Below are 140,940 nucleotides of genomic sequence, written 5' to 3' on the forward strand. Positions count from 1 at the left end.
GAGAATATATGGAGAGTGAAAAAAATGAATAACATGGAGACTGAGAAAAATGAATGGGAAAAAGAGATAGAATTAGAGAGAATATTTGACAGAAAAAACTAAATTATCTCTTGATATTTAAAAGTGAAAAAATGTCCAAAAATATTTCAAATGTAAATAATTCCAAAACAATACAAATGACTTCTGATGATATTTTTCACTAGATATCGAAAATGTGCATATTCTTCTGATGTGTCCAAAAACCTAATTCACTCAAATAGTAATTTACTTAGTATATTGAAATTATATTTTTATATGTAACTATTCCTAATTGTATTCTGTTATTTGTTACAACACAATAATGAATGTATCATTTTTAGATACTTGTATTTTTTTAATGATTTTTGACTTGTTTCATTAGGTTTCTATACAAATTTCATATTTTAGTATGTCCTTCTACTTGTATTTCCTCTAACTTGTATTTCACGTGTTCGTTATATCTTTTTGTTATTTAACTGATATATTCACATTAATAATCCATTAACTATTTCGGGTCAGTCCAAGTCCCGATGATTTATACTGATATCGATAGTAATAGTTGACTGTATCCATAAATACTCCATAATACTTGACGTACTATTATTTAAATATATTAATAACTTCTGCAAAAAAATGAAAACGGGCAAAATAAACGCAAAAAGTATAATGATCTGAACATATGTTGCTGCGTATTTTTTTTATCATACTATGCTGAGATTAATACTATTCCATGACTCGAATGGCTTGAATAAGTAGTACTCCCTCCTCCCAAGATATTAGACTCGTGTATCATTTTGGAGCATCCAACATATTTAAGTCATTTCTATTTATGGTAAAAATCTACTTTATATTCAACCCCAGTTATATCACTAAATAACACCTCCTAAATTCTTGTGCCAAAAGAAATGAGTCTAATATCTTGGGACGGAGGGAGTAACTCTCTTCGTCCCTAAAGAATATGCACTTTGGTTCGGTACGGATTTTAATATTAAATTGATAAAGTAAAAAAGATAAAGAGAGAAAAAGTAATAAAAGTATTATTAGTAGAGAATGAGTTTCATAAAAAAAACTTTCCAAATTAAATTAGAATTAGTGCATATTCTCGTGGGATACACTGAAATGAAAAAAAGTGTATATTTCCGGGAGGGAGAACTTACAATTAATATTAGAAATCAAATGAAAATAACCAGCTGTAAAGTTGACTGTCTCTGTATCCTTTTTTGGTGTTTGTGATGCAATTTCCTTTCGTGGCAGGTGTACTACTAATGTTGTTTTTTTAACTATGTTCTTGTTTTGCAGCTTTTTTATTAATCGGAAAAAAGTTTCTCTTGATAAGAATAGAACTTGTGGCTCTGATTTAGTCTTCTAAATTTGATGGCTTAAATTAACAATTTTGTTTTTTGTCTTGGTTGATTTACGTCAACTTTTAGGGCATTAGCAATGGGGCGCCCTAAGGCGCGCCCTAAGGCGCGCCCTATGGCGCGCCACGTCAGCAGTTTTATCCTCCTACCTCCTCACCTGCAGTGGGGCGCCCTAAGACGCGCCCTAAGGCGCGCCCTATGGCGCGCCACATCATCATTTTTTTAATATTTATTACAAAACTCATACGAATTTAACAAAATTAATACATTAAAATACGAATTTCAAAAACTTCATTTCATTGAATAAAAATTAATACATTACAATGCGAATTAAAAAAACGCGAACTCAACAACGGCGGTTGCGAGCCCACACTTCTTCGATCATGTCGTTCATGAGCTGCGCATGATCCTGTTGGTTGCGCATTGAGGCCTGTCTAGATAGAACCTCGTTGAAGCCTAACGGTAACCCTCTATCGGGTGGCTCGGTCGACGCGCCGGCCAAACTAGATGCACGATCATCTTCATTCCAATCGGTGATGCTTCCGCCTTCATTCTCGACTATCATGTTGTGCATGATTATGCACGCATATATGACATCGGCGATGACATCCTTGAACCAGAAACGAGCCGGCCCTTTCACAATTGCCCACCGTGATTGGAGCACGCCGAATGTCCGCTCGACATCCTTCCTCGCCGACTCCTGCTTTTGCGCAAATAAAACCCTCTTCTCACCAATTGGGCAGCTAACCGTCTTCACAAAAACAGGCCACCGTGGATAGATGCCATCGGCCAAGTAGTACCCCATATGGTATTGGCGTCTGTTGGCAGTGAACTCGATGGCCGGGCCGTTGCCATTACATTGATCGGTGAAGAGGGTGGACGAGTTGAGGACGTTAATGTCGTTGTTCGACCCGGCTACGCCGAAGTAAGCATGCCAGATCCATAGCCGATGGTCAGCGACGGCTTCGAGGACCATCGTCGGGTGGCTGCCCTTGTATCCACTTGTGAACTGGCCTCTCCACGCCGTCGGACAATTCTTCCACTGCCAGTGCATACAGTCGATGCTCCCGAGCATCCCAGGAAACCCGTGCGCCGTCTCGTGCATCTGCATCAGACCCTGGCAATCAGTGGCAGTCGGCTTGCGCAAATATGTGTCGCCATAAGCCTCTACTATCCCCCGGCAAAAGCGCTTCAGACAATCGCGGCCTGTAGAATCCCCGCAGTGGAGGTACTCGTCGAAAAGGTCCGCCGTGGTGCCATAGGCCAACTGACGGAGTGCAACCGTGCACTTTTGCAATGGTGTAAGGCCGGGTTTGCCGATGCCGTCCTCCCGAAACGTGAAGAATTCATCACGTGAAGACAATGTCCGAACAATGCTGAGAAACAGGTACCGCGACATTCTAAATCGGCGCCGAAAAACAGCCGGGCCCCATCGCGGTTGATCGGCAAAGTAGTCTTCAACCAGACGTGTGTGAGCTTCCGCGTGGTCGCGTCGGATATACGACCTATGTCGAATAGGTCTATGGACTTGCTCAGAGGCCGCTGCCGCTGCCGCCTGGCGCTGCATCAACGCATAGCAATGCGTCATCGCCGTTTCAACGACTGCATTTAATGCTATATCTATGCTATTACTGGACTCATCAGAGGAACTAGAACTATTGGTGTCGTCGCCGGGATTCATATTGGTTGGATTTGTGAGAGAGAATATGTAGAGGTATGCACAAATGAATGACAAACGCTCTTTAAATAGAAAACCAAACCGCGTGCCATCGTCCGCGACCTATCGTCCGTGTACGCCACAATGGGGAGGACGATGGCGCGGACGATGCCTATCGTCCGCGGCCATCGTCCGTGTACGCCACAATGGGGAGGACGATGGCGCGGACGATAGGCATCGGGCGCGCCATCCTCCGCGCCCTTAGTATCGGCCGCGACGATCGTCCGCGACCTATCGTCCGTATCCGCAATGGGCGCGGACGATCGATGGCGCGGACGATGCGCGCCATCGGGCGTGCCATCGTCCGGCCATTGCGGATGGCCTTAAGGTTCACAACTTTATACTATTCCTAGTATTAGGGATGTCAATGTAACTCGAAATTCATGGGTCGACCCAAATAACCCAATAAAAATAAAAGGTTAGGGTTGTAATTTCGCAGCCCGAATTTAAAATCGGGCCATTCGGGCTGATCCGTTTGGGTTGTCGGGTTAGGCGGGCTGACCTGATCGGGTCACGGGTCGGCCCGTCGGGTTGAATGCTTCTGCACAGCGAGCAGTTTTTGTAACGGTCATAACTTTATCTACAAAACTCCGATTGAGGCGTACAATATATCCACGCGAAACTCTTTCGAAGACGAAGAAAATGATATGCATTAGGGGTTTATCAGACTTCAAAATACCGAGAAACATTGACTCAAACAAGGCTGTTGCACATCCACATATTTTGTGTACATTTTCTAGTCCATTTTCTATCATTTCTCAACAAATATGTAAACATACCAAAATATAGAAATATAATCAAAATCATCCAAGACAACCCTCTAAAACCATGCAAAATCCAAATACGTCAACCGACTATATAAGATCACGAAAAAAATCACTATTTGGTTCATGGATTCATAAATACTCGTATATAAAAGCTTTCTTTTAGTATATTTCCAATAATATAGTGCAAAGTGTTTTGACGCCGCTTCATCATTGAATTATGCGTACTTTGATGATTCTTAAAACAATGATAAATTATTATTTAACTTATTTACAGCTGAAATAAATTAAATTTGACCAATCATAATTCAAGAAAACTTAGAGTTACTCCAATTAGCTAGCATCTTGATAATTCACTCTTTAACAATTCAAAATATTTTTGTTACATCTACGATGCACCTCTCATGTTATGAAAATTTCATTCAATTTTCTACGAATTGATTTATGTTTGAATTTTGAAACAAAGTGTTTTGATTTATGTTTTAAATACATAAATATAAATATACTATTGATAGATATTTTGTAAATAATTATGTAATGAATAAGTTATTTAAATTTAAATAACTTAACCTTTTAAAAAAAATATTAAAGAAAATTAAAAATACGTATTTCATTGTTGAATGATTAATTAAAAATATGTATATAATTAAAGAAATTTTAAAATACGTATTATTTTTTGAAAATATTAAAAGAATTAAAAATACGCATTGGCCAGAATAACCCGGTGGGTTAGCGCGAAACCCGAAGGGTTAGGGTTAGGGTCGAACTTTTATAACCCGAAAAAATCATAACCCGAATAGCCCGTACCTGAATGGCCCGACAGCCCGAACGGGTTGGCTCGAGCTCGAACGGGTTGGCCCGATTGACATGCCTACCTAGTATATATATTTTGGTCGTCCACTTCTAGTACTATATCTCGGTAGTAGGAGTATTAATTATCTCATTCTCATCATACATATCTTCTCCATCGTCATTCCTCTAAATGTTTTTTGCAAAAGATCGTTGTTCGACCTCGAATAGGGAGGCATGCAGTATCCGGTTCGATTTTCACTATGAATATATGAGTATATCATGAGAAAATTAAAGTTAAATATTGTGATGTATTTATAAAATTTTGAAAAGTTAAAAAAGAAAATTGATTAATTTTCGTTCCCCCCAACCTTCCCACGCCCCGCAACGACCACCGCACGTCCATGTTAATGCTACCCTTAGTACTCTCTTCCTCCGTCTCTTTGACTCGATGTGAATATTATAAAGAAAAGTTGGTGAAAATGATTAATGGAATATGAATCTTATTTTTAGTGGAATGGATTAGTGAAATGCACTGTAAAATTTATTTATTAAAAATAAAAATACAAGTGAAATTAGATATTTAATAATGGAGTTTCCAAAACGAAAAAAAATGAATTTATAATCGAGGATGAATGAATAACATTTTAGAATTAATACACTATATTGAAAAAGTGAATTGCGTGTGGCCATCTGCAGATTCGACTTGTTTCGTTCTCTTTATTTTTTCCTTTTGTATTTGGTTACTAAGTGGAATTTGCATCATAACATTAAAATAGGAAAGGTTGTACCCCTCAAGGAAAAAAGAAGAAATAGAACTGATATAAGTATGTAAAAACAATATTAATTGCTTGCATGTGAGAGACGGTATGGTCGATGGGAATTACAAATAACGACAAAGGAAGATTAAGTGGCAAAGTTGTGAGACAAAATCACAATCTAGAATCTGATATACTAAAGAATAGCACATATATTCAAGATTTTCGATTCATATATAGAGTATTAAAGTTTTTGAGTAAATATCTTTAAATAAAACAACCCCACGTAAATTTTGCACCACATTTGCGATGGAATAACAAATACCGATAACCGAAAATTGAGTGGCAAAATTGTGAGACAAAATCTAGGGTAATATTGCATAACTATTTTTTACAATTCCGAATACTTTCAATTTTTGTTTAAAAAGCAATAATGATCCCAACAACTATTAATAGACTCATGCGCAAATATTAAATTAATTTGGAAATTATTGTCGATCTAGCTCATTAATTTAAACATTGTTGATTTTGGAATGAGATGCTATTTTATTTCATGTTTGGTGCAAAATTAAATAAATGTAGAATATGTTAATAATAGATATAAGGTCATCCACTACGATATCTCTATACCGTCCCTTAAACTACTATTTGAGGGCCACACTGTACTTTTTTACTCAATCCCTTAACTAAGGGACGGAACCTGTAACGCTCCGCCCCTTAAATTACTATTCATTCAATTTCATTTTTTTATTTTTTTCTCCAATAAATTTAATTAATAAAATCACACTTCATTAAAAATAAAATAACATTACAACTTAAAATTCAAAAAAATAGAAAAAAGACATAATTAAAATCCTAAAAAAATAAAAATGACATAATTTAAAATACAATTTTATAGAGACAACCAAGAATGGGTTTGTCTCACATCGAGAGTGGAACATAAAACATTCAAGGATGTCTCTATAAAAGAGAGACAACCAAGAATGAGTATGTCCCACATCGAAAGTAGAACATAAAACATTCAAGGATGTCTCTATAAAAGAGAGACAACCAAGAATGAGTTTGTCCCACATCGAAAGTGGAACATAAAACATTCAAGGATGTCTCTATAAAAGAGAGACAACCAAGAATGAGTATGGCCCACATCGAAAGTGGAACATAAAACATTCAATGATGTCTCTATAAAACAGAGACAACCAAGAATGAGTTTGTCCCACATCGAAAGTGGAACATAAAACATTCAAGGATGTCTCTATAAAACAGAGACAACCAAGAATGAGTTTGTCCCACATCGAAAGTGGAAAATAAAACATTCAAGGATGTCTCTATAAAAGAGAGACAACCAAGAATGAGTTTCATAAATTCGCAAGCCCATCAAATTTATATGGGTTAATACGAATTTATTGTATTTATTTATTTGTAAAAATTGTTTTTAAATATAAAAAAAAATTTATAAATAAAAAATATTTTTTAAAAAATAAATTATTGCGTCAGCGTGACGACGCCCACTCTGGGCCGGCGAGTGGGCGTCACGCATGCCCTGGGAGCTCGCCACCTCGCGCGTGGCCAGACGTCGCGTCCCGCGTCGCGTGGTCGCGGGCTAGGGGACGGCATAGAGACGGGCTGGGGACGGAACGCCTCGCTGCAACGCGTCCCGCGGCAGTTCCGTCCCTCCGGAACGAAACGCGGGACGGTCGCGGGACGCGTAGTGGATGCTCTAATGAGACATTGAAAATTGAGGCAACTAAGATCGCATCAAATGACAATCTAAACGATCCTTTCACAAAGGGTGTAGATGCATCAACAACCTGCTTATAGACTATAGTATAAGTAGAAATGAATAATTTTTGTGGATTGTTTGAATGCATGCTAAAAACATGTTTTATATATGCTGCTTGTATTTCTTAATTAAGATTTTCTTATCCATTGGAGTGATGGAATGCAAGCCCTTGTCAACAAACACAAAATCTGCATTAAGAACGTTCTGTAATCGATATAATTTCATGAAATTAACTTTTAAACATTTTCAAGTCATCTTATGAGATCCTCGAAAATCAAAGTATTCAATATATCCCTAGCAATCTTTTGTGGATCGGTGGGAAATTCCCAGTCGAGATTGAGGATCAGAAATTACTAAGCATAATGTTGTGAAACAAAATAATAAAATGGTCATACTTAAATTAAAAAATGAATATTAGTCTTTTAATAAAAAAACCAAAATATGCATAATAAATATATAAATATATGAAAAAACTATAGAAAAAACAAGTGAAATTGTCATATAGTTTATTTTATCATATTAATGTTACTTTCTATGTGTGCAAGTAGTAGTCTCAATTGAGTTTGACTCAGGCTTTAAGAAATACTACTATAGGCTTTAAGAAATACTACTATAATAGAAAGTGAGTGAAAATGTGGTGATATGTGGATCTCCGTTTTATAGGAGTAGTATATTAGTTCTATACTAATAAAATAGAAGTAAAATGTATTTTTTATATAAAAGAAATGCTCAAGCCGAAAGGTGTAACAAGAGTAGAAGAGTCGTTAACATACAAATGATCATACATCAATCAAAAAATCACACAAAGAAAATCAAATATGCTAATATTCCACCTACCCACCACTAAAGTGCTTAACCAATAAAACATCAAGTTAAGCAAAATAACAATATTACAATGTCAAGTAGCTAGAAGTGAAATGTGTTAGTGGAGCAATAAATAATTCTTATTGGCGGATTAAATGAAATGGAAAATGTGACTTTTAATAGCGAAAGAATGATTACATATCTTAACAATGGTAATCGAGAGAGGCGGAATTCCTCTTGCTAGGCATTTGGGATGTAAAGGATTAGGAGTAGAGACGGTTGATTGTATATTTCATTGATTTTGTTTATGAAGAATTACAGTCCTCATTATATAGGGAGGATTTGTCACTATCTATGGAAACTATACCAAGTTATTCTAGGAAAATATATGATTTACATAATTCCATAATTCTTGCCTATCAATTATTCTTGTAATCTTTTCCTTCCGTGGATGTCTCCTTTGATGTAGCTTGACACTCCCCCTCAAGTTGAGCGACGGTATCTCCGATACTCAACTTGTCCAGAATTTCCTTGAAGACTTTCGGATGAACTGTTTTAGTTAGAATGTCTGCAAGTTGTTCTTCTGACCGAACGAACGGGAATTCTATGATTCCGCCTTTGAGCTTCTCCTTGATGAAGTGGCGATCAACTTCAACATGTTTGGTTCGGTCGTGCTGTACTGAATTTTCTGCGATACTGATTGCTGCTTTATTGTCACAGAACAATTTGCTCTTCCGTGTAGGTGGAAAGCCAATATCTGTCAATAACCTTCTTAGCCACATGATTTCCATCAGCCCACTTTTAATTCCTCGAAACTCTGCCTCTGCACTCAAGAGAGCGACCACCTTCTGCTTCTTACTTCTCCAGGTGATTAAGTTTCATCCTATAAAGGTGAAGTATCCCCGTGTGGATTTTCTGTCGACTGGGATGCTTGCCCAGTCAGCATCAGTATATCCATCGATTTCCAGATAATTTTTCTTCGCTAGGAACACTCCATAGCCAATGGTTCCTTTTAGGTATCTCACAATCCTCAAGGCAGCATCCATGTGGTTGACTTGTGGTCGGTGCATGAATTGGCTGATAATACAGACTGCATATGTGATATCGGGTCTAGTATGTGAGAGGTATATGAGTCTCCCGACTAACCGTTGATATCTTTCTCTGTCTGCAAGATCAGCTCCCTTTTCTATCTTCAATCCATGGCTGGGAATCATTGGAGTTTCTGCAGGCTTGCAATCCAGCAACCCAGTTTCGGCGAGTAGATCCAAAACATACTTTTTTTGCCTTATGAATATTCCGTGTCTAGATCTCAACACTTCAATTCCAAGAAAGTACTTTAGTGCTCCTAGATCTTTCATCTCAAACTCTTTGAAAAGATTTTCCCTCAAATTTTGGATTTCATCAGTGTCGTCTCCGGTAATGATCATGTCATCTACATAGATGATCAGACATGTCATCTTGCCGTCCCTTCTCTTTGTGAAGAGTGTGTGATCCGAATAGCTTTGCTTAAACCCGTGTTTGAACATTGCTTGACAGAACCTCCCAAACCAGATTCTTGGAGATTGCTTCAGTCCATACAGTGTCTTCCTTAGGCGACAGACTTGTCCGGCTCCAAATTCCGCTGAACATCCAGGGGGTACTTCTATGTATACTTTTTTTATCCTTTTCCAATTCACCGTGTAGGAATGCATTTGTCACATCAAATTGGTGTAGAGGCCAATCCTTGCATGCTGCCACGGAAAGTAAGGCTCGAACAGTGTCCAATTTTGCAACTGGTGAGAGGGTCTCTTCATAATCTACTCCATACACATGTATGTATCCCTTGGCCACGAGTCTCGCCTCATATCTCTCGATTGAACCATCTGCACGGCGTTTTATAGTGAATATCCATCGGCATCTGACCGGCTTCTTTCCTGTCGGCAGTGTACACTTCTCTCATGTCTCATTTTTAATTAGAGCATCTATTTCTTTCTTCATGGCCTCTCTCCAATGTTTGTGTTTTGAGGCTTCCTCGAATGACTGTGGTATCTCCTCTTCTTCATATAGGGCAGCTTCAAATGCACGGGCCATTTCAGACAGTTGTCCTTGAGCAATGTTCGCCACTGCATATCTGGCTTTTCTCCCTTTCCAGTCCGGGGAGTATCTCCGTGGAGGTACCCCTCGTGTACTCATGGGTGGAAATTCATATGATTGCCTTGTGTCTCCGTTTCCACTTCTGGTATGGTTGTCATCTCCACCGTCCCTGTCATCATTAGTACTTTATAACCATATGTTATCCGGATCAGACCGTCTACCTCTGGATTCAAAGACGGGGTTGACGGTTGAGCAATGTTACCTAACTCCTCGTCATGTTCGATGGGATTCGACCGCCCGGCGGTACCACTACTTCCCTTTGTTAGACCAACGTCTGTGATAGGACTTGGCCTAGGCTCGTCTTCTCCCCCTGACTGGTTTCTCCCCTGGTTAGGCATAGGTGTAGGGAGCCAATTTAGTAGGTCACTAGTTGGACTATTATCCGTTTGACTCTCCCTCTGACTACTAGATTGGCTATAGAAGTATTCTCCTTCCACAAAGTCACAATTCATAGTTGTGTGCATATGGCTTGTGGCAGGATCATAGCACCTATAACCTTTCTGATTTTTTCCATACCCTAAGAAAACACATTTGAGGGCACAAGGTGAAAACTTAGTACGCTCATGTTTAGGAATATGGACAAAGACTGAGCAGCCGAAAACTCTAAGTTCAAGTGACAGTGAAGAGGGTAATTCAAAATGTTTGGAGAAAGTGTCTAAGTGAGTTTTGAATTGTAGGATTCCAGTAGGTAGGCGGTTCATGAGATAGACAGCGGTGGCAACAGCTTCGGGCCAAAAAATTTTAGGTATTTTGGACTCGATTAAGAGGGCTCTAGTGACTTCAAGTATGTATCTGTTTTTCCGTTCTGCTACCCCGTTTTGTTCTGGAGTATATGCACAAGAAGTTTGGTGGACTAAGCCTTTTTCTTGAAAAAAGTCTTGCATTTTCCCATTCACAAACTCTCCCCCATTATCTGATCTAAGGATTTGGATGTTCTGATTGTATTGGGTTTGGATAAGTGTATAGAAATCTGTGAATTTTTCAAAAACTTCAGACTTATTTTTCAAAAAAATAGACCCAAGTCATACGAGAATAATCATCCACAAATAACATGAAATAACGAAATCCTTGGCCCCCAGTAACGGGTGCAGGGCCCCACGCATCAGAGTGAATCAACACAAATGGTTTTTTCATTCTAGTATTATTCAACTTAAACGAGTGTCTATGGCTTTTGGCCAACAAACAAGTTTCACAATGAAAAGATTGCATAGAAGTAACTAATTTAGGGTAAAGTAGACGAAGATATCCTAGAGATGGGTGTCCTAACCGACGATGCCAAAGCCAAGCCTGCATGTCTGTCAGTCTGTGAGTCAGCATCGTAGTACTCTGTTGGACGATCTCATCCACATAGTACAGTCCGCATCGTTCAGTGCCACGCCCAACTATTATCCCCGTCTTGATATCCTGCAACATACAAAATTCCGGTTGCATCAGTAATTTGCAGTTCAGTTCCTTAGTCACATGACTAATGGATAAGAGTTTATGTGATAATGACGGAACATAAAGGCAGTTAGACAGGCGCAGAGTAGGAGAAATATTAATTATTCCCGCCCCCCGGACTTGCGCTAGGTCTCCACTGGTGGTTTGGACATAGGTTTTTTTTACTTTGAAATGGATAGAAAATCTGAGGCATCAAATGACATTGTGTCGGTAGCCCCGCAATCAAATATCCATTGTGAGGTAGAAGAACATGCTAGGGATTCAAAAGAATTTTTACACGGGATAAATGACTGAATTTCGGGCTGTTTTGGTAGTCGGGGAGCAATCTGCAATGTTTTGGTCGTTTTGGGGTCATTGTGAGTTTTGGGTAAAATTCGTGGGCCATTGTAAGGTTTAGGAAAGGTCTGGGGTGGTTTCTGGTGTATTTGGGAAGAATGGGGTCGGTTTTGGGGTTTTTGATTTCTCGTGAGTGGTTTTTGGGATTGGGGATAGAGTTGGGTAGGATTTGTAATATAGGAGACTTGGATTTGTAAGATTTGGGGTATTTGATCGAAGAACCCTCCTCATCTCAACCCTAGCCGCATCCCCTGCATTCCTCTTTCCGTATATTAGATTTTCGGAAGGCGTCGGTGCATAGGTAGACTGCTGACGGGTGGAACAATCGCCGCCGCCGCCGACATTGTTGTCTGTGACGGGTGGAACAGCGGCATCCGACGCCGACTTCTGCGTGGCCTGATCCAGCGGCGTCTTGACATCCTTAATGTCTCCGAAGGGGATGAAGGCAGCGTGGAGTATTTGCTCGTTCACTTCCTCGACCAGACCGCCGACGTAGAGCGTGTTCTTCTGCACTCCTTCATTCATGGAGATTTCTTCCTTTCTCCGCTGCACAGCCCGACTGGTATTGCTTCTTCCGCCGCCGTCGCTGCTGTCTGGAACAGCCGCCGCTGTCGCCGACTCTGCTTCAGCCGCCGCCGCTGCGTACGTCTTCTTCGGAGTAGGGGTAGCCGAGTTGGAATTTTGGTTTTCATTTGTGTTGGCTTTGTACAAATCAATTAGATTTGAGATTATCTCGATCAATAGCTCGAGAGTATGTATTTGGTTGACCTCTATTTGAGGTTTTTTGTTAATTTCCTGCTCTGATACCATCTTGACGATGGTAATCGAGAGAGGCGGAATTCCTCTTGCTAGGCATTTGGGATGTAAAGGATTAGGAGTAGAGACGGTTGATTGTATATTTCATTGATTTTGTTTATGATGAATTACGGTCCTCATTATATAGGGAGGATTTGTTATTATCTATGGAAACTATACCAAGTTATTCTAAGAAAATATATGATTTACATAATTCCATAATTTTTGCCTATCAATTATTCTTGTAATCTTTTCCTTCCGTGAATGTCTCCTTTGATGTAGCTTGACAACATAATTGTCAAAATGTAAGCTTCCATGCTGCTATGTTAGTTATGCGTGTTGAAAACCATGTCAATATCTGACTAGCAACAAAAAATTTTGTGATTGAAAATTGATTTTGACAGTTTCTATATTTAATTGGTTATGCATAGTTGGAGTATTTTTGTTAACATGTCGATCTTTCAGGTAATCAAATGTTTTTATGTATAAGTTGAGGATTGATTCTATTAAAAATCAATAGTTTGAGTACTAAAATGTAACTTCGCTTGCATAATTTTTTAACTATACAATCTGCCACATAATTTCATATCACTTTTAGTTAGTTCAATTAATCTTAGTATATCCCCAAATGCAATTATTTTTACTTTACAAAAATAACCATCACACAACTTGTATATAGTTCCTTTCTACAATGATCAGCTTATAACCGGTCAATTTATAGATAAAGGCAAACCATGATATCCTGTTTTACATTAAGGTTAAGGTCCAATTATACTCCCAACTTTTCATATTCTAAGAAAAGCAAATCATGATATCTGCTTTACATTAAGGTTAAGGTCCAATTATGCTAACAACTTTACATATTCTAAGAATTAATAAAATATAAAAAGCCTTCACTTGCCCCATGTGCCCACAGGAGAATTCTTTGTTTTTTTCTATGGAGTTGTTTAACAAAAATAGTCAGACTATGTTTAAATATAGCAAATTGAACGGGGTTATAAAATGTTTAAATCAATTAATAAAAAAACCCAAAGAGCGTGGTAAGTAACAACTGCTAAACCATAAAGAAACACAACTTTGTTAGTTGATAAATTGTTTATTGGCGTCACTAGATCACAACCACAACAAAAATATGTCACCTGATTATCAATAATATCACGCTGTCATAAATCTTATAATTAAAGAATTCATTGATATTTAAAATTCCTAAAATAATTAAAGAATTGGGTGGCTGATGTATGTTACTATGTAGCCGGAGCAGCCGGTGGAAGGGAGCCGACCACGTGCATGGTAGTATGGTAGTATGGTAGTATGGTACTATGAATAGAACCATATGTAAGAGCACCCGCAACGCGGTGCCGTCGCCGTTCCTATGCCGTTCCGGAGGAACGGTTTCGCGGCGGCACGCGTTGCAGCGTGCGTTCCGTCGCCATTCCGTGCCGCCACCGTTCCCATGCCGTGCCGCGTTTCGTTCCTCCGGAACGCGGAACGAAACATTCCGCCACGCGCCGAGGCGACGTGGCGGACTCCCATTCGACGCGTGAAGCCCACTCGCTGCCCCGCGAGTGGGCTTCGTCCCGATGACGCAATAATTCATTTTTTTTAAAAAAAATTTCGAATTTAATAAAAAAAAATAAAATTTTTTTTATTAACGGTAATGAGACCGTTAATTTTATAGCCGTTTGTTTTTTTTTTATTATTTATTTATTTACTCTATAAATACTCCTATTTCATACTCATTTCAATCACAAACACACATCTATTTCTCTCTATTTCCACCCCAATTTTCATCTCAAATCAACTCTATTTTCCTTCTCCCAAATTTAATCAAACTAATGGATCCTTATGAACAAATGCGTCAAATGTTTGTTTTTTTAATTGAATTGAGTTGAAATTAAAAAAAATGAAATTGAATGAATAGTAATTTAAGGAACGGTTAAGGAACGGTTAAGGAACGAGGGTTGCAGGTTCCGTTCCTTAGTTAAGGAATGGAGTAAAAAAGTACAGTGGGGCCCTCAAATAGTGGTTTAAGGAACGGTTTAGGAACGGTATAGGAACAGCGTTGTGGATGGCCTAAGAAGATCGAAGCGGCCCCATGTGAGTAATGAATGTTGAGCTGATACTCCTATAGCATGGGAATCATTAAGACAGCAATCACGTGACTCATGTGTCACACTCACTGACTGGGCTGGGGGGCTGCTACAACATTTCTACATTTCTTTTCTATTTAATAATTTCATTTTGATTCTTTTATGGAACAAAGAAGTAATGGAATGTAAACATGTCAAAATGACAAAATGTAACATCATTTCATTAACAGAGTAGAGTGAGTTATTTCTAAAGACTAAAGGTATTTTGTTATTTTATACTCCACATTGCACAAAGAGGAGTCTTACATGCTGCCTGCGACACTTTCAAGTGTCACAATAGGTGCAACACTTCAATCATAGGTTATTTTGGCACTATATATCTTGAATTATCATATACTTGTGCATCAAAAATAATCTCCTTGATGAATGGCTTGAGTTTTAGTGCAAAATTGATAAAGTAGGAACTATAAAATTGAGCAAGAGAAACTTTTCATTTTAGTATGCAACTAATTTTGGTGGACGGGTTGAAATGAAAACATAAAACCAATTTTTGCAGACAGATGTGGTATATTTTTTAAATCATAAACTGTTGATTTCCTACTAAGTTGTATTTCTCCTTTTTTCAGTAATAGTTAGTAATTCAGAGGCAGTCACAAATTTATTTTGATAGGAACTAATTTATATTCTTAATTTCGAGTTTAGTATTATAACAATAATCATCACATATTTCATTGTGATGATAGGGGCTTTTTATACAAGGATTTACATAAAATACCAAAAATTAAACGAGCTGACACAAGCAAAAAAGAATTTATCAAAAGATATGACATATAACTTGGTACTTTTATCCTTATAACTTTTAAAGTCAAGTCTCCTTGTAAAAGGATCCCAACTCCGTGATCTAATTCCAAATATGTAGCAGCATGTTATGTCTAAATTTCTTTGTCGATATACATATTTGCTGAAACAACTGTCGAAATATGCATATGGAGAGTGCATTGCTACATGTAGATGTGTTGGTACATTTACTAATTTCTGCAATACCACAGCCCAATAACATAGCATAAGAGTATTGCACGGATTACTTTTTTCCCATATCTACATGAAATATTTGGAATTCTTCTCACTCCTAAGCGGCCACAAGTCGCCCCAAATAGAGCGTCGGGCTTGATGATGCAGTTTAGGGTTCTTACTTTGTGTGATGACAACCCGATCGAAGGAGCCCTCTGTGCCCTCGCTGTTGGTGGATCGGCATATATCCAACTCGACTCTTTTGCCCCGCCTGAAAGGCATATAAATAATTCTCCCCCAGCCACTTCCAAGATCCGCACTAGCTGCTTCTTCTTCATCCTCGACACTCTCAGCACCACTACCATTCACTGTAGTTGCATCTGATAACTTTTGATCGTTTGAATCCATAATGTCAGCATCTTCTTCATACTTGTCGCTCTCGGCTTCTTCACTATCAAATTGGCTCTCTGACAATAAACAATGTTGGTTCAACAGGGTGCACATAGAGCAGAGTAAGTAAAATAAAACATTTCAGCAATAATGTAATCCTTGTAGCAAATTTGAGGCACTCACCCACATCGATCTCCAAATTTTCTGGTATTTTATTAGCTTGCATCTCATTCAATGTTTCGAACTTCATACCATCAAGAGGCCAAGCTTCTCTGTGAAAAAATAAAAAGAATTCGGGTGTGTTACTATTAAGATGCATGTCCAAAAAAAATTAACAAATACTATGTCCATACAAAAGAGAAGGGAAAATTAAATAAACAGCAGAACATTCCAAGTAATCACGTATACAAGAGCTGGAAACATAGATATTTGACTAAAATAACTGATTTGAAAAGCTTCATCCTGCATTTATTATCAGATAATCTTAACATTGAAAACAACTCAAGAAAGGCTAAACAGCACAACAAACTTAGCGCATCCCTGAACAGAGACATATTTACTCCAAGTCACCAATCACCACCCAACAGAACAAAAGTTGTATTGTATTTATTACATGCAGTAACAGGAATGAGAGTAAACCATTTGAGAGTGCCATGATCACAGGAAGACGTGTTCTTCTATTGTAAACAAAGTAGAGAACCAATGTTCAGTGACCTAAACCCTATTAATGTCTCAGATGTGTTCACATGTCAGTATGTCACTTTAACTTACTGTGTTAACGGTAAACTAATAACTCAATATGCTTTGTATTTTGGATGACAGACAAACAAAATTCTTATGTGATACCTAGTTGCCTATATTAGGTTTCTGGGTATCCATTTCAGGTTGATAACATCCTCATATGGAGCTCAAAATGTTTATCATAAAACCCTGCAGATACGACAATAATGTTGAGTCTTACTGACTAAAGAATTTATGATTGTCAGAAACTCTAATGAATTAACTAACAGATATTCGATATCTTAAATAAGAGGGACAGATAAGAGTAATACAAGTCCCAGCTCATGAATCGTTATGGTAATAAAGGGATAAGTCAATATTAATTCCCTAGTTGAATTAATTAACATTTATAGGCTGATTTATATTCTAGGATTATAGAGACTTGAATACATTTATGTTCTAGGCTGATTTATTTTTCTAGGCTGAACATAGGGAATTAGGACCACTAGAGGCCATCTTTTTCCTTGTATTCGATCTCTAGATTGGCCCACTAAGCTCAGGAGCCATAATATGCATCGCATTTTGAGACCAGGCTCTGGCCTAGCTCACTATATTATTTCATAATTGAAATCTCTCTCCAAATAAACATAACTCAGATCATAATTATCAGAATATTTTCGTGAAAAAAGAGAGATAGTTGGACGGTTTTCTTGTGAGAACCCAGCTTGGTGATTTCGAAGGTTGTCATCCATCCAATAACCAAAACCAGGCATTAGGATATAGTCCCGAAGATCAGAATTGGAGCCATAATAAATAAAAAATCCCTCTGATCTCTGCACTAGTTTCGGTGAAAGCATATGTACAGCCAGCACATATATGGTGAGCTAGATCTGCGAGAAAGATCCTCAGGCAACTCATCCATCCAATAACCAAAACCAGGCATTAGGGTATAGTCCCGAAGATCAGAATTGGAGCCATAACAAATCAAAAATCCCTCTGATCTCTGCACTAGTTTTGGTGAAAGCATATGTACAGCCAGCACATATATGGTGAGCTAGATCTGCGAGAAAGATCCTCAGGCAACTCATCCATCCAAGCCAAAACCAGGCATTAGGATATAGTCCCGAAGATCAGAATTGGAGCCATAATAAATAAAAAATCCCTCTGATCTCTGCACTAGTTTCGGTGAAAGCATATGTACAGCCAGCACATATATGGTGAGCTAGATCTGCGAGAAAGATCCTCAGGCAACTCAAATAGTAAACAATTTTACGGTTCCTTCAAGGTTCCCACCAAGCTTTTACAGCCACTTATGCTAAACAATAACTTGCATACCCTCGTCTAGCTAGGTTGCCTCATCTTCCCCATGCTTGGGCCACCTAACCGTGAACTAGCAAACTCAAATCCCCTGCCGAGCAGTACTGCAATACCTAGTTCAAATCACAATTCCTCCATTGTCAAGCCAGCAAGCAGTGTTGGGATAACTTCAAGGTTCCTATTTACATGCTTAAGTTGTGAGACATGGAGAAACAAGGTAGATGCATGTCTTCGCACGATGAAAAGCAGTGCGAGCTTCATATCATATTCTTCATAGTGCGAGCTATGGTAGGTCAAATTAACAAACACCCTAACCCCAACCACAAAGGACAGGTATTGCCAGTGAGCAATTAGACTTCACCATGCAGCCCAGTTGAAGTGTAAAACTCAATTGGCAAACCAATGCATATAGGTTTCCCAACTCTTCGATACCAGCCTGTGCATCGCCTGCACCACAGTCAGTGGTGGCTGACAATGGATAATTAAAACTAAGATTCTTCATGTGGCTAAATGGTATCCTGTGTTAACCATTAAAGCAAAACTGGCTCATGGTATCCACAAACTCCATGTCTTTTTGTGCTGAGGCGATGAAGCAGAACAACAAATATGGACCTCCCTGCATATAACTAAGTACCTCAGCTTGGCCATCAATCTCAAGATGGTAGTAGGACTAAATCCCACACTGTCGCTCATTTTCCCACATCATGTGTTAGCGCCAGTGTTGTTAGGGTCGCGGGTCGGTCCGGGGCAATGAGGCTGGACCCCGGGTCGCGGGGCAATGGGGAACCGGGGCGCAAAATTATTTATTATTTATATATTAGTAATAATAATGATTAAAGATAATTCACTATAATATAAATACTTATTATAATATTTAATTAATGGATTTTATAATAGAGTCATTTTGGAAGATTGGAAGAAATAATAAATTAATAGCAGTATAGAAAGGAGGAAAAGTAAAAAGTTGAAGTATAGAAAAGAGGAAAAGTAAAAAGTTGGAATGATTTAATGGGCAAAGAGCGGTGGAATGCCTCGATTTTATCAAAAGATTACTCCATATTAAAAGTACTAGTATTAAAAAAGGAAAATAAGTCATATTTCTCCTCCCTCTACACAAAACAGATTCACGGCCATCGTCGCCCCAGCAGTCGCTCCAGTCGCCCCGACCGCTCCGAGCGCGCCCCGACCGCCCAGAGCGTGCCACGACGGCGCCCCACGTATCTCACTCGGCTCACCCATGTTGGGGCGAAGCCGGCCTCGATCATGGCGACCCGAGCCCCAGGCGCGTTTTTGACAACACTGGTTTGCGCTAGGTGGTTTCATAGTTGCCCCACGACGTGGACTCTCACATCGAGACCACCTTTGAAGCAACTCCCATAACACAAAATACCCACACCAGTTGGCTGACGCTATTAAACTTCAACTTAAGCCATCCGGTCGATCTTTGCCAAACCAACTCTGCCAGGATGACCTCATATCCATTCTTTAACCTCTCAATTTTTTCTCCAATTCCATTAGAGCAACTTGTAGTTTTGAATATGATCCATTCCGGAGGTTTAAACCAGTTAAGGGAGCCTCAAAAACAATATCAAATATGAAAAGGGGTTCTGAATGAATCAACCAAAGAGAACACCATATTTCTGTTCTCAAGCACTTAGCGCCGATTCTCAAAGGTTATTGTTACCAGCACCAATTCTCAAAGGGTTAATGTTATGAGCAGATTCAAATTATTATTATCATCTATATTTTTTCAATTTATGTTTATTCTAATTAGTATTTATTTTATTGATGTAGTTGCTTGATAACACCTAAAAACACATCTTACTTATGAAGTTTCAAGAAAACCAAATCTTACTTAGAAAGAAAAACTAACCTTGGTCTTGTTCCTCGTCTAAAAGCAACATAACAAAACTTTTCATCTTCAAAGCCACGTAAAGGACCCTTGGATCGCTGCAGAAGTTTTACAGATTTAAGAAATTATAAGTATTTTCCATACCCAGTCATTATAAGTTTGGTCAGTAATGAAAAATTTCTACTATACTAAGAGGACAATGAAAATGCAAATTTATAAGGACAGTGCTCACGGACTAATTAATTGGTTGCATACTAACAGCCAAGTCAGCGCATGAAGGATTGTAAGAGACTTGTGTACAAGTGCAAGGTGCTATAGCATGAGTTATCACAAAAAAAAAACCTTGTATAATAGCTGAGACGGTGTCCTCTCCAGGCGCTGGACAAAATGACAGTATTTCTCTGTATTCTGCAATGGACAAGGTCCATCATGCGGACACTGCAAGAAAAATCATGAATTCATAATCATTCAGAATCAATCTAGCTGGTTACGTAAGCTGCAGCATATGAAACATCAACTCCATTACTCACGGGAGCAACAATAAATGCACCAGTTTTTAGTGTCATTATATCTTTAGAAGCTCTCTTGGCTGCATTCTGCAATTTCCGGGTTCTCTGGGGAGCAAAAGCACATTCGTATCAGAAATAAACCACAAAAAAAAGGATTCCAGAAAAAACAACCATTATGTACCCTATTATCCATCCACAAGATGTGGGATCGCATTTGGGATATAATTTTTGATCCTTGGGGGGTTCCAGGCTCCACCAAAACCTGATCCACAGTGCAAAAAAACTATGATCTATGAGTTAACAGAAAACTTTCATCAAACAAATAGACAGAAAACTTTTAGAAGAGGCAGAGGAGGTGCAGATACAAGAGAAATTACATCACGAGCGAAAGCAGCCAAATAATAAAGATAGTCGTGGATACAATAAGAATAACAAAACCAAAATGAAAAAAATAAAAAAAATATTAAATCAGTTTATTCAGTTAGTATTAAAAGGGGGGATTTTTTTTCGTAAATTTGGTTCTACTTGCAAGAGTTCCACCTTATGCTTAGTTGTATGCTTATTGTCAAAAGTTGCTTTCATAATTAAATAACCACCCACGCGTCTTTGGCTCTTTAATACTCCCTCCGTCCCACAAGAGTATGCACTTTCTAATTTTGGAAATTCCTATTCCTCTTAAAGAGGTGGGACCCAACCTCCACTAACAATACTTTGATCACTTTTTCTTTCTATCTCTCTCTTACTTTACCAATTGTGCATTAAAATACGTGCCTAACCAAAAGTGCACACTCTTGTGGTACGGAGGGAGTAGTTTATTTAAGTTCAATCTTAAAGAGGCGTGCCTATATATATATTTTTTCCCTTTCAGAAATCTCAAATGTTCTAGTTAAATTACCACCCTCTCAGCCCTAAGAGTTATGCTTTTGAGTCCATGCTTGCACACATTGTCCGGACCAGTGGGTACTGTCAGGGTCAGTTGGTGGATTAAGTTCAAAGACACTAACAACATGTATGTTGCTTTTAAATCTGAATTTAAGAAAAGAGTGGTCAACCTACATCCACAAAAGAAATTAATCTTGAAAAACAATGCTGTATATGAATTCTGATTGAGTTCTAATCTCACGACAATCAGGTAATTTCTACTGTTTATGGTCCCCACTACATTCATGCAATATGGCTAAAATCTGAAAAAATTATAAGGATAGTAGTTTCAGGTCATATCTAACAAAGTGTCCTGTTTTTGACACAAACATGCAACTTTAGAAATGACACACCTCAATGCATGTTAATAAGAATGTAAGTAGATAAAGTTAACTAAATGTAACACGCCAACCATTAAGTTGAGAAAATTACCAAGATGTCTTCTGTGAGATCCCAGAGCTGGCGCACCAGAGTGATTCTGTCCTTTAATGATGGTATCTCTCCAAGCACGTAAGACTTTGTGAGATAGCAAAAGATATTTTATATTAAACCATGAGATTCACATAATAAGCACAAATTGATAATTACAAAAAATCAGCATGTAACTAACATAGTGTAGCAGCTCGATGATATTGAGAAGCATTTAAACGACAAAACAGAGAATGTTTATAAAATAGCAAAAAAGTAAAAAAAAGATACTTACGGCAATGACCAAATCATGTTTTCTTCCAGACTTATTTTTGCTTATATTTTTAGTCAGTGACTGGAGGCTATCGTAGCTTTGGATTTGAGGCAATTCTTTTAAATCTGCATTCATTACCCAACACAAAAAACAACTCAGGAGTATTCCAAAGATTTGTTTCACAATATCTATTGAGCTTAACTGATATTCAAAATGAGGTCAAGTGCAAGTGTCTTCAAAAATGGGAAGAGTGCTGATTAAAATTTTAAGAAAATAAACACAAGGATGCAAGTTCAGAACATCAACAGTTAGACCACAAAAAGTTAGAGACTAACTACATTAATACACAAGCAATGCATATCAAAACCTTGTCCCAACTTCCAAATCCACTCCTTTGTTGACTTGGTGCTCAGATTTTAGAGAGGTCAAGAGAAATAATATAAAACATAAGAGAATGTTGGTAGGAGTACTAACTTGTAAATGGCAGCATATGCCAAGAAAGAAAATGATTATGATCAAATAGATTATAGATGTGTAACTAGAAATTCTCATTCAAACTAGAAACTGTGGACAAACTTCATCTCTATTCTCCATAACTCACAAGCACACAATTGCATATTGACCCAAGATCGTCCTTTTACTCAATTACTTCTACACTTTTCCTGTGGATGATGCCATACATTAGTACATTACTATTACCCATGACCACAAACTGAATATTCAAAAAACAATCAAAGCAAAAAAAGGCAGAGAATCCATAACCAAAAACTGCTGCACAGCTCCAAAGTAGAAGCAAAATTATGAACACCAATCAACGTTTGAGTTTGGTACGGGATTCCCATGGAAGTCAATGAAGAAGAACCAATTAGTTTTTGCTTCTAAGACCAACAGTTCTAGAGATATATTTGATTCTTTCAAATCATCCCTCATTATTGAGAACAAGATAAAAAAGAAAGATTAAGGTCATTTGCCTCAAAGTTCACATACCGGAAAAGATAATTACCACCCCAACATTGGACACACCCCCCCCCCAGCCACACATACACACACACATACCACCCCAAAAAAAGGTCAAAGTAAATAACACATGTTTCAATATGCAGTATACAGACCAAGTGTCCTCACATTATACCTTTAATTAGACCTAATCCTGCTCTTTGCATTGATTGTGATGGTTCCACCAAGTTAACATGCTCCAAAGACCCAGGCCAAACCTCCATCATCGCCCTACAAAATTGAATAAGCACAATAAAAAAACAAAACCAGTTCACCGACGATATAAATATAGGCATATATCATGTGAAACCCAGGAAACATGTTCAACAGGCTCACCACAGTGCTGAACCAGTTCCTGCCCCAAAATCTAGTACTTTAGTTGGAGCAAAATCAGGAACTCTTCTTCTCACCTAACACCATCATCAAATTCTAATTAGGGATAATAGTTCTCATCCGTTAGAGGTTGAATTAGATTTTCAGGGATACAACACTTTATTTTTTCTCTAAGAACCATATCTCACAAAATAACAATACTAATAAATAAAATTATGTTTCTAAAAACTTTTACAAAAAAATTAAGCGAACTATTTAATAAAAATCACCACAAAGACACTTCTAAACAGCTATTTACAGGGACGGGAAGGACATTTTGACACAAATCCTGGAAACGTTTAAACCGAAGATCACATGTTCAGAACATTTCACTAAAATTTAGCAAACTAGTATGAGATTCTGGCAAAAATCCACATAATTCACTAGAAAAGAGAAGGATGCATATTCAAAACAACAAATTACAAATACCGAGTAGACATAGACATGCCCAGGCCCCAGGTCAAAGCTTAAAAAGACACACACCATGGCTATGCTCACTTGCTTCTTTACCTCACTGAGAACTCGGAAGAGAGCCGAGTAGATTGCAGGCATACGGGAAGCAACATATGCTATGGCTTGATCTTCTTGGTATCTAAGACCAGCATCTCCATATGCAGTGGAGAGTTTCCACCGCTGTGAGCGTTCCATAGCCTTCAACGGATCTTCCACTAGCTCCTTTGAGGTTGAGCTAGGGAGGAGCAAGTTCGCTTCCTTGATTCCAGTGAACGAGCGGGACAAGCTTAGCACCTTCTGCCTCATATTGAGAAATTCTTGCTCTGGAACACAAATTTCGCCTTAGCATTTTCATGAACGGACTAAAATGCATTATAAACGATAATTCCACATCATTTTCCTTCCATAAAGCATGCATCAATTCTAACATTGTTGGTAGTGGTCCGATTACGAAATAAGTACTAGAAATTTTTAGACGAAAATCCATTAATGATTTTCCTCCAGAACCGTGCAATAGCAAAGATCTCAAGGAGAAGTGCAACACAGTGAACATTATACCTCGGAGGTAGTTCTCTATGGCAGTGCGGAGACGGTCTGAAACGACGTGGCAGCGCTGAGACTGTTTAGCGGCGAGCTTCAGCGTCTCGGCTGTGAATCTTGGTAGGGTTGCCATTTTGCGATTGGTCGCGAGCCACCGGCGCCGGAGGTTTAAGGCGGCAAAAACGTAGGGTTCAATGCAAAGTCGTCTAATAAGGGTGAACCTTCTATTAAAATGAAGAAACGCGACTTTAAACAGTCTAAGCTCACGATCACGAGTTTCAGATCACTGGCTTTATTGGGTACAGCCTACAAATCTGTTTAAACACGTCCATACTATCACAGGTTAGCCCGAGGTGAATTTGGGCTTCTAAAGCCCTACTTTTTTTATTGGAGATAACATTGTCGATCCAGATTTTATGAACGATGTTTAGTAGGAGTAGGTTATATAGAGAGGAAATAATATAAAATAACTTAGTTTCTTATTAAAAATATGTCAATTTAAGTGGGAAGGTAAAAGTAGCATTTTTCATTGCATTTTTATGTTCATTTTCGGTGATACACAACTCTCATCTCTTATAAGAGCATCTCAGGAGAGGTAAATGGGAAGGCAAAGTATTATAACCGTCAAGTTTACCTCTTTTCTCTAAAGTAAGAGGTAAATGAGAAAGTATTATGCATTTTCCTATTTTGATGTCAGTCAAAGAGAAGGTAAAATAGAAAAATATGTTTTTGAACTTGGCAGGAGATAAAGAAGCAGCAAAATCTCTACAATAAAATTGAACATAGATTGAATTCTCTGAAATTTATTGTTAGTTTTATGAAATTAATTCCACCAACAAGAAACAGAAATTCTAACCTTAATTTTTGAAATAAAAAGACACCAAGAATACTCCCAAAGCCAAGCAACTCTTTTTCAATATCAAGCAAAAGAAAATCAAAGGTACAAATTAAAAAAAGAAGATAGGAGAAAGAGATTTGTGTTTTAGAGATTGGGGTAGTGTTCAGTTCTCGCTTGAAGGATTGCGGCTCTGTAGAAGAGGCGGCACTTTTTTTGTTAAATATATATATTGGGTTCATGGAGAAGCGTCGGCATTTATATTTGATTACGGATTTTTTATGTTTTAAATATTTGTTTAATATTTATATCAAATGGTAAATATATTGTTTAATATTTAATATTTTATATTTAGATTAGTATCTCTTTTAATTTGTGCATATGGATTAAAATAGTACCGTTGCATTCTTGACATTTTAGAAAATAATCATTTATATTGACTTGACATTTTAAAAAATAAACGTTCATGGCCCCACTGTACTTTTTTACTTCATCTCTTAACTAAGGGACAGAATATGCAACCCTTCATCTCTTATCCGTCCCTTAACCGTCTCATAAATTACTATTCATTCAATTTCATTTTTTATTTTTATTTCCAACACATTCAATTAATAAAAACACACTTCATTAAATAAAATAAAATTACAACATAAAATTCGTAAAATCCTAAAAAAATTAAAAATACATAATTTAATAATTTCCTTCGCCAAATTTTGCCCAAATGTGCTCCATTAGATCATCTTGGAGTTGGGAGTGGGTGGTAGAGTCACGTGTCCTTGCCCAAATAAACAACCGTTCTTGTATAGACGGATGCACTCCACTGCGAGGCGGACTACTTGCGGTAGAGCTTCTGGGGGCTTCAGGGTCGAACCAATTTCCCGCCTCAGGTCCTCCGTCTTGGACAATCATGTTGTGCAAGATTATGCACGCATACATGATGTCGACCATACTCTCCATGAACCACGTACGAGCCGGGGCTTTGATTATGTTGAAGCGCTCTTGGAGAACCCCGAACGCCCTCTCCACATCCTTGCGAGCAGCCTCCTGCTTCTGCGCAAAAAGAGTCTGCTTTGCATTCACAGACCTGTTGCACGTCTTCACGAAAGTTGGCCACTGCGGCTAGATGTCGTTGGCAAGATAGTACCCCATTTTATACCGCCGGTTGTTAGCGATGAAGTTGATGGTCGGCGCTTTACCATCCAAAACTTCGGCGAAGAGGTCGGATTGGTGGAGCACGTTTATGTCGTTGTTCGATCCGGGGACCCCAAAGTACGCATGCTAGATCCATAGCCGGTAGTCGGCAACGACCTCGAGTATAGATTGCATGCATCAGGAGTGGAAGAACTGTCCTACCGCCTGGAAGGGTCACTACACAACCTGTTAGGGTTTTGTATACTAGAAATCACCTTTCGAGTGATTGGATACTGTAAAACTCTAATGGTTATTTTCCAATAAATGCAACAGATTATTTTTGTCATAATGTTGTTATGTTTTACATTTAATGGTTGTTTATTACATATTTAAATGTATGAGCAAACGTAACAAAGTCTAAGTCTTTGTTTTAGTAGACCGGTTGTGGGCGTCGTCCAATTTAAGGTAACACGGTCAGTTCTAAACAAAGAAAAATAAGAATTTCACAACCTAGATAGGCCTAGGCTACCTATCGCGAAAGGTTGCAATGTCAGTCCGATTATTTCTAAACCTTATTGAAATAAGATGACGTTAGTGTGGTATAGCACTGAATGGATCTAACAGCAAGACGAGTCTTTATGCTATCTACTGAAAGATGAGGTCTTGAAAATTAATTTCTTAATCAATGTACGTTAGCATTGAGCATACGATATTGAGGATCCACTACTTTGACTTACCAAAGGTGCGGGTTTTTCGTAACTCAACGATCCAGGTATATTGGGTAGTGGTGATCATTATCTAGAGGTGCTAGGATTGCTATTATGTTGAAACGTGCACGAGGAGAGTCTCGTTTGATAACATCCACAAGAGGAGCTCGGAACGAGGTTTTATTATTCGGAACCTAGCTAGTTGGAGTTTGATTACTCTATGAATAATAAATAAAAGTTTCTTGCTAAGTCCACTCTTGGAATTCGAAATATGTTAATTAATTAAGTCTATAGCAGACATTAATTGATTAATGGATGTTTCCTTCTTAAGCGCGGGAAATGAATCAAATGCAATTAAAGGAAACCCGGAATACTTGTAATTTCGGATTTGGAAGGCAGTGCAATATTACTTCTGTAGTGGCTGCTCGTAATATTCCAATATAAGCTTATATTAAATTGTGGGTTCAATTTAATTAGTAAAAAGCTAATTGGGTGAGGCCTGTTCCAAATTCTTCCTTAGATCCCTCACTGGGCCCAATATGTGACTTATATAAATAGGAGAATAAAGGAGACAGAAAACATAACAATTTATTATCAAAATTTTCGTCCCCCTCTAAAGAGAGAGCTCGAAATTTGTGCCTCCTCCGTGAGCTGAGTTTTGTCTTCCATTATTCGAGTCCTAGTACGTTGGTGAGATTTGCCCACACAAATATCAGCGTATAGTCCGGGACACCAGTCAGAAGATCCGAGGTCTTGTATTGAAGATCTTCACGTGGAGACGGAGCAAGCCATCATCGATTCTTGATAGAATCAACAAGGTAAATTGGCTAATTCCGTAGTAAGCATGTTTTAGGGATTTTATGTGCTAAAGCATGTTTTAATTCAAGTTTTGAGCATGATACATGTGATAATTACGCGAATAGATTTTGTCTAAATAATCTGCTAAATAGATCAAATTCATGTGATCCGTTTTGAATGCACGCTTCCGCTGCTAGCCCCTTCACGACCGACTTCAAAGGCAAGAATCCGACGATGATCCTCGAAGCCGTAGCTGACTATCGGCTTTGGATTTGACATGCATGTTTTGGGGTAGCCGGAGGGAACAACGACGACAACGTCCTCCAGTCGTCGCCCCTTTTCAACGAGCAGTGCTAGGGCTTTGGTCCGGCCATCAGTTTTGTCGCCAACGGCAACCAGCATCATATGGGCTACTATTTGGCGAATGAGATATACCCTAGGTTGCCCGTCTTTGTGAAGACGATCAGATGTCTGCCCGAAGATAAGAAGATCTACTTTGCGAGCCGACAGGAGGCAGCGCGCAAGGATATGGAGCGGGCATTTGGTGTGCTCCAGGCTCGATGGGAGGCGGTGAAGGGTCTAACCCGTTTGTGGTATGACGACTGCATTGCTGATATCATGTACGCGTATATTATCATGCATAACATGATTGTCGAACAAGAAGGTCCATAACTAACTGATTTGACCAATGAAGATGCCACCGGGCCAAGCCACGGCGTGGCCACCGCCAATGTACACATGGGGATACCTCATGATGACGCCGGGCGGCTCCAAGCCCATGCTGACATGCGCCAACAAGAAGTCCATATTTTTCTCCAGCAGGATATAATTGAAGAGTTGTGGGCGCGGAAGAATGCACGTTGATATTTATGATGTAATTGTTTTTTTAATTGTACTTTTTTAATGTTTTTAATTTATAATAAAAATATGATTGCATTTTCCTCGTATTCGTGTCGAATTTTTAATTTCGTATTAAATTCTGTATAAAAATGTGAAATTGTGTTGTTGGGATGTCCTAGTACTAGTCCACTATTGTGGAAGTGGGAAGTCCTAGTGATGTGGCAGTGAGGTGGGAAGTCCTTATGACGTGGGAGAAGGTGTTTTTGGGAAGTCTTGGTGCTAGTATGTGGGGAAGTTGTTGCTATAGGGGATGCTCTAAGAGAGGTGGCTATTTGGAAGATAAACCAAACGGTACTGACCGAATATAAATATATATAACAAGCCGGACAAATCACGGAAGCGCATCTAGTGTAGTGGTATCATAGTACCCTCCCACGGTACTGACCGGGGTTCGATTCCCCGGATGCGCAATGTTTTGATATTGAGAGTAGATTTTGTTTTAATCATGATAATTGAAAGCAAATCTGAAAGTTGATAATTTTAACAAGGCGTGGGTGTTATAACTTAATGACATGCTAAAAAAAAAGTGTTCGCGGAGGCAGCAGGGGCTATTTAACTGTGGGAGTTGGGTGAGTATGGGAGAAGAAGTCTGACACGAATTCTTCAATTGACACGAATTCTTCAATTCGCACCCGCACGCACGACACCTAACATTTATTTTCCGCTCTCTTTCCATATATATAAACAAACTCAACCTCCAAAATCCAGACAAGACAATCCGAATCTACGCCATATATTCTCCGCCCACTCCTTTTTCTCTAACTCTCTCTACTCGTTCACATTTTTTCCAGCAAATTGCAGGGAAATGAGGCTTCTCAAGGTAGCCACCTGCAACCTGAATCAATGGGCAATGGATTTCGATTGCAATATGAAGAACATCAAGGAATCCATTTCTAGGGCCAAAGACGCCGGAGCCGTCATCCGCCTCGGCCCCGAGCTTGAAATCACCGGCTATGGCTGCGAAGACCATTTCCTCGAACTCGACACTCTCAATCACGCGTAAGCGCCTCCTCTATTCTATGCTTTTGCTCCCGATTTTTAACTACTCACACAATAACAGGGGACTGATGATCGACGTGACGTATTAAGTGTTCAGTTACTGCCAAAATTCAATTTCAAGTGATGCAAAATCGTCAAATGATTTTTTTTTATGCGCACCAGTACCGATGAGTTTAAATCTGTTTTGCAGTAGATCGTTTGGTTATTTCTGAATTGCTATGCTGCTATGGAAGAGTTCATAGTAGAATATGCTAATGTAAATATGCAATTAGCTAACTTTATCCCTGAAATGCAATCAATTGGCTCTTGTAAAGCTCAGATAGTTTTGGTACATTGTGATTGATTTGGCATCGAGCAAAATACAACTTGCAGAAACCTGTCCCCCTTCATTACTTTTGTTGTGACATGTTGAACAATCATTTTTCAGGTGGGACTGCTTAAAAGAATTATTAGTAGATGACTGGACTGATGGCATATTATGTAGTTTCGGTATGCCTGTTATCAAAGGGTCAGAGCGCTACAATTGTCAAGTGCTATGCTTGAATAGAAAAATAGTGATGATACGTCCAAAGATGTGGCTGGCAAATGATGGAAACTACAGGGAGCTCAGGTGGTTTACGGCATGGAAACAAAAGGGGCCTCTTGAAGACTTTCTGCTTCCAAGTGATATATCTGAGGCTCTATTGCAGACAACAGTGCCTTTCGGCTATGGATATATCCAGTTCCTAGATGTGTAAGTCATCATGTCATCCAGTCTCAATTTTTTTTTCTAACTTTTGATGTTGATCTCTTACCATAATTTTTAGTCCGTTTATACTATAATTTTTAGTCCGTTTATACTAACGTTATACTGGCTCATTTATCTCATTATTTTCTGTGAAATGCGCTCAAGAATATAATTCTAATTTCTAATCTAAACTTTTATAACTAAAGATGGATGAAGCATAAATATAGGTTTATTTTATCAAATGCCTCTGATGATTCATGGTATACATCAATTCTAGTCACACCAACCAGGTTTTGCGAGTATGAGTTTCATTTTTGGAATAACCGGAACTCCTGTTTTGATGCATTATGTAGCTATACAATCTGAATCAGGTTTATAATCATGCATACAAACTATGGTTGAACACTTGAGCTTGATATCTGGAAAACTGTTCACAAATTCTACAGCATTAAAACTTTTTGTCTTTACTTTTTGTCTTTCTCAGAGCCATTGCTGCTGAAGTTTGCGAGGAACTTTTTAGTCCCATGCCCCCTCACGCTGAGCTCGCCTTGAATGGCGTTGAAGTATTTCTGAATGCTAGTGGAAGTCACCATCAATTGCGTAAACTTGATATTCGTCTCCGAGCTTTTATTGGAGCTACAAATACCCGTGGAGGAGTTTACATGTACAGTAATCAACAAGGATGTGACGGCAGCCGCCTTTATTATGGTGGGTGACCCAGCGTGAGTTGTTTTTCCACAGTTCATACTATGGGTTGTTGTTACGGCTTATCTGATCTATATTCTTAAAACAATAGGGAGTAATTAAGACATCTAGTACTGCCAGGGCTTTCACTATAAGCATCACTAAAATGTAAATGCAGCAAATTTTGGCCCTCCAGTTTTCAGTTTCAAGTTTCAACCTGGTTGCTTTAAACTTTGATCTTTGAAATAAAGGGATAGCTTAACACCTAACTTTTCTATAGCCATTTCTCTTATTGTCACAAATTGTGGATATGAAACTTTGTTCCTCCATATGTCATCCTCAACCTGATTGCTCAAAGTTTGAACGTGGAAAATAGGTGGAAATCTTTGTAATAATTGCATTCCTAAGTTTAGTACTCCATGTGTTATGATATTCCGGAGCTGTTAACTTTGGTGTCATGCGGTGTTTTCTGGGAACCTTTTGCTTGATGAAAGAAAGACTCGGGAAGTTTACTAACTTTCTCTCACCATCCTAATATTACTATGACAATATATTACAATGAATCATCTAGACTCACAAGAAGTATCGCAGTTTGTGATGAACCAGTATATTGAACCACTTGGATCTCATTACTAAATTGGAATGCTTAGATTATGGTCCATTCCTTTTCCTTGTGATGCAAATAATTTATATTTTGAGGAGTCTTGTTTGATAACTTCTTACATTCAGATGGATGTTCCTGCATTGTGGTGAACGGTGATGTGGTTGCACAAGGCTCACAATTCTCCTTGAAGGATGTGGAAATGGTGGTTGCTCAAGTAGATCTAGATGCAGTATGTGCTACTGCAATTTCTTGTTAGGACTTGGAGGAAGTTATTTACTTAATTCTGAATTGAAAACTACATAAAATAAAACAAGATTCTTTCAGAATTTGGTTATCATAAATGGTGCTCATCACATCATTTGTATAATTTGATTTACTGAAAATTCTCATTGCAGGTTGCCAGCCTTAGGGGATCTATTAGTAGCTTTCAGGAACAAGCCAGTTGCAAACCAAAAGTTTCCTCCATTGAAGTACCATATAGACTTTGTGAGTCTTTTACGCTCCAAATGCTGCTTTCAAGTCCTCTTAAGGTGAGGAAATAATGGTTTGACAAGAAAACGTTCCAATCCTAATGGTAACACAGTGCTAAATTCATGTATGATAGTTCACGGAGGTAATATAGAGCAAATATCCATGTTTCATGTGATGGATGACTTCAGTATCTGAAAAACTCTTTGATAAAACATTTATTTATGCATCAACCTCACTCATTGGTTACCTCTTGCATTAGAAACCTTACAAATCCAATCTTGTTTTACTCATTTCTTTGAGGCTTCTACTTCTTGCATGCGCTGTTTTCTTCAAAAGAAAGTTAAGAGCACCTAAGACCACTTCCGCCTAGTCATCGCTTATGATCGTCTTGCACATTAAGAAAACATGGGATCATATCATGTATGGGATCTTTTAATCATTTCTTTATTTCTTTGCTATTTGTCTATTAATATAGATGCCTCTGTATGAGAAGCCAAAATAAAACCATTGCAGTGGCGATACACATCTTACATAGTTACATTTATTTCACGTGTTTGCATCAATATAATTAATATACTTGGCAGGGTTATTTATATGCCACCATTATACTTTCATTTATCAATTATTTACTTTCTACTTGATGTTCTGCTTTTAGAATTCAAGGATCTAAGCTTTTTTACCCCCTCTTTTAAAAAATTAGTTAGTAACAGTATGTGCAATTGGAATCTCCAGAACAATAGTAGCTTCATTTGTTAAATTTTGCTGAGTGACTTCTCATTCTTTTCAGATTAAATATCATTGTCCTGAAGAAGAAATAGCTTTTGGGCCAGGCTGTTGGCTGTGGGATTATTTGAGACGAAGTGGTGCATCCGGTTTTTTACTTCCACTCTCAGGTGGAGCAGATAGCTCATCTGTTGCTGCTATAGTTGGTTGCATGTGCCAGCTAGTAGTGAAAGGTAACTTTCTATTATTGAATTTCATCCCCATTAATTTGTTGATCTGTATTCATTGGATTAATGATTCAGTCGTCACCCATCTAATCTGTTGCGAATAGAGAGGAGTATCTGTTAGGATCGTCGACTGCAACATTAGTTTGATATTGTCCGCTTTGGGTCAAGCCCGCACGGATTTGTTTTTGGGTCACTCCCAAAAGGCCTCAAACTAATTGGGGGTTGGACAGGAATTATATACACCTTCCAACTTCTTTCACTCATCCGATGTGGGATGGGTTTGTAACCCAACAAACCTCCCCTCAAACCGAGACCACATCGGGAACGCAGTCGACACAAACATGGGTCGTTCCAACCCTGCCCCTGGGTCATCATGAGGCAGACTCTAACCCGAGTCCTTCAGGGCCAGACCCTAACCGGGGCTCATCCAGGCACAACCCATAGCCACCTGGGCTCTGATACCACTTGTTGGGATCGTCGACTGCAACATTAGTTTGATATTGTCCGCTTTGGGTCAAGCCCGCACGGATTTGTTTTTGGGTCACTCCCAAAAGGCCTCAAACTAATTGGGGGTTGGACATTAATTATATACACCTTCCAACTTCTCTCACTCATCCGATGTGGGATGAGTTTGTAACCCAACAGTATCATTTTAACTTCTAAATATATCTTCAACATGCCCCCTCATGTATAAGCTGGTTACATTTTTTTTTGGTTCATCAGAGCTTTGCATGAAGAAATGGGTAGTGTTAAGATTTGAAAACAAGACCTTTCATTTCCTTGGTTCAGTTGGTTGTGATACCACTGAAGTATCAGTTCAACATATAATATATCTGGAGCATGATTTTCTCCTCCAGCCCTTTGTTTGGGTTCTTATTATGGCGTCTATGTTATTTTTGTGATAATGAGGGTTCTAGCACTCATCCGCCCTCCTAAATTAACTCTCTGAATTTGTTTGCTTTCTGAAGATACGAATATGCTGTACATCTTTAACTCCAAGGGGCTTTTATGAGCCAGCATATATTTGATATTTTATACCCTTTTCCTCTTGAATTCAACGGAATGGTGATCCCTCTTTTTCATTTAATTGTCTGTTTAGCCTAAAACTTATTTAATTGCCTTGGTCTACATAATTTTGAAAAGGTAACATTGCATGTGATTGTATGAGGCCTTTATTCAATCCTCATGTGTAGAAACGGCCTAATATCATTCCTTTTTGTGTACTGGTATTGATTGTGAGGTTTGTTACTTCAGCAATATCAGAGGAGGATGAACAAGTCAAAGCTGATGCCATAAGGATTGGCCATTATACTGATGGGAAATTTCCAACAGACAGCAAAGAATTTGCCAAACGTATATTCTACACTGTTTTCATGGGGTCTGAAAATAGGTGAGATTATATGAGCAGCTTTATGTACTTTTTGAGAGACTTATTAGTCTTTAGCATTTTATGTACCATATCTCCGCAAGGGGAGAGATGATTTTCTATTATTGGTTGTTATCCTGGTTGGTTCATTTGCAGTACTTCATCTATTTTCTTTTGTTGGTGTGGGTGGAATCATTTTTCAATGTTTCATCTTCATTTCTCTGTTTAAGTTTCTAGTTATTTAGCTTATCTTTATTCTTTGGTGGGATAATTCATGCCTTTTTGAACTATTACATGGTGTAATATTCTTGTTGAAGCTTATGTGCGGCCTCTGCAGTTTGCATAGTCTGAGATAGCTATAAAACTAATGATTTGCAAAACACAAATCAACATCCCCAGTCTGACCTTAGTATCAGTTTGACAAGTTTTCTTTGGGTTGTCTTCAGCTTTGAAACATGAAGCATTTCTTGTGAATTTTTTTTTGTTATTATAGCTGAATAGGATGATACTCAATTAATTGTTGATGAGCATTCAACTAAGTAAAGTTGTGTAGAATTTTGACTTTTCAACTCTAGATGTCTATTTTGACATCCTTCTATGGCACTGGCAGAATGTGTCATTTAACTTTTACTTTCTTTTTGTGATATTTTTTTGTACCATTAACTTACTTTCATTTATTGTAGTTCTAATGCCACAAGAACGAGGGCAAAGGTGCTTGCAGAAGAAATTGGGTCATGGCATCTTGATGTCTCAATAGATGGAGTGGTTTCTGCTCTACTCTCTTTGTTTAAGACACTTACGGGAAAACAACCACGATACAAGGTAAAATCTGAACACATGATATTTACAACATTTTTGCTTGTATCATAATTTCATATAGGAGTAAGTATATGACTCAACATCTATGCTGTGGTATATGCAGGATTCCCATAATTGAAGTTGCTTGTTGTATTACTGTTTTATTACAGGTAGATGGGGGTTCTAATATTGAAAATTTGGGACTGCAAAATATTCAAGCTCGAATCAGAATGGTCTTAGCATTTATGCTAGCATCACTCTTGCCATGGGTTCATAACAAACCTGGTTTTTATTTGGTCTTAGGGAGCTCAAATGTTGATGAAGGATTGCGTGGTTACTTGACAAAGGTACGTCATGTCTAATGATACATGGTTCTTGGCAAGGTCATCCTTACTTTATATGCACTCATAGTTGCATGCTTATCAAAATCATTTTGTCAATTTGAACCTTCACAAAAAAACTAAAACTATGTTATAAAAGATTCAGGCAACTTTTTGCCTATAGCTTATGATTGGTTTCACTTCTAATGTCTATCAAGCTTTTGGCCTCCTCAAACTGGCTGACTTCACTCTTGGATCTTGAGCATCACTGAATTCAACTTTTCCATTCATTATAGCGTGAGATTTGGTGGGTGCTCATGATTTTTTTATGCAGTATGATTGTAGTTCTGCTGATATAAATCCTATTGGAAGCATCAGCAAGCAAGATTTGCGAAGATTTTTAAAATGGGCTGCTGTCCATCTGGGTTTCTCTTCATTGGAAGAAATTGAATCTGCTCCACCCACTGCTGAATTGGAGCCAATACGATCCAACTACAGCCAGGTATCTGTTCACATAGATATAAACATGACAAACAAAGCTAATTTTTCCTTCCAATCTTTCACCCCCCCTTCTTTTAACTTTCTCTAATCCTGTATTATCTTTTCTAGTCATTCTGTTTTTTTCGCATGTAGCCATTGTCCTTCAACATAGAGATGTGGAGGACGAATGTTTTTGTGTTTTAAGTTCCTTGTATGCTACTGTTAAATGCTGATATTGTGCATGACTAATATATATTTTGTTTAAACACAGCTGGACGAAGTGGATATGGGAATGACATATGAAGAACTCTCGGTATATGGAAGGCTGCGAAAGATCTTTCGCTGTGGACCCGTATCCATGTTTAAGGTTTATTTTACTCTCTGTTTATGTTATAACCTTTCGACTTTGCTCTTGACAACTGCTCACCCATCTTCATACATGCACTTATCTGTCTTGTGCAATTAACAAGGTTGATAGTATAACGAAGCATAGTTACCGACAACCGAGAAAATTTCATTAGCAATCAACAATTTTCTGCAAACTGCTCAGTTATGAAAGTAATTGCCAGGGAAAATCAAACTTATAATATGTAGAAATGCAACAATTTCGAAATAGATCTGCAAAAGTTTATGCGTAGTTTTGTGGAAGCTAGGACTTATTTGCATGCACAGTGATGCTGTATTATGTGTATTCCTGTTTCGCATGAGGATTCTAATTATACTTAGCAAGTCGACTTTCTTCAAACTATTTTTTCTTCCGGTGATTGTCAAATTAATTTACTTTCGCTGCAATGTATGTTTGAATCATTACTCGTGTTGATTCATTTTCTGGTATCAATGGAAGAATCTCTGCTACAAATGGGGAACAAAGTTAACCCCAGCCGAGGTGGCTGAGAAAGTGAAATATTTCTTCAAGTACTATTCGATCAATAGACACAAGATGACAGTTCTAACTCCATCGTACCACGCCGAGGTACTATATTTTTGAGCAAGTGAAGGTTTTGTATGTTGATTATAACTATTTTTTTGGTCGACTCTAAATTCGTTGTGCAGAGTTACTCACCGGAGGATAATAGGTTTGATCTACGCCAGTTCCTATATAATGCAAGATGGCCATATCAATTCCGGAAGATAGATGAACTTGTGAGACAGTTGGATGGTGATAGAGTGGTTATTGCAAATGAAGCATCGGGGCCCAGATCAGATGGTGGCATGGGTGTCGTAGCTGCAGGTTCCGGCAATCCAAGTGTTGGCTTATAAATTTTGCCATAGTCTTATAGTAAATTTCAGTCGCAATCGATTCTCCCCCGCCATGATGCTTGGTGTAATTTATGTGTTTTTGGTCCTTTTGACTCTTTGTATATTAATGTCAATTTTAACTTGAGGTAGATGTCGTCATTGAAAAAAAATCAAATCTTTCCCCATGTTTTCTTGACTGACTGTCGATCTGATTAGTGATCGAATCAAAAACAGAGAACACTAGGAGTGATAATTCTCGAAGCAATAAACACTTCTTCATCTATGACTATTATTTTCCATCGATTGGATCTTCTCATTCAATTCATAGCCACATCAATCAGCATATCAACCCACAACTTTTGTCTAAGAATTATTAAGATATTTATAGCTCGACCCGCATTAAGCTTTGAAACAAAATTTTAGAAAATGATATGATTGGCAACTCGCAAAAAGCTACCGAATAAATTGACTATTCATTTTATATCACTCCATTATATAGACTACACTACTCATTCTACCATGTTTTTAATTGTATGTTATCATATCATCTTCTTTATCCAATAATATTATACTCCTATTTTCACCATGCGTGCATCATTATTTTAAATGTCTTGTGTACATGTTATTAGCAATAGTATATTTATAAATGTGCATATGGTTCGGCTTTATAAATTTATCATATACCAATAAAAACGACTGTACTATCATTAAAGAACACAATTCCCTCTATAGGTAAAAGATTTTATATTGCTTTTATGCAACTTGATTCTTTTTTGACACATTTTAAAGTGTGTCCACATCTTCATTAAAGTAATCCACATCTTCTCGTATCTCATATTGATTCCACCAAAAAAAGATTCCCACAATGGCGTCCCATTTTCAATTAAAAAACAACCGTGAACATATTACATACATAGTCATGTTTGGTTATAGGAGTATTTATATATGCAGTGTAATTGAGTTTGAGGTTGTTGGAAGACATAACAAAGTTGATCAAGCCGATGCATACCAAGTTGATCAAATTGTTGGTCAAGCCGCTGCATGCCAAGTTGATCAAGCTGGAAGAGATACCAAAGTTGGTCAAGCCGCTGCATGCCAAGTTGATCAAGCTGCATGCCAAGTTGATCAAGCTGTCGATCAAGCCACTGCATGCCAAGTTGATCAAGCTGCTGCTTGCAATGCTGAGATTACACGTGATAAACTAGTCATCAACTCCAGACGAGCCAAGGCGACAGAAAAGATAAAAGAGACGACAAAGGCTGCTGCACCAAAAGAACCAATCCGAGAGCTCACATGAGCTACAACTGTGATTGAGCCAAGCACGCCAGCTAAGGTGGAGGACCACCATTGTACTTGGAGAGACGTGTTGCTCAATGAAATGAAGAAGAGAGAGATTTTGTAGAGTTTGTTAAAGTAGACTAGTATAATGTTCAGAGTTTGTTAAAGTAGATTAGTACAATGTCCTAGAGTGAAAAATATATGTATTGTAACTTGTTACATTCGGTGCAATGAAAAATGCTGATTTGAGAGCTCTCTCCAAACATAACTCTAGCATGTGTATCTTCATAGCTTTCGCAGCTTCTTTTCATGGTATCAGAGCAGGATCTCTCTGATCCTGGCTCTCTTACTCTTGTTTTTTGTTTCCTTTTCTTCCTTACTCAAAATGGCAGAAGCCAATGAAACTATTCCAGTGGCAACACTGCCACCAATCTTCTCTCAACTACCTCCAATCTCAGTGAAGCTAACTGATGGTAACTTCCTCATGTGGCAGCAACAAGTTGATGTTGCTGTGTATGGCTACGGCCTTGAAGGCTTTATCACAGGGGACACCGATCCCCCTCCACAACTGATTCCAGATCAAGATGGAGAGTCCATGGTTTCAAATCCAGCTTACATAAGTTGGCAGAGACAAGATAGGAGAGTAGCTGGATGGCTCTTGTCTTCATTATCAGAGAATGCTCTAACCTTGGTTGTAGGGCTCAGATCTGCTAGAGACATATGGTGTGCATTGGAGACTAACTTCATAAGCCGCTCCACAGCTAAGGTGATGCAATATCGCCAGCAAATGCAAAATTTGAAGAAAGATGGAATGTCTATGACATATTATCTGGGTAAGATGAGAACATATTTTGACTTGCTTGGTTCAGTAGGGTGTAGAATCTCAGAGGCTGAGCAAGTACTCCACATTCTTGGAGGACTAGGGCAGGACTATGATCCAGCAGTATGTGCAGTAACTTCAAGGTTAGATCCTTGGAGTCTTGGAGATGTTAGTGCTTTCTTGCTCAATTTTGAGTCAAGAATGGAATCAACTAGAGCCAATTCTATCAGCTCAGATGGATCTCAACCATCATTGAATCTTGTCTATCAGCAGTCTGGGCTGAAGAGGGAGTCTCAGAATTTCAACAACAACAGGTTTGAAGCATGGAAGAAGTTTTGGAGGAAGATTTCAGAGAGGGGGAAGAGGTGGTAGAGGTTTTGGCCGAGGAAACAACAAGATTGTTCGCCAACTGTGTGAGAAGCCTGACCATTCTGCAGCAAAATGTTGGCATAGATTCGAGCAAAACTTAACACCACCTCAAGTCCAGTTCAGAGGAAGTACTCCACAACAACATAATCAAGGATTCTTTAATCCTTCAGCTCATCTTGTGCAGTCAGTGCCTAGGTCTCCTTCAGCATCCTTCTCTGTTGGAACTCCATCAGAGTTTAGCTATGGATCAAATGCATCTTCAAGCTGGTATCCAGACTCCGGAGCAACACACCATGTGTCCAATGACTTGACCAATCTCAACATAAGCACTGAATGCACTGGAGGTAAGAATCTCTTGCTTGGAAATAGATCTGCTGTTAATATTGCAAATATTGGAGAAAGTGCATTTAAATCTCACTCAGCTAAATTCTCTAGAAAGTTTCATCTTAAAAATCTTTTGCATGTGCTTAACATCACTAAAAATCTTCTGAGTGTCTCCAAATTTGCTCAAGACAACTCTGTCTTCTTTGAATTTCATCCAAATTTCTGTTTTGTCAAGGACCTGAGCACCAGGGAGGTAGTGCTCAAAGGAACTCTTGAAAAAGGCATATATCATTTCCTAGTAGATCTACCCCAATCAAGCGTGGCACTGTCCTCATCTCTCCTTCCAGTCCAGAGAGTCCAGCTGTCCATTCCCTGAGCTTGAGCAACTCACATTCCAGCAGTAGTTCCAACCAAGTTTCTAGTTCTGTTTTGTCTTTGTGGCATAGTAGACTAGGGCATCCTACTCTAGATGTTGTTAAACTTGCTCTCAACAGTTGTAATATTCCCTATAATTCAATGGAAACTGCTTCTCTTTGCTATCCTTGTTGTGTGTCTAAAGCTCATAGATTACCATATTCACATTCTGTCTCTCAACACAGTGCACCACTGGAACTTGTTCACAGTGAACTTTGGGGGCCTTCTCCAGTTAAATCTAGAAATGGATACACTTATTATGTCTCATTTGTTGACTATTTTTTTAGATTTACCTGGATTTACTTACTCAAGAATAAAAGTGATCTCACTGCTGTTTTTAAGCAGTTCAAGGTTATGAGTAAAAATCTGCTAGGATCAAGAATTAAGATTCTTCAATCAGATTGGGGAGGTGAATATCAGGGATTAGTTCCTTTTCTAAAGGAGAGTGGGATAGTGCATAGAGTCTCCTGTCCATACACCTAGGGCTGGCAAATCGTGCGGATTGGGTCGTTATCGGGTCAACCTGATAATGACCCAACCCAATAAGGCCTAACCTGAACCCGACCTGTTAAGGAAACTGTAAATCCGAACACGAACCCGACCTGCTACCTTCAAATCCGAACACGATCCGACCCGAACCCAACCCGAAATTATCGGGTTCTTAATGGGTCAACCCGATAAGGACACGGATCCAATAAGACTTGACCCAACCCAATAATTTCGTGCGGATTCGTGTCAGATTATCGTGTCGTGTCAAAAATTGCCAGCCCTACATACACCCCACAACAAAATGGTTTGGTTGAGAGAAAACACAGAAACATTGTAGAAACTGGCCTAGCTTTGTTAGCTCAATCCTTCTTCCCTCAGAGGTTCTGTGATGATTCCTTTGTCACAACCGTTTATCTTATCAATCTTATGTCATCTAAAATTATCAACAACATTTCTCCACATGAGGCTCTCTTTCCCTCGAAACCTGATTACTCAGCTCTCAGAATCTTTGGTTGTCTGTGCTTTCCTCTTACTAGGCCTTATAATAATCATAAACTCCAATTTAGATCTGCTAGGGGCATTTTTCTGGGATATAGTACCTCTCACAAAGGATACAAAGTTCTTCTGCCTGAAGGGAAAGTCATAGTGACTAGAGATGTCATTTTTGATGAAACTGTTTTTCCATTCCAAAATTCTCCATCTCCTTCTGCTACTGCTGCTCCATCACCACCATCATGTGATCATTCTTCATCATCATGTGTTCACTCTTCCTTGCTTCCTATTCTTGCACCTACTGTCTCACTTCATAGGGAAAATGCTGCACCATATCACTCATCTGGTACAGAGTCAGTAAACAGTCGTTCACCACAGCCACCACCTGATGTTCAATCATCTGATCCATCACCTCATCATATTTCTCCAGTTGTTCCAGCAACCACTCAAGCAACTCATTCAATGACAACCAGGTCAAAATCTGGAATTTTAAGCCTAGAGTCTTCACTCTTTCTGTGTCATCTCATCTGCCTAAATCAGCTCTAGAAGCCTTACTTGTTCCTTGTTGGAAATCTGCTATGTTGAGTGAATTTAATGCACTTCTCAACAATAAAACATGAATACAACACTTCCTCCAGACAAGAATCTTATAGGGTACACTTGGGTTTTCAAGATTAAACTTCACTTGTCTGGTGTCATTGCTAGATATAAAGCTAGATTGGTTGCTCAAGGCTTCTCTCAACAGCGTATTGATTTTAATGAGACTTTCTTTCCTAACAGAATTGCAACTTCTCTGTCCCACATCAGTAAGGAAGCATTGTTTGTATGATCAATAATATTTATAACAAACCTATATCTGCATAAGATAAAACTCAAAAAGTGTCATATTAGAAATTATAGTAATTATAAAAAAAATCATTAAATATGATTGTAGCTCTTAAAATTGTTAAATACAACAGTAGTCAAACCTTTTCGATGAATGACCATATGTCTTCGTACAGAACGAACAATTATATTTCCCTGGAGAGATTTCATCGACCTTTTTATAACAAACCTTGCATGCATCATAAAACCACGTCCCATAATGACATTCTACAGATTCGATCCTACCAAATACCCAATAAGATCCACCCTGTGAATCAAAATAAGAAACAAACTAACGTAAGATTAAACATTACTGTTGTTTCTAGTATTACTAAGGCTAAGTGTTCAAATCATTCTCATAAACAGATAAAATACCTCAAGGCAATGAGCATTCTCCAATGTCTTCAAGTCAAGATTATCAAATTCAGAAGTAGCAATTTGTGGAACTTGGCCTAAGGATTCTAGAATTCTGAAACTTGAACCCCCTGATATCTTGTTGATTAATGAATGAAAAGATCTCAAATTTACCTTAGTTAGTGTAACTAATAAGGCACTCAACAAATATTGTCACTCAAATTGCAGAATCTGAGATTTCGTTCAAATTTAACTTAGTGTGTAACTAATAAGGCACTCAACAAATACTGTCACTCAAATTGCAGAATCTGAGATTTAATACCTGCTCCTAGATTGCTTTACTTCAGAAATGTCAGGATTGATAAGAACATTTGAAGCATTAAAATGTGTAGATATCCTTACTTCACCTGAGAGACAAAACAAAATTAATAATGTAACTAATTAAATTTAATAATTTAATAATACAATATGAATTCTGTACAAACAAAGTGCGGACATATAAATAAGTGTAAAACTCTTACCTGTAAAAAATTTGACTTGCAGAATTGTACAATAATAATTGGTATAGTTCCTTTACATTTCTCCAATTGTTGGAGATATGCATCAACATTACTATCCCAAATAGTACAATAAAGCTTATTATGACTGTCAAGATAAATAAATTGTTAATAAAAATAATAGACAGTACAAAAATGAGAAATAAAAGAGCATGATAAATTTTCTTTTCATCAGCAATTTCGATCTCTATCAGCTTAAATTTGGACTGGTTTACAACTTTTCCAGGTCCAACAATAACCCCTATCACATCTGCACATACCACAATTTAGAAAAGGAAAAATAAAGCAAAAATAAATAATTTAAACAAATTATACAAAATTAGTACCATAGAATGATTCATCTAAAAAATTCTCATGACTTGATATTTCAGGAAAGGTTTTAAAAGAGAACATGCATGGCACAAATCTAGGATCTGTCACTTCACACATCTGTGTCTTAGAACTCATTGTGAGCCTATAGGCATGTAATGTTTGCTAAAATGGTATTATATTAAATTTTAAATCTTCTAAATGTCTGGGAAGCATGACTAATAACTATAAGAAGTAAAATATAACTAAAATAAAAAAAGACTATAAAATAAAACTTCAGAAACTTCAATACAATATTAAATCATCAGCTAAAGCCATCCAACAATGCAAAAGGGAAAACACAGTGCAAAAGGGAATACAATATTAAACCATGAGCTAATGCCATCCAACATAAGCAAAACACAATTGTTTCAACATCCAACTAATCAGAAAACACAATTGTTTCACCACCACCAAAGGAATCATCCAAGGAATCATCACCGTTATCAAAATGGGAAATGCTATGTGGCCACATTATGGCTGGCCATAATAGGATATTTTAGTCAATATACATACCAAATAATTAATAAATTAATAAAATCATAAAGATATTCATATATTCTGATTTAAAAGTAGTTATAGATATTAAACAATTAAATTATAAAATATAAAACAATAAATTAAAGTTTAAAAAAACTGAGTGGATATCTAACATAAGAAACGAAAATGAGCTACATATTCAAAGTTCCAAGATGATTTGACGACTTAGTCTTTTATGTGTATTATTTCGGGACAAAGGGTAAATTAGTCTTAAATAATTGTTACTTTTAAGATGAACTAAATCCAAGTAAATAAGTATTAAATGTAACAATATTTTATTTTTATGGCCAGCCATATTATGACCATTTAACACTACTCATTGATGGGCCATCTGATTTGACCAATAAATATTATATTATTGAATTTGGTCTATTTAAATTTAACATCTATCTCAGGAATACAAATCGATTTTAAAAAACCCTAAAAAAAGTAGCCGCCTCTATCATTGAAGGAGAAGGAGAGAGAAATGCAGAATACACAATCATTCAAAGGGAGGAACATGTGTTCTCACGCATGGAAGCTATGGATGTCTACAGCGGAATCAATCAGTAGAAGAAAAAAAGAAGATATAAAGGTAAGAAATTATTTTAGAATTCCAAATAAAGTTGTATGAAATCTTAAACTCAATAGACGAATTTATCTAAGATTTCATCACTCCAGTTACATATGACAAAAACGAATTTGTGTCAGAACTCAATTATTTATAAATGTCTTTAGGTTTAACATAGTCAGAACTCAATTATTTATAGCCCCATTTGTGTAGGAAACCATTCATAAAAGTGTTTATCTAGAACATAATCAGTTATTACAAAAATTATTTCGTAAATGCTTGGCACGAAAAATCCCTGTATATTTTATATCTCTTATACTGTATCTTGTATCTTGAGAAACTGTATCTTGATAACATTAAGCTTTCAGTTTTGCAAGCTGAGGTTGGTGAGCTGAAAAACTTGAAAGTTCTTGAAGACTATAACATGCTCATTCCGGTTCCTAGTAAGGATTATCTTTTGGTTCTTAATTGATTTTATGTCTTTATAGTTAAGAAAACTAACATATTAAAGTTTTTTTTTCAGGTACTAATTGCATTGGAAATTGAATAATGGATGAGCAGCAATTTTGAAATAATAAAAAATTATATAAATTGTATTAGAAATTGAATAATGGATGAACAACAGTTTTGAAATAATTAAAAAATTATATAAATTGTAATAGAATAGCATTTGTTTTTCTAAAGCTAAGCAGAATTATATTTAGTAGACTGCACACTAAAAAGATAATATATCTCGATTCATACAAAAACAGAGCTCTAAATTGAGCTAACTAAATTTTACAATAAGGTATCAAAATTTAAGCCAAGATGTTGACCACATAACAGTTCCCACCAAAACAGTCATCAATAGCAATCTTATTATTTTTAAGACAACTCTCAGTTCTCACCAAAACAGTCATCAATAGTAATCTTATTATTTTTAAGACAACTCTCACTTTATATTAGTATAGATGAGATTTACATGATTATTTTTTCTACAATTATCATATTAATATAGTAATTTGAGTTGGTATGGAATATGGATGGAGAATTGGTAGGATGAGATGAGAAATGGTGTGACACTTGAAAATTACTGTTGTATCCTCAACTCCCTTCTTTAACCCCAACGCCCAAATCTCAATCTCTCTATCTCTCACCAGCAAGCAATGAAGCTGCACTTGAAAATGGTAGCCTGTATTAATCCCCACCCTTAATCATTAATTAATTAATCCTCTCCCATTTAATTAATTCATTCCCCTCCATTCCATTCTCACAACCCCCATTTTCCACTTTCTGCAACAATGCCGGGTTTAGTCTCCGTCAAGACGCCGCCGGACGCGCTGCCGCTGCGAATCACCGTCCCCGAAGACCAGCACCACACTCCCATCCAGGCGCAACCCATCAGATCCGACCCCAAATCCAGCTCCCCAGCCACGCGCCGCCCTCCCTCCCCTTCCCCCTCCACCTCACGCGCCAAGCCCTCGCCGGATCGGGGCTCCGCCAAGAAGAAATCCCCGCCCGAGAAGAACCTCCTTAACGAATCCTCCCTGGACAACCCGGATCTCGGCCCCTTCCTGCTCAAATTGGCGCGGGACACGATCGCGTCCGGCGAGGGCCCCACCAAGGCCCTGGACTACGCGCTGCGGGCCTCCAAGAGCTTCGAGATATGCGCCGTCGACGGCGAGCCCAGCCTGGATTTGGCCATGAGCCTGCACGTGGTTGCGGCGATCTACTGCAGCCTCGGGAAATTCGAGGAGGCTGTGCCGGTGTTGGAGAGGGCGATCAAGGTGCCGGAGGTGGCGAGGGGTGCGGATCACGCGCTCGCGGCGTTTTCGGGGTATATGCAGTTGGGGGATACGCATTCCATGCTGGGGCAGCTGGATCGGTCGATTGAGTGCTATAAAGATGGCCTCAAAATTCAGATGGAGGCCTTGGGTGAAAATGATCCCAGAGTTGCAGAGACCTGCAGGTAATTTTTACTACTTCTTTTGCCTTTTTGCGAAGTTTATTTGGAGATAATGTTGGGACGATCTGATATTCCAATTGGCAAGAAATAGTTGATAAATTATCTTAATTTCGTTAGTCTAGCTCGATATGATTTATTTTGTTCATTCTATAAAGGGAATTAGGGAATTTCAACGGTAGAATTAACTTTAAGTCTTCACCCCTAAACTCACCACTCATACTGATACACTTTCCTCAGCTTCTTCTCCAATTTCGTTAGTACTCCCTCCGTCCCGGGCTACTCGCTCCTTTCCTTTTCGGCACGAAGATTAAGGAATGAGTGTATAGGAAAGTAAAAAATGACGGCTGTAGGTGAAATTTTTTACTAAAAATGGAAAGAGTGCAAGTGACTTGGGACGCCCAAAAAGGAAATAAGTGCGAGTAGTGCGGGACGGAGGGAGTATGTTAATAGCTCCAGAGTTTCTGATTTCCTTTTCTTTAATTACCGAATAACCTCTCATGAGAGAGCTCTTATAATTAGCTGTTTAGTTAAACTGAGATTTGAGATTTGAAGGTTAGAGAGAAAATGTGGTGCAACTTATAGATGCACTGAATTGGAATATCTCATTATCAGTTTAGGCGCTTGGCTGCATTTTAACTGATGATATGAATTTAGCCTGAAACCCAAATAAACCGAGACGAAAATAAGAGGGTTAGGGCCAATTAACAGAAAAGGGTAGAAAACTGTAGACCGAAATGGATCCGGGCAAGGCCGGATGGTTTGTCAGGTCAGTAGGTGTTTTGGGCTGACTGGTCCGTCGATACATGGTAGCCTTCAGCGTTTGGGTGTTAATTTTCTCTAGAAACCTCTAATTCATGAACCATCAAAGGCATTGGAAGCCAAATCAGTTGACTTCCCAACCAAGCCCCTATTTGACTTCATTTTTTTTAGTTAATGCATTTATCTTTGCCAGCACATCCTCGCTGTCAGGCCATGTCTTGTTGGTGCATGAATAGGTAGGAAGAAAATTTCAAGAAGAAACTAGGAAAACGTGGATAATTGAATAAAGTGAAGAAAACCTTAGCAGAAAAAATGAGAAGATAAAAGAACAGAAAGTGAAAACTAAAATGAGGAAAATATATGAGAAAAGTAAAAAACGAGGACAATGTAAGAAATTAAAAGAAGAAAAGATATGAAGATAATCTAATAGGAGTAGAAAGTTAAAAGAGGAAAGACCTTAACTGGGAGAATCGAAATCAAGGAAATCCTGAAAAAAAGTACAAATGATACATACCTATTCAATAGATAAATCATACCATCTCATAACTAAATTTTGATTGTTTCTGTTATCAATTGCCACTGCTGAATCTTGTAGGTACTTGGCGGAGGCCCATGTTCAAGCCATGCAATTTGATGAAGCTGATAATTTATGCAAAAAAACTCTAGAAATCCATCGAGTGCACAGCCCACCGGCATCCCTTGAGGAAGCAGCAGACCGTCGATTGATGGCCCTCATATGTGAGGCTAAGGGTGATTATGAAGCAGCCTTGGAACACCTTGTACTTGCCAGCATGGCTATGATTGCCAATGGACAAGAAAATGAGGTTGCAGCTATAGATGTTAGCATTGGCAATATCTATTCATCTCTTTCCCGCTTTGATGAATCAGTTTTCTCCTATCAGAAGGCACTCACTGTTTTCAAATCTTCTAAAGGAGATAACCACCCTTCGGTGGCCTCGGTCTTCGTCCGGCTTGCTGACCTGTACTACAAGACAGGAAAATTAAGGGAGTCCCGATCTTATTGTGAAAATGCTCTGAGAATATATGCAAAACCTGTACCTGGAACAACTTCAGAAGAGATTGCTAGTGGGATGACAGAAATTTCAGCTATTTATGAATTGTTCAATGAACCTGAAGAAGCTTTGAAGCTCCTACAGAAGGCCATGAAACTATTGGAGGATAAACCAGGGCAGCACAGTACAGTAGCTGGAATTGAAGCACGAATGGGAGTGATGTATTACATGGTTGGAAGGTACGAAGTATCATGGGGCTCCTTTGAAAGCGCTGTAGCAAAACTTAGAGCCAGTGGTGAGAGGAAATCAGCTTTCTTTGGTGTTGTGCTGAACCAAATGGGTTTGGCTTGCGTACAGTTGTTTAAGATCGATGAGGCTGCAGAATTATTTGAGGAAGCTAGAGAAATATTGGAACAGGAGTGCGGCCCATGTCATCAGGATACTCTTGGTGTATATAGCAATCTTGCAGCAACTTATGATGCTATGGGAAGGTAATAATCTCATTTCTGCTGGATTAGATAAGCTTACTTATCATGTCCACTTGAACCATAAATAAATAATTGAGGTCGAAGTCATCAGTACTTACCGTTCACCTATAGTTCATCCAATATATAACAACAGAAATTGTGCAGGCAATTTACTTCAATTCTCCTGGCCATCGCACATTAATTTTGTTTCGTGGTTCTAAACAAGTTTCTTGAGATTACTTCAGCACTTCCAATATGGACAAAATATGATGTCTGCACAATTGAATTGGCTAATGTTTGCATCCAGAGATGCTTTCAGCACTTAGATGTTAAAGATGTCGGTATTCCTATAGTAACACTTTTGTTGACGATCCTTTAACAAATTTTGGTTACATTTACAGAATCGAAGATGCGATAGAAATTCTGGAGTATGTTCTTAAACTGCGAGAAGAGAAACTTGGAACAGCCAATCCAGATTTTGATGATGAGAAGAAAAGGCTAGCGGAGCTGTTGAAAGAGGCCGGCAGGTCTAGAAACAAGAAGGCAAAATCCCTTGAAAACCTTATTGATCCCAATTCCAAAAGGAGTAATAAGAAAGAGACGTCCAAGAAATGGTCTGCATTCGGCTTTAGAAGTTGAGTGTGGATTTTATTTTCTCACAGGTAACTATAATTTCATACTATTATTTTATAAGGTAGAAGATTGTGAATGGTGTTAAGTTGTAATTTGTTGAGGCTTGTTGTTCCCATGGCGTTTGATTAGCAGTTTCATCCTCTTTTCTTTTTAACTTTTCCTTCTATTGTTTTATTTGTTTCCATTTGTTAAGTGAATTGTGGGAAAGAAATGTCACTTATTATCTCCAAAGTGTTTAGGTAACCTGGATTTCTGTTCTCTTTCGATAACAACATGGCACTTATATGTATTTTTTGGGTTGAAATTACAAATAGCCATATTTGGACCCACAAATATACAGCAAAAGTTGATCGGTTTATTTTGTTTTTACAGCTTTTTTTGAGGGGTAAAATACTCCATCTTGTTGAGAGGCTTATTTTCTTTTAAAATGAGTATGAAACTATCATTTCGCATAATTGTATTTTGATATTTTCTCTAAGTCTGAAGTCTAAGGTGTGTTATCTTACTACATTCATCCGGTTTAAAATTCATTCCAAGTTTCTAATTAAGGTTGTGTATTAGTAACTTTTTTTAAAAAAAAGAAGTTATTTAAAAATAATAAAATTATCTTAATTTTTGTATGTATAATCATGTAAACTATCTTGTTATAAGCTAATGTGTCATGAGTAAGTATTTAATAAGTGCTATAATAGAAAATGACTTTGATTAACTCTAATAAATGGTTGATACATGTTAGAAAATGATAATGAGGTGAATAAACTAGCCGGTTGAGACATTGATTTTTTGTTTGCCATATATAAAATGTGATTTTTTGTATTTTAGGAAAAAAAATATAAAGACATTTTCTAGAGACTAATTACGAAGATCGTCCACTATCCGGCGACTCCATTTTCAGGAAATTTAAATTTAAATTTGATAAGTCAGGTGATTGCTCCGATTTAGAACTCTTAGTAAATCAATTATATAAAAATTTTCAATGTATAGAATCCAACATATTAAAGGCCCAAATAACATATTCCTACATAAACTAATACTTAAATATTTAATATTTAAATAACACATTATTTAAATTGTAATTCACAATTTCTAATCCAACACTCACGCTTGCTGTCGTCGTCTTCCAATTTGGCGCCACCCTCCACCGCCGGCGGTCATATTTTCCGACGTAGCTTCAGCCGTGCTAGCTTTAACCTCGAAAGCAAACACCGTGTTCACTTCAATTTCATAGGTTTTCCAAAACTTCTTTCAATTTCTTTATTCATTTTATGTCGGAATCGAAGCTATTAATTTACGGCATTAATATAGACAATGATGATATGAAGTAGTTTTCATCTTTTTGTCCTATTTGTTTGTTCTTTCGTTTATAACTCCTGGGCAGATATGCAGATGGCTTGTTTGTGCGTTTTTAACAATTGAAATAATTGAGTCTTATCTTGTTGATAGAGATAGCTCTACGCAATTGGGGTTTTATGTTGGTTAATATGCATTTGATTATAAATTGTTTGGATTTTTGGATGATTTGGTTAGTTTTGGATTCATTATTAAAATTTGGATTATCGAATTAGGCAAAAATGCGAACCATTGCTCAAATGTTGTTTCTGATGACTAAAGCCAAATAATTGAGGTCGTTTTATACTGGTTAATATGGAAAGACGTTTTCGCCTAATATTGGAGATGGGTAAAAAGTGCTGGCAGATTTATGCGTTTTATGTTGCTATTCTCAGTTATTGGGATTTCTCTAAATTAGAAGTATTGTTTGGGAATTATTGAGAGACAAGTAAGGTAAAGGATATGGAAGAGCAGTTTATACTGCGAGTGCCACCAGCTGTAGCCGAAATAATTGAGCGGCTCTTAAATGATTCATCAGCTTCTTCTGAGGACAAGAACTTGGATATGGTGTTTTCTGGTACTCAATAATATACAGACTTCTATTTTTTTACCTTTTATCAAGTTTGTTTTGGTGACTGCTTAGTTTCCTAAAAAAATTTCTGCCATGTTATTTTTACCGCAGAGGATGGAAGGACCGGTACGTTTGTTATAGGCAATGACCGCTTCTCTTCATCCCTCTTGGATCTTCCCTCTGTTGTAGAGTCTTACAAGACTTACGATGACAACGTGTTGATTAAAACTGCAGACATTGGTCAAGTAGGCTGTTTGTAGAAACTAAGTGTTTGAATTGTTCAAGATAGCTGTTTTAGGTGCCGTATGCCTTGCTAACTTTTCGGGGTAGTGCAGATGATAATGGTGAGAGAGGAGAGTGATGGTGTCCCGGAGGCAGTTGAGTATAGACATGGACTCACTCCACCCATGAGGGATGCTCGAAGACGGAGATTTCGTCGCGAGCCAGATTTAAATGTATAATAAGCTACTTGAATCGTTGATTCTATTTCTTTGCTACCCCCTTAAACAGGAAACACATTATGTTACTAGCCTCTACATCATAAGTAACTTGTCTATGCTAATCAGCCTATGCGTGATTTTATTTGATAAATTTGTGAAGCTGATACTTTCTGAAGGAACAAACTGATCATGCCATGTCTTCTTTCAGCCCGAGGTTGTCCGTCGTGTAGAGAGAGATTTGCAGAACATCATGGCTGGTGGAACAGCCGAGAATATTGATATCCTTTCATCTTGCTAACTCTTTGCAATTTTCATACATATATGCATTATCCTCTTCTGCCAATAGCAACTATAGCTGTTCTGTAGAAGTTAGTGACAATAATTTAGCCGATGTAGATATGTTGTGAAAGAATATACAACAATAGTCTTGGTTAATTAGCTTCAGTAGATTTGGACTTCTCTATAAGATCTTTTTCATCTATGGTTCTGCTACTATCACTATAATACAAAACTTCATTGGTAATTAATATCAACCAGCCTTGAAGGGTTTATGATGCCGACCAAATCAAATTAGAGATCTCAATTATCTCTTTCGAAAATACTAAGTAATTTAGGACAGTTTCAACCATAGGCCTCTTCGTTGGATTGTTCTTCTTTAAGTTTTAATTCCAGTTCTCATCTTCCATTTTCCTCCTGTCAGTAATTGTGACAGAGTTTTTACATTGCTATATGTTGATAGTTTGTGGTTACTACATGTGAATATTCCTTGACTGAGTGTTACGTGTTGAAATGGTTGAGCCCAGGGAATATGGCGATGAAGCTGCTCCCAATGCGAGTAAGAAAGTGGCATCTGCACCTTTAGCAAAGCCTGATGCGCCTGAAGCAGGAACTGCTGGTGGGGAGCCTGATGGGAGTGATACTGATGAGACCGATGATTCTATGTGAACCAAACATGAATATGCCATTGGCCTATATTGAATTGGTGAAGGGATAAAACTGTGTCAGCTATGTCTCCTATGCAGAATCTGGTCTCCAACTTCTGTGCCAGACTCCTCCAACACAAGGTTCTAATCAGTTGTGTGCTCTGTTATTTTCTATTCATGTGTATGGAGCATCTTATTGTGCATGTCTAAGTTACTTTGTGGAAGTTCCCTTATAGTTGATTCATTTTTCATTTTCGGGAAGTTCTCTCATAGTTGAGTCATTTCCATATATTGTAACATTTTTCTCTTTTTTACTTTGCTCTCTCTTACTTTATTCTCCCTATTTTTTCCCTCTCTTTTTTATCTATTTATTTAACACACTCGACATCCATTTCTTAACTCCGTGCCGAAAAGTTTCACCTCAACTATGAGAGAACGGAGGGAGTACAAGTTTACAACCAATATACATTGAATGCCACCGTGAAGGGAGAATAAGTCAACTAACACAAAAAAAATTCTCCGACCAAACGACAAAAGTTGGGACTCATTCAAGAATCTAGAGACACTACTACAAAAGCAGCAATCTTTTAAATGTGTTAAAATCTTAATGGGACCAACTTAAAATGTGAAACGAATCAGTTATTATACGAAGCCGATTATATGCATATTATAAGTGCAAATGGTTAAGATACTATTTCAAAGGTAATCAAACAAATAGTCGAACGTTAGTACTGAATCAAATCATAATTCAACAACCACTGCAAGTATACTATGTATCTCCTCCCAAACAAAATTGTACTACATCCTAGTATTAAATCACGGTTTAGCATTTATATATAGTATGAATGACAACTTAACATAAAGGGAGGGCAATTTGCTAATTCTAGCTACTGCAAATTTTACACTTGTACAGCTAGAAAGGTGTGACATTAATATTCACAGGCTTTTATCAAAGGATGTGAGCAGAAAGAGTTATTCTCTCAAACCCCACAGCATGTACTACAAAAAAACTTTCTGGCGAACTGAAAAGGCTGCCCAAAATAAACTAAATGTACAATTACAAGAATTTTCTATCATAACTTACCATACCTGATCAATACTTCTAATATTCTTGTCATTCACCTGAGCTTTCACAAGAGCTCCCAAGATTGGCCATAATGTCATGCACCAATAGCCTGATAATACTGCCACCAGATGATCCTGATACATCTAAGCATTCCAGCAAATCGGCGTCGCATGCGATTAGGACCCATTCGTGATCGTCATCAAGATATTTTATATCAAAAGTGCCCAGCTCTAACTTGAATCTCTTCACCACTTCTTCTTTTAACTTGACAATACCGGAATCCATTGCAAGGCGAAACCTGATGATGTCTTCTCTGTATGTGGCTTTTATGGTGATTGTTTTCACTTCTGGCCTTGCAGAAAACCGTGGCATGCGTTCGTCGGCTGGAGTGACCATGCAGTCCTTTGGCATGGGATCAGAAAGAGTTGGTCTTGTCCAACTGTACTCTGTAACGTGCTCTTCAAATAGCGGTTCACCAGCCGGGCACAAATTCTGCAGATCATGTGAACTTCCCGCATCCTCAACCAGCATTGCTCCAAATGTCCCATCGGGTGGTGGTATAAAATTACCCGGGATTGGGAATGCGGAAGATAGATTAATTTCTCTTGTTTGTTGACACACCCCTTCATCTGAGCCTCCTAGTTTCATGCGGTGCTGATCCATAGGTGAAACTACTGGATCATTTTGGGGGGAGGTCTCATTTCTGAGACAAGGGCTACCTTGACATGAACCTTGGGAAGTAGGTGTTCCCGTGCTCTCTTCTCTCGATCCACTCCCAGTTCTTGATCGGTGCAAGCCCTCACCTGCCACAATCCCGCCTCCATTAGGAGAGAGTTTCTCATATTTTGTGCTCCTTTCTCCAACAAAATGATTTGAGGCCTCTGCCTGTTGTTCATCAGCTCCATGGGACTTAGTAGCAACCTCTTTCTTCTCTTCCTGAAATTCACATGGTCCAGAGCCAAGTGAGCTTTGCTGGTTGGTTCCGTTCATATTAGGTGCCCAAGAAATTGGACCAACCGTAACAGGAATAGAACTTGTAGCCAAAGAAGTCAAACTGAACGTTCCTTCACCACCTTGTACAGATTCAATTACACGCTTTAGCTTTGAAAGAGAACGATTAACCTTATTTATCTTGCGGGAAGGCCAGCGAGAGATTCCATGCTGCCTACAAATACGCTTCATTGTAGTAGGGCAAACTGTAGAGAAACAATGTGTAAGTGAAAAAGGTTAATTGAATTTCAGCCAGTACAAACACAAGAGGTATATAATACATACCAGAGATAGAAAATTTAAAGAAACGGGTTTAGACAGATGTGCATACCACCAAGACTCTTCGCTGCATCCTTCAGACTACCAGCAAAATATTGCTGCAGAACTTCCAAGCTAATTGTTTTCTCAGCCTTACCCCGCTTTCTCTCAGGCTTCTTGCCTACATCTTTTGCTTCAGCAACAGATGCACCATTCTGTTTTTCAGTAGGGCTACTCGCATTCCCTTTAACATTTACACCACTAGATTCACCCATCAATAACTGCCCGTTCTGTACAGAAGGAGGCCTAGGTGGTGATGTAGCTGCAAAATCATGCCTCATATGAAGCTTTTCATCCATGAAAGCCTTGATGATCTCAATGGACCTCCACTCATGGTCAAGGTTTTTTCCTGAAGCAACCCTTAGGCTTCCAAAATGCTGTTTCACTGTCACTAAAAGGGAGTTCAACAAGGTCTGCTGGTCCTCATAGCTTTCAACATTACGGGGAAGGAAAAATTCTAGAACATAGTCGTCATTTCCAGTATGATTACTTCGTAAACAAATTGCAAAACTACTTTTCAACCCAAACATGCGCGCATAATGAACTAGTGGGTACTCGGTCTTGCAAAACTCCGTAATATCATGACAAAAACATGAATTAAGGGATTCAAATGCCCTCCCAGCAACACCCTGCCCCTTTTGCAAGTGATGCTCAGCACAGGCGTCTCGGAAACCCCACATGTTCGCGTCCACCACATAGAATGCTACATCAGTTGTTGACATGCAAACCTGTCCCATGCAGCTCCCATCAAAGCTACTGCAGCTTTTCTTAAACCCACCACCATTTGCTAGTATGCTGCGATGCCTGCATGGAACCCAAGTCTGAGCTAGCGGTAGTGTGTGAGTTTCACATACCACTGTAATTATCTCCAGTATTTCTGCCAATGCATTCTGGCGACCTTCATTACATATCTGGTATACAAGAATGATGTATACATAAGGTACTCACAGAGATAGTTATATGTAATCTTAAAAAGAACAGCCTTATTTACCTGTGTACTTTGATGATCCAATATCTCTGAGCTTTTCAGATTTACTGCCTGCAGAAGAACTAAATTTGCGTTATGAAGGAATCCATGAACTCATGACAAAATTTGTGGCAACACACTGGAGATTTAGGAAACAAAGAAGTAAAATAACTTCAAAAACCTTTTAGCAGAAACAATGTCTAAGACCCTAACATACATCGTCTTTACAGCAACAGTTTTCATTATGAATCTCATCAGCCTAGTTTAGCTTACAAAGAGTAAATGGGCTTAAAAGAAAAATCACCGACAGGAGTCTTAAGGCCCATGAACTTATTGGTTCCAGATATCATATTCTAAGAGAATGTGGATCTTCTATCTAAATAGGTAATAGAATGATCATCATACACATGTAAATTTTCGGTAGATTGCTAACAACATATCAGAGGGGCACGTACATCAAACAATTTATGCAAGGGTAAGAAGACCACGGGAATCAACTCCAGCATTCATATAGAAGTACTAAGCAGGTTCTGCTCTGGTCTTTTGCAGATTTGGTATAAAGTCACGTAAATGCAAACATCATATACCTTAATAAATTTCACAGTAATGAGCATTGAATGGAAGCCCCTACCACAAATAACTATGAAAAAATGGAAGCAACTTACAGCAAGGAATATCAACTGAAGAGCAAAAAATAATTAAAAGCTCATGGATGAAAATAATAATCATGATGGCAACAAAGTGAGCATCAAAAAGTACATCTACAGAGGGAGGGAACACAAACTAACCTCAAGTGCCTTGCAGACTTTATCTACCTCTGGAGCATAGTTAATCTTCTGGGATGTCATTATAAGTTCTAGAACACCAACACAAGACTGGCCAGAAGGCTCAAATACAGGCAAAGCTAAAGTTCCTCTGACATTGTAATTTAAAGCATGGCTAAGGCGAGGAAATTCTTTGCTGGTATAATACTGGACATTTGGTGTCCATTCTGGCAACTTTTGCCGAAACACACGTCCTGGAAGTCCGAGGTCCCCATCAGTATCTCCGTCCACTGAGAACATATATGCCAGAGAAACCAATCTATACTGATGGAGTCCATTACTATTGGGGTCAAGTACAAAAGGTTGGCCTGAAGTAGTTAGAACATATCGGCTACCATTCTTGACTGGCGCCCAAACCTGAGCCAAAACATGCTGCTCAGTCAAATCCTTGAAATAGCGAAGAGCCTGAGTCATCCTTTGCTTTATTATGCAAGATCCATCCGGATTGTCAATAGGCACCAACCCCATCAATGGAGTAGGCAGCTTTTTCTTGTCATAATTTTCATGTGCACCTTCGGTTGCTGCATCAGGATTACCAGAATCTGTACAGAAAGGCCACAGCCACGCAATCATTAACTAAAACATTTCCCCCCAAAAAAAACACCTACTCTAATACACAAGTAATTTCATACTAGTATTTTTCTCGATTCATGAATTGAAGAAGAATAAATTAAAGTATGAAACAGCCACTACATCAGCTTTTGAATTGACATTGGAACAAGGCCGTATGAAGCTCCAATCGAAAAGTAAACTTTCTCATTTATAATTCAGTTAAGTAGAATCCAAATAAAACTCAATTTTCACATTCGTTGAACATAAGATGTCAAATTTGAAGAATTAAAGGGGCAATACAAGATGGAGTCAACTATGTAAACGAAAATGAGTTAAGCAGAAGAATCGGTACAAGAGAAGATCTTGGAGGAGTCAGAGAATCGAAAAGCGGGAGCGGCGACGAGATTAGCGGAGTTGTTATCATCGGAAAAGGCCCAGAGAGGGGAGCAGGGCTGGTCGGAGGTGGAGAGGAGGAAGGGCCAGGAGGCGTCGAGATCGAGATCGAGATCCATGAGGAGGTCCGGCGGGTGAGGAGGGCGGCGGGTGGAGTCATGCTGGGGCATATTGATGAGTGGAGGAGAGAGAGAGATGGTGAAATGGTGATTCCAGCTCCATTGGGGGAATCTATAGTAAATAGTCGTCTCTCTCTACTCTCTCTACTTGCTCAGGGATAAACAATGGGGAATTGTTCCCCTATTCCACGCCCTCTCCTGCCCCACTCTTCTCTTTCCCACCATTTCTTTTTTTTTATTTGCATAAATAAATATATTTTTTAGATAATGTAATTACTCAGTCCTATTTGAGTTTCTTTTGGATATATTTTTTATATTTTTGTTTTTTCTATCCATTTATGATATCTTCCGTAACTAACTTTTAATAAACGGAAGAAAGTCTTTAAACTAATTTGTAAAAAAAAGGTAGCAAAATCGAATTTGGATTAGTTTTGTAATTTTGTGAGGAATCGAGGGACTATTGGTAGGCGTGCTGTACGTAAGTATTGCCCACACGGTTAGGGTTGAGCTTCCAAATATGGAAAGTCCACTGTAATGACAATTATAAACAACGAAGAAAAAATGGAAAGATCTTTTTTCTGTGCGTGTGCGATCGGTGTCCCTTAAATAAAAATTCATGTTTTTTATAAATATGTTCACTAATATTTCAAATAAAGCCAATCGTCATTTCTAATTTGATGATTATAATACATCAATTTATTTTGGATACATCAAGGAAGCCCGTGACCGCTGAAATATTGTCCATAAGGAAGCATAAAATATACAGGAAGTAAGGTCACAAAAAATATGTAGGGGGGTGTACATTGCCTTTGTAATCCTAAAACATTAAATTATAATCTAAACTGAATTTTACATAGTACAGAAAGATATTTTTTTTGTTAAATCCTCTACCTATATAGTAATGTTTCTCATGCCACTTACACATAACTCTCTAGACACCGGCAATAACGTACAAAAAGTCATTTCTAGCTTTTCATAACCTAATAATTGGGTGTCTACGTGGGCACAAGTCTCAATAACTATTTACAACATTTTCATTTATAATTAACTATTTTAATAAACTTCCAACCATCCATGTTGGATGCCCAAGTGAAAGTTCTAGTGGTTGCCACATCAGCATGCTCCTTTTTTCTGTAATGGTTTAGCCCTAGTGGGTGCCCTATCAATTAAACTCAATTTATTTTTAATTTTTATATATTATTGTTTTTTATTTTTATTTTTAATTAATAAGATACCAAAATATATTATATTAAACACTACAAATTTAAAAAATTAACTCATTAATTAATTAAAAAAACTAGATCATACTTAGCAAAAAAACATTACTAAAGAATTAAAAACTAGTACATCATACTTAACAAAAAGTGAATGAGGATCGGGTATTTTGTAGTAGTTTAATTAGGGTTTAAAGAATTAATTAAAAAAATAAATAAATAACGCAAAAATCGCCCGATCGGGCTCGGGCCAGGGGCTGCAATGGATGCCCGATCTCAAGCCCGATGGGGTCGGGCGTCTGCAGTGGATGCCTGACGACGCCCGAGCCCGATCTCGGGCGATCGGGCGTGAGATCGGACATCCATTGTGGATGCTAATGCAGACGGATGCACATGAATCCACCTCAAATGTAAGTATATTTTGTAAATTGATATTTACATTATTATAACTTTGTAAATCTTAATTTTAAAGAAATGTGAGTCATAGAGAAATAATTTTATTTCGAAATTGATCGGACAAATTAGCTAAATACTTCATTTTTTAGAAAATAAACGAGGGAGTTATTTTTCTGAGTGGGAGGCCCCATATGCTTTGCTTCCTTGTTTTTATCTGAGTAATAATTCAATCAACTGTACAATTATTAATAGAAATGGAGTATATAAGTTTTTATTATATATACTGCAAGTGCAAGTGGGTGGATAAAGGGAAAATAGATTAGAGCTTTGTTATGTTATATTTTATGTTAATGTGTTTAAGAAACTTGGTTTGCTTGACTGGTTTAATAAATAAATGAAAGTTTAAACCTACTTTAATCATGCTCATTAAATTACATAATTTGATGGTGATTTCTTCGCTAATAAAATGTATACATGGGAGTCATGGACCACTTAATTAAAAAGACATTGCTAACCCTGGTTCTCACAATTGTGCATTATATCAGCAACACATACTTAAATAATATTGCAATGAAAGAGAACATTAATATCGAGTTTAGATAGTGAGTTCATGTTAAAATAGTATTTGAATTTGTTTTTATGTCATTTACTCTTATAAAAGAAAAGGACCTTAATTTTTTTGTCTTAAGGTTAGGCCACATGATCGCTTTCCTTGATTTGCAAGAAAAAAGTTTAAAATAGAAGACTCAAATGATGCAATTTTGAATATCTTTTAAAAACTTAAAGTCCCAAAATTACAATTTGTTCTCATCAAATTATATATATACATAAACTCTTCATCTCGTGTATTCACTTCAACCTAGAATCAATTTTCACCTATAGCCCCCTCTCTAAAACAAAATTTATGTTCTAAATCCACCAATGCACCAATTTGATAGGATTCGTGCTAGAATCAATAGTCACAAGACTCACAACTATGTTCTTAAATTAAAGTGTAAAAAAGAGCAAAATCAAGTTCTTAATCTTTAAAGTTGCTTATTACTAGCCGAATTTAAAGATATACTATATCAAACATCTCCGAGTAACCAATTTGATTGAAAAATGTGGTAGAAGTTATCACACTTTAAAATAATGGATTCCAAATGATCCTAATCTATTCACACAACACACTCTTTCTTTAAATATAAAAAACAGATACTACATCTGGGGTAGGGGATGATCAAAAGACAAATAAATCCCTTTCTCGAGATAATTACGAAGAAAAATGAGAGATTGACGTGGAAATTAAATAAGAGATTAAATAGTTATGTGTATATATAGTCGCAATAAACTATAATTAAGTTATACTTCTACTATATAGATAGAATCAAAAGGAAATATTTGTTAAGATATTATGGTCCATATATGATAGCGACTTAATAACATTCACTCGTCTCTCTCCACATCAACTTGCCTCTTATTTTGGAGATTCCTTGGTTGGGATTGGACTCATCTTATAATTTATCAACCAATCTATTATTATTCTTTCACCTTTTTCCCATATCTTACTTATTTATTTATAATTTCCTAGTATACAATATTGGTTGTTGATGGGTGGGAGTGGCGACTACAAGTTGGCATACAACTTCTCTTTGAATAAATAATGTTCCAACATATTAAATCGAATAAAAATTATGAAACATACAAAGGAGTTGTGTTCTAAAATCTTCCAAAGAAAAAGTGAATGAGGGTGGAACAGGACCAGCAGTTGGGACCAACGTGTCTAAACCAAGAATTATTCATCTAGAGATATTTGTCCAAATTCCATATCGTGGAGAACTATTGATCACAAATTGCAAGTGTTTTAAGGGGAAATAATGTTAAGTGACCATTATCCATTTATGACTATAAATGAGTATGAAATCAAACCAACAGATAGTGAAATTCTAATGATGCAATCAACTAGGTGTTTTTTTTTCATAATATATACTAACATAACTTTTAATTTGTCTTCACATTGATTCATCTATATATTACTTTTTTGTCTTAGCTATATGTTAAAACAAGGATATTTTGCTGGTCGACTCTAAAGGGTGATTCCGTTATTTGTTTATATCAAAGATTGAGAAACAAAGTAAAAGTCAGTTGATGCAAAAGCCACTACCTTGCCGCATCTAGTAGTTCCTGTCCACATAAATACATTTTTTCTTACTAATAAACAATGAAGGTCAACCAAATTTAGTATGTGTCGATCGTTCATACTTAAAAGGTGGTGATATTGACCTGTTAATTATTTCCACTTTTTACTTCAAATTTAATACTCCTACTACTGTGTGTTGATTGTCAAACTCAATTAGGAATTCAATTCCATCTCATTTCAGGTATTAAATAAAAAATTTAATCGTAGTCAATTTTTGTGCTCAAAAAAGAAAATTATACTACAAAACAACGACCAATCCAATCTTGGTGATTGGAAGGGTAAGTGTGTTTGGATAAGTTTATAGTAAAATTTCAAAACAACTTGCAAGATCGAAGTTGTAAATTAGTAAGTTGATCATTCAGAGTATCTATCTTTGAATATCTTACTTACTCAAAAAATTTATATGTTTAGTTAATTAATGGCATGCTGTCCAAAGTGAAGGGTGTAATGTAATAGATCAATTCATGCACATTGCAAAATATAAATGAAAGGTAAGAGGCTCTTAGCCATCTCTAACATTCCCCACCACATTTTTTTTCTGTCATCCATTACTCATCCTTTAACATTCACAGCCTTATCACTTGTGCATTTCTTCACTTTCACTATTCATGAGTCTTACCTCTATTTTCCAATAATTTATTATTTTATATATCTATTACATTATAATGATATTGAACATGTGATTAAATTAAAAATGCAAATTTTATTAAAATAAAAATGCTTCTCATTTCATATACTACTAGCTAGTTTGTAATTGAGTATATTTATATACACAATTGAATGTGCAGACAAATTAGGTGAGAAAACAACTTGTAAAAGCCTCCATGATTATGTAGGATTTACTCAAGTAATATCCCATGCACAAGCAATTGGGGTTAGAAAAACAACTTATAAAAATTTCTCTAGAATAGGGATTTACATCCGGTAAAATTGGAACGATACATAGAAGATTAGCATGCCCCCGCGCAAGGATGACATCACAAAATAACATACTGTTGCAATGTAACATGAACAGTTGAACACGGAGTTTGGACAACTAAAACAAGAGGGAGAAAAGAAACAAATGACATTTCTGAATAACAAATCAAGCACATGCACACTGATGCACAGGTGAACCAAACTCTAGATTTATTAATCGGAAGACAAACAAGCATGTTACCGATTGACTTAAGCTTGGTTGTCAACGCAAAGAATTTAATTTGCAGCTACTTGCATAGAAAGTAAGACCCTTTTTATTTCTGTAGAGAGAAACTACTTGCTGATGCAATGGGCTTTTCAAGCATTCTTAACAATAGAATATAGCGTTGATGCAATGAAGTTACAAGTGAACAGCAAGTATTATAGCCCAAGATAAGTTTCTGCATAGAAATATAGTAATCGAAGCACCTTTATTTCACTTTTTAAAGAAAAATTACAGCGTTTATATATTTATGTAATTCAAGTCAAAGATGAGTTAGCATTCTTTAGGAAGTGCAACGCTCGGCTAAAAGTTTAAAAAAAGTCGCAAAAAGTGGTGAGTTCTTGCTTATCTCGTTCCTCCCTCATCCCCTGGTGCGACAGAGTACTCACATGAGATAGTCTCCACATTGGTGTTGTTCAACTTAACCTTAGTCCATGATACTTTCCACATCTGCAGTAAGCTGACCCTGAACACAAGGTAATAAGCAACTCGTCAATCAACTGATTTATAACTGGAAAATCTCTAAACTGCAACAACAGATAATGATTAATGAAATAGGCGTTTTTTTAATATGGGATCAAGTAGAAAACCAACTCAATTATTAGTCACTTTTGTTACCAATTTCTTTGTATGCAAACTTCTGGCTCATATAGTTAAAGATTGCAATCTCTCTTGACACATATGTCAATAATCTACATTCCATACATTATACTCGACTACAACTCATTCAAAAAACGAGCATGTGATCGCAAGCCAGAAAAACATTCACAACTTAACTTAAAGCCGATCACCTAAAGAGACCATACAAGCAACCTATGTTTTCAGTTCGCATATAAACTACATGTGCATGTTTTATAGCCTATAGGAGGATTTTGTCTTTGTTGTATTGGAAGGAAGCACAATTGCACGGGATTTTGCAAAAATTCCTCGGAATTCAGTTAATACATTTCATCACATGCTACGGTTGAATAAGAGCATCTGCAAAATAAAATGATACTACCTTTCTTCAGCAACCTCCCTCTTTGCAAGCATAAGAGTTAAGAATACAGGGACAAGAGCAGCACATAAATGCTTAAGTGTGTGCCCACTCATAATGTGGAAGGTAACATTATAAATAGGTACATCAGCTGCTTCCTCAATTTTGGCTAAGATATAGAACCCTGCAAAGATGATGAAGCTATTTTGAGAATGTGAAAACTCATTGAAGGGGCTGCAGGATTTCAAATATAGACCTGCTGCCCATAACCAATATGTGGAATGCGTGTACATGGGAGGTAGTAATATAGCCATTACTGGGATAGCAATGCATGGAACAAACTGGATCACAGCATATGGACGGAGGTCATCAAAGAACCTGCAAGAAAAGGACAGCAAATAGCATCTTATGCAGATGAAGGAAACTAACAATCTAAAGCTTAAGTACAATGTCAGTAATATATGCCTACCAACCACCACAACCACATCCCACTTGTCAAATTTTGTGATCATATAAAATCTTAGAAAAAGTTTTGAAGTCGGACATGTACATACAATATAAAAGCAAATCTACTGCTTAATCCATAATCAGCCCATACCTTCTAAGTGAAACTTGTACTAATTCGTTGATGGCAAAAAAAATGTATGCAAGTAAAAATAGCATAGGATCACATGTCATTAACAACCAAGGTACCATCTCATACTAAACAAGTAAGCTTACCTCCAATATAAAATGCTGACTATACCCGCCAAGGTTAGAGGTATAATAGAAAAGGTTCCCTTCCGTGCATCCACTCTCTCAATGATGAATATAGCAATGATAGATGTAAACGCCACAGTCATCTACGTTACCACATTGCAAGGGTCATTCTTAAGATCTGTTACAAATTGAAACATGTACTTAAACTGAACTAGACATAATATATTTAAAGAAAGCTTACTGGTAAGCGATCCCACACAAGGCGGGCATCATTAGGTTGCAGGTGATAGTAAGAAGAACCAAAAGCAACAGCCGCCACACCTGCAAAGAAGAATGTCCAGCCAAAAAGCTCACCTGGCAAGCTTTTAGAGCATAAAAATTCATTAGCAGTTAGAAAGTGACCATCAAAAAGAAACTGAGTATGATAAAAAAAAACAAGTATATACGCACCTTAGCTTAAAGTAGTTCCCATAATAGCAAAGTACAAGGCCAATTACGCCAACTACGAGGAAGGGGAAGTTTGATACCACATTCAAGAAATTCGGAATTCCTGTAAAGGATGAAATGACAAACCAAGAACATGTTATAGCAGCTAGGGTACTAAGTTTTTCATATTCTTTTAGGATAAACTGATAAAGTAAAAACTATGTTGTCATAAACTAAAATAATTATAACACTTTGGTACATCACCAGAAACAGTTTGGAATGAGGCAGCAGGCGAACACATGATTTAACTTTCAATTGAATACAAGGCAACGCAAATTTATAAAAAAAATATTTTATAATCAGGTTAAGTGAGAAAAATATGCAAGTGACAAAAAATGAATACCGGGAAAGGCACATCATCTGTCAAATCTAGAAACACCCGAATTTCAGATGAAGGAACTCCTACAATACTACTACTACTACTACTACACTCAGAAATGAGATCAACAATCTGAAACTAATAAAATTCAAGGTTGTAAAACGTGCAAATAAAATCACCCAAGAATTCACGCTGATCGGCGAAATTGTGGTATTCTTGAGACTGCGGAATTGCTGGAGTCACTAACATTAGTACCACGAAACAAAGGATTGCGACGCCCCATGCTGTCGCCGTCCGTTTCCTCATTCTCAATTGCGAGGTGGATGGATCAAAGGCAAAATTCCGAGTGATCGCGTGATTTTCTAGTTACTCCTTTTTTTGGGAGTTAAGATTGAGGTTTTGTTTCTACGAAAAGTGAGAGCCTTTTGGACGGTAGTTTCTCGTTCAACTGCAGCGCAGCGGCGAGCTGTTAAATCGACGAGCACGGAAGCAGGCGTAGAGCTTCGGCTCAGTCCCGTTTCCTTCTCCAAACGCACAACAGCGTGCACCGATCGATCAAACAATAATCGCATGCAATTCTATGAGCCGTAGCTTTCGGGTGAAAATAATTGATGTATGCAGATGAAATCAGGAAGTTTTGCAGAAATATGAGGCAAATTTTGTGAGTGGGACAGATCCGTGTGCTGGAATCGATATTAGCAGGAGAAATCGAGGCTATGTGTTTAAAGTGATTGTCGTAGATTTTGTAAAAAATCGAAAATTGAAATCAGAAAATGGATTGTTTGGATGCCTAGGGTTCTAGAGGCGGTTGACTTCACTAGGTGAACAAAATATCTGAAAATTTGATTCGAACCAAATTAAAATTTGGTTTAGGCTTTTCAGATTTTCGAATTTTTGCTTCAGTTCAAATCAAATGTTTTAAAATTTAACATCGATTGTATATTTAAATCCGAAATAATCCAAAATCTATTTTTTATATACTCCCTTTATTATATATGAATAAATTTTTTTAGTACGTTTTTTAAAATTTGGAACTTTCAATTTTATAAACTTTTTTCTCAATGTAATACACATTCTTCACTAATAGTATTATAATCACTTTTTTCTTTCTGTTCATCTTACTTTACAAGTTGTGTATTAAAACTCGCCTCTATTTAAAAGTTTATATTTTCAAAAAACATATAGATTATATAAATAATAATATAATTATAAACTCAACAAATTTAAAATCTCTATGCTGAATAATTCTAGTAGTATAAAGTAGTATTAGATTTTCAGATTTTGGATATTGGATTTTTTATGGTGTTTGCAATTTTGAATTTTTCGAATTGGATTTCTAGTTCTAATTTCTTATTTTTGGACAATTCTGGTTAAATCCATTTTTTATAAAATTCAAATTTTAAATTTTTTATAGGATTGGATCGGGCAAAAATCTTATCCTAAACTAAAATGTTCATCCCCATAAATATGTTTAATTTTTTTATTTTAATGTAATTGAAAATATAGGGTAGTGATAAAATGCAAACTCTAAATATTGTACAAACTTCAAACTATGATCTGGATTATTAGAAAATATCAACAGATGACAGCAATAAAAAAATGTCAGTTTCAATCCAATGTCAACACAAAGTTCAATATTTAGAGTTTATATTTGATTACATCCTTAGCGCATCAGCAGTGGGGCGCCCTAAAGCCCGCCTTATGCACCGCCACGTCAGCATTTTATCCTCCTACCCTTTCACATGTAGTGGGGCGCCCTATAGGTTTTACTATTGTTTTGTTAATTAGTTTAAATGTTTTCAAATATATAAATGCAAACTAATTAAAAAACACAACGATTAACTAAAAAACGGCAAATACTACATTGATTAAAAAAATTACACGACCAACGTGCACCACCTCCAAATATCGGACTATTGGGACTTGAGTAATCACCGGAATCCATTTTCTAGTGTAAATTGAGAGTGAAAATGCGAATGAAAATGTCACAAATGAAGGTGGGGTAGGGGGTATTTATATAAATGAATTTTTTGAATTAAAAAAAAAACAAAAACGCGTTGCATCGTTCGCGTCGCCCACAGTGGCGGACGATCTGTCGGGCGAGGACGACACATCGTCCATCGTCCGCGCACCCACAGTGGCGGACGATGGCGGGCCCGAGGCATCGGACGGCCTATCGTCCGCCCCACTGTGGGTACCCTTATATATGTATTACTAGCTCCATCTATGAAAATAGAAATCTTAGAAACAGTACGAGTTTTAACGCATAATTAGTAAAGTACGATAGAGATAGAAAGAAAAATTGATTGAAATGGAGAATGACTATTTATCTCATTAGAGATTTGTTTTTTTTTTTCTAAAATCAAAAGTATAGAAAATTTTGTTTTTAAGGGCAAAATGCAATCGGCCGAAATCTGCCTATAACTAAATTCAATCTGCCGAAATCCATGTATCACTTTTACAAATGTATATTACATTTTAGTGGTTACAATATTGCATGTTTCGTGCTACGTGGCAGCACGAGATTGGATGTACGTTAGCACTTTAAAATTAGTTAGCATATTAGTATAGGATTGCATTAAGATCACAACCATTTTTAAAATGACAATGTACCACCAATATGAACCCTTAGATTTATGAGCAGATTTAATCTTAGTCTGCCACGTGGCAGGCTTGCTTGCCTATGTATTGTAGATTGTTTGATCATATTTGATTTCGTATCACATGTTGCTTGGAACCATATACCGAGTTACTTGTCTATGTATCGCAAATTGCTTTCATATGTATCGCAGATTACTTGTCTAGGTTGTCATTTTAACTATGATGTCAAACTAGTGCTCTGATTTCGTATCTCATATTGCTTGGAACCATATGTCAAATTGTTTGTTTGTGTATCATATATTGTTGGAGCGGATCACCTACTACACATATTGCATATGCATTGCAGATTGCATGTTACTTGTTGTCACGTTATCACTTTAAGAGTGATGTCACCCTAAAATACTCCAGTGCAGGATTGTATAACCCTATAAAAGCATACACAAATCTTTTATTTGAGGGTAAATTAGACATTTGACATTAAAAAATAGTAGAATGGTACATTTCTTTGGTTTTTCTCTTTTTCACCAAAACAAAATAGTCATCAACATTTATTTATTTATTTATATTTATTATATTCGAAAAGTTGATAAAAAAAAGAGTACTAATATTGGACTCGAATTGAAAATGCTTTTAAAAGGAAGAAATATCAGAAAATACAAAACCACTAACCCCATAAGTAGGACTATAAGATTTTTCCTCATCTCCAAAGGAATAATACAATATTGATCTATTTCATGCATATCATTGTTATGCCGATTGGATTAGGGTGAGTAATTATTATCTCCGATTGCATTTTGCCATAGTTACTCCCCTCTCTTGCTCCATGGCATGTGGTAGTTAGTTATATTTGTGAAACAAAGGCAGTGTTGTAAATAGAGGAAAATTTAAATGCGACCTTCTAATTCGTAATTCCAGGTTAGGTTGTTTACCTTTGCTGATAATCTTATTGAGTTAATTGCTAATCTTATTGAATTGTTAATATCATAGCAGATGCAGTACCAGCCACTTGTAAGTGAAGTGATGTTAAGTTGTTTAGTTCATATTAACAATTGAAAGACAATGAAAGCCAGATATCCTCCAGATGTAATATTTTCAACTAGGTTTATTATTAAGCCAGTTAGCTAAATGTCTTTCCAGTTGAGACGACATATGTTTTGTGAAGACATTTTATCAATTCAGAATCTCAGATGCTTTTAATGTTTTATTTCAGCCATGATACGCATTAGCGTCACCACTGTTTGGTTCAAATAAGAAATGCTATGTATAATAAATATTTATTTTATGCCATCACGATCAGTTCATGCTGTATGATGAGTGGGACAAGCTCTTGGAGACTAGGTTTGTGAAGAAAGATGATCTCATCACATCTGGTGAAACTATCACATTTGGTTCTTACCTTGTTGATCTTGGTGAGCTATGTCAAGGCCATCGACCTACATCTATTTTGAAATCTCAAGATCAGGGTGGGAAATTTGGAGAAACATCCAGTTCATGTTACTACAACTCCCAAAGTAATATATAGACTTCATTACCTTAATCTTTTGGTTGATTTTCTTCATTTTACTGTTTGTTTTCCACGAAGTTGCCAAAATTGGAGAAATTGTATTTTGTGCCTTGCCGAATGACAAATAACTGTAGACTTTTTTGCTTCTGGAAAAGATAGGAAGCCTATGGTTGGGAAAAGAAAAGGACGAGTCATTAACATAAGCCCATCTCAGAAAATGATCAGAGGTTAGTTTAAAAATATCCACCATTTCATCTCTAATTTATATCTGAAATTTATCCACATATTTTCTGTATTGGATGTGTCAAGTTAAAAAACAGCACATCTTGGTGGTTGTGGGAGAAGGCAGCAGCTAAGATTTGTATAATGCCTCTGATGAGTAAATGTTGTCCATATAGTGCATTGTGCTGATCATTGATTCCGTCCCGGTCTTTCTTAATTATTAACTGGACTTTCAACTGGTGCTTATCTTAGAGTTCAAGAAAAGTGAGGTGAATAAGTTTGGTTCCTCTCCAAATTGTATGGATATGACAACACTCACCACAAAAGGTAGATTGCTAGCTTACCATGCGCTAATAAAAAAAGTCCATTTATTCTTTTGGATTTATCTAGTTATTCTTTTAATTCTTAGAGAAGTCCTTGAAATTAAAAAAGATAAAACATTTTATTTCTTCTGTAAAGAATGGCAGGTCTTGTACACGTCACAAATAACACAAAAGGCAAAGAAATATCATGATGGCTTTCTACAGCTTATAATTCGTGGATCACAAGGAAGACAGGTACCAACTAGTTTAACTAGCTAGTTTTCTTTTCTTTTTGTACATAACCTCATCTGTGATCATGCACATGCTTTTGTGAACGGTAAACTGCATCACATAAAATGGTAATCAGTACACTTATTATGCAACTATTATCAATGTTTTACGATTCCTTTCAACTTTTTTCCGTCTTCTCTTGTTTCCTCTTACCTACCAGAGTTTAATCTTCTGAAAAATAAGTTGTTCACGTTCTTTGTGTTTCAAAGAAGATGAAGAATAGTAGTATTTATATAGTTGACTTCTTACTATCACTCTATGTGTTAATAAGACTATATCCCTCATAATAATAATGAACTCTGTCAAGTTTATATGGTTATACCGTTCCATGTCATTGTATTCTGTACTGCATCACAAGGAATCAAAAGATATTTCTTTAGTATATGCTGCTCATGTAGACTGTTATCCAGTGTCCAGGATAATAAGAAGTTGCCATGGAGTTGAGTTTTATCTTATTGACTCTTGATTAATTTACTTCAGGTTAAGCTCTACGATACAAACAGGAGACACTTAGATGGCAGGTTTCTGAAAAAGGATGAAAAAATTTGCTCCGGTGAATCACTAGTTTTGGATGGTCATTGAGTAGATATTGGAGAGCAGGAAGAAGATCACAAGCATCCAACTGACTTAAACATTCACGTAAAAAGCTGTGAAATAGCTGGAAAAAGTGATTTCGTTGATTGCCATACCAAAATCCTGACTATTAAAACTTTTCCTGGTGGTATTTACCCTCTTTCCATGTTATAACCCTGCTTTTGGGTAAAGTAGAATGTTGTATCACTTCTGGTTGAATCTTCATGTTCTCTTATTACTTAGTTGTTCATATTAGAGCTTGGCTCATTTCAATTTAGTAAACTCCCCACACTGCTACATGTCAAAACTAGATTTTTTAGCATGGGATGAACAAATAGAACCAGTCACTGGAAGATGTCATTTTCAACTTTAGCTTATCAATGGGAAACTACAGTTGTATTAGCTGAATACAGCATATATCACATTGGTTTTTTTAGTTGGATATCTTTGCCGTAATGAAGTTAAAAGGGTCTATCGTGCAAATCCAACAGTGGTCTAAAAAATTTCTTATCATTTACTGCAGCAATCTGAATCATCATCTTTCTTTCGGATTTTGTGCAAGCACTTCTACTGCATTTTAAAGCTGAAATAACACGTAATTAGCAGTCCTTGCATCTCCCTCATCCTGTATAATCACTAGGAAATTTGCTGTCTTCAGTCTTCATTCTTCATATCTAATCAGATTTCTTATAGCCTTTCCCACAACTTATATTGTCTTGGGTATCAAGGAAAAACATCAGGTGGCACCTGTCAAGGGACACTTACTAAATTAAGTGATCCAAGCTACAAGACCGAAAACATCAAATTATATGTGGGAGATGCAGAGCCTAAACGTTCTGGTAAGAGGTCTCTTGATATGAAAGCCGAACCATAGGATCTCATACTCTTTTCTGAAAGTCTACTTTCAATCTAAAGAAACTTTTTAGTTATTTTGGGTATTAGCTTTACTTGTGTTCAGTCCAGTAAATGAGAAAAATAATGAGCTTAACATTTAGTCTGCCTATTAGTTTCATACACATCTGATTACTGGTACCAGAAGGCAGATGCTCCGAGAGACTTAGAAATTTGCTTCTAGTAATTTATCTTAAGCCAATTGCAAAATATTTTTTTATGTCTTGTCCTCTCATGATACGAACGTTGTTTAGTGATAAGCTGATTTCTGGTTTGATAATGTTACTGTTTGTCCTATAATTGAAGACTGAAAAGTATTTTTAATTCTATGACAGTCTGCGATATATTGTCCATTCTCAGACAACCAAGTGAGGGGAAGGCTGTCTCTGTGAATAAGCCTTTTACGGACTTTTTTCTTTTTTGATTCTAGACTACAATTAACATTCCTCAAGTGTACTGGATTTTTTTTTATTCCGCCTTTGGGAGAGACGCATGGCCCTCATGCGTCTCCTTTTAATGAAACGCATGACGGAGATGCGTCTTTCATAGAGACGCATGAGGGACATGCGTCGTTTAATTTTTAAATTTTTTTTAATTTTTTAAAAAACGCATAAGCGTCATGCGTCACAGGAAAAGATGCATAAGCGTCATGCTTCGCTATTTTTTTTTATTTTATTAGACGAAGCATGAGCATCATGCGTCTCTAAGTTGCATAAATCAGACGAGAGAGACAGTAGCGGGCAGAACGCGAGAGATAGTTTATCTATTACAGTTGCAAGTTCCATTTATTGGTAGATAATTTGTGAAAATCCAATGAATTGCTATCATATTGAGGTTAACTTGTTATGTAGGAATTATAAAGTTAGTATACTTACTAGGGTTAATAATAATTTCTAACAGTTTATTTAGACTTATCCCAACATGTACTATACTATAAAATAGCATGAAACCACATTTTTACGGTCTTCTTTAGTCTATCAGTTAATACACAATGGATCAAAGTCTTCAATTCATTCAAAATGCACCAACAAACTCAATAGTTAAATTGAGAGTCACTACAAGTTATACTTTAATTCCATTAGTCAGAATAGAATACAGAAAATATTCAAACAATTAGACCTCGTGGCCATCGACAGACAAAACATAATGTGCATTCATGCAAAAATCTGATACCATCACTCTCATACCACAAAACATGTCCCTCGCTACTGATTTTAAGCAAATTAGAGACGCATGAGCCTCATGCGTCTCTCCCTAAGACGCATGACACTCATGCGTCGTCCGTGAAATTAAAAAAAAAACAAAAGACGCATGAGGGGGATGCGTCTTTTATAAAGACGCATAAGCGTCATGCGTCGTTAAAAAAATTTGAAAAAATTGAGAGACGCATGAGCGTCATGCGTCTCTATGAAAGACGCATCTCCGTCATGCGTTTCATTAAAAGGTGACGCATGAGGGTCATATAAACCCGCCTTTTACCGAGGAATGTACTGTGCCACATCCTTCAGAGTTTCTGCCTGGTACCAATAATCATATAAAAGAGGAAGAATGCAGTGGAACTGCAAGACAGGAATTGAGGCAAAAAGGGTCAGAGCATGATATCATGATTAAGGTTATAAAATCTGAACCTACTGAAGTCAAGATAAAAACTGAAAAGAGTGAAATTCCTGAAAATGGAAGAGTACCTCCAGCTAGATCTTCTAGCTTTCATCTCAGGTATAAATTTGCATTCATGTTGTTGTATTTGTATATCAGGTAAAAAGAGGAATTGTCTTAAATATGGCAAATTTTGGTTTGGTTGAACAAGATGCCTCTGGTTTCTGTAGCATGTGCAACTGGAGCACAACTTCTCTAGGAACTGATACTAGATTTAAGATGTTTATGTAGACAAGTCTCATCAATGAAAGAGTCAAGAGTGGCACTTTAGTTTCTGTTATTGAGAGATTACACTAGTTCCTTACTAAAAGTAAATTGACTTTCTTCTCAAAACTAAGTAATTCATGTAGCTTTATCTAAGGTGAAGAGTTCTGATATCAAAATCAGCATTGGTATAAACATGAAAGAATTCTGGCGATGCTTCCTGTCTGTTATATCCAAGCTAATACTGAATCTCTGATGGCTGAAAACACCCAAGATTCTTTTGCTCAGATGATGCAAACTTGTTTCCTCTTGACTGTGTCATACCTGTCTTATAGTATTTAATTAACCGAGTTACACTTTACTAAAGAAGCGTTTTTTCATTACAGACCACAAACAGTGAACTTTGTATCTCCTGTCTATGATGCACGTTCTTCATCTATGAAGTCTCATGAAGAAGCCGCTGCTGCAGTGAATGCTGATAGCCAAAAGGAAGTCATAGATCTCACCAGAACATACAATAATCAAGAACAAGAAAAATTTTTCCCATGTGAAGGTGAGTTGCTGCTATATATCCCCCATCACCGGACAAATTATTGATGATGGTTGATTGCATTTTCATCTTGCAGAGGTTGTAGTTGGATCAAATGCTGCACTAAAAAATGGTTTGAGCTCCAGGAAATCAGCTGAGGTGAAATTCTGAAACATCTTGATTTAAAGTTTAATTGACTAATACTTCAATGCTTTGGTAGTTAAACTGCTAACCTGTTAGTTAATTTATTAGTTGGCCAGCTTAATTAACTTGAACATGTAGTCCTTCGTGTCCTTTATGCAAAGAGCTACTGAAGGTTTTTTGAATATGCGTTCACTTAAACCTTTAGCAAAGTTATCTAGAACCAATTAAAGTAAAAGAACGATCAAATATTTAAATTTGGAAACAGGAAGTAGGTTTATCACCTCTGGATGACTATTGATTAAGCATAGACTAGTTTAATTCCTCCAGAATATTCTAGTTTAGTACTTATAATCTACTCCTTAGTTGTAGTACTTACTGTAAATATTATCGCGTAGCGGAAATACACAAATCACCAACTCACGCTAATAATATCCTGCATGAGCTCAAACCAATAAGTATCTATTGGTGCAGTGATTTCAGTGAAATTTCAGTTGCCATCTAGCACAGAAAAGGCATCCTAATATGTGTAAATATAGTGAATAAAGATGTTTCTTTTTGCCTAGCTGCAGAAACACAAGAAGGGAAGCAGTTCTAGATGCAATAATGATCTAAAAGAGGCAAGTCTCAAGATAAAGGATATGGATGAGATCCCGAGTTTTGATCTTGGATTTTGAGAGGAACCTTGACAGAATATTGAGTGCCACAGAGCTTGAGAGCTTATCTTCATAAAGCTCCTATATACTAATTTAACCCGTGAAAATAAGAGCTCAACTTCCGATGTCGTAGGAACCCTTTATTACAACCATATCTTTGAATTGATATAGCTGGCTGCCTTGATAATAAATGTATAGCAGCCAAAAGAGATTCTATCTATCTATCTATCTATCTATACATTGTTTGGAGCTTATGATTCTCCTTTGTTGACCGATGAGCACTAAGCAAAGCTCTGAACAGATTCTTACTTCTTTTGGTATACGACTCTATCATCTGTCCTTCCCTCTTCGTGTCGCCTATTCTGCTCACTGACATAGCTCTTCGTGGCTCTGTTGGTCTCTGCCATTGCATCTACCAATTTTCTCCTACATTACTAACTTGAAACCATAACATTGTGATTCAAACAAGTGATTCTTGGCTTACCTGTTGATTACTGTACAACGGGGTAGGCGAGACTGATCTCTTAGCAGCAGATCCGGACCTCTTGAGAGGAAAACTAAGTGGTGAAACTGAACGCTTCCCTGATTTACATGAAAACATGAACCTCATAAGAGCCCCCTCCATTTTAAAAATGCTTATGTTATGCATTTCAATTGAACCCTCAACTTCCTGCATAGTTTTATCTACCAATATACAAATAGAAATCTAACATACATCAATTCAACGAGTGCAAGTGATTTGGAATCAGAATGAAATCTTGAATCAACGAAAGAAAGAGCAGAACTAGTGGAGATGCTAATATGCAAAAGCGGTTAAGCCCATTTGCAGAGTTGTTCAGATTTTACTCACTAACCAGTTTCTTTCTTAGACATGGCTCGCGTGAAAGAAAAGTGGGCAGGATTTTGAGACGGTTCGTCTAAAGAAACACTCGGGTGTCCTTTTCTGCACAAGTAAGATTGGGTTGATGAATCTGAGGTGAAAAATGCAATGTGTTCTTCTCTGTGTTAGATTGTACCTTGATAACGGTGGCTGATGCTTTAGTCGAGCTGCTTGAAAAGCTTTAGCAGATGGAGTATCTAGATGGCTAACAAGTCAGTTTACTGCTGAGCAACTTGGTATCCGATGCTTGAAAATCTAAATCTCCTCAGAATGAGCTTTAATTTTCTAAATGCAGTCCCTACTACTAATCTTAATACTATGTTATTTTATTTTCTGTTATAGACAATAAAAATCCAAATATAATCTGATGCAGACACTGACACACCACATAAGATTAATTCTTATCTTGGACATAAACTACTTTGTAAGAATATGATTTTAAAACCTAATACAAATATTATTTACTTGATGTCTTGATTCATTGGAATACGCCACAAATTAATCTTCTGTTCATACAAACAATCCATGGTTAAAAGAGATGATGCCCAACAAGTTATGAAAATATCCAACCTTGCTTGGTATGATTCATATCATACCGGGGATGCAAGGCTTGATCTCCATACATCAACTTCGATTTCCCAATTTCGGAAGACTCTGCAACAGAAATAATCTAAAAACCCATAACTGGCATATTTAAGCAAATTCTGAATTCTAAGATAAGTAGGAAACAGAATAACATAATTGCCTGGAACAATGTACTGCTTATGGTGCTTGGGAGCTTCTACCATCAACGAGTGTTGCGATATGCCTCTCAAGTCAGTGAATCCTTGAAATGTGCTAAGTTTCTACAACACATCCCACACCCAAAAAAACCAATAAAATCTCTTAAACTGTTGATATATCTTCTGCTATTGATGTTCTCCAAGAGTTAGAGTGGGACCAATTTCTTCCATTCTTACAAGAATGGAATAATCTAATCAAAGTAGTTACAACAGTTTTACCTGTTGAATGCAAGAAAATCTAATACTTGTGGCAGAGAATTCATTAGCCTTCTCATCCAAGAATTTGTTGAGCTTATCAGCTATGGACCCCAAATGGTCGACCGTGCTCACCACAGCTTTCGTGACATAATCTTTCGACGATTCCATCACACTGCACACACATCATCATTCTCAACATACATACAAATTCAATAAAATGCTACAAACTTATGCAAACAAGAAAATAACATACAGTATTTGGTGATCATCTTTGTCATAAGATGACTCAAAATACTCTGCTGCTGAATACAGCTGATTCTTTAAAACTTTGAGATCCTGAAAAATCCCAAAACAAATCAGAATCACTACAAAATAATGGTTCAAAGATGTAGCTTTTTTGGTAGATAGGAAAAACCTTCAAGCTCTCTGCAAACTGCAAACTACGTTGCATGAAGATTTCATCATAGTTGGAAGCCTTTTGAGGGGTACTAATTGAACCCATTCTTCTTCTCTCTGTGTGTGAAGGTACCTAAACAAGAACATGTACGAAAACCATAACAAAGTGGAGGAGAGCTTTAATCAACAAACAAGTTATAAGACATAAATTTCTTACAAATAAATGAGTGTGTAGGATTGAATAGAATTGCAATAAATGATGTGAGAGAAGAGTAGTCTAGTTGGCCGCCAAAAAGTTAATATCATCAAATCATATCCATCAAACTAACTTTGAAAAATGAAAAATGGGTTATATGTATTTGGTTGGAGAGTGGAAGAATGATTATAACTGCACAAAGGGATGGAGACTGACAGTGTCATGTAGTGTAGACTACTACAGAGGTTGTGGGCTTGGAAGATATGGAAAGCATTAATTTTACTAACATAGAAGTATTAAATAATCAAGTGAAAATTATTAAAAAAAATATAAAAGCCCTACAACGATTCCTTTATTTTTAATTTTTTTTTCTAATAAGCATTTAATAAACGTTCTGGGTTGAAAATAAAGGTGAAGAATTTACTGTTGAACATGTGAGTATGGTATTGGATGTAGCTGCTTAATAAGAGTGTCCACTATGGGACGCCCGCTGCTATAGCCGCGGGTTGGGGCGGTGGGGGTGGCGGACGCGGGATAGCCGCGTTCGGGGCGAGCCCGCGGCTGGGGTGAATGGAGGAAGAATGGGTGGGGCGATGGCCGCGGCGCCCTATAGTGTGGAAACGGGGCGGATGCGGGCGCCGCGGCGGTGGGGCGGCTGTGCGAGAAGGGGGGGCGGCGCGGCGGTCGGGCGTCCGTGCCATAGTGGACGCCCTAAGAGTGATGCATTTATTTCTAAATAAATAATATAGTATTAGGTGCATATATCTTGATTTAGAGATATTGATAAGAAATAAATGACAGAGGCAGCCAAAATATATCTACTTTGCTGTCAGCAAAAGCATTTTAGTTTGTCATATGCTACATTGCTTTATCACCTACTGTGATATAAAGCATCTTAATTACTTCTCATGCATTCATAATCTGCCAGATATTTCTCAACTAACCAATTTTATAATATAATTATTACAAGCCACACACGTCTATATATGTTCACACGCATGTGTGTGAGATAGATATATTACTCCTATTATTTTCACATTCTACAAAAATTAATTACAGTAGTAAGTTCACATACCCAAATTAGTTTATTATCTATGATCAATTTCTCTTTATAAAATGTGTCATTTTGAATACTTTTTAACTAAGTAAGCAATACTTTAACTATTTTTCTCTTATATATCTCTTTGCTAATTTTGCATTAAAATCTTTGCCTTTTACTACTGAAATTATTTGACGGATGTATGGGGTATAAAATTTTGTATTGGTATTTCTATAAGATAAATGGTATAAGTACCCGAAAATGAGGCGAAGTGTTGTATGTATAGTGTGAGAGATACGCATACTCGGACAGTATTAGTGTGCAAGAATTTAATACAATGTTGAAATTGTAACCAAGCTTATTTTCATGCGTTGTCATAGGATTTGAGTTAGAACATAATTTGAATTAAAATATTTTTAATTTTCTATCTATTTCCGGAATTAATTGGAGTAATTATGTCTCTTTTCTAGTATCCTAAAACGCGGGTAACAACAACGACTATGTTTTCACGCCACATTTCTTGACAATTTATTAGTGTCATAAATATGTAGTTATATTTGGTAAGATCAACAACAGCTTTTTGAATCCTAATAAATACTTTTAATTTGCAAGTATTACTTGTATTTGGATCTTATTCATATAAGTGTATAATCAAATACTAACTTTTTATAGTAATAACTAATAACTAAATATCAATTTTGTATGTTAAAAATATCAACACAAAGACATAAATTTATCAATCTTCTTATATCTTTGTGTTGATATTTAAATTTACATGTTGTATTGATATAATTATATCTTTGTGTTGATAATTTTAATACACAGAATTGAAAGTTATTAGTTATTACTTTAAATTAGTTAGCACACTAACACAACCCCATATATAACCAAAATATTGATAAAGACACTTAGAATTTAGAAGTGTGCTTTTTGGGTCCTAAAGTGTTTTTGGATCTTGTTGATATTATAACCAACTTATATATTTGTACATGGAAGAATGTTCAGTTGCTTAAGATTCACTTATTTTGAAAATTGGTCGAGATTGAATTGACCCAAGATCACTTATGAAGGCAAAAACTCGTAAGTCAAAATTAATCCTATGTGATTATCTTGAGATTTACAAGCCCTATATGCCTATAAGCGAATAATATTCATAAAATCGGATCTTTATCTAATCTATCAATCTTATTTAACGGGTCTTATTATGTATAAATATGTTTTACCTCAAGGTTAAGCTCTTGTATTCGGTCCAATAAGAGCTCCAATTTCTTGAAATAGAGTTGCATCATATTTTCTATCCATCTTCAATCACCAATCTTTCACTTTAAGTAATATTATTACGATAAATAATTCAAAAATATATTATCCAGTCCTTTTATTGATTTATTGTGAGATTGAAGAAAGACAAATGCAGATTGAAATGTCCTGAACTTCAATTAGTATGAGTTGGGACTTGGGACATTTCACATCTCCTAAATGAAACTAGACTTACGTGCTCCAAACGATAGTGTGGAGTCCAAAATGTCTAACCTCAGTATTTGCCTATTCACGAAAATTTGCACGACATTATTTAATGTGCCAAAATTTGTTAGATAAATCAAAATTTGGATTCAAATAAATGTCCCATTTCACTATTAGTTATTTGATAAGTGAGTTTCGATACGTCTCTATTGAATATTATTCATTTTACGGAATTTGGTAAGTGAATTTTAACTCACTCAATACGTCTCTATAGAATATTATTCATTTTACGGAATGAAAACAATAAACTATATGATATAGACCAAACAGGAGAACTCATCCAAAAGACTAGCCTGTTAGGAGAGAGAGTTCATTTAGTCTATATACCCCACATCAGTTGTTCTCACAACCTATATGGGAATTGAGTCCGTAACATTCGACCCTCCTTTAAGGGCCAACGTCCTCGTTGGTCAGGGCTGGTTCTTTGCCAGGCCACCACTCCGAGTTCTCGTTGGTCACGACCACGTTGGTCACGACGGATTCTTTGCCCGACTACCACTCCGTGGGTCACCACTCCGAGCGGTCCCAAACTCACTCGTTGGTCACGGCGAGTTCGTTGCCCGATGATGTGTAATTTTCGAGCTTTTATATCAATGAATTACTTACACACAAGCTTAATAAAATAGCTCTAAAATTACAACTTTCTGCAAGAGTACAGATGTAGTTGTAGTAAAAGAGTGTCGAACCACAGGGAGACGTAGGTTATTTAATTAGAGATTGATAAAGTAGAATTCGATAAAAAGATGATAAAACACAAAAATGATAAGCAAAATACAAAATTTAGAAAATCGGATAAGAAGAAAGCATTGCTCCTATATGTCTTGAGCAAACGAATTGGGATACTTCGATGGATTACTACGATCAAGACTATGCTTAAGAGGATTAAGTTTGTTTTACGCTCCCTATCCGCTGAACACTTCAAGGGAATTGTATACCTAGGATAAGCTGAACACGTCTCCAAGGTTCTACTCACTAACCTATCACCCCTGCTAGGTCGCGCAGTAGGCTTTAGTTTAGCTTCTATAAATGTCAAACACGATAATTAGTTCATTTTAACTTAATGCCCACGCGGAAGCGCAGCAGACACTAAACCAAATTTATAGATGAAAACTATCGATCCACTCGAGATTACCTCCCTGAACAAGAATCAAATCTCGAGTTCCCTGCATATGAGTACGACCAAAATCTATGCTAAAGAGACAATAGAATAATGGCTACAAAGTTCTACCTATCTAGACGTCTCAAGATTAGTAGAATAATTAAACCATTCATAAACAAGAATCACACGTAAATCAAACCATAATAATCATCAAAGTATCCAACAATTCACCCTACAACATATTCGGAGCAACGAAGGAAATCTAGCCAAACATACTAAAATAAATTACACCAAAAGAACCGTGAACCGTGAACTCCGTGGTGTTCTCCAACTCTATATGATGGATGATCTCCTCCGGGATGGAGTATGGATCCTCCCTTCCTCTTCTTCCTTCTCATCTTTTCTTCCTCAGCAGTGGTCCCCCTGTCTCGTCCTCCTTTTTTCCTTTTAATTCCCCCAACTCCACAGCAAAACTGACAAGAAAACTGCCCATTTGCGGTTGGGGGGCCAAACGCCCAACCGGGCGAATTAGAAACACAAAGTCGCCCGACCGGGCGAAGAAACTGGAATCACTACGCATTACGAAATCGCCCGACCGGGCGAAAATAGAGGAGCACATCGCCCGACCGGGCGAAAGACTCTGGATGGCTCGCGGGGAAACGCCCGACCGGGCGTTTTGTGTCGTAAAGAATCGCCCGACCGGGCGAACTTTCTGGACTCCTCAAGTGAGCACTTCCGACGAACTTCCAGCTTCTAACATCCTAAACTACAACAAAAGCACGATTTGATGAGTTATAGTTTACATAAAAATGTGTAGTCTAAGGGGAAAAATATAGGAAATATGCTTCGCATCACCCGACCACCACTCTGAGCTGTTTGGGCTCTCAATGAAAGCACCAGTTGTTAAGGTATGCCTTTCCTTTACGATCGGATTCCTCACAACCAAGAAACCATAGCAGTAGTCGTCGAGCGCCCAAGAGGATTGGGTCGGCGAAGACGTTCGGCGGAGGGGTTGCTGGGCGCGAGAGAGGTTCTCGTCGACAGCGATAACGATAGTTTCTTGTTGCACAATTAATTGAGCCAAATAAGTAATTTCATAGATTGATTGACTAAATATTATGAAAGATTCCTAAAATATCCCGACAAATTAAACAACTAAAAAATCGTATCAATATACCTAAAGATATTAATTATTATTAAGCCCGTAGGGGCGTAGTGCAGTTGGCAACGGAGGGGCAGATCTTGCTGCAATTAATTATTATTAATCTCTTTCATCGAAACTATTAACTTTCCAAACAGTATAGGTCACTCACTCAAAACTTGGGCAATGATGTTGGGGTTATTTAGCACTTTTCATCCCACTTTTTCCTTGTCTGCTGCTTTTTTTTCCCACTTAAAAAAGCTAGCTAATTGTCATGTTTTTTGTTATCATGATTGTCATTGTTTCTTTATTTTTTATAGCTAATTGTCATGTTTTTTGTTATCATGATTGTCATTGTTTCTTTATTGTTTTATGAGATAAGTAATTGTTCCATGACTTTACTTTATATGTATACACCAAAATATATAGTCCATATAATATGCATATTTCTGATTTTGTGGATTAAATTCTTGCATAGATTCTGGTGGGGTAGTTGAATGATTATTGTAAAAGCAATGTGGATGCATTTGTTAATTAAACGTTCTTTATTATCATTTCAAAATTATTATAAATATGAAGAATTTTTATTTTCTCTTCTAGGTGATCCTGCAAGCAAACACTGAGACAATAAATAAGTCAGATTTATTAGCAATTATACATATTTACAAGAGGTCACAATTCACAACAACCAATTCCAACTAAATTATTAAAGGTTTACTTTTCTTCAATGTAAACGTACAAATAAATGTCAATGAATTAATAGAATGGAAATTAATTATTTTGGGTAGCTCAGAATTCTTTATCAAGTAGTTGAATTTTAATTGATAAAGAGAATCATACTTTTCTCATTTCTTAATCTCAATTATTATATAATTTAATTAGTGTCGGTGGATTATGATCGGATATTCTCATTATTTGGCAAAAAGTAGTGAAGAAAGCCGCCTTTTGAATGATGTATCAGTTATTTAGTTTGATGATTAAATTGACTAATAGTAGTAGTATTAATTATATTCATAAATTAATTTTGATATTATGATTTTCTTGGAAAGCAAAGATTTGCTAAGCATAAATCATAGCACAACTTTGACGTGAACAATAAATAGAATAACTTTCACATTAATAATATTTTACTAATATTCATCTTTAACATCTGATTAGAATTGAATTTTTATGTAATTCGATTAGTGTCTCAGTTAGTTGCGACAATTTACTTAACGTGATTGCATCTCATCAAATAAAGCCAAGAAAAGATAATCCAACCAATTAAATTAGCCCAATCAATTTGATTTTCGAATCTATAATTGATTAATAAAATCATCAATTTAGGCCCTTTTGTCAATAAAATAAGCAGGGTGGGAAGATGAAAGGGATATGGCAGCTGTAATACGACGCTGATGGGGGACTACTTTTTCTCCTAACTTTTATTTTGAAATTATATTTGTCAAATGTATGAATAACTTATACATTTAATAAAATGAATAATAAAAGATTTAGAATGAAGACCACTTAATTATTTGTGTTGATACTGGGGTGTGAAATTGTGAATGCATTTACTAAGAGTGTCCACAGTGGGGGAGCCACGGATGGTGGCTCGGGTGCGCGGCCCCCACTGCAGAGAGCCACGAAGTGCGGCTGGGAGCCGAGGGCCGAGAGAGAGCCGCGGCCCACCACGGCAGAGAGCCGAGATTTGCGGCCCGGCCGGCGAAATTTGATATATATTTTTTTATTTTCGAAAATTCTTTTATAAATATTACACTTCCATTTTCATTTCTTCTCACTCCATTTTTACACTTCAAAACCCTAATTTTAATCCTATCAAAAATGCAAGGTGGAGATGGTGATTCCCCGGGATATGGAGACTCGGGATACGACAACTTCCCATCTTCCCAACCGTGGAGATCGAGTCCAACCCCCCTTCAAATCAGATGTGGAGTCCACAATCGCCCCAATACCGGGTTCAGTCATCCTCCCATCAGCAGGGGAACGTGGTTCGCCCACAATCGGGGTTCGGTGACTACCGGCCGAACAAAACAAATTAATTTTTATTTTGGAGAGGGCCACATTTCGTGGCCCTTGTTGTCTTTGGGTTTTATTACTATTGTGGAGGGCCATGGAGAGCCACATTTGCTGGCTGGGCCAACTTTAGTTGCCCCAGAGGGCCACCATTGTGGACACTCTAAGGCCCCATTTGGTAGCTATGTTACGATTAGATAAGAGGATTAATTCGGGTTTATTTGTGCATTTGGTAGCTATGTTAATAAACTTAATAGCCCGTGTTTTGTATCCGGCCCGCATAGGGGTGTGCATTCGGGTTTCGGTTCGGTTTTTGCCAAAACCGAACCAAAACCGAAAAACCGAATTTAGTTCAAAATCCAAACCGAACCGAACCTGAAATACAGAAAAACCGAAACCGAAAATCGAACTTAAAAAACCGAAAAACCCAAACAAACCCGAAAAAAAAACCGAAAAACCTGAAAAAAATAAATATAATATAAATATATATTTATATATGTGTATTTTATTTTATTTTATATATACTAATAGAATATTTATATATAATATAAAATTAATATTACTATATAATATATATTATATAGTAGAATATATTAAAAGAATATATATTATATATAATATAATATATTAAATTAATAGAATATATATATAATTTGGTTTTTCGGTTTTTCGGTTTTTTTCTTCGACCGAACCGAACCGAACCGAAAAACCGAATTTATTTTATTTTTAAAACCGAACCGAACCGAAAAACCAAAAAAACCGAACCGAATTTCAAAATTTCGGTTTGGTTCGGTTCGGATATTAGGTTTCCGGTTTTTTTGCTCACCCCTAGGCCCCGCACAAAGCCCATTAAAAAATCTATGTTTCAGTCACATATGTAACCACCCATTTTGACATTTTACATATCAAGGATGCCTAGTTAATTTTGCAAAATACATTTTTACCCATAATCAAGCCTTCTCCAGCCTCGGGAGCTCGCCGCCGCCTAATCCGACTCCGGCGACGCCGGAGCAGCAGCAGAGGAACCCTAAGAAGCGGACGCAAGCGTCGTGGCGGGCGCCGACCACCGTGCTCACCACATACACCAACAATTTCAGGCAAATGGTGCAGGAGTTCACCGGCGTCCCCTCCGCTCCGTTCTCCGGAGACTCCCCGTACTCGCGGCGGATGGATCTGTTCTCCGCCGCCTCCGCCTTGAGATCCTCCGCGAATCTGGACGGCATCGGCCCGATCTACCCCCTCCGCCCCGCCGCGAATAAGATCCTCTCCCCTTTCTCCTCCGCCGCCGCGCCGCCGTCGCAACTCTTCAATTCCACCATGATTGACTCCATAGCTGCGACGATGACGATCACCAACGCCAACAGCGCGTCAAAATCGAGCATCAATCTGAGCGGCTACGGCGCCTCCGCCTCCGCCTCCGCGGCGGCGCAACACGGCGATCGGAGCAGGTGGAAAAGAGTGGAAATGGTGAGGAACAACGATTCGATTCACGAATTTGACGGAAACAACAACAATATCAACAGCGGTAAATCGTTGAATTACAATTTGAATGGTGCGGAAAAAGGAATGGAAAATGCTGCTTCTTCCATAGCTGAAGGTACAGTGGCTTCATGGATATGTTCTTCCGAACAATTAATTAAGTAATTAAATAAAATTAATTAGGATAATTTTGACAATTACAATTTTAATCCTTATTTGTGACTTGTTGAACCAAACACTTAAATAAGATAACTCACAATTATCTTAATCTACCAAACACCAATATATATTTCTTAAATAATTGAAACTATGATAAGTATCATGAATTGTAGCATGCCTAGTCGAAACATGACATAGCTACCAAACGGACCTAATAGTTTAGCATTCTGTTTTTTTTCCTAACTTGGAAGTAGATAGAGGGCCCACAACTAAATTCTTCTAATGTTTTCGAATGTAATTTTGAAGCTATTTCATGCTTTTGTCTATTCTTTCACATCCATAGCTGGCCAATAATTATGTACTCATTTTTTTCTCTGATGTGACACTAATGAGAGATTTTGCTGAACTTATTTAAAAGAACTTATAAATAGTAATTCAAGAGTTTAAAAAATATAGGAGTAATATCTTAAGAATTTATGGATTATAAAAATATTTGGATAATCGAGCTAGTAAGTTAAAGAAAGCATAAGTTTTTAAGAGGTATTCATAGCCATAAAGAAACTTTTTTAAGAGAGAGAAATTAAAAGAAAAATGTTGCAAATGTTGAGAATGTGTCAATTGTCTTAATCAAAGAAATAACAAATCATAATAAATTATATTAACATCTTTGATTAGGATAATTGACATCCAATATTTTTTCTTTTATCATCCTACTTTATCCATATTTTCTATTTTTCTCTCATACTTGACCAATTACATACTATTAAACTTTATTTTATCCAAAAACAAAAGGACAATTATTTTTTATGGACAAAGCAAATATATAAAACTAAAACTAACATTCAAATAACTTGTTGAATTCATTCTTATTCACATTTCTTAAAACTCATAAAAATGACTCTTATATTCGTAACTAATAAATTAATTCAAAGAAGGATCAGTTTTAGACGTACTACTTTTCTAGAATTAACACTACTCTTGATATGATGATATAGACCTCACACAAATTTCTACAATAATTTTTATAAGAGCATCCGCAATGGCGGACTTCGCCGCGGAATTCCCACGGATTTATCGGAATTCCGTGGCGGACTTCGCCATTAGGTACGAATGGCGCGGATACGGAATTCTGCTGAGGACGTCGCAGGTCTGCGGCCTTCCGCGAAATTCCGCGTGGAATTCCGCAGGGACGTCCGCCATTGCGTCGACTCCCGCAGAATTCCACGCAGAATTCCGATTTATTTATTATTATTTTTTTGTAATGTCTATATATACTGCTCGTTGTTTATTCCAGAACGATATTATCGAAGAAGTGTGGCAACGTAGGGTCATCGTTGATGTAGTTTTTAATTATTGAAATGTATTTTTTAAAAAAAATTGGTGAAATGTTCTTTTCTTTTTTTTAATGGAATTTTTTCCCTATTTGTGTCGGAATTTTAATTCCGTAACTTGTTTACTTCCGGAAATTGGTTAATTTGTGAATTTGTGATTTTTTTAATGTGGGAATTCTGTCAGGAATTCCGCCATTGTGCGGTGGGAAGTCCTTATGACGCGGCAGAGCAGTGGGAAGTCCTTATGACGTGACAGTGGGAATTCCGCAAGGAAGGGCGCCGGGACATCGGCACCACTGCAGATGACCTGAGGCTTGTTGAGTCGAATGAAAACCGGTTGAAAGTTTGAAACCACAAAAAAACGGATATTCAATAATGTACACTCAGAGACGGAACTTGAAATTTATTTTAAATACAAACCTCTTATTCTAAGCACTTGCATACCTACTCAAAAGACTAACCAGATCTCGAAATACAGCCATTTGAAAATCTCCTTTTGTCAGCAAGAAAATAAAATGAAGAGCGTAGATGAAGAATAAAGCAAGAAGCTACTCTCAAATTTTCCATGACAAAAAATATCTGTCATCTCATCTTGTCTTATCCTCTATAACATTTAATTTAACAATGGAAAAAATTAATAAATAAAAAGAAGTTGCAACATTGATCTAACTAATATGGAGTACTTAAAAAGGATAAACCCCCAACATATATCTATGCAAATAAGCATGTCTGAAAGATCATGGAAACTGGAACGAACCTCCAATTCCAGTAGCGCCCTCCGGGGGAGAGATGGCGACCCAGAGAAGGGATATGGTGATGGCGATGAGGCCCGACCACACAAACACGATGGTGGGGGTCCTTCCTCGTCTCCCCATCAGTCCCTTCGCGAATGGATACAGATGAGCCAACACCCAGAAACTAAAGAACACGCCTCCGAGCAAACGGCTCCACTGCGGTAAGTTGCTGTATATAGTCCGGCTCACGCCAACAGCTATGGCTATCAAGTTGGTCATCATGATGGTGATAGGTGGGATCATCAGCGAGCTCCATTTCAGGATGTACAGATCCGCAAATTCATCATCATTGTCGTCGCCTCCGGATTTTGATGTCAGAGTAAACGAGATCTCGATCCCAGCAATCACCTTCAGTAGACCCTGGAGCACGGCTGCGAGATGAGCGCTCGTGCCTCCGATCAGCCAGAATTGCTCATTACGCCACCACTCCTCTAAGTTGATGCCAGACCATTTTATCTCAAGCACGGCCAACGCGCAAAGTGTCAAGGTGATGACGAGGAGGTACGTGAGGAAGGTCACATCTAAACTCTGGACAATGAACTGACCGGAGAAGAGTGATAGCGCAGGAAGGAAGCAATACACGATCAGGAACAAAGAGGTGAAGGGATAGATACCCACATTCAGGTAAGCAATTCTTTGTAGAATCTTCATTTTTGGACTAGCTAGAATGGCATTGTTACGCGAAAAGAAGATCTCGACTGACCCGGTGGCCCAACGGAGGACTTGATGAAGTCTGTCTGTGAGATTGATAGGAGCAGTGCCACGGAAAGCATCCCTCTTAGTGACGCAATATACAGATTTCCACCCCCGATTGTGCATCCTATATCCTGTCACCACGTCTTCAGTCACTGACCCATAAATCCATCCGACCCGGTTACCCCACTCAGTTTTGTCTTCATACCAACACGAGATCACACTAATGGCTTCAGCAACCGTTGATGCATCAAGGAGTTCCCTAGGAATGGTAAGAGCACCAGGTGGTCGTCCATTCTTTACAGCAGGATGATCGGCAAGTGGTCTCCCTTGGAACTCTGCCACTGGGATGGAATCGATCAGGAAGTTTGAGTTACCAAATCTTTTAGAGAAAAGAGAAGGATTCATTTCATCATCATCGTCATCTCCCATCCTAAGAGCTCTGTGTTCCTCTGGTGCAGTTTTAATAGTTGCAGTCTTCTTCCGTTTAGCAAAACAACAGCTGCAACAACCGGAGTGTTCTTTTGATCGGGGAGGATCAAAGCCATAAAGTGCAGTTCTACGGAAGAGGCATCCAGTTCCAACATAAACTGGACCCTGCAGCCCATCTAGAGCACGCATGTTAACGTCAAAGAACACAGTATTATGATTTGCATAGCGATCAGATGGATCTATTCCCTCAAACCTTTGAGGAAATTGAACATAACAAATACGGTCACCACCACGATCCATCATGAAACACATGCCTTCTCTTATTGCCTGTGAGTTGTAGATGTAGTGATCACAGTCAAGATTCAAAATGAATGGGCCATTAGACATTATGGCTGAAGCTCTAACCAGAGCATTCATGGCCCCGGCCTTCTTATTGTGATCATATCCAGGACGCTTTTCACGAGAAACATAGACAAGCAGGGGTAGCCGAATATCAACTTCTGTAAAATCAAGTGGGCTATTATCAACAGTTCCATTTAGAGGATCATCACTTGGGGGTTTCAACATGACCTGCAGTTTACGTATTTGCAAGTGTCAATGAATCAACAATACAAAGAAGTTAAGAGGGATGAACTAAGTACTCTTCCTCAGTGAAAAGCAATTTATACAAGTAACAATAGTTCATGCCTTTAAAGGAAACTCCCTAAATAATCAATAAGTAGGCAAAGTGCAGTTTCAATTTCATAGAGGTTCTACATAAAAGTAGGAAAACCGTATTATGCTGAAACAATACGGCTGCAATCTTGAAGGATGTATATATATATATATATATATATATATATATATATATATATATATATATATATATATATATACATCCCTGTATATATATACTCCCTCCGTCCCACGTTACTTGAGGCATTTCTTTTCGGCACGAGATTTAAGAAAGTTGTGTTTAGTGAGTTAAATAAAGTAGATGGGAGAATAAAGTAAAAGAAAGAATAAAGTATGTGAGATTGGATGTTTTGTTTTTAATCAAAAAAGGAAATGACTCAAGTAACTTGGAACAACCCAAAAAGGAATACGACTCAAGTAACTTGGGACGGAGGGAGTACCAAATAGTCCACATCATTTGAGTAGAAAAATTAACAAATATAAAGAGCATATACCTGTATTATTCCTGCATGGTCACCCCTAGAGTGTTCCGGACCAGAAACCATCCAAGTTCCTGGCCAGTGAGTCCCATCTGCCATCCAAGTTGCTTTAGAGACCTTTAAAGGTTCTAATATTTCATCCGCAGCAGTCTGTCTCCTAAGCTTCATGGCCTTGATTTCTTCTCTAGCATTATATGCATCAGAACGACGCCGAATTGAATCAGGAAGACCATTGATCCGAACCTTGAATTCATCGTACTCACGCTTAACCCTTCTGCGATCCTTTACAAAATCAGGGCGCACTTTATTCTTAAATGGGTCTTTTTTCAGGCCGAAATAAGACTCTGGATTTCTTGGTTCAATATCATGTTTTCGACAGAATGGCACCCACAAGTTAGCAAAACTTGCAGCTTCTGCCATTGCCTCGAATGTCAAGAGGGCACCTCCATCATCTGAAACATAACAGGAGAGCTTCTCGACAGGGTAATCAGCAGCAAGAATAGACAGAATAGTGTTTGCCGTAACAAGTGGAGGTTCTTTTTCTGGATCAGCAGTAGAAACAAATATATCTATTCCCGGAAGATCAGATTTTCCAGTTGGATTGGCAGGGCTTGGTGTTTCAAACTTCTCTTTCAACACGTTAAGATCAGTAGCACGATTAACAGGGCAGAGCTTCGGAAGTTGGTCGAGTAACCAGGAGAAGGCAAACCATATCTCACAGATGATAGACATCAACCACAGCCACCTTGCATCCTCGTTAGGATGGCTGATCCTCCATTGCAAAAATAGACCAAGAATAACCATACGGATAAAAATTAACAGTCTGGAGGAAGAAGAAATGAAGAGGGATGCTTGTCAGCTTTTATACCATATCCATTCAAATTTATACAGATGGGTTATACCAATCAAAACAATAATAATGAGAACAAATGAGAAGGCAAATAAAAATGTTCATAAAAAATTCTACTGAGAAAATGGAACTTAAATTCTGCATCAACCATCATGACCTTACAGGAATATGTTAAAATCATTTACTACAGCTAGAGGATTTCTTGTATAGGTTTCAAGGTAGTTTCATAGCCACATTGTAAATGTACAACCCCACCAAATCTGTGACTGAGCCTAGAGTGACACCACAAATTTGCTCAATGCCCTATGTAGATTTTGGGAATACATCTGGCTTATGAACAATAACAGACAACATAAACAATTCAAGTATGCTCAGCCAAAAATGTGAAACTTGAATTTCTACATTATCATCTAGTATACCTTACGATTTCCTTAGTTAAAATACCTGATCAATCAATTCAATATAAAAATACACAATGATAATCTGAAAATGCTTTTAAGCAAAATACAAAAAACAAAATTAGCAAGCTTATTTACCGATAAGGACTGAGTACTGCAGCTGGTATCTTCAGTTTACGGGTTAGAGGTCTCCATGGCTTGTTCAAAAGTTCTGGAGGCTCGCCTGTTTCATCATTTTTCTCTTCACTGAATCCTCCATCTTTTGGCCATATGGCATTACCATATCCATAGGTACCCTTAGTCTCAAACAACCATCTATTGTGATCAAAATCCGCCCCTGTTTGGCTCCTCATCAAGCCAGACTGGCTCCGCACTATTGCTGATCTGTTGGCTGATTTCATCAAGGACAACCTCCTTTCCATTTTTGACATTCCAGAATTTGATGGAAGAGGCAATGGCTGACCAGGCTCAGCTGACTCATCGGGCAATTCTGTATTCTTATATGGCTCTTTACAACCAGGACAGATGCTTCCACCAGCCTTAACAGAATCAATAAAGCAATCCCTGCATATCTTGAAATCACATTCACATGGAAGAATATCTTCACCCCTCTCGTCACTCATAACTTTTCCATCGCAGCCCTGTATAGCACAGGACGAACCTTTTGCCCCAGCCATCTGAGGATGGTTTGCTTCAGATTCAATCACCTTGTCCATCAAGTGGGCACGAGTAACACTGTTGTATCCTCCAGTAAACAAAGAGCTAGACACATATTGCTCCTCGACCCTCTGTGAAATTGGAGGATCCCCCCTAATGGCTAAAGAATCCATTGGTTGATTATCAGGTGTTGGTGGTATCTGCACTGTGTACTCTGCAAACTCAGCACCACTTATCTCACTATCGAGACTATCCCTTGACAAGTTCACATATCTGCCCGACGATGTTCTTCTTGTGAAGGTTACACTGGGAGGAATCGGGCCCCTCCCTGACTGCGAATCAGATGGCCTGAAGGATCTTCCTGCCATTACCAATACCAATCTATGCAATAACAATTATCTACTCACCAAAACCTGAAGCATATCAAAGAGCCAAACATTAAATATGTTTAGCTAAGTTATGAAAAACAAACATTATATATTTTGCAAACTGCCCAATTAATCTGGACCATTTTTTAAATCAAAATTCTTTTTCTGATCATCTTTTTTTAAGTGAAACCCACCATTTGTATACAACCATTTTGAACCCTAAAATTAATATTCACTTCATTAACGTATTTATAGACTTCGAATTTTGTCAGCAACCTCAATTATTTAGAGGAAAAAATGTGTAACAAAACACTAACTAGACCTATTACTAGATCAATTAAAAAGTATTAGAATTTGTCAAATCTTCCTAAGATGTAACATGTAAAATTATTAATCTATTACTAGATCAATCAAAAGTATTAGTACTAGAATTTTGCAGACTGCACAATTATCAAAGAATCTAAATACTCCACTAAACTGATTGATCTCATCACGAAGATAATCAAGCTAGGTTAAAACCAGATTTCAGCGTATTGGTAAATACATGGAATATGTTATAGAATATAGATACATTGCAACCAAAACTACAAAATCATTACTGACTCCAACCGGATGGAACAACGAGAATGCTTGTCATATTTCAAGTGCAAACACTACTTGAAGTAGAGAATTTGCAGACAAGCTATTTAAAGAAGAAATCCAAGGAATTTTGAGCTGCAGATTGCACAGGGTGTAAACTATTTATTCAATCAAAATCAAAATCCAGCATTTCTTTCTTCAGGAAAAGTAAAAAGCAGCTGCTCTTTTGGCCAAATTCAAAACTTGCCGATAAAAGAATGCCACAAAATAGTTGGGTAAAGTCTAGATAATTTCAACAACAAAAACTAAAGTTGTCTATTTTTGTAAAAGAATAGATATAAGATATCACTTCATGCACACCTAAAGATCTCAATCTTCAAAACACAAAACACCTCAAGTCGAAAGATGATGAGCAGATCAAGAAGAAAAAGTGTTGAAAACCAAACCAAAGACTCGATTTCATGAAAAAAACAGTATAATAGAAACCTAACACATTCAAACGGCAGTAACAGAATCCAGATATAAATTTGGATAGTTTTATACACTAATCCAACAGAATGACACTTATTCTGGACAATGAGCAAAAATTAAGATAGTAGAACGTCACAAACAGATGAGATCTGAATATAGAAGACAAAAACTATACCTGTGAGAAATTAAAAACTTAAAATGGAAATAATCTAGCTCATCGAGAAAAGTTGATTTTGCGGCGCTGTCTTATAAAATTGAAACATGAAGAAGCAAAGTAGGTTGTATATTCAGTTGCTCGTTTGTGTTGTTGAATGTGAAAAAATGGCGGAAAATGGGCAAAGTGTTGAAGCGGATAATTGAACTTTATCCATTCGTTTTTGCCGTTTTGAGCGCTTGAGTTTTGAAATTGAACAAGGAGATGTGACGGACAGTGAGGCGAAGATTGGGGCACAAGGTCTGGATCCTCTGCTTCTACCCCATATCTCTTATTCTACACATGCCTTTTCTCACCTTACACCTGTCATTCGTCTACACGTTTTCACTTTTTTGTTTATTCAATTTAATTACATTTTTCATTTTTTATTCTCTGAATTTTTATTTTTTAACATTGATACAGAAACACTTCAAATCTTCTATAATTCTACTACTTATTCAAAGGAGTGAGTAATATTTTTACTTAAATTCTTCATTTTCTTATACTAGGTTAAATTTTTAAAGAATACGCATATCGAGGACAGAATATTGCGACTAATATATTTTCCCCTGTATGCTACACAAAAATATTCTACCTTATTACAATTTACAAATAAGTAGTGCTTTATTCGCGTCTATAGAATTGAATCATTGATCAATTTTTCAGAAAAAAAAAGAAGATATTCATGGAATGGGTTTTAGCCAAAAAAAAATGAACGTCATGAATGTAATTAGGACTAAAGTGAACATAGTGATGGAAAAGTAATCATATAAGAGATTTGTCATTAGGGAAAATTATGATACAGTGGGATACAAAATTAATTATATCCTAGTGGAAAATAAAAGTGTAATAATGTTTTAGAATAGAAAAATGAGACATCATCAAAGATGGGAAAGGGAAAGCATATCATTATGCATAAGTTAAAATAAGTAGTTTGTGTGCTCAAGTTTCACAATATTTCATAAAAATATAGTACTGCATATTTTAATAAATTCTCAACTTTTGAGATGTTTTGAAAATATTATTAAATTAAAAATTTAATAAATTGAATGATGAGTCATCTAACAAAATATGTATTAGTACTATTTGAATTTTTATATACAGTAGATTTTTTCTCCATTAAGAATCGTAGTAAGGATAGTTTATGTCACAAAGTTTGGTGTTTTGTAATAGAGAATTACAAATTTAGTCTTTATACTTTACTATATGTATTCTGTTGTCTTCATAATAATTTTTTTCACATATCTCTAAATTTGATGTAATATTGCTAGAAGATTATTTGACTTTTTAAAATATTTTTTTGGTCGAAATATTCCTTAGGCACAAGGCATACAAAGGCAAACAATCTTCAATTTTTTTAAATTTTGGCAAACAAAGACTCATTAGTCATATTACTTGTCTTTTCACCCATTTCATTTATGTGAAATTATAACTTGAGGAATCTCTGAATTATGATGAGATAGAGCTCACGCAGTAAAACTTTTATAAGGCCGCTTGAGTCAAACGATTACCGGTTGAAACCACGATGAAATGGATATTCAACTATATCTACGCAAGCACAGAGATATTAATAAAGAAGGAAATTGAAATTTATTTAAAATAATTTCGAAATATTTTATGCAATTGCGTACCTAGACAAAAACCTAACTAGATCTTGAGATAAAAATCATTAGATAATCACTTCTTGTGAGCAATAGAATAAAATGAAGAATGCAGATAGTAAGCAGCTACTATTAAATTTTCCATGACAGAAAATGTGTCATCTCATCTGGTCTTATCCTCTAGAGACATTTGATTAAATATAACCATGCCAAAAATAAACAAATAAAATCAAAGTGTAACATTGATACTCAAAAAGAAATATCTATGCCAGTGAAAGATCATGGAAACTGGAACGAACCTCCAATTCCAGTAGCGCCCTCCGGGGGAGAGATGGCGACCCAGAGAAGGGATATGGTGATGGCGATGAGGCCCGACCACACAAACACGATGGTGGGGGTCCTTCCTCGTCTCCCCATCAGTCCCTTCGCGAATGGATACAGATGAGCCAACACCCAGAAACTAAAGAACACGCCTCCGAGCAAACGGCTCCACTGCGGTAAGTTGCTGTATATAGTCCGGCTCACGCCAACAGCTATGGCTATCAAGTTGGTCATCATGATGGTGATAGGTGGGATCATCAGCGAGCTCCATTTCAGGATGTACAGATCCGCAAATTCATCATCATTGTCGTCGCCTCCGGATTTTGATGTCAGAGTAAACGAGATCTCGATCCCAGCAATCACCTTCAGTAGACCCTGGAGCACGGCTGCGAGATGAGCGCTCGTGCCTCCGATCAGCCAGAATTGCTCATTACGCCACCACTCCTCTAAGTTGATGCCCGACCATTTTATCTCAAGCACGGCCAACGCGCAAAGTGTCAAGGTGATGACGAGGAGGTACGTGAGGAAGGTCACATCTAGACTCTGGACAATGAACTGACCGGAGAAGAGTGATAGCGCAGGAAGGAAGCAATACACGATCAGGAACAAAGAGGTGAAGGGATAGATACCCACATTCAGGTAAGCAATTCTTTGTAGAATCTTCATTTTTGGACTAGCTAGAATGGCATTGTTACGCGAAAAGAAGATCTCGACTGACCCGGTGGCCCAACGGAGGACTTGATGAAGTCTGTCTGTGAGATTGATAGGAGCAGTGCCACGGAAAGCATCCCTCTTAGTGACGCAATATACAGATTTCCACCCCCGATTGTGCATCCTATATCCTGTCACCACGTCTTCAGTCACTGACCCATAAATCCATCCGACCCGGTTACCCCACTCAGTTTTGTCTTCATACCAACACGAGATCACACTAATGGCTTCAGCAACCGTTGATGCATCAAGGAGTTCCCTAGGAATGGTAAGAGCACCAGGTGGCCGTCCGTTCTTTACAGCAGGATGATCGGCAAGTGGTCTCCCTTGGAACTCTGCCACTGGAATGGAATCGATCAGGAAGCTAGAGTTACCAAATCTTTTAGAGAAAAGAGAAGGATTCATTTCATCATCATCGTCATCTCCCATCCTAAGAGCTCTGTGTTCCTCTGGTGCAGTTTTAATAGTTGCAGTCTTCTTCCGTTTAGCAAAACAACAGCTGCAACAACCGGAGTGTTCTTTTGATCGGGGAGGATCAAAGCCATAAAGTGCAGTTCTACGGAAGAGGCATCCAGTTCCAACATAAACTGGACCCTGCAGCCCATCTAGAGCACGCATGTTAACGTCAAAGAACACAGTATTATGATTTGCATAGCGATCAGATGGATCTATTCCCTCAAACCTTTGAGGAAATTGAACATAGCAAATACGGTCTCCACCACGATCCATCATAAAACACATGCCTTCTCTTATTGCCTGTGAGTTATAGATGTAGTGATCGCAGTCAAGATTCAAAATGAATGGGCCATTAGACATGATGGCTGAAGCTCGAACGAGAGCATTCATGGCCCCTGCCTTCTTATTGTGATCATATCCTGGACGCTTTTCTCGAGAAACATAGACAAGGAGGGGTAGCCGAATGTCAACTTCTGTAAAATCAAGTGGGATACTATCATCAGTACCATTTAGAGGATCATCACTTGGTGGTTTCAACATGACCTGCACTTTGGTAGTTACAAAAGTGTTAATGAATCAACAATACAAAGAAGTTAAGAGGGATGAACTAAATACAGTTTCTCAGTGAAAAGCAAGTAAAAATAGTTCAAGCCTTCAAAAAAATCCCTAAATAATCATTAAGCATGGAAAATAGTTGCTTGCCAAAGTGCAAAAACATTGTTTTCACAGCTCCTCAGAATTGTTTAATTATACCTACATCAATACTGCAATTAAAGGCGATTTATGAGTCCGAAGTGATAATTTAGTCAACTGGTTCAGAAACATGTTATGCTAAAACGAAATGGGAACAATCTTGAAGGACTTAAATGTACATACCTATATCCAAATTATTTGAGCAGAAAATTTAATAAATATAAAGAGCATATACCTGTATTATTCCTGCATGGTCACCCCTAGAGTGTTCCGGACCAGAAACCACCCAAGTTCCCGGCCAGTGAGTCCCATCTGCCATCCAAGTTGCTTTAGAGACCTTTAAAGGTTCTAATATTTCATCCGCAGCAGTCTGTCTCCGAAGCTTCATGGCCTTGATTTCTTCTCTAGCATTATATGCATCAGAGCGACGCCGAATTGAATCAGGAAGACCATTGATCCGAACCTTGAATTCATCGTACTCACGCTTAACCCTTCTGCGATCCTTTACAAAATCCGGGCGCACTTTATTCTTAAATGGGTCTTTTTTCAGGCCGAAATAAGACTCTGGATTTCTTGGTTCAATATCATGTTTTCGACAGAATGGCACCCACAAGTTAGCAAAACTTGCAGCTTCTGCCATGGCCTCAAAAGTCAAGAGGGCTCCTCCATCATCTGAAACATAACAGGAGAGCTTCTCGACAGGGTAATCAGCAGCAAGAATAGACATAATAGTGTTTGCCGTAACAAGTGGAGGTTCTTTTTCTGGATCAGCAGTAGAAACAAATATATCTATTCCCGGAAGATCAGATTTTCCAGTTGGATTGGCAGGGCTAGGTGTTTCAAACTTCTCTTTCAAAACATTGAGATCAGTAGCACGATTAACAGGGCAGAGCTTCGGAAGTTGGTCGAGTAACCAGGAGAAGGCAAACCAAATCTCACAGATGATAGACATCAACCACAGCCACCTTGCATCCTCGTTAGGATGGCTGATTCTCCATTCCAAAAATAGAGCAAGAATAACCATACGGACCAAAATTAATAGTCTGGAGGAAGAAGAATGAAGAGGGATGCTTGTCAGCTTTTATACCATATCCATTCAAATTTATACAGATGGGTTATACCCAATTGAAATAATAGAAATAAGAACAAACGAAAAAAAAGCCAAAAAGGTACTTAAAAGTTCAGAATCATTTATCACTGCTAGGGGGTTTCTTGTATAGATTTCAATGTAGTCTTATAACCACATTGTAAATGCACAACCCAACAATATCTGGTTGTGAACAATAACAGACAATTTAAATTATTCAAGAAGTATCATCAGGTAAGAAATGAATTACTTGAATTTCTACATTATATCTAATGCACCTTATGATTTACTTTGTGAATATGCGTGATCAGTCTATTCAAGATAGAAAAAATTGTACGAAAACACAGATTGAAAATCTGAAAATGCTATCAAGCAAAATATAAAAACAAAATTAGCCAACGTTTTTACCTATATGGACTGAGTACTGCAGCTGGTATCTTCAGTTTACGGGTTAGAGGTCTCCATGGCTTGTTGAAAAGTTCTGGAGGCTCGCCTGTTTCGTCATTTTGATCTTCACTTAATCCCCCATCTTTTGGCCATATGGCATTACCATATCCATAGGTACCCTTAGTCTCAAACAACCATCTATTATGATCAAAATCCGTCCCCGCTTGGCTCCTCATTAATCCAGACTGGCTCCGCACTATTGCAGACCTGTTGGCTGATTTCATTAAGGACAACCTCCTTTCCATTTTTGACATTCCAGCATTAGATGGAAGAGGCAATGGCTGACCAGGCTCAGCTGACTCATCGGGCAATTCTGTATTCTTATATGGCTCTTTACAGCCGGGACAGATGCCTCCACCAGCCTTGACAGAATCAACGAAGCAATCCCTGCATATCTTGAAATCACATTCACATGGAAGAATATCTTCACCCCTCTCGTCACTCATAACATTTCCATCGCAGCCCTGTATAGCACAGGACGAACCTTTTGCCCCGGCCATCTGAGGATGGTTTGCTTCAGATTCAATCACCTTGTCCATTAAGTGGGCACGAGTAACACTGTTGTATCCTCCAGTAAACAAAGAGCTAGACACATATTGCTCCTCGACCCTCTGTGAAATTGGAGGATCCCCCCTAATGGCTAAAGAATCCATTGGTTGATTATCAGGTGTTGGTGGTATCTGCACTGTGTACTCCGCAAACTCAGCACCACTTATCTCACTATCGAGACTATCCCTTGACAAGTTCACATATCTGCCCGACGATGTTCTTCTTGTGAAGGTTACACTGGGAGGAATCGGGCCCCTCCCTGACTGCGAATCAGAGGGCCTGAAGGATCTTCCTGCCATTACCAATCTATGCAATAACAAAGTATCTACTCACCAGAATCTGAAACATACAAAGAGCCAAACATCAATTTTTTAACTAAATTATGAAACACAAACATGATATATTTCGCTAACGGTCCGATTATTTTTCAGCATTTTTTAAATCAAACATTCTTTCTCCGACCATCTTTTTTAAAGTGAAAACCACCATCCCAAGACCTTTATCATACCTAAATTGAATATAGCTTCAAAACACTCTCTTTCTACAACGTTACTCATTCATTTTCTACAAGAAAAGCAAAAAGCAGCTGCTTTTTTGGCCAAATTCAAATCTTTGCCAGTAAAAGAAGTATATAAAATAGTTGTGCAAAGTCGAGATAATCTCAACCACAAAAAAAAGTTAACTATTTTCTGCAAAGAACAGATATCAGAGATCACACCATGTGCACCTAATGATCTCAATCTTCAAAACACAAAACACCTCAACTCGAAAGAAGATGAGCAGATGAAGAAGTAAAACGCAAGGAAAGGTGTTGAAAACGTGTGAGCAAGAAGAAGATCGTGTATGTACAACAAGAAAATGGAAAGAAATATATCACATCATCTATGCTACTCAGTCTACTTAAAGGAAGCGAAGACAATTTCTTCGTATAAAAACAATGAAACGGCCTCCCCCCCCCCCCCCCAAGACGAGTAAGAAACTTTCAAACGCTAGAATTTATAAATATGCCATTTATACATACGGCAATATACATTCATTTCCCACACACACACACGGTTTGCAATCAAATTTACAACTGTATCACACTTGCTATATGTGACCCGGTCACTAGTTAGCCCCCTCTCTCTCTCTCTAAATTTTCCAAACCAAACCAAACCATAGACTCAGTTTGATAAAAAAAAAACAGTATAATAGAAACCTAACGCATTCAAACGGCATTAAACAGCCGGCTAAATTTCCCACTTCGGCGAAGAAACCCATATACAAATTTGGATCTTTTTATACACTAATCCTACAGAATGACACTTCATTCTAGACAATGAGCTAAAAATTCAAAAAGACGAGATCTGAATATTCAAGACAAAAACTATACCTGTGAAAAATTAAAATTATAAAAGGAAATAATCTAGCTCATCGAGAAAAGTTTATGTTGCGTTTGGAATTGAAACATGAAGAAGCAAGGTAGGTTGTATGTTCAGTTGTTCGTTTTTGTTGAATGTGAAACAATGGTGGAAATGGTGGTGGGGCAAAGTGTTTAAGCGAAGAATTGAACTTTTTCTATTCCTTTTAGCCGTTTATTAGTGATTGAGTTTTGAAATTGAAACAAGGTGTGTGTTGATAGAGATTGGACGGACAGTGAGGCGAAGATTGAGGTTAATAGTGGGAATGTCTTCGAACAAGATCCGGATCCTCTGCTACTACCCCTACCTCCTTACCCTATACCTTCCTTTTGTTTCCTCACACGTGTCATTCATCTACACTCTATTTTCTTGTTTATTAAATTCCATTAAATTCTTTTATTATTGACTCATTTCAGATTTTTTTACATTTATGTTCAGGTATAAATTACTCCATAAAGCTATCACGTTCTTTTAATATTGAGTTAATTTGATTGTCGAAGTACTTTATAATATTTCAATACTAATATTTCAATACTAATATTTTTACTTAAATTCATTATTTTCTTTTACCAGGTTTAAAATTTTTAAGAATGCATATTACTGGAAATAAGCATAGTGTTTGCTGAAAACAAAAAATGAAGTAGTTAAAAATCATTTTTCAAGATAAATTTAAAGGAGAAGTGAAGACGAGGAAAAAATATTTATGGAATATTCTGAATTATATTGTGTCGTGATATCTCAAATTCCATCCTAATCTGGATTTGATATTCTAAAATTCACAATTTTAAAATTAAGGAGTTTTCGTCTGCAAATGTAAGAGATACGATAATAGAAAGATTGAAATAATTATCCTCGAAGTTTAATATTGTTTGGTGGATATTTACTTTAATGATAGGGACCCTCTAAAAAATCAAATTTTTGTCCGACCAACTAAATTATTGGTTCAATAAAGGTAGCGAAATTTAAAAATTTTGAATTTAAAATGAATATTCTACTGTAGAAAGAATTATTTGAATATTTTTTCCGTTGCCATAAATTGCAAAGAGAAAATGAAATTTTCCTACAAGACCGAAAGAAGAAGATACACTATATGTTTATTTGAAGTTTGGTTAAACTGTGAGAAATCAGTGAAGATTATGCTAAGATTATGAGAAGATTGTGAAATCAATTTAGAATGATTCCTTCCTAATTTAAAGTTAGGGTAAATCATATAGAGATCATACCATATGTACATATCTCCTTGCCTATTTAGGTGTGTATCTTCATACCATTGAACATACTTGAATAAATAAAAAGAAAAGCTTTCTTCAACATGGCATCAGAGCCTAATAAACGAATGCTCAGAATATAGATTCATCATCGCCCGATACCTGTCCCGACCAGAAGGCGGACAACCGGCGAGTACCTGAAAATGGCAGAAGGAGACGATGTCAAAACCGGCGACATTAAACTTAAAGCAAGCAAGAATGTTACAGCAGCATTCAAGCTGAACGGAAGAAACTATCCCCTATGGGCTCGATTGATGTGAGTAGCCATCGAGAGTAGAAGGCCACTACGACACATCACCGGGGTGCCGAAGCCCCCAAAGCCAACCGATAAAGAACATATGGAGTGGGAGGAGACCGATTTAGTGGTCTTCTCCTGGATCGTAGACAACATGGAGATTGAAATCGTCGGAGATTTCGCACATCACCAAAGTGCGAAGGCAATCTGGGATAGCCTAGCCGTGGCGTACCAAAGTACGTCGGACTCATATATGATATACGACCTGGAGGACAAGGCCAGCCGAATCGTCCAAGGAGACATGGATCTGGAGACTTACTGGAGGACACTAATGGAGTATGGATTGAAATCGATCGGTGTCAGACAAAGACCATCACCTGCTGCGACAAAGGAATCGATGAGTACCGTAACATCATAAATCAGAGAAGATTATACAAGTTCTTGGCGGGGTTGAACCCCAATTCGAAGGGACGAGAAGAGATATCCTCAAAGAAAGCCTTACCCCTCCAGTAGATGTCGCGTATGGCTGGGTGAAAAGGGAAGCCATACGGCTCAAGATAATGCTGCCGGTGAACCTCGATTCAACCACCGCAACAAATGGTGTGGGGCTCGGATTTGGAGCCTGAAACACACGATTCCAGACCCAGCAGCCGTCGATCCGTCCCGGACAACACCACGCCGCGGAGCAGCCAAACCCGACAAAACCAAGCTATGGTGTTTAAATTGCGGTATGAACAAACACACCCGGGAAACTTGCTTCAAATTGGTTGGTTTCCCGGATTGGTGGGAGGAGAATCAAAGGGGAAAGGCCAAATTGGCCATCGGAGTTGAAGAAACCGGCAGAACAGAAAACACCGTTCGTGGGCAAGGCGGCGCCGAGGGTGGAACTCCAAGCGGCGGAGGCGACAGACGTGGAGATGAGGTGGGGCAGGCAGCGTTCGCCGGACGTGTATGGTCGGAGAACGGCACAACATTTGGGGAAGGAGGTAATGGGTTAGGGTTTGTCAATCCCTACCCATCTTATGTTTTTTCAAATAGTCCCCACATTATTGAAAAATCACATAAAAAACCCCATGCTTTGCTGACTGCACCCCATACTCTGAATAATTCAAAAATTGACCCTGTAATATGTGATAATGCCTTACTCAGTCCTAATAGTTTTAAGATATTGCACGATCTACCCATTGCATGTACTATCAAACATAAATTTGGTGATAAAGATGAATGGTGGGATTTTTATTGTGGAGCCACTGACACGATGACCCATGATAGGAAGGATTTTGTAAACTTTTGTGGTACTATGAAAAGTCAGATACAAACTGCAGATGGGGAATTAACTTCGGTAGAGGGGAGTGGAACAATTGAGATTTCACCAACATTAAGATTGTCAAATTGCCTATATGTTCCCAAACTGTCTCACTAGTGGATGTCTATTAGCCACGTGACGAAGGAATTACATTGTACATTGCTAATGCATCCTAATTTCTGTGTATTACAGGATATCAGGACGAGGAGGATAATTGGGCATGACACTGAGCGTCAAGGCCTCTACTATGTTGATGAGATGGCTCACCAATGCAGTGCCGCAATGCTGGCTCACGGATCTGCGACTCGAGATGCTTGGTTGTGGCACAGACGTCTAGGTCATCCTTCTCTTGGTTATTTTAAATTACTTTTTTCCTAATTTTTCCCACCTCAAGGATTTTGAGTGTGAATCTTGTGTTTTGGCGAAAAGCAACAGACAGTCTTTTAAGTCTTCTGAAACTCATGTCAAGAGTCTGTTTTCTTTAGTGCATACTGATGTTTGGGGCCCTGCGCCCGTTACTAGTGATCATGGTTTTCGATATTTTTTTATATTTGTGGATGATTGTTCAAGAATGACATGGGTATATTTTTAAAAAATAAATCCGAGGTTTATGATAAATTTGTCCTTTTTTACAAACTAATCCAAACTCAATTTCAGACAACCATTAAAGTCCTTAGGTCTGATAATGGGAGGAAGTTCGTCAATAAGGAAATGGTAATTTTTTTCATGGAAAACGGGTTAGTTCATCAAACCTCATGCCCATATACCCTCGAACAAAATGGAGTAGCCGAGAGGAAAAATAGGATAGTTATGGAAATAACTCGTGCCTTGTTTTTTGATTCCAATGTTCCAAAATTTCTTTGGCCGGAGCCCGTTGCCACGTCTGTTTATTTAGTGAACCGTCTCCCTACAAAAATTTTGAAAATGAAAACCCCGTTACAGGTTTTATCTTCTCTAGCCGACGTGCCTGAACCCCTTACTCTACCCCTTAATATTTTTGGATGTTCTGTGTATGTTCATGTTCCCAAACACGAGAGAACGAAATTTTCCGCATGCGCCATAAAATGTGTTTTTTTGGGGTATGGGATCAATCAAAAGGGTTATAGGTGCTTTGACCCATCGTCTAGGAAGATAATAACAACCATGAACTGCAATTTTTTGGAGTGTGGATATTACTACACCAGTCTTAGTGGTCAGTGGGAGAGTAGTCATAGTAATGTTGATAGGTCATGTGGACCCCTAAACTAGTTTGTACCATCACCAAGTGACTCTGTCATGGAACCAACCGAGACAGTTAGTACTGCCGCCGAGCCTGTCTCGTCGACTGTAGAGCCTCCTCAATTACCGCGTCCCAACAGTCCTCCTCCAGTGATATCCGAGGTAATCTCTGAAACTGGAGTCAATAGTACAAATGTTCCTAATGACTCGGCTGCAGAACCAACAGAAGATACAGAGTCAACCGAAAATGTCGTGATCGATGGAGATACCGGGTAGTACACACTTCCATATCAAAGCACGAGGGGCGTCCCACCCAAGCGATACAGTCCAGAACGTATCTCGAAGAAGAGTAGATATTCGGTGGCAAATTTGGCTAAAGCAAACTTGACAGAAATGGCAGGAGCCTTTGTGACGGCCCTGTATAAGGAAGAAGAAATTCCCAGATCGGCAGAGGAAGCAATGCATATTCCACATTGGAGGGAGGCAATGCTTGTAGAAATGAATGCACTAATGAAGAGCAAAACGTGGGAAGTATGTGTGAGGCCAGAAGGGTCTAGACTAGTGGGATGTCGATGGGTGTTTACAATCAAGAGGAAGCCAGACGGGTCTATTGAAAGCTACAAAGCAAGGTTAGTAGCAAAAGGCTATACTCAAACCTATGGAGTTGATTATGCAGAAACTTTCTCACTAGTGCCCAAGATGAACACCATTCGTGTACTGTTCTCTATTGCTGCGATAAAAGATTGGCCACTACACCAGTTTGATGTAACCAACGCCTTCCTACATGGCGAAGTGACTAAGCCAATCTATATGGAAGCTCCGCCAGGCTTTGAGGGAGAACTCAAGACAGGAGAGGTGTGTAAGCTTAAGAAGACCCTTTATGGTTTGAAGCAGTCACCAAGGGCGTGGTTTGGAAGATTTACTAAAGTAATGAAGAAATATGGATACAAACAGAATAACTCAGATCATACTCTGTTTTTGAAGAAGAAAGAGGGGAAAATCACTTGTCTGATTATTAACGTGGATGATATGATCCTGACTAGAGATGATGAAGAAGAAATAAGACAGCTAAGGAAGAATCTATTTGCCAAGTTTGAGGTGAAAGATTTGTGTCTCTTGAAATATTTTCTGGGTATTGAGGTAATGCGATCCAAGAAGGGAATATTCATAAGCCAATGGAAGTATGTTCTGGATCTCCTAGCAGAAATAGGAATGCTAGATTGCAAGCCTGCAGAAACACCAATGATGCAGAACCATGGTCTTCGACTGACTGAAGGGGCAGAACTTACGCACCAAACAAGATATCAACGTCTGGTGGATAAACTTATCTATCTTTCTCACACGAGGCTGGATATTGCATATGTTGTGGGAATAGTGAGTCCATTCATGCATAAACCACAAGTCGATCATTGGGAAGCGGCATTAAGGATTGTGCGCTACTTGAAGGGAACTCCAGGACACGGGATATTGTTCGAGAACCATGGGAACTTAGCACTACATGGGTTCACCGATGCAGATTGGGCTGGGAATCCAAATGACCGAAGATCTACCGCAGGGTACTTCACCTTCGTGGGAGGTAATCTTGTGACATGGCGAAGCAAGAAGTAAAAGGTGGAGGCCTTGTCAAGTGCAGAAGTAGAGTTCCGTGGAATCAAGAGTGGGTTGACAGAAATCCTATGGATAAAGAAGTTAATGACAGAACTTGGCTTGATGTTAAACGAGCCGTGTAGGCTCTTTTGTGACAACAAAGCAGCAATCAGCATATCTGAGAATCCAGTACAACGTGATCGGACGAAGCACGTTGAGGTAGACCGTCATTTCATCAAGGAGAATATAGAAGCAAAGGTGATAGACCTTTTATTTGTTCGTTCAAAAGATCAGTTAGCAGATATTCTTACGAAGGCATTGGATGCAAGAAGCTTCAGTGAAGTATTGTACAAGTTGAAAATAGGAGATCACATTGTTCAACTTGAGGGGGAGTGTTAGAAATCAGCGAAGATTATGCGAAGATTATGAGAAGATTGTGAAATCAATTTAGAATGATTCCTTCCAGATTTAAAGCTAGGGTAAATCATATAGAGATCATACCATATGTACATATCTCCTTGCCTATTTAGGCGTGTATCTTCGTACCATTGAACATACTTGAATAAATAAAAAGAAAAGCTTTCTTCAACATAAGTAATGTTTTAAAATTAGCTATTTTAATGTTCAAATTGAAATGGACAGCACAACTGCACAAGTTTGCAGTGGAGTTAATCGAATTAGCTCTGGGGTAAAATAATAAATGCACAAAAGAGAAGAGGGGGTGCTTTTAAAATATTTTGCACTCCGCAAGTAGAAATTATAATATGAATATTTAATTTAAAGAAAATTGAATTATGTTAACTTACACAATAAAGATCATTGGTACCATTTTGGATAATCCATAAAAATTTGATCAATTTCTAAATATTTAAAGTTTTAAACATTTTAATACTACTATTAATATAGACCCTACTATCGTTACTTTTCTCTAAATTTTTTTCACATTTCTCTTATTTTACCAATTGCACATTAAAATATGTGGCATAAACAACTAGGTCTATTTTTGGTGGACAAAGGTAATATCTTTTTTCTATTTTTGTTGGAGTATGTAGAATTTTATGTTGAATATAAGCATACTTTAACTTAATTATACTTTCTATGCTCATTTTGGTTCATCTCTTTTCTTATTGCAGGGATTAAATCACTTGCAAATTTACTCTCTATTAAATTTCCCACTTTTTTTTTCTGTTCGTCAGCCAATAAATGTCTCATTTCACTTTTACTATATATGATAAGTGGACCCTACATTCCACTAACTCATTTCACTCACATTTTATTATAAAACAAATCTATAAAAGTAGCTATCATACTCCACTAACTTTTTATATTCATTTTACTTTATAAAGTTAAACAATTTTTTAAAATATGTGCCGGTCAAATATGTGACATTCAATCATGGACGGTGATGTACTAATCACTAAGACCTGTGAGCTATCAAACATGCCCTTAAGCAACAAACCAGTTACAAAGTTACAAATCCAATACACAAGCAAGATACTCAAATGAATGTGGAAGTTTTAAATTTTTCAAAGAACCCTAGCTACACTTGAATCTTGACCGATTCATTTAAGTTTAGGGTATGCCGTTTCAGTGAATGTGGAAGTTTGCTGAGAAATTTTGCTTACATTCTTAGAATAGTCCAATGAAATCCCAAAACCAAATGTTGGGTACTTTTTCTAAGAACAATGAATAGAGTGAAAGAGAAAGAGAAGTGAGAGACAATACATAGAGTGAAAGAGAAAGAGAGGTTGGGGGAATAAGGGAGGAAGATGATGACATGGAAGAAACCGGTCCATTTGTTCCTGAATAGCTTCTTTTAAAAGAGCTTCTGCTTCTTCAGTAAATATCTTAGTAGAAGATATTATTTCTTGGAACTGAGGTTTATTGGTTTTTAAGTAAGTACGTAATTCAACAAGAAATTTCCTTACCTGTCCAATTTCTAATGAATCAAGATAACCGTTTTTTTATTTTAAATTTTAAAAAATAATTTAATCAAAACGCTGTTGTTTTATTTGCCACATCATTATTTATTTTGGGTTGTGGGGAATAACTTGAAAAGCTCGGAGTTGTATTCAAAAAATAAAGTTTGAAAGAAAAATTAGAAAATATTCAAAACTTGTGTATTTACATTCAATAATATGACAAGGTAAACTGTAATGCAATTTTCTCTATATTGGCATAAACATTTCCATTCTAATTTGATTGGAAAAAATAATAAAATTCATTTTATTAGATAAGAGAAAATTTCCTAAAGAATATTTAAATGTGATTACTCATTCACATTTAAATCTATCTTTTAGCATATATAGTGATATATAATTGTATTTTTTTTCATCTTTATTTAAGTTTTTGTGAGAAATCAATCGAAAAGTTAAATGGTTGTGATTTATCAGGGGAAGCCATGGGCAGGAGTTGTTGATCACCAAGTCATACGTGCAAAGGTGAATGCTGGTGAGATCACAATTGTAAGGTAATTGAGGGTTTTGAAGAAGGTCTTCTACGTAAATGTATATGTCGGAAAACTTGCTGATATTTCCTATATATGAACTTATTTATCAAGCTGTAATAAAATATGTGTATTTCTTCATTCATAAATAAATAAAGTTGGCTTCTCCTTCTTCCTTCAGTGGTATAAACTAGTCGATCGGCCATATATTATGTTTATTTTAATTAGATATTTGAAGAATTCCCTTTATTTTTAATACTATTATTATTTATTCCCAAATGCCAAGTTGGAGTAAATTTGAAGCCGAATTTCAGTCTTATAAGAAGATCAACAGAGTGGATATTCACAAAGACACAATTTTGAATGATAAATAATAATTGGTCTTAGCGGAGAAAAGGAAACCCAATCATCCAATTTCTTAAAATAAATCCTACGATTCGATAATTGCTTTTTCAAAACATAACTAGTATATTTTGGATAAACATTTTTGTCTATAAAAATATTAATAGAATTAAATATTATTGTAACGTCCTGAAAATGCTCTAGGAAAATTTTATTGTTCCAATTTATAGATCACCAAACTAGGATTGGATCCCTCGCGATTATTAAAAACTAACGTCATATATTTAAATAATTATAAATGTGAATAATATTTTTATAAGCCTAAAATAAGAATTAAGAGGAATACTGTATGATTTATTGTTTTAAAAAATTAGCAAGAGAAATTGGAAAATTGTGATATAAAAGAAGTTGATACATAATTCACTTAAATAAGAAACACTAAAAAAAACTTGTTTTTAAAGGAAACAAAAATGGGATGCAACTATTTGCGTTGGAAAATTTTTAAAAATAACAACAATTCAGGATACAAAAGAAAGCGTTCCTAAATGAAGGACGTTTCCATTTGCATTCTCTAATTTTAATTGAGATACAAATAATAAGGATGTATTTTAAAGCGTCGGTGGTATATTTAGAAACACAAATTAACATCCTTAATTACATTAAAAGATGTCTATAAATATCATATTAAAACATAATTAATTATTCAAATTTTAATTATATAATTTTTAATTAATTGTGGGTTGTGGATTCTATCTTAGGAATGAGAAAAGAAGATGATAAATTACCATAATTAGATAGCACAAAGTTAAAAGGGGTGGGATCGGATCGCTCACAATTAGGGGTGTGCATTCGGTTTCGGTTCGGTTTTTTGCCAACAAAATTGAACCAAAACCGAAAAATCGAATTTAGTTCAAAATCCAAACCGAACCCGAAAAATCGAAAAACTGAAACCGAAAAATCGAAAACCAAACTTAAAAACCCGAAAAACCCGAACAAAACCGAAAAAAACATATAATATTAATATATATATGTGTGTGTGAAATTTATTTCATTTTATATATTTTAATAGAATATATATAAAATTAATAATACATAATATATATATATAATATAATATAATATATTAATATATATAATTCGGGTTTTCAGTTTTTTTCTTCGCCCGAACCGAAAAACCGAAATTTTTGTATTTTCAAAACCGAACCGAACCTAATTTCAAAATTTCGGTTTAGTTCGGTTCGGATATTCTTTTTTCTCACCCCTACTCACAATATTTCAAATAAATATAGAAGGTAGCAAAGTTTGAGTTGGACTTTTCTTCCCATACAATAATATCATAGTTAATTATTTTCGGATGCATACGCTACGCTATTACCAAAAGAGAGGGCTTATTTAATAACAATGAATTAAAATCCCAAACGAGTACTATAAATAAGTGCCCTCTCTAGCGACAAAAAATCACGAGCAACAAAATGAAAACTAAATACGCGCTTTGGTTTATGGTGATGGTGCTTCTAGTTTTGGGTTTGGGCTCCGGTAATTTTATTCTATGATTATAAAATTTTTATGCTTGTTTTTTTTAAATTATTAATTTTTTTTGTATGGAAATGATAAAAGAGGCAGAGGGAAGTCCATGCGTATCGGCGAGTTCAAGCTATGGGGGTCCATGTGTGAACCACACTGCTCAATGCCAGCAAGCTTGCCTCAATGAGGGTTACACCTCCAGTTTCTGCGGCGGCTCTGACGGAGACCGTTGTTTCTGCACTAAACGCTCCTGCCGTTAGTTGCATCTCGTCTCGTCTCGTCTCATCTCATCTCGTCTGCATACAGCATAGTGTACGTTCACTATACTCATCTCTTGCGCGCTACTCCCTCCGTCAGCCATTAGGAGTCCAATTCCTTGGCGACACGAGTTTTAAGAAATGTTAAGAAAAGTGAGTGGAAAAAAGTTACTGGAATATGAGTCTCAATTGCATATATTAGTTTTAAATAAAATGTGAGTGGAATAAGTTAGTTGAATGTGAGACCCTATTACTACCATTTATGGTAAAAGTGAACTGAGAATCTTATTCGCGGACGGAGAGAGTAATATTTATTTATTTATTTATTTTTGAGAAAGGGGCATTATAATATTTTTTTATTTTGGAATTTCCTTTTAAATCACAAAGACTATTTTCATTTCGGTATGTTTGATTTTTTAGGATAATAACTAGTAAGTCATTAGTTATTCTCATTTGCAATGTTTGCAAAGAGTCATAACTCATATTTATAAAACAATAATAACAAAAGTAGAAAAAAAATATGGAAGAAAATCAAGAAAAGAGGGTGGCCCGTCAACTCATAAGATGGCTTTGTTTATAAAATACTCCATAATAGGTTGAAAATTGTGTGTTTAAATGGAGAGAAAATGAATAATTTATTAAAATTAAATTATGTTGACGACATCTAATTTGAGTGACGACTTATAACTTATTGTGATCATTTTTTATTTTTCTGGAAGTATGTATCACAACTTCTAGTCCACATATATGGTCGTGTGAAATGCAAGAACATATGTTTTGAAATCTAAATACGCGCTTTGGAGTATAAGCAATGGCAAGGTAAATTGCAATTTCTCAAAATTCATCTTATAAACATTTTCTTTCAGATTTGATTTGAAAGACTAAGTAAATTCCTTTTACAAGAGGGAGTTTTGGATAGGGCGAGAATTTAAATAAATTATCACATGACATTTGAATGTGATTACTCATTCATACCAGTTTAAATTTAAGCATATTTATGATCCTCCATTTTAATAGTATATATATGGATCACTCAGTGTCACATAAAATAGTGAAACAAAAGGAGAAATATAGTAGTAATATATAAAGTTAGTCAACTATGAAGATCAAGTTGTATACAACATTGCTCGTGGTCTTCTTGGTTTTTGCTATGAATTCTGGTAGTTATCTTTTATTGTATATACAAATACTATAGTAATTGCATTTTTTTATCCTTATTTAAGTTTTTATGTTATTCGAAAAGCTAAATGGTTGTGATTTTTCAGGAGAAGCCATGGGTAGGACTTGTATATCACCAAGTCATAAGTTCAAAGGTCAATGTTGGAGAGACCACAATTGTAAAGTAATTTGCATAGGTGAAGGTTTTGAAGAAGGCAAATGTGAAGGTTTCTTACGTAAATGTATATGTGTGAAAACTTGCTGATATTTTCCTATGGATTTATCAAGCTATAATAAACGATGTGTATGTCGTTATTTATAAATGAAATAAAGTTGGCTTCTTTATTCTATACTCTATAGTACTCCTAACTAGTCGGCCATATACTGTTTATTTTTATTGGATAAAATATGAAAAGCAAGAGAATGAATGCATTAATATTGATCCCATAATTTTAGTCTTATGAATGAGAAAATCCACAAACTGGATATGATAAGTTATTCTCCGTAGTATATTAGTGGAATCAACCAGAGAAAATTAAATCCACTCATTATATTTCTTCCAAGAGAGTCCTAAGATTTGATACTTAAATTTTCAAAATATGATTTTTTTAGATATATGATGATGGTGATGGATAAACATTTTTGTCTATACAAATATTAACTGAACAAGATATCATAATCAAGAACATGCCAGCAAAGTACCAAACTGTCATATCCTAATAATAAGTTAATGAGCTCATTTAAATTTGATTTTAAAATAAAATGCTAGATAGAAGACATGACAAATGGAAATTAGCAAGAGTGGTGCTACTCTCTGTTAAGTCTAAGCAAATTTATCGCTCTATATCAAGTGTATGCAAAAATGGATTATATGAAAAACAAATTTATCAATCTATATCAGGTGCACGAAAAAATGAATTATATGGATAATATGCAGGGATATTGTTTGCAGTTAATCGACAAACTGTACAAAACTCAAGATCGTGTGACACTTTTGAAATATCTAATCTCAATCTTATTTCTGAGCAGCGAGATGGGGGGAGATAAGATTGTTCCTTTCCAGCTCAACTCATCGGCTTATGGTGTTAGTCAAAACATCTCTAACCTGCGATATCATTACCAATGAGTGCATCATAGCATAGATTTCGTTATTTCTCAATAATAATAATACCTTTAGAAAAGCAAAATTGGCTCAAAAGTGCACTATAGCCATGGTTGTGTAAGGAGGACCGTCGGGCTTGATGCCTTGAGACCTTGTTTGCCATGTATTGCAGATTTGAGGACATCGTACTGTTGGCTGATAGATGAATATAGCAACTCCGAGTACGTAGACTTTGCCTGCAACAAGGTCAAAAAGATATAACCTCTGGGTAGGGGTGTGATTAAAAAACTGGATGCTCAAAACCTTTTTAGCAGAAATATTCGCTGCAGATGCCAAATAACTGGAAGATCACTCTCTCTAAGTTTAACAGATTCTACATAGTAGTATTATGTAATGTCCAGATTCCCAAGTGGAGTACTCTGTATTCAATCTTCAAGTGATCTCATCTACCAATGCCTCTTTTTTTCTTGAGATACCATACACATTGGGTAACTAACACCTCTAGTACACCCAGATCTTTGATTTAAATGTAATTAAGCCAAATTTTTTTTAAAGAAGTTACCTCATCAGGATCTTCCAAAGATGAATAAATTTTGTGATAATCAATTGACGGTGCAACTGATACCCCAACTCCATGAAAGGATATCTCTCGTCGCTCACCAATCTCTTTCTCCACCTAAAAGGAGTTTGATGAGTATATCATTATGGATAGATAACAGGACTTCTAGTAAAAATGTACCTCCAATGGAGGGGGCATAAGTTCATGGCACATTAGAGCCATGGGGTATATATGACCAGGAATTCCAGCATGTTCGACGAGCCTTCTCATGTTGTCCACTGAAGATGAATCAAAAGGTGCCTGCACCATCTTATATCAGCATGAGTAGTCAAACTAGCACTACGAAGAAAAGTGGGCAGCAAAAGACAGGATTATGAACATCTTTTACAACCATCAAGAAAAAGTTACTTCCCAGTGGTAAAGATTGTCAAGCGACAACACATGATGGTGCTCCAGAATCACATACTTCTCATGACTGGTTAGTAATCAACGATCAAAGATGCATTAAAAATCAAAGGAAGTCTTCAAACAGATGGACAGGATCCAATCCTCTTAATCTCAAATCATAAAACTGCCACTGGTTGAACCCTATCAACCCACCAAGGCAACACCTTAACAATACAGAGCACAACATTGGCCCACTTGATTACTCAATGACAGATATGGACATCAAGAGAGAATGCATGTTTCAGCTCAATGTGTAATTTCCTAGATGTCGACAAGAGGCAAACATCAAAACAGACTGATAATTTCCTTAAACATCACCCAGAAGAAGTCTTTTCACATGCTCCCCTGGGGCCCTACCTAACTACCCCATCTCGAAAGACTTTGAATTTTCTTCACCATAATCTGCAAACAAATTATTGTGCAAAATTTCCACACAAAATCATTTACTGCATATATATTTAATATAAATACAAAAATAAAATTTGGGGTTCAACCCATACTATTATATAACAGCATAGAAAGAAGAAAACTAAAGAAAATTTTGAGTTCATAATGCTCATAAAGAGCATTATTATGAGAAACAGCAAAATAATAGCCAAAACAGAAGCATGAGATCCAAATTTTGACAAGGTAAAACCAATGCAACACCTTTTCTAATCCATCATTATCATATTTTGTTACTGAACTAATTTTAACAAATGAGGCAAACTATGTGAATATGGAAAGAATACGTACTGGATGCCATTCTTTCGTAACAGGATCTGGGCGGTCCCTTCCACCACTTGGAGCTATCCATATTATTTTTGCTCCCGACCTAGAACATAGACAGTAAGATAATGACTCCCTTAAATCAATTGGTAGATTGAAGTTAAAGATGAATAACTTCCCACAATATCGATATTATAACTAAGAATCCATATTATTTTCATTCTACGTTGGGAAATGGACTTTATGAGTGTTAAAGAAGCATCTATCTTTTCATAATTCAGCTCAGCTGTCAAATAGATGAGTTGGAAAAAATCATCCAATTTTCTTCTTCGAAAGTAATGTAGCTCATTAGAGTGACATTCTCATGATGATAAAAAATTGAATCTGTGATGTTCAGCAGCAGCGGATCAGAACTACTGTATCAACCCATACTGGCAAGTAATATGCCATAAACATGACCAAATGGGTGCAGGATGGTCCAATTAGCTTCTCAGACTCGTTATTCATCCAATAAAAAAATGATGTTAGTTTAACACAGACTTATCATTTGTAAATTGTAACTGTCCCAAACAGCTTTACTCATCAATGATCATATACTCAGATATTAACATATTACGCATATAGACTCATCACAGACTCACAATGTGCCAGCAACAAACTTTGTATGTCATGAGTGGACGTTTCATTGAAAACACTCTCCTAATTGTTGAGTTAAGATAGCATGTATAAGTAGATGTTCATAAAGAAGGTAGTCTTGTTAAGGAAGTCATGACAAGGACTCTTTGGATCATACGCTTGATGAGCTGAGCAGAAGTTCTTATTTTCTTGTATTGCCACCAATAAGTACAGTAGTACCAAAAAGAATACCCCAGAGCAAAAAGATGTTTAAAACTAGGCAACTTGTTGTTCCGCATATATGAGTACAATGGACTACATGAACGACAACTCAAATGTACCTCAAAAGCAGCGCCATTTCTTTTAAGCTTTTTGTGTTTGCTCTTCTCTTCATATCAATGAGCTTAGGATCATCACCCATGTGTTTTTTGGAATACACACATAAAAGATTCCTGACAAATTAGAAGTTCAGAAAATGAATAACTTTGTAATGAAAGGTTTGCATCAAACAAAATAGTTGAGAGCAGTAAACCTATAACCTGCCCATACTAAAGGGTTTGCATAAGGGATCTGTAATAACCCTGTCTCCAGCAACATATATCTGCATTACAGTTCAAATGTGTAGGCAAAATTACTATTCCTAAATATTTATCATTAATGGCATTATAGTAATTAATAGTGTTTTTATATTTGTTACCAGATTCTCAGCAATGAATGAGTTAGTGGATTCCAGCAACAAAGCTATAACAGCTGGATCTGCTTCAGTCTGATGGTTAGACATTAAAATAACATTCTCGCCCTGAAATTTAGCAAAATGAAGTGCTTATCAGAAATAGAAGCCAAATTCTAAAATAGAGCAATCAACCAAACAAAACTGCCAAATTTTTAGCTGGGTGCATTTTGAGAAATATGTAAATTAGAACATACTCGAGAAATCTGATGATTGTCTTGGCAAGAACTATTTTATGAACATTCATAAAGTGGAAACAGAATGTGGCAAGAAAATGTAACCAAAAAGAGGTTCTTCAGGTTGAGTAGAGTCACAAACAAGTAGAATTCACAGCATGCCTCCCTAGTCCCTAGTGCTACCAGTATAAGCTTTACATGCATAACAATAATGACATGGAGCTCCATAATTACATTGACTGGGCCATCTACTCAGCAAAAGGAAGGAAAGTTTTCTAAATATTAGTAGCAAGAAGACAGCTAGATGCTGATACTTTGAAGTATTACTTTTTACTACGCAACACAGAGGCAAGATAGCTTAAGCTAAGAGTACTTGGATTTCTTTTGATGTTCATTTTCTTCCAAATAAGACCAACTTCAATTTAGAGAACACTGGAGCCAAATATAAAGATATTTAAAATGATCAAGTAAAGTACGAATAACGTGCACCTGCTCAAGCTTCTTTTCAATTTCATTGACTATGGAGTTGTTCCCAAGAAATGAATTTCTGAAATTTATAGTTAATTAATGTTAAATGCAGCTATAAAATCTTCAAAGCACAACTAGACAGTGAACTATATAACAGAACGGCAAAAAAGATATTGGGGGGGGGGGGGGGGGGGGTTACACCAAAATCAATGTACGGAATCCAAAATTTGTTAAGGTTCCTGATATGATATCGATATTTATTTTATTTTAACGATGATCTTTCACTCCCTCCGTCTTAAGTTAGTTGAGTCGTATAACATGGGATGGAGGGAGCATTTCCTTACCCTATTTAGCATTCTACGGTTAGAATAAAGGGATGGACCAAGCTTTTATTTCTGGAGCCCTAGTTATATTATTGAAGTAATAGAGTTTAGACATTCATGGAGCGGAAAAATTTGTGTTGAAGTTTAATTAATGACTTGGCTGAGGCAGGCATCATCGCCTGTGTCCTCTATTTTTTAGGTGTTATCTGTTTAGTTCTAGTTCACTCTTTCAGTGTCACCTTAATTCTGCCACAATTTTATAGAAGTTCTACAATACTACTGAAAACATTAGCAACTTCCTTTGTGGAACAGTCTAGAAGCAACAATTCATTTTCTATAGTTACAGATTGTCATCTGACAAACATTAACAACTTCTTATACCATGCCACCCTGAATCTATTAGAAAATGGGATATATGGTTTAACTGCCAAAACTCATTCTTAAAAGTACACCTTATTTATAATTACACAATTAAGCAGCCTGGTGGCATAAAGTTTCCCTACAGTGTAGTTAGCGACCTCAACAGAGATATTTAACAAGAAAGATGATGCATAGAGCTAAGAACATAAAAGAACATAGAAAACAAGTCCTAATGAGGCTCTATGTTGATTAAAAATATATAACAGCAGAATCACACAGTTATTACTGCACAAACAAGTACATGGAGTCTTATCAACAAGTAAAATCAAACTATAAAACTTGGACGATTTTTTCCATTACAGATCTCTATCTACCACACTTTCTAGGCCCTCTTTCACTTGCAATAGTAATACTCTAACTATGTTGACAGTTGACCGCATCGATATCGTTCAGTATGCAGCAGAAAAATTAAAAATACTAGACTAGCTTTATATAACTTCATAAATTCATTCCCCAGAAGGCAAGGGAGGGGGAACTGAAAATCTATCATACACTGATTTTAGATTGGCATTTTCCGAGTCTAGCAAGCTCACTATTTATGGAAATTGTAATCATACAATTGAGTGTATAGGATAAAAATCAAATGGTAAGTCGACCTACCTGAAATCCACTAAAGGTCGGATATATTTCTGACCAAACGTGTAATAATCAAATGGCTCCCGAATGGCATTGTGATGTGGTGAGAACTGAAATGGGTCCTATGAAATTGATTTCCAATTCAATAAGAAAGCTGATGTTGAGAAGTCTCATATGTAAAAATCTAGATGACAAAAGGTAGCAGATTAACTACCTGCACGTCTAAGAAAATACGATCTAAGGCCATAGCCATATTAGACATTACAATCTCAACAGCTTTAGGATGTCCACTTCTCAAAACCTGAATTTTGAGAACCCAAGAAAAAAAAAAGATATACACAGCTCAGGGTTCATGATCTTAGAAGACATAAAAAATAACAAGAGAACTTAATAACATATGTTGTCACTCATGGGGACTTCTATAAGCATGTTCTGTAATGCATCTTAAAATGAACAATAACAAAAGTGGAAATAGCTAGAGCATGTATGAAGTAGCAGAGGACTGAAGAGAGCATTTAAAAAAAAAAGCTGATGTTTCCCCGCCATAGCCTAGAGCAAGCCATCTGAAAATATAGAGCACAGGGTACCTAGTTTTTTATGTAAATATCATGCTTAACTTCTTCAAACACATAATTCATAACTCAAAGGAACTTTCCAACATGTTTAAACATTAAAGACAGACAGTAATCAAATTTCAGGGACCTCTTGAATTAGTAGATGCTCAAATTCACAGACTCTGGAGAACTAAAGTAATTGAATCAAGTCAAACATTTTCAACTTTCATAGCTAATAAAAGAACACAGTCCATGTAAAAATCATTTCATTGTTCAATAAATGGTACATGAAAACATTTTTAAAACTAATCCCATCTTGGTTCACTCTGATTTATGATAATGTTTCAAAAGCCTAAAATTTCTTCCTTAGGAGTATACTCTTCTGAAAAAAAGGACACAGTATATTTTTCTTGCCAAAATAAATGCGTACTAAAATTAAAGAATGCCAAATAGGCCAATCAGCTTAATAGATCCAACTTGACATCTCATTCATCTAAATAAATATCCATGTATTCCCCAGAGTCTTGCTTTAAATACAGCAAATCTAGAAAAATAAAAATGTTAAACAACAGAAGTAAAAAAATTGTAAACCAACCAACCGATCAGCTTAATTGGCAATTCAAAACTTCACGTCTTACTCATGCAAATACACTCTCACATGTCCCTACGGGATCTTTTCAAATACTTAAATATGAATACATATATAATATTGGAAATGAATATAATCACGAAATGTCACGTCATTTTGACATATTGTGAAAATGATGGAAAAAGAAAGAATCTCTATTTCCCTAATAAAGTGATGAAAAACTTCAATGTGCAGAGCAAACATTTAGTTTCATCCTTTTCTATATTTTGTTCATATCAATTACTCTCTTCAAGAGCAAACAGTTCCACGACTCCAGTTTACATCAAAAGTTGCAGCATTAAATATCACAGAAGATGAAAAGGAAAATATACAAATCTGTTAATACTGTAGCGAGGTTTTCACCATTTATAAAACTTAAAGCTCTGACACCAGCAAAATAACAAAACTTACACACCATATTTTGCTACCATAGCTCACAACCACATGTCATTACAAAATCATGAGGATGACAAAAAAATCATAAACAACAGATTTTCATCATAAATGGCCCAGTAATTGACAACTACATCTTTACACCATTAACAGGATAAGATTATTTTACTGCATCTCGGTAATTGTGATACAATTCTGTCATCCCCTGAGCTATATTAATTGGCAATCTTCCAGCTTCTGCTTCTTTTTGTATCACCAAAAGCAGGTCTGAAATATAAATTCATATCAGAAAGCTGGAGCAATTTGTGCATATGCTGCAATCTTAAGATGCATGCTTATTAGACTGCAAATGTTGTAAGACAGGGGAGTTTTCCACCGAGGCAAATAGGAATATTGAAATGCTAGTGAGGAAGCTATAACAAATCGATAGTTACAATAGATCATGTGTGTCAATTACAACACACAAATATCATCCTAAACAAGGAAGCTGTGACTTGTAGTAAGATAACAGTTTGCCACAAACTTGCTTCAAATTGATTTTACTAGGCATGCAATCAATTGTATGTACACAGAAGTAGCTATAAGAAAACAAAGATGTTTTTACTTTTATGACAACACAACCAACATTATGCATATTTTATTGAATTGTTATAGAATTGTTATACCAAAGCTTTCTATAGACTTTTTCTCATAATATATAAAAACTTCTGAAGCAGGTTCCACCAGGAAGAGGGGAGGTTGAAGTGAACACATAAATAAATGGACCAATGATTTCTCATATTATGCATATTTCATTGAGTTGTTATACCCAAAGCTGTGCATACTTTTCTCATAATATAGAAAAATTTCTTATAAAATGTGGTTTTCCAGATGTCCATAGATGGAGCAGAATGTAACTAATTTGAGCAGGTACAGGTTCAACCCAGAAGAGAGGAGGTTGAACTTTGAAGTGATCACATGACTAAATAGATCAGCATCTTCCATGATAAATACTTTCACATTTTACCTCTCCTATGTTTCTATCTTTCCTTGTTTCTCCCAATCCTCTATTTTCGCGACTAATCTTGCTGAGTAACTCGTACTAAGACTAAAGTCTGACACTTAAAAATGCCTAGTGGTGGGTCCTCCATGCTAACTGCAAGATAAGCTTCAGCAGGCCAATGGCACATGAAAGCATAGCTATTGAGGTTCAGAAGTGACTACATTTTCTATCTCTCCCCTCTCATAAGTCCCTCAATTTTAGTCTTGCAATTTTTTAAACCTAAACAGATCATCTTGGAAATAAACATACTCTAGATGTCCATTTGGTGTAAAGAGAACGTATTAAAGCTCTTTCAAATAATTTGTTTTGGATCGCAAAGTGGTTATGATTTCAGCAACAATTGCTGCAGGAAACTGATTCATATTATGCTCACTAAACTTATTGTCTTTGACACTAAATCAGCTAAGCATCTTACAACATAGAAGTACTGAATCACTGTGCGAGCACATGTAAATGGTTTATAACAAACTCAAGAAAAAAGTCAGAATGTGTTGAATAGAATAAGTTCAACACATTCTGATTTGCAGTTATGTAACATGCCATGTCATATCAACAACAAAAAGGCAGTGACCATATTTAACCCAGGAAACTTAGTTCAATTGCCCCAGTCATTAACAATTTTAACTAGTTCTTTTATCTCCAATTTGTTTAGAATTAAGAAAAAAAATTAAAGAAACAGGTATATAGTGAAACTTATATGCACGTGTGGCCATAAAAGTATTTAAGCACGATACCAAAAATTAACTCATGGCTGATGATAAGTTTGCAGAAAACAAACGAAATTAATGTAATCAATTGACATTTTGACAGATATTGGAGCCACAAACACACAAGAAACTAGTACTACATCTATCTCTTGTGCAATATATCCAATCACGCAATAGGACTATGGTCAATTATTTACGCACCGAGTCTAACTCGCTAAAAGAGTTTGAACTTCCAGACCAAGGTTTGAACAATTAAAACAATAAATCAGCAAAAGAAATGAAAATACAGGATGGATGCTACTTCAAATTATATATCGAAGGACCTTGTTCGGTACGAGCGTCAAGAAATGACGGAGGAGGCGGAGATACGTCGTGGTGATCAGAGGCGGAGCTAGAGGCGACTTCCGGCGTGGAGGCCGCGGAATTCAGGGAGCTCTTCCTGTCGTCGAGCACCTCGGCAGTTCCCCAGGGGTTGGAGGCACAGAAAAGAAGACATGAAGAGCGAGTCCGGCTGCGAGCTCCGCCGCAGGCGAGAGATTTTACGAAGTAAGAGGATTTTGAAGAGGAAACCCTAGGTGCAGTTGAGCAGGAGTGGAGCTTCGCTGTAGAAGGAATAGAGAGCATCATTGAAATCGTTGGTTGGTGTGTGAGAGAGTGAATGTGTGAAAAATGTGTGAAATTTGTGAAATCGGAACAGGATAAAGGAGAGCATGCGAATGGGAGATAAACTCGATTGGAAAATCTATATATATACTTATTAAAATTTGTCGATTAATCGATTAATTAAATAGCACAATAGTTACTTGCAAATGAGAAGTTCAATTTCCTAATTGTCATTGTTATGATGTGCATCTTAGTATTATATGATTAGGATTGATTATATATTGATTCAAGAAGCGTGCGTAGCAGTGGTCGGTGCACACACATCCTAAATTAGTCGATACTTTTATCACCCCATATATGGCGATGGCGATGGCGATGGCGATGGCGATGGCGATGGCGATGACCGGTGCATATAGGATTGTATCCAATGTCGAACTAATTTTAAAGACCGAACCAGAGATCAAATCTCATCCGCACATTGTTGTAATCTAACGGTTGTATAAAATCAACCAAATATCATTTTTTTAATTCAATTAATAGGTTGCAGGGTCTTTTAGGAACTATCAAATTACTGAAGTTATGTTGTTTCCTTAAATCATGCGACACCAATACGGAATAAAACTTCAACAATTTTTTTTTGATTCACTATTAACCTACATAATCTACTACTGAAGAAATCGTGATATACAAAGATTGTATCACAGTTTTTGTAGTCTTTTACCAAGATACATACTTTTAATTCTGAATTCCATATAGCCAATTTTGCTTATGAATTCCATCGTTTTCCATGGAGGATTTAACCACCCCACACATGTAGTTGCTTTTCCTTCAATGGATGATAGGAACAACCCAACTCCCACAACTGAGCAACTGAAGGTGCACCTACTTTTGTGCCCAACCATGTCGAACATCATGGAGCAATAAGGATGAGTTACAAACTCCAGTCGGATAGGAACCAATGTAGTGTGCCACCGCTGCCGCTGCTACACTATCGTCGTTCAATCACTTCATCTTATAATAATTGTACTTCATCTTATAATGAAATAACTTCACCCCGAGAAATGGAAACATTTCGGTTAAAACCTCCATCCTCCGTCTTCTACATCTCGCTCACTGCATCTCTCTCCAGTGCCTCTGCCTTCGCCGATGAGTGGCGGCACGCCACCCGTCATTCCCCTCTCACTCACGTCTGACCTCTCTCTCTCTTTCTCTCACTCTCACTATCTGCTCTTGCTCAAACTCGTTCACTCTCATCCCCATCTCCAATTCGAACCCTAGCCATCCGAAAAATCTTCTTCATCAATCTCCCCTCTCAGCAACTTATAGCCACCCTTGATTCGTGACATTCGGTGTCGGTAACCGCCATAACTCGGCTCCTAACGACGTGCCTCGACTCTCCCTACTCGCGGTACAACGTTGTTGTTCAGGCACTGACTCGAGGTCAGTCTCGGGTTGAATTTCACCTGCAACTCGACCCCGATGTAGTGTGCCACTACCGCCGCTACTACGCTACCGCCGTTCAATCACTTCATCTTATAATCATTGTACTTCATCTTATAATGAAATAACTTCACACGAGAAATGGAAACATTTCGGTTAAAATGAGCCAAAATTTGAACAGTCCAAAATAAATAACTTCATCTTATGATATAATTTCTCCATCTTATATTTACATTGCTTCATCTTTTAATCAAATAACTTCACCCGAGAAATGAAAATAACTTATAATATTGTATTATGACTAAATAGTCCCTGGTATGAAGTAAATTGCTCATAGGATGAATGACGGAAATTATTTGTACAATATCTCATCTCATCCATCAAAATTAGATCCAATGGCTAGTATTTGGTCTCTAGTTCTACACTAAGGAGGTGTTGTGCATATAAGGGGACCCGGTGCATATATGTTGATATATTAGTGGATAACAAATTAAATACAAATTGATTAATAATTATTACTAAATTATATTAAGAATAGTAATTTTATGTATAAATAAATTATAATAGCAAGTTATTTAGTAAACACATTTACTCTTTGGGATTACTTGATATTACGCGGTACAGGAAATCGTTCGAAAAATCAAGACTTTGAGGAGATTGGATGAGCGGAGAATTTCAACTTTCAGTTTGAAATTTGTGTGTTGTTCACTAAATCCTTGTCTTAAATGAGTTTAAATATGATTTAATTGTGAATTGACTTGAGCTTTGAGTGAATGTGATGTTTGAAATTTAGGTAAATATATTCTTTATCCTATCGTTTTGTGCTCTTTTTATCCAAAAAATGTCTCAATCTAAATATAATTACAGAAATTATTTATCGTTTCTAAACAATCTTAGTTTTACGTAAAAGTAAGTTTGTCATTGTATTACCAAAGCTTCAACATAGCATGTCAGCTTGGATATACACAATTACATGAATTTCAAATATAACTATACATAAAAGAAAACAAACAGCTCAAGTTCTCATAGATATAAGTTAAGTGGAGCATTTCTAACTTACATAATTGATCAAAGTCATAATTGAAATACGACACGGCCATAGATCACATAACTTAGGTTTATGGTTATTTTATCAAATCAACAATAAAACTGTTGGTAAGATATTTCCCACTTCAGCCAACAACTTCCTTCAATTATTATTTTTTTTTTTGAAGAAAAACAAGATTTTTGGAAAGTGATGGATAGTTTTTTGTGATGCATTATTTGGAGAACTCGAAAGCAACGAAAAAAGAAATCATATTTACCTTGAAAGCTCTTAACAAATGTTAAATTGTTTCCAACGCCGTTGTGACTAGTGATGGCGCCAACGGAGACGAGGTTGAGAAAAATGGGTTGATGTGATTTTATCTATTCTTTTCCCATCAATGCAATATTCAATGCCGTTGTTGCACTTGCTTTTAATATCTGTTCAAATTTATAGGTAACAAGCGTGTCACATAAATGCTGAAAATTTAATAGTAAGCTGTATTATTGGTAAATCTGAGTACTAAAAAAGTGCAAATTTTCCTCTAAAATATTAAAGCACTCTCTAAAACATTCAATTTTTAGCCGAGTTTTTAAATAATCCATAAATCTTCCTCGACAAAGTGATGAATCTTCATCCCCAATCGTCAAAAACAAAGCATCCAGTCTCTTGCCTATAATCTTCTTTGTCTTTTCATCTAATTTCTTCAGAACCACAATAAATGCCTCAAAAGCAGGCCACAACAACATTGCAATCGCACCAATCAAAAAGATATTCAGAAACATATTTCCTCGAAATATTTCAGTCTCTCAGTTACAGGCCAACTGGTGACTTTCTAGGTAAAACTTCGAATAAAGTCCATGACAATGATTCCCTCAGAGCATAACTCAAATCTTGACAAGCTCGTCTCTTTTCTGCGATACTGATTCATCCTAGGAAGTTGATAATAACCAAATGAAGCACTAGATTGCAGAGTACAAAATCTGCAAAAGCACGTTCAGGAGGCAAATCCTGCAAATAGTGAACACGAGAAGACCTAAGTGATGGGAACAAATAAAGTTATAAACTCAAGAAAAGTTAAAAAGACTGAGAATATAATATTGATTCAAGCTTTATTTCTTAGTATTATCCGCTACTAGTCTACGATTGGTGCTATTAATATGATCTGTTACTAAGAGTACAAGACAGTCCATTTCAATTTTGTCTGGTAAGAAAAAAGACACGGGTGAAAAGCGTGTTCTGAGAAAATTCATAAGTTCCGGGAGTTCAGTTAGATGGCAATAGATATTACTTTGCACAAGGTTTTCAAATTAATGCTTACCAGAAAACTAAAAACTTGATAATGAAGAACTAAATGTTAAAAGTAGAACTAGTAGCTAGAAATCTCAATCTTTGAATTTTCATAAATTATCAAGAAAAGCTTGATTCCTAACTCCTGAACTTGGAGATCAGAGCTTTTTCAAGATGCATTACCTTGAATTCCTTGTTGTCTTTGTTTACTTGAATTCGGAGGCTAACTGTAACACAAAAATGAAAATCCAGTAAACACTTTGTGTTCCAAGATTTGATCAACATCATATTGCATACTAAAATTAGACCGTTCAATCCTACATACCAGCAAGGACAGCAGTCCCCACACACGAAAGTACACCAGAAAGAAAGGAGTTAAATGGGAATGACCCGACGATAGCCATGTAAGCAACCTGGTCAGAAACAGAACATTGGATTTCCATGTTAAAAAAGAAACAAATTATTTAAAGACAAAGATGAGGGTCAGAAGCGAGTAGTTTTAATATGATTACAAGATCAAAGTAAAGTAGTCTTCTAGTCAATGTACACCTGATTTGATTGACAGGAGTTATATTAGGACAAAGGGCAGAAAAGATTGAGCCATCTACACTCTATCATTTCTTGATAAATGTTTAACTCATTATCGAATATTGACACCCGTAAAACAAACCATACGATATCACAACATCATACAGCTCTTTCAATTGCTAAAACGAATGCAAACATAATACCCATCATAGTACTGATATCCTCTATAATCTTCAGTTTCTTGATCAATATAAATGATGGTACTATATGTGTCTTCAGAAATACAACCTCATCATGTGGAAATGGAATTACAGATAAAGCCATTCATATTGTAAGTGCATAAAAATATAGAAAACAAATAGGGAAAAAATATCAACTCCTCTTCTGTGTCCTCATAGCTGTAGGGTCGTGGAAGCTCAAGAGCCAATATTATGGTAACTTGTGCATTTTCAAACATAGCTTCACAAAGAAAATTCCAATTATGAGCTTAGACAGTATTCTTAGATAGATCGATTCAATCCCAACATGTCAGACTCAGTAATCTAAATAAACAGTAGGATATAGACCAGCATGTCTGCACAGTTTATAAATCACATTGTCGAGGACCGGAGAAATCAAATAGCTACTTCCAAGCTGAGGATCTAGCCACAACAAAACACAAAATTTTATGACAGTTGGTCAATCGTGTGAGAAACAATCCTAAACTATCAGTTGTATGGGCACTTCAAGTTAGAGTTTTGAGCAGTCAATCAGTGCTTGCATTAGAAGGATTATGTGAATCAGTTTAATAAAGAGGATCAAAAGAAAGTGCATGAAAAATTAGATCAGATGCATTAGGAAGTGATTCTGAATATCATCTATATATATATGACCAAATATTCTGCACAATGCTCACAGTATGCAGTGGCTATTCTCAGTATGCATATCTCCAGATGAAGACCAACTATATTGACTTTGACAAACAAATTAACTTTCTAAACTCTGATTCCCCTAACATATCCATGTTAGTTCCACTTCACAACACAAACAGATCATATACTTAATTTTTTACAGAAAATTCATAAATGAAACGCTAAACATATCTACTTCATAGGCCAACATCTGCTACATAACCCCAAATCGCCTCCCAGATCATAAGCTAGAAGCAACCCAAAGTATTCCATACACAACAACCCAACCTCACATCAAAAGAACCTTTATTATCATTAGCATTTTCATATTCAGTTTCAGTTTCAGTTTCAGCTTCAGTTCCACTTCAACTCAAAAAATCCAAATTCTACCCATCCCGCTATAAACACTTTCAGATCTAAACCTCCATAGCTCTCAAAGAATGAAAAAATAGAGGAAATTAGTTAAAATGGGCAAACAAAGCACCGTAACTACATATGTCAAATAAATTCTAGTCATACCTGAATTACAGCGGTGGCGACAGCGAACAGTATATAGAGATCAATTATCTGAAAAATAGTTCCAACAATTTAACCCTAAATTGCACGATAAAAATAAACGAAGCATCTGCAAATACAATAGAATGGGGAGAGAGAGCGAGAAAGCAGACCTTGAGATTATTAGGGGTTGCCGCGTAGGCAGAGCGGAGAGAGTGAAACAGAGCGTGGGCATCTTTCGTGGTGGCCGATCTCCCCATCTCTCTCAGTTCCAAATCTCTCTATTTTGTTTGGTGAAACAGAGGCTCTGCAGACTGAAACCAAGTCTTTGTGCCACTGAATTAGCTCGATAATAATTCTAACCATGAGATATTAGTATTAATATTACGTCCCAATAAAATTGAGTCATTTGCTTTTTTGACAAAAAAAACATCCAAACGTTATTTCATCACACGGACCCTTAAATTTAGGAGCAGATTCAACCTTAACTTTGTGATCGGGATCGGGTAGTGTCAATTTGGACTATCGGGTTGCCCAATACCCGATCGAGTATACATAAATTATCCGATTTATTAAAAAAAACTTAATAATTTATGTATTTATTTAGATTTGTAAAAATTTAAGTAATTAAATAAGCATAATTTAAGTACTAATATATACCATTTTTATATTTTCAAAAAGTTTGTAGTTATTTTGTCTTTAATACTATTTCAAGCAGTGGCAGACGCAGTAATTTTTGTCAGTGGGGGTTTTACTATATGTACTCTCATTATCTATGAAAAATAGTCTTTCGGACGAAACAAGTTTTAATGCTTGTTGGCACCGTTAAAAGATAGAGAGAAACAACGGTAAAGTACAATAAAATAGGAGAAAATTTGGTGGTGATCTGTCTATAAATAAAAATGATACTAATTTTGGTGAGCATACAAAAAAAAGATTATTTTTTGTAATATTTTTTTAAAAATAAAAAATATACTTGTATTTTTACAAGAAGTTTTTGCATAATTAAGTTGAAAAGAAAAAAGTCTAAAAATTTAACTTATGGGTTAGAGTTACTAAGAAAATAAAAAATTTGAGTTTGCATCAATTATATGGAAAGAAAAATGAAATAATGCTTTGTTAATTATGATTCTGGAAAAAGTTATAGAGGAGATGAAAATTTAGAATCTATTAATTGAAAATTAAGTTATAAAATTAAAATTAGTTCACAGAAAGAATATTTAACAAAACACATTTTTAAAGAAATCCATATATTTCTATCAAAACAAATAGGCTTTTAAGAGTAGTTGTCCTTTTAATTTAGTTTAGTAGCCAATAAATAAACTGGCATTGTTTTGAAAGCACAACAACTTGACACATTTTACTAGAAAGTTTATAATATTAATTGTAATAAAATCATCTTCTTCCTCAAACTCAATAAAGTCATCTTCTTCCTCAAACTCAGCTCATCAGCTATTATTCTTCATTTTATTCTTTATAATTTTTTATTTCTTATTCATTTCAGCCCCTCTTATTACTCAACTTTTGATGATTTAGTCTTCAATAACATTAATTTATTGAGGGCTGGAGGTAAATTTCAGAAATTTTAATCATTTTTTAAATAGAAAAAAATTCAAAATAATGTTTTGGGTAGGGGCTTAAGCCCTCCCCCATCTATACGTGTGTACGCCAATGATTTCAAGTTTGTACATGTTTGTATTTTTAAAAGTTTGTAGTTAATTTTTTTAGATAAACTATCACAATCGGGTCTGGATACCCGAGTCGGGTAATTGGGTGGCCAAAATCAGATTTTTGAATTGGGTATCGAATATTAGATTTTTGGAATTTCAGAATCGTGTACTCGAAATTTTCGGATCGGGTATCAACGGATACACGATTTGACAGGCCTATCGCAGATTGCTTGTAACCATATGTCAAGTTGCTTGCCTATGTATCGTATATTGCATATTACATGTTACTTATTGTCACGTCGTCACTTTAAAGGTGGTGTCACCTTAACGCACCCATATATCTATTTTCACAGTTGATGTTCATTTTCCTTAATACTCTATATCTTATACAAAGTGTTTGGTCTAAACTTATTTTTAAATGTTATAAATTCTGAAGCTTATAACAAGTAATTTACTATGTTCGAAAGAATCATGCATGTCTAGGCTATGCAAAAGTTGATATTGTACAAAGATATCATAATCAAGTATATATTGTATAGAAATCTACTAATTAGAATTTATTCAATACAATATTAATAGTGTTATTTCAAAAGTCTTAGCACTTTTTGAAAAAAGAAATTAATTTTATAGAACTAACAACAAGAATAATTAATAGACATTGAATATCTCAAACACATGAAATAAATTAAATTAACAAGGAGTATAATCTAGATTTGGATGATAAATTAATATTAATCACAATAGCGACACTTATTGATATTCCTTAAAGACTTTAATCAAATTAGACTAATTTAATAAATTGAAAGTCCATTAGGATTAAGTCCATCCAAATTTTTATAGATCTCTAGCCAAACCCAACAAATGCTCTATAGATATGAGAAAAAGAATCATCACAAGACATTAGTCCTATGACTTTTGATCTTTGAAAATTTTGAATATCTCAAGAAAGAGAATATTGAATCCCCAATTTTCTCTTCCCCAACTTTAGAAGTTTGATAATTAATTACCACACAACATTTGGCTAGAAGATTTAAGATCGAATCAAATGGTGGAGTGACGAAAGTAGCAGGTCCTCATCTACACAATAACATCAACATAAAAAAAAAGGTAACCCTTGATACATAAGAATACGCCTAGAAACAATTTATATGATTTACTATCTATCAAATTGCGTTTTAGTTTAGATTTTAATTTTACGCAAAGTGTTGTTCCATTTGCCAAGTCTTTTTGAGTTTCTTGGTCAGCTTTTAGCCGACTTGATCTTCGTTGAAAAAGAATAACTGAATAACCATGTTTAGTGTATGCAAATATATAATGACTCAACCCGCACAATTCGAGTTCATTACTTTGATTGGAATGTCTGCCAATTAATTTCCTAGTCGAACAAATAACAACTTCATTACTCCAACTTGTGTATTCTCCTTGGTAAAGTGGTTGTTCATCTCAAACGTGTTTGATTCGATCATTTTGAACCGGATTGACAATTATATAGTTGTGGTCGTGTTATCACATAATATTTGACACGGCTTGATGAAGAAAAACCAATCTCACTCAACAACCTTCACAACGACACCACTTCTATCAAGCCACTCTTCACTTTGCTTCTACACTCCAGATAACACAACTTTCAGTTTTTGCTCATTCAAGTGACTAGATTCACACCAACAATTAAAGGTGAGATAGTCAGTTGTTGAACCTCTTGCTTTGTTGATCATAATTATTTTTTCTTCTTCAATTCACAGTTATTGGGAGCAGTTATATGTATTGGAAATTGTTTTGTAGAATAACTCTCAGATTAATCTATGCTATTGGAGATTTGGTTGTTCATCATACCTTTCGTTGTTCCGGCTGGTTGTTCATTGATGATTCCGCGAATTATTGATGATGATAAATGCTCGTAAAAATAAATCACGACACAGAGAATTTAACGTGGTTCGATTTACTGAGGTAAATCTACGTCCACGGGGAGAAATGGGGGCAGGTTTGTATTGCTTGATCTGCCAAATACAGCTTACAACACAGACTTGCTATATGATTGTTTCTCTAGAGAGATTCTAACCTCTTCTATCAGATCTAAGTTCTATTTATATAATGAACTCAGATCATGGCTTGCGTCACCACCCTAAGTCGTGGATGTCGTGTAGGTTATGGCCTAAGATCGTGGGTGAAGCGTAGGTCATGGCCTACGATCGTGGCCTGAACTGACATCACGTGGTAGTGGGTGTGTTGGACATCCGGTATGGGTCCACTAACTCCTTGTTCGGTCGAATACCGAGACCGAACTGCTTTGGTTGCCGATCTGAGAGTAGAGCTTGATGCCGACCTGAGAGCAGAGCTTGATTGGTTGGCTTTTACCGAGCTGTAGGCTGAGGCCGAACTCTTTGGTAATGCCGAACTGAACTCTTGGGCTTTGGGCTGGCCGAGCTGTCACTGCTATTGGGCTTGTTTAGTACGTACCCCATCACTACCCCCCCCGAAAAGCGAAGTGATTCATTTCGGCGAAGCGAGTCACTTCGGCATTCTGGAAAAGGGTACGGGGGAGGCTGAAGTCAGGGGACGTGCCCTGCGCGTGACTGCATTAAATGCGGCATTAAATGCGACAGTAAAATCCGGCCGTTGAATCCTGAAAAGGTGGGATATGAAACGGTGCGATGATTTGAAATCTTTTCCAAATCTGATAAATACCGTCTTTCTTCATCATTTGAACACCTTTGCTATTGGCTTCTTCTGCACTCTCTATCTTCTGCGTGAAAAATTTCCTTCCGCTTTCAAAAATTTCTTCAGACTACCTTCACCTTCAAAAAGTAAGAAAAATGTCTTCTTCTTCTTCTTCGGAGTCGGGTAGCGTTAGGAAAGGGGGTAAGGGGTCTTCTAGCCGGAAAGAATCCGGGGAGAAGACCGTAGAGTATTTTCACAGTATCTTGAGTAAGGATACTGTGATATCCCTTTACGAAAAATACTCTTTTCCTGGGGGGAAGGCGGTGGTACCTGACGGTGATCACAGGGCTGACTCCCCGCCGGAGGGTTACGTCACCGTGTACGAGGCCTGCTTAGAATGCGGGCTTCGTTTCCCCCTCCCTTCTGCCTTTATAGATTTACTAGATTTTTTTCAGCTTCCTTTAGGCCAGGTGACTCCGAACTCTTGGAGGCACTTGTCGGCCTTCGCTGCCGAACTCCGTAGGTTAGGAAGGGATTTGTCTTTGAAGGCGATCCTTAAATTCTTTCAATTTAAGAGGAAGGGGTCTTGGTTTTACTTGATCCCTTTACAGCCCTTTAGGGCCTTTTGTAAAACGAAGTGGCCGAAGTGGCAAAATCGCTTCTTCTACTATGATAGGACCGCGGCTCCTAGTTTTCCCTGGAGAGGGCCGGAGTCCGTTATCCGTCACCCTCGGCCTGAACCGTTGGACGAGCTCGATGGCGAGCTCAACAAGATTCCCATAGTTAGGAAACAATACACGGAGTCTGAGCTCGTCAAGGGCGACGTCGTGTTCGACATCTCGTCTTCGGACGAAGAGGCCGAGGGTGAGGATTTCTCTTTATCTTTATGCTCTACTGCTTTAACGAAGAAAATCTGACTTTGCTTTCTTGCTTTTTGGTAGTGTTCATGTTGAATAAGGCTATCAGAAAGTCCTCCGAGCTTGTGGAGCCGGAGAGAGAGAAGGCTACCAGCTCGGCGCCTGATGCCGAGAAGAATCCGAAGAGGCAAAAGACCTCTTCGGGTCCAAAGAAGCCGGAGTCGACTTCGGCAAGCAAGAAGGGGAAGACCCAGAAGCCCCCAAGGGCGCCAGAGAAAGACGTGGTCTTGGCGCCTCCTTCGGAGCATATCTGTGAGCCATTTTTATGGCCCACGGACTTCGCCGAGGTGAATTGTCTTCTTGATTCCTTGGCTTGGCTTGTCTTGTATTTTTGGTGCCCTCTGTTAACTTTTTTCCTTATCCATTTTCAGAGGAATGATATGCTCTCCAAGCTCGTCGCCGTCGAACTCTCCAAAGCGTCCAACGACTATGCCGAGATGCAGAGGAAATTGGCGGCTGCTTGTCACCGGGCCGAGCAGGCTGAGGCAAACTTTGAGAAAGCCAGGGCTGCTAGGATTTCGGCCCAGGATGAAGCTCAGTTTGCCAAAAACCAGCTCGTCATCCAGCGAGAGCAGACGAAACGGAGGGATGCTGCCGCCGTGGTTGCCCAAGGAGAGGGTCTCCGTGCCTACACGGAGAGACTCTTTTTGAGCAGCCAGTTCTCGGCCTTTGTCGGTAGTCTGGTAAGACTAATTGCCGATAAGGGCGAGCAGGGGCCCGACGTCGTGCTGCCTCTGTACAGCCGAGAGATAGCTGCTCGGCTTCAGAATCTGCCGCTCCTTGAGGAGCTCGCTTCATCCTCGGTCCTGCTTTCTGCAGACCGAGTCCGGAGTTGTCGAGCTGATCGGGACGAGAACCTGGAGGCTATCTTTGCCTCCGTGGGACCCGTTTCACCCGCTTCGACTTACAACGGAGAGGGTGAGGCCGAGCCGCTGGAGCCGGAGGCCGAAGTCGAGCGGGCCGGGCATCCGGAGGAGGAAGCCGATCAGGAGGCGGAGGCGAGGCCGGCAGGAAGCGAGGCCGAGGCTGAGGTAGCCCAAGAGAAAGAAGCTGTACCAGACCGAGGAGCCGGAGACGAAGCTGGCGGAGTATGATTTCGTCTCCCTTCTCTTAGTCTAGTTTCTTCCTTGTAAAATGGCCTTGAAGCCCTAGTGTAAAAAATTTTCCTTGTGAATGAAAAATTCTCTACACTTGTCTTCGTATAGCTTTGCGTACTCGCCTTTACTCCTGTTGTATTTTACTATCTGCTCGGTACAGCTGCCGAACTAATATAGCTGCTTTGTACTCAAGGAGATGGAGATACTTCACTGGAAACGGCTGTACTCTTCGGCTTTAGACGAAGCTGAGAGAAGAGCTATAGCCGATCAGACGAAGAATGACGAGCTTCTGGCTCGTTTAGTGAAGCTGGAGGCCGATAATAAGGACTTAGAGTCCGATAAGAAGGATCTGGAGGCCGAGCTGAATACGACCATTGCTGAGAGGACTGCGTACGAGGATTACATCCGTGTGCGCGGGGGATTGACCATCTCAGATGTTCAGAGTCGAGTTGACGAACTGTGGGAGGAATATCTTGTACTCCGGAGGAACAATGCGCTGGAGAGCTCGGCTTGCCAACAAGTTGTGAAATCATTACGGCGCTGGGCTTCTCGGTACGACATTGTTCTTTCTCGGCGCCCCTCCATAGAAAGATTCCTTCGGCATATCGTGCCAACAGATGCTCGCACTCCAGATCAAACCTCTGGTTCCCTTGTTCAAAATCCTACTCCCAGCCAACAACGAACTCCGGAACAGCCGGAAACGTCAAGACGAGAACGGGCTCAGGAGCAACCGGAATCGTCAAGACGGGGACGGACTGAAATTCGCCGAGGAGTTGTGACTATGAGCGAGCAAGATCAGCAGATGCTCATTGCAGAGACTCTTCATCGCCGAGGTGTTAGGACTTCTCGGGCTCGGGGAAGAGGCGTTGGGTCGAGGATAGCATCTCGTCGACCTGCTTATTCTTCATCTGCTCGGAACAACCGAACTCGGCTTCCAGAGGATTTTGCAGATAGGTGGCTTAACTTCAGCAACCCTGGACGGTAGAATAGTCCTTTGTAATAGCGTAACGCCATTTTGTAGGGTAGCGGAGTTGTATGCCGAACAAGATTTGATAAATGAAATTTTGTTTTCGCTTCTAACACTGTATTTACAGCTTAGCGAAAAAATTTCATCGTACTTGTCCTCGGTCTTATGAAGTAAACTTCTTTGACCGGACTTGGTCCTTGGTCTGATGAAATAAACATCTTTGACCGGACTCGTCTTTGGTCTGATGAAATAAACACCTTTGACCGAACTCGTCTTTGGTCTGATGAAATAAACATCTTCGACCGGACTCGTCTTTGGTCTGATGAAATAAACATCTTTGACCGGACTTGGTTTGTGTTCTAATTTTGCGATTTTTGTCGCCGGGATCGAACTTTCCCTTGTCCTAATTCGGCGAGTTTTATCGCGTGGATCGGACTTTCCCAGTTAACCGAAGTGGTCTTATGCAGTAAACCTCTTTGACTAGACATGGTCATCCCCGGTCTTATGAGGTAAACTTCTTTGACCGAACTTGGTCGTCCTAATTCGGCGAGGTTTATCGCGTGGATCGGACTTTCCCTTATTGCAGTTCGTATCAGACGAAGTGCTTGTTAAGCTGAATTGCGGTCTTGTATCCTCCTTGGAAGCTTGGACTCACAATCGTTGGCTTATTGCAGTTCGTTTCAGACGGACTGCTTGTTAAGCTGAATTGTGGTCTTATATCCTCCTTAGAAGCTTGGACTCACAATAGTCTTTAATAATCGATCTAAAAAGGGGATCAGTCTTTAAAGAACGATATACCTTGGTACCATTTGTAAGAGACGACAAGCACATAGGGACAAAACACATAGAGAAAAAATGAAAAAGACGAAAGAAAAAACTCTAAACTTTTTATAAAACGACAAGTAAAAGGTGCAAGTAAAAAACAAACAAATAAAAACACATACCCCTATGACCGAACTAGACACGAGACGGACTGACCGGACTTGTCTCTTACAAGTGGAACTTCTTGAGGTTGGAGACGTGCCATGTTCGGGGTACTTGTTCTCCTGACATGTGAGTCAATTTATAAGACCCTTTGCCGAGGACTTCTGACACCCGATATGGACCCTCCCATGTGGGTTCGAGTTTGCCCAGCTTTTCTGCTCGGCTTACTTCGTTGTTTCTCAAGACGAGATCTCCCACTTGAAATTGAAGCTTTTTCACCCTTTGGTTATAATACCGGGCTACTTGCTCCTTATACTTGGCTGCTTTTATGCACGCCAATTCTCTTCTTTCTTCGGCGAGATCTAGTTCTGCTCTCAGTCCGTCGTCATTCATTTCTGAGGAGAAATTTAGAGTTCGGGGACTGGGTACGCCGATCTCCACCGGAATTACGGCTTCAGTGCCGTACACCAGACTATACGGAGTTTCACCGTTGGAGGTTTTGGGTGTAGTTCGGTAGGACCATAGGACTTGAGGGAGATTTTCTACCCATTGTCCTTTGGCTTGTTCTAACCGAGCTTTCAACCCTTTCACCAGAATCCGGTTCGTTACTTCCGTTTGTCCGTTTGCTTGGGGATGGGAGACCGAAGTGAACCGCTGTTGTATGTTCAGCTCTTGGCACCAATTCTTGAACGTCTTGTCGGTGAACTGAGTCCCATTATCCGAGATGAGGATGTGGGGTATGCCAAATCGGCACACTATGTTCTTCCAGACGAAGTCCAATGCCTTTGAGCTCGTTATCGTAGCTAATGGTTCAGCCTCCACCCACTTCGTGAAGTAGTCCACGGCAACGATAAGGAATTTCATTTGCCGAGGAGCTTGAGGAAGTGGTCCCACTATGTCTATGCCCCATTGCATGAAAGGCCAAGGGCTTTGCATAGTGTATAGATCGGTCTGCGGCATCCTTGGGACATTTGCATGAATTTGGCACTTCGTACACTTCTTGACGAGCTGCACTGCCTCTTGTACCATGGTTGGCCAATAATATCCCCATCTCAGAACTTTTTTAGCTAAAGCTCTGGCTCCGATGTGGCTACCGCACGATCCTTCATGAACTTCTCTGAGGATGTAGTCCGTCTCTTCTGGTCCTACGCACCGCAATAACGGCTGGAGGTAAGACTTTCTAAAGAGGACTCCTTCATGAAGTTCGTACCGAAGAGCTCGGCACGTGATCTTCCGAGCTTCTCTCTTATCCTCGGGCAATTGTCCTTGATCCAGATACTGCAAGATCGGCGTCATCCAGTTCGGCGAGCTGGATACAGAATGTACCTCGGCTTCATCAATGCTTCGATGCATTAATTCTTCCGCCTTTGAGCTCGGATCTGAGGCCAACTTACTTAAGGTATCTGCTCGGCTATTTTCCGCTCTGGGAATGCGGATTATCCGAAAATAGGAGAAACTTCGGCTGATGCTTTGCGCTTTGTCCAAATACTTCTTCATTCTCTCGTCACGGGCTTCACTTGTACCCAACATGTGATTTACTATGACTTGTGAATCACAATGGACTTTGAGAGATTTGACGAGTAGACTTTGCGCTAACTGGAGTCCGGCCAGGAGGGCTTCGTACTCGGCTTCATTATTAGTAGTGGGGAATAGGAAACGAAGTGAGTAGGTTACCTCGTGTCCGTCGGGAGCGACAAGTAAAATACCAGCTCCACTTCCCATCTTGTTTGAAGCTCCATCTACGAATCCGCTCCAGCAGTCCGGCGGCTCTACTTCGGATTCCAAGGGTTGTGCTAGTTCGGCATTGGCAGAATTCTTCTGTTCGGCAATAATAGGAATTGCTTGATCGAACTTCGCTTCTGCAAGAAAATCTGCCAAGGCTTGTCCCTTGATGGCTTTCCGAGGTAGATATTCAATTGTGTGCTCTCCCAACTCTATAGCCCACTTGGCGATTCTGCCCGATGCTTCTGGCTTGGTCAAAACTTGCCGAAGAGGTAGATCGGTTAAGACGCATACCTTGTGAGCATAGAAGTATGGCCGCAGTCTCCTTGCTGCATTTACTAACGCCAGAGCAATTTTTTCCAGAGGTTGATACCTTGTTTCTGGACCTCTTAATGCTCGGCTTGTAAAGTAGATGGGAAACTGCTTTAGGCCTTCTTCTCGTACAAGCACCGCGCTGATGGTTTGATCCGATGCCGCTAAGTATAAGAATAGTACTTCGGCTTCGGCTGGAGCAGAGAGAATAGGAAGCTCGGCTAGATAACTTTTGAGCTCGTCAAAGGCATTTTTCTGCTCGGCTCCCCACTCGAACTTTGGTGCCTTTTTCAACACCTTGAAGAACGGCAGTTGCTTTTCGGCTGCTTGGGAAAGGAATCGACTCAGTGCGGCTAGACATCCGGTTAGCCTTTGCACGTCATGTATGGACTTCGGCATTGCCATGTTCTGAACGACTTGAACTTTTGAGGGGTTTGCCTTGAGTCCGTCTTTTGAAACCCAACAACCCAGAAACTTTCCCGAATCTACCAAAAAGGTACACTTTTGGGGATTAAGTTTGAGGTTGGCTTTCTTGAGCACGTTGAGAGTGGACTTGAGGTTGTGCTCGTACTCCGAGGTGCTTTTGCTCTTGACGACTATATCGTCAACATATACTTCGACTTCCTTTCCAATCAGGTGCCGAAAAAGCTTGTCTACCATCCTTTGATAAGTGGCTCCGGCATTCTTTAAACCGAATGGCATCTTTTTATAAGCGAAAATGCCGAAATCAGTAATGAAGGCCGTTTTTGAAGCGTCAATCTCATCCATTAAAACCTGATGGTATCCTTTGTATAGATCAAGAAAACAAAAAATTTCAAAGCCTATCAGAGCTTCTACTTTTTTATCTATGTTCGGAAGGGGATAGCAATCTTTGGGACAGTGCTTATTTAGATCGGTGAAATCTATGCACATCCGCCATCCTCCTTCCTTTTTCTTGATCATGACAGGATTGGCCACCCACGAAGGATACTTCACTTCGAATAACACATCCGCCTTCAATAATTGACGGACTTCGTCATGGATGACTTGACTTCGTTCTGCCGCAAAGAGTCTTTGCTTCTGTTTTATCGGCCGGACCGAAGGATCAATATTTAAACGATGAGTGATTACCTCGGGGGGCACTCCGGTCATGTCCAACGGAGACCATGCAAAGACGTCTTTGTACTCCTTGAGGAGCTGGATGGTTTTTTCCCGAAGTAGAGGCGTTCCCGCGAAGCCGATCTTAACCGTTCTGGATGGATCGTCTTCGTACAGCTGAACTGTCATCAAGTTCGGCTCCGGTATGACTTCGGTCATCGCCTCTGACTCCGGCTGCTGTGATTGCTATGCTTGGTGGTGCCGATCTGACTGCTCGGCACTTCTAAGCGCAATTTGCAGGCATTCCTTTGCTCTTTTTTGGTCCCCTCGGATGACCGCTATCCCTCCTTTAGTAGGGATCTTGATGGTGAGGTGATAGGTGGAGCAAACGGCCCGAACTGTGTTGAGCCAGTCTCTTCCCAGGATGACGTTGTACGGGGACCGAGCTTTTACCACGAAAAACTCAATCATCGTACTGGAGCTAGTAGGCGCTTTCCCCACCGTGATCGGAAGGCTGATAATACCTTCAGGGCGGGTGTCCTCCTGGGCGAAGCTCTTCAGGGGAAGCGGAGCCGGGCTGAACCGAGCTGGGTCCACTTCTAGTTTGTCGAAGCACTCTTTAAAAAGAATGCTGACTGACGCTCCTGTATCCACAAACACCCTGTGGATCAGTTTGTTTGCCACTCCGGCTTGGATGACAATGGCGTCTTGGTGAGGAGAGATGGCCGGGACGGGATCAGCATCCGAGAACGTAATCACTTCGTCCTGCTTCAGCCTTTTATGCGTTGGCTCCTCTCGATTGGAGCCCCTGCGCTCTGACTTCAGGGACGACTTGGTCTTCCCGGCAGGGAGAGCGTCAATAGTCAGGATTACTCCATCATATTGCGGCTCGTCATCGTCTTCGGGATCCGGCTGCCTTTTCGGATCCTGAGGAGCGCAGTTCGCACCTCTCTGCTTCTTATTCTTCTTTGACTGCTTGCTTTGGTATTTTTTCAATGTCCCTGCCCTCACAAGAACATCGATACCTGCAGCCAAGTTTCTGCACTCCTCGGTATCGTGACCGTGGTCTTGATGGTAGGAGCAGTAGTTATCCTGGGGTCGGCGCGCGGCAGATTTCGTCATCCGCTTTGGCTTTTCGAACAGGTCGGAGTGTAGTTCGAAAATT

General features: G+C 37.6%; 13 protein-coding genes, 1 long non-coding RNA gene and 2 other non-coding genes across 29 annotated transcripts; 8 read left to right on the forward strand and 8 right to left on the reverse strand.

Moving 5' to 3' along the window:
* Positions 1-15,595: 15,595 nt before the first annotated feature.
* On the reverse strand, positions 15,596-24,786 carry LOC121770064 (methyltransferase-like protein 17, mitochondrial). 2 transcript variants are annotated; one of them, XM_042166860.1, is made up of 12 exons: positions 24,567-24,786; positions 24,066-24,331; positions 23,520-23,593; positions 23,320-23,414; positions 22,209-22,312; positions 21,938-22,021; positions 20,766-20,867; positions 20,606-20,689; positions 20,418-20,513; positions 20,097-20,173; positions 16,370-16,458; positions 15,596-16,263 (listed from the first exon to the last, which is right to left on the reverse strand). In XM_042166860.1, the coding sequence occupies exons 1-12, from the start codon at positions 24,679-24,681 to the stop codon at positions 15,884-15,886; spliced, it is 1,566 nt and encodes a 521-aa protein (XP_042022794.1). In that variant the 5' UTR covers positions 24,682-24,786; the 3' UTR covers positions 15,596-15,883. The 2 variants fall into 2 exon arrangements, with proteins under 2 accessions (XP_042022794.1, XP_042022795.1); XM_042166861.1 differs by having other exon boundaries at positions 20,766-20,846; positions 24,567-24,779.
* A 4,472-nt stretch (positions 24,787-29,258) lies between these two features.
* Positions 29,259-29,329, forward strand: TRNAG-CCC. The gene has a single exon. It is a non-coding gene; the product is annotated as a tRNA-Gly (tRNA).
* A 173-nt stretch (positions 29,330-29,502) lies between these two features.
* LOC121769735 (glutamine-dependent NAD(+) synthetase-like) lies at positions 29,503-37,860 on the forward strand. The gene is made up of 13 exons (XM_042166480.1): positions 29,503-29,918; positions 30,346-30,651; positions 31,130-31,353; positions 32,059-32,162; positions 32,329-32,463; positions 33,192-33,360; positions 34,609-34,744; positions 35,404-35,542; positions 35,689-35,865; positions 36,173-36,340; positions 36,590-36,685; positions 37,163-37,291; positions 37,372-37,860. The coding sequence occupies exons 1-13, from the start codon at positions 29,725-29,727 to the stop codon at positions 37,576-37,578; spliced, it is 2,184 nt and encodes a 727-aa protein (XP_042022414.1). The 5' UTR covers positions 29,503-29,724; the 3' UTR covers positions 37,579-37,860.
* A 6,965-nt stretch (positions 37,861-44,825) lies between these two features.
* Positions 44,826-50,016, forward strand: LOC121771040 (protein KINESIN LIGHT CHAIN-RELATED 1-like). The gene is made up of 5 exons (XM_042167837.1): positions 44,826-44,980; positions 45,325-45,399; positions 45,480-46,904; positions 48,256-49,164; positions 49,542-50,016. The coding sequence occupies exons 3-5, from the start codon at positions 46,237-46,239 to the stop codon at positions 49,777-49,779; spliced, it is 1,815 nt and encodes a 604-aa protein (XP_042023771.1). The 5' UTR covers positions 44,826-44,980; positions 45,325-45,399; positions 45,480-46,236; the 3' UTR covers positions 49,780-50,016.
* LOC121771041 (transcription initiation factor TFIID subunit 7-like) lies at positions 49,664-53,370 on the forward strand. Of its 2 annotated transcripts, none has more exons than XM_042167839.1 (6): positions 49,664-49,802; positions 51,498-51,679; positions 51,785-51,918; positions 52,009-52,128; positions 52,322-52,391; positions 52,895-53,370. In XM_042167839.1, the coding sequence occupies exons 2-6, from the start codon at positions 51,565-51,567 to the stop codon at positions 53,056-53,058; spliced, it is 603 nt and encodes a 200-aa protein (XP_042023773.1). In that variant the 5' UTR covers positions 49,664-49,802; positions 51,498-51,564; the 3' UTR covers positions 53,059-53,370. The 2 variants fall into 2 exon arrangements, with proteins under 2 accessions (XP_042023773.1, XP_042023772.1); XM_042167838.1 differs by lacking the exon at positions 49,664-49,802 and adding an exon at positions 50,164-51,001.
* Positions 53,371-53,889: 519 nt separating this feature from the next.
* On the reverse strand, positions 53,890-58,470 carry LOC121771709 (protein NLP6-like). 3 transcript variants are annotated; one of them, XM_042168563.1, is made up of 6 exons: positions 58,106-58,470; positions 57,166-57,743; positions 56,402-56,449; positions 55,424-56,321; positions 55,225-55,298; positions 53,890-55,038 (listed from the first exon to the last, which is right to left on the reverse strand). In XM_042168563.1, the coding sequence occupies exons 1-6, from the start codon at positions 58,314-58,316 to the stop codon at positions 54,151-54,153; spliced, it is 2,697 nt and encodes an 898-aa protein (XP_042024497.1). In that variant the 5' UTR covers positions 58,317-58,470; the 3' UTR covers positions 53,890-54,150. The 3 variants fall into 3 exon arrangements, with proteins under 3 accessions (XP_042024497.1, XP_042024496.1, XP_042024495.1); XM_042168562.1 differs by having other exon boundaries at positions 55,120-55,298; XM_042168561.1 differs by having other exon boundaries at positions 53,890-55,298.
* A 4,486-nt stretch (positions 58,471-62,956) lies between these two features.
* Positions 62,957-63,060, forward strand: LOC121773083. The gene has a single exon (XR_006044659.1). It is a non-coding gene; the product is annotated as a U6 spliceosomal RNA (small nuclear RNA).
* Positions 63,061-63,423: 363 nt separating this feature from the next.
* LOC121769794 lies at positions 63,424-66,594 on the reverse strand. 2 transcript variants are annotated; one of them, XM_042166551.1, is made up of 7 exons: positions 65,970-66,594; positions 65,360-65,459; positions 65,151-65,271; positions 64,931-65,052; positions 64,467-64,588; positions 64,235-64,394; positions 63,424-63,700 (listed from the first exon to the last, which is right to left on the reverse strand). In XM_042166551.1, the coding sequence occupies exons 1-7, from the start codon at positions 65,995-65,997 to the stop codon at positions 63,580-63,582; spliced, it is 774 nt and encodes a 257-aa protein (XP_042022485.1). In that variant the 5' UTR covers positions 65,998-66,594; the 3' UTR covers positions 63,424-63,579. The 2 variants fall into 2 exon arrangements, with proteins under 2 accessions (XP_042022485.1, XP_042022484.1); XM_042166550.1 differs by having other exon boundaries at positions 65,894-66,594.
* Positions 66,595-68,964: 2,370 nt separating this feature from the next.
* On the forward strand, positions 68,965-71,480 carry LOC121772623. Of its 3 annotated transcripts, none has more exons than XM_042169801.1 (6): positions 68,965-69,081; positions 69,613-69,826; positions 69,975-70,046; positions 70,294-70,368; positions 70,501-70,598; positions 71,115-71,480. In XM_042169801.1, the coding sequence occupies exons 2-6, from the start codon at positions 69,616-69,618 to the stop codon at positions 71,214-71,216; spliced, it is 558 nt and encodes a 185-aa protein (XP_042025735.1). In that variant the 5' UTR covers positions 68,965-69,081; positions 69,613-69,615; the 3' UTR covers positions 71,217-71,480. The 3 variants fall into 3 exon arrangements, with proteins under 3 accessions (XP_042025735.1, XP_042025734.1, XP_042025736.1); XM_042169800.1 differs by having other exon boundaries at positions 68,995-69,081; positions 69,526-69,826; XM_042169802.1 differs by lacking the exon at positions 68,965-69,081 and adding an exon at positions 69,141-69,230.
* Positions 71,481-73,689: 2,209 nt separating this feature from the next.
* On the forward strand, positions 73,690-75,330 carry LOC121772624. Its single transcript, XM_042169803.1, has 4 exons — positions 73,690-73,814; positions 74,345-74,511; positions 74,585-74,646; positions 75,201-75,330. Exons 1-4 carry the CDS (start codon positions 73,702-73,704, stop codon positions 75,303-75,305), a joined length of 447 nt encoding a protein of 148 aa, XP_042025737.1. The 5' UTR covers positions 73,690-73,701; the 3' UTR covers positions 75,306-75,330.
* LOC121772622 (protein ABIL2-like) lies at positions 75,325-77,976 on the reverse strand. Of its 2 annotated transcripts, XM_042169799.1 has the most exons (10): positions 77,758-77,976; positions 77,560-77,673; positions 77,398-77,480; positions 77,166-77,316; positions 76,910-77,009; positions 76,735-76,818; positions 76,301-76,361; positions 76,139-76,227; positions 75,769-75,866; positions 75,325-75,696 (listed from the first exon to the last, which is right to left on the reverse strand). In XM_042169799.1, the coding sequence occupies exons 2-10, from the start codon at positions 77,644-77,646 to the stop codon at positions 75,514-75,516; spliced, it is 936 nt and encodes a 311-aa protein (XP_042025733.1). In that variant the 5' UTR covers positions 77,647-77,673; positions 77,758-77,976; the 3' UTR covers positions 75,325-75,513. The 2 variants fall into 2 exon arrangements, with proteins under 2 accessions (XP_042025733.1, XP_042025732.1); XM_042169798.1 differs by lacking the exon at positions 77,758-77,976 and having other exon boundaries at positions 77,560-77,750.
* A 10,071-nt stretch (positions 77,977-88,047) lies between these two features.
* Positions 88,048-94,364, reverse strand: LOC121771686 (cellulose synthase-like protein D3). The gene is made up of 4 exons (XM_042168534.1): positions 94,090-94,364; positions 91,978-92,909; positions 90,607-91,414; positions 88,048-90,007 (listed from the first exon to the last, which is right to left on the reverse strand). Exons 2-4 carry the CDS (start codon positions 92,862-92,864, stop codon positions 88,256-88,258), a joined length of 3,447 nt encoding a protein of 1,148 aa, XP_042024468.1. The 5' UTR covers positions 92,865-92,909; positions 94,090-94,364; the 3' UTR covers positions 88,048-88,255.
* On the reverse strand, positions 88,048-101,589 carry LOC121771685 (cellulose synthase-like protein D3). 5 transcript variants are annotated; one of them, XM_042168530.1, is made up of 4 exons: positions 99,385-100,935; positions 98,125-98,932; positions 95,987-97,739; positions 88,048-88,254 (listed from the first exon to the last, which is right to left on the reverse strand). In XM_042168530.1, exons 1-3 carry the CDS (start codon positions 100,269-100,271, stop codon positions 95,988-95,990), a joined length of 3,447 nt encoding a protein of 1,148 aa, XP_042024464.1. In that variant the 5' UTR covers positions 100,272-100,935; the 3' UTR covers positions 88,048-88,254; position 95,987. The 5 variants fall into 5 exon arrangements, with proteins under 5 accessions (XP_042024464.1, XP_042024463.1, XP_042024467.1 ...); XM_042168529.1 differs by lacking the exon at positions 88,048-88,254 and adding an exon at positions 101,345-101,589 and having other exon boundaries at positions 95,807-97,739; positions 99,385-100,311; XM_042168533.1 differs by lacking the exon at positions 88,048-88,254 and having other exon boundaries at positions 95,807-97,739; positions 99,385-100,311; positions 100,700-100,935.
* Positions 101,590-111,172: 9,583 nt separating this feature from the next.
* Positions 111,173-113,063, forward strand: LOC121771072. Its single transcript, XR_006043924.1, has 3 exons — positions 111,173-111,310; positions 111,392-111,610; positions 112,821-113,063. It is a non-coding gene; the product is annotated as an uncharacterized LOC121771072 (long non-coding RNA).
* A 505-nt stretch (positions 113,064-113,568) lies between these two features.
* On the reverse strand, positions 113,569-122,886 carry LOC121772099 (glycerol-3-phosphate acyltransferase, chloroplastic-like). 2 transcript variants are annotated; one of them, XM_042169070.1, is made up of 13 exons: positions 122,485-122,886; positions 120,582-120,679; positions 119,052-119,138; positions 118,862-118,959; positions 117,540-117,597; positions 116,842-116,943; positions 116,684-116,745; positions 116,486-116,596; positions 115,557-115,635; positions 114,555-114,674; positions 114,378-114,491; positions 113,885-114,051; positions 113,569-113,818 (listed from the first exon to the last, which is right to left on the reverse strand). In XM_042169070.1, exons 1-12 carry the CDS (start codon positions 122,786-122,788, stop codon positions 113,917-113,919), a joined length of 1,368 nt encoding a protein of 455 aa, XP_042025004.1. In that variant the 5' UTR covers positions 122,789-122,886; the 3' UTR covers positions 113,569-113,818; positions 113,885-113,916. The 2 variants fall into 2 exon arrangements, with proteins under 2 accessions (XP_042025004.1, XP_042025005.1); XM_042169071.1 differs by lacking the exon at positions 120,582-120,679 and having other exon boundaries at positions 122,485-122,621.
* A 3,060-nt stretch (positions 122,887-125,946) lies between these two features.
* LOC121770951 (dolichyl-diphosphooligosaccharide--protein glycosyltransferase subunit DAD1-like) lies at positions 125,947-128,768 on the reverse strand. Its single transcript, XM_042167727.1, has 5 exons — positions 128,605-128,768; positions 128,456-128,503; positions 126,844-126,931; positions 126,702-126,745; positions 125,947-126,239 (listed from the first exon to the last, which is right to left on the reverse strand). Exons 1-5 carry the CDS (start codon positions 128,689-128,691, stop codon positions 126,156-126,158), a joined length of 351 nt encoding a protein of 116 aa, XP_042023661.1. The 5' UTR covers positions 128,692-128,768; the 3' UTR covers positions 125,947-126,155.
* Between the last annotated feature and the right edge of the window lie 12,172 nt (positions 128,769-140,940).

This window comes from Salvia splendens, chromosome 16 (assembly GCF_004379255.2).
Source record: "Salvia splendens isolate huo1 chromosome 16, SspV2, whole genome shotgun sequence".
Classification (NCBI taxonomy): Eukaryota; Viridiplantae; Streptophyta; class Magnoliopsida; order Lamiales; family Lamiaceae; genus Salvia; species Salvia splendens.

Excerpts from the sequence above, each read along its gene's own strand:
- LOC121770064 (XM_042166860.1), bottom strand. The coding sequence starts at position 24,681 with ATGGCAACCCTACCAAGATTCACAGCCGAGACGCTGAAGCTCGCCGCT. Across the intron at positions 22,313-23,319 it reads AGGATTAGGTCTAATTAAAG|ATTTAAAAGAATTGCCTCAA; the intron begins GTATAATGTGAG and ends TAATGAATGCAG. Across the intron at positions 20,514-20,605 it reads GTGCATTTATTGTTGCTCCC|TGTCCGCATGATGGACCTTG; the intron begins GTGAGTAATGGA and ends TTTTTCTTGCAG.
- LOC121769735 (XM_042166480.1), top strand. The coding sequence starts at position 29,725 with ATGAGGCTTCTCAAGGTAGCCACCTGCAACCTGAATCAATGGGCAATG. Across the intron at positions 32,163-32,328 it reads CTCAAGTAGATCTAGATGCA|GTTGCCAGCCTTAGGGGATC; the intron begins GTATGTGCTACT and ends TTCTCATTGCAG. Across the intron at positions 36,686-37,162 it reads GACCCGTATCCATGTTTAAG|AATCTCTGCTACAAATGGGG; the intron begins GTTTATTTTACT and ends TATCAATGGAAG.
- LOC121771040 (XM_042167837.1), top strand. The coding sequence starts at position 46,237 with ATGCCGGGTTTAGTCTCCGTCAAGACGCCGCCGGACGCGCTGCCGCTG. Across the intron at positions 46,905-48,255 it reads AGAGTTGCAGAGACCTGCAG|GTACTTGGCGGAGGCCCATG; the intron begins GTAATTTTTACT and ends TGAATCTTGTAG. Across the intron at positions 49,165-49,541 it reads ACTTATGATGCTATGGGAAG|AATCGAAGATGCGATAGAAA; the intron begins GTAATAATCTCA and ends TTACATTTACAG.
- LOC121771041 (XM_042167839.1), top strand. The coding sequence starts at position 51,565 with ATGGAAGAGCAGTTTATACTGCGAGTGCCACCAGCTGTAGCCGAAATA. Across the intron at positions 51,680-51,784 it reads CTTGGATATGGTGTTTTCTG|AGGATGGAAGGACCGGTACG; the intron begins GTACTCAATAAT and ends TTTTTACCGCAG. Across the intron at positions 51,919-52,008 it reads AAACTGCAGACATTGGTCAA|ATGATAATGGTGAGAGAGGA; the intron begins GTAGGCTGTTTG and ends GGGGTAGTGCAG.
- LOC121771709 (XM_042168561.1), bottom strand. The coding sequence starts at position 58,316 with ATGCCCCAGCATGACTCCACCCGCCGCCCTCCTCACCCGCCGGACCTC. Across the intron at positions 56,450-57,165 it reads AAGTCTGCAAGGCACTTGAG|GCAGTAAATCTGAAAAGCTC; the intron begins GTTAGTTTGTGT and ends GTTCTTCTGCAG. Across the intron at positions 56,322-56,401 it reads TGGATCATCAAAGTACACAG|ATATGTAATGAAGGTCGCCA; the intron begins GTAAATAAGGCT and ends CTTGTATACCAG.
- LOC121769794 (XM_042166550.1), bottom strand. The coding sequence starts at position 66,020 with ATGAGGAAACGGACGGCGACAGCATGGGGCGTCGCAATCCTTTGTTTC. Across the intron at positions 64,395-64,466 it reads ATATTGGTTATGGGCAGCAG|GGTTCTATATCTTAGCCAAA; the intron begins GTCTATATTTGA and ends TCATCTTTGCAG. Across the intron at positions 63,701-64,234 it reads AGGGAGGTTGCTGAAGAAAG|GGTCAGCTTACTGCAGATGT; the intron begins GTAGTATCATTT and ends CCTTGTGTTCAG.
- LOC121772623 (XM_042169801.1), top strand. The coding sequence starts at position 69,616 with ATGCTGTATGATGAGTGGGACAAGCTCTTGGAGACTAGGTTTGTGAAG. Across the intron at positions 69,827-69,974 it reads ATGTTACTACAACTCCCAAA|ATAGGAAGCCTATGGTTGGG; the intron begins GTAATATATAGA and ends CTTCTGGAAAAG. Across the intron at positions 70,599-71,114 it reads GTGGATCACAAGGAAGACAG|GTTAAGCTCTACGATACAAA; the intron begins GTACCAACTAGT and ends AATTTACTTCAG.
- LOC121772624 (XM_042169803.1), top strand. The coding sequence starts at position 73,702 with ATGATTAAGGTTATAAAATCTGAACCTACTGAAGTCAAGATAAAAACT. Across the intron at positions 73,815-74,344 it reads TCTTCTAGCTTTCATCTCAG|ACCACAAACAGTGAACTTTG; the intron begins GTATAAATTTGC and ends TTTTCATTACAG. Across the intron at positions 74,512-74,584 it reads AAAATTTTTCCCATGTGAAG|AGGTTGTAGTTGGATCAAAT; the intron begins GTGAGTTGCTGC and ends TTCATCTTGCAG.
- LOC121772622 (XM_042169799.1), bottom strand. The coding sequence starts at position 77,646 with ATGGGTTCAATTAGTACCCCTCAAAAGGCTTCCAACTATGATGAAATC. Across the intron at positions 77,317-77,397 it reads AAAGATGATCACCAAATACT|TGTGATGGAATCGTCGAAAG; the intron begins GTATGTTATTTT and ends ATGTGTGTGCAG. Across the intron at positions 76,228-76,300 it reads CATCAGCCACCGTTATCAAG|AAAAGGACACCCGAGTGTTT; the intron begins GTACAATCTAAC and ends TTACTTGTGCAG.
- LOC121771686 (XM_042168534.1), bottom strand. The coding sequence starts at position 92,864 with ATGGCAGGAAGATCCTTCAGGCCATCTGATTCGCAGTCAGGGAGGGGC. Across the intron at positions 91,415-91,977 it reads GCAGTACTCAGTCCTTATCG|ACTGTTAATTTTTATCCGTA; the intron begins GTAAATAAGCTT and ends TTCTTCCTCCAG. Across the intron at positions 90,008-90,606 it reads ACCATGCAGGAATAATACAG|GTCATGTTGAAACCCCCAAG; the intron begins GTATATGCTCTT and ends CGTAAACTGCAG.
- LOC121771685 (XM_042168530.1), bottom strand. The coding sequence starts at position 100,271 with ATGGCAGGAAGATCCTTCAGGCCCTCTGATTCGCAGTCAGGGAGGGGC. Across the intron at positions 98,933-99,384 it reads GCAGTACTCAGTCCATATAG|ACTATTAATTTTGGTCCGTA; the intron begins GTAAAAACGTTG and ends TTCTTCCTCCAG. Across the intron at positions 97,740-98,124 it reads ACCATGCAGGAATAATACAG|GTCATGTTGAAACCACCAAG; the intron begins GTATATGCTCTT and ends ACCAAAGTGCAG.
- LOC121772099 (XM_042169070.1), bottom strand. The coding sequence starts at position 122,788 with ATGATGCTCTCTATTCCTTCTACAGCGAAGCTCCACTCCTGCTCAACT. Across the intron at positions 118,960-119,051 it reads GTATTTTCTTAGACGTGCAG|GACCCATTTCAGTTCTCACC; the intron begins GTAGTTAATCTG and ends TCAATTTCATAG. Across the intron at positions 114,675-115,556 it reads TTACGAAAGAATGGCATCCA|GCACCTTTTGATTCATCTTC; the intron begins GTACGTATTCTT and ends AAGATGGTGCAG.
- LOC121770951 (XM_042167727.1), bottom strand. The coding sequence starts at position 128,691 with ATGGGGAGATCGGCCACCACGAAAGATGCCCACGCTCTGTTTCACTCT. Across the intron at positions 126,746-126,843 it reads GGGGACTGCTGTCCTTGCTG|TTAGCCTCCGAATTCAAGTA; the intron begins GTATGTAGGATT and ends TTTGTGTTACAG. Across the intron at positions 126,240-126,701 it reads AAGACAACAAGGAATTCAAG|GATTTGCCTCCTGAACGTGC; the intron begins GTAATGCATCTT and ends CACTATTTGCAG.